The sequence below is a fragment of the Folsomia candida genome, unplaced genomic scaffold (genome assembly GCF_002217175.1).
Source record: "Folsomia candida strain VU population unplaced genomic scaffold, ASM221717v1 Fcan01_Sc004, whole genome shotgun sequence".
NCBI lineage: Eukaryota > Metazoa > Arthropoda > Collembola > Entomobryomorpha > Isotomidae > Folsomia > Folsomia candida.
Window position 1 is genome coordinate 3,434,099 of NW_019091196.1, and position 140,442 is coordinate 3,574,540.

At 35.0% G+C, this 140,442-nt stretch overlaps 15 protein-coding genes and 1 long non-coding RNA gene across 37 annotated transcripts in view; 8 read left to right on the plus strand and 8 right to left on the minus strand.

The window, feature by feature from the left end:
• Nucleotides 1–3,485: 3,485 nt before the first annotated feature.
• LOC110849237 (lecithin retinol acyltransferase) lies at nt 3,486–5,351 on the minus strand. 3 transcript variants are annotated; one of them, XM_022096621.2, is made up of 3 exons: nt 5,217–5,351; nt 4,359–4,817; nt 3,486–3,819 (listed from the first exon to the last, which is right to left on the minus strand). In XM_022096621.2, exons 2-3 carry the CDS (start codon nt 4,793–4,795, stop codon nt 3,534–3,536), a joined length of 723 nt encoding a protein of 240 aa, XP_021952313.1. In that variant the 5' UTR covers nt 4,796–4,817; nt 5,217–5,351; the 3' UTR covers nt 3,486–3,533. The 3 variants fall into 3 exon arrangements, with proteins under 3 accessions (XP_021952313.1, XP_035707485.1, XP_035707486.1); XM_035851592.1 differs by having other exon boundaries at nt 4,359–4,868; nt 5,217–5,342; XM_035851593.1 differs by having other exon boundaries at nt 5,266–5,334.
• Nucleotides 5,352–8,102: 2,751 nt separating this feature from the next.
• Nucleotides 8,103–15,848, plus strand: LOC110848378 (protein ERGIC-53). The gene is made up of 10 exons (XM_035850659.1): nt 8,103–8,623; nt 9,051–9,107; nt 9,506–9,785; nt 9,858–9,957; nt 10,265–10,587; nt 11,588–11,687; nt 11,858–12,002; nt 12,485–12,602; nt 12,865–12,958; nt 15,467–15,848. Exons 1-10 carry the CDS (start codon nt 8,380–8,382, stop codon nt 15,767–15,769), a joined length of 1,764 nt encoding a protein of 587 aa, XP_035706552.1. The 5' UTR covers nt 8,103–8,379; the 3' UTR covers nt 15,770–15,848.
• A 7,598-nt stretch (nt 15,849–23,446) lies between these two features.
• On the plus strand, nt 23,447–32,416 carry LOC110848665 (mucin-19). The gene is made up of 9 exons (XM_022095930.2): nt 23,447–24,102; nt 24,462–25,118; nt 25,518–26,177; nt 26,336–26,454; nt 26,527–26,880; nt 27,175–28,017; nt 29,168–29,488; nt 29,958–30,806; nt 30,884–32,416. The coding sequence occupies exons 1-9, from the start codon at nt 23,573–23,575 to the stop codon at nt 31,024–31,026; spliced, it is 4,476 nt and encodes a 1,491-aa protein (XP_021951622.2). The 5' UTR covers nt 23,447–23,572; the 3' UTR covers nt 31,027–32,416.
• A 6,057-nt stretch (nt 32,417–38,473) lies between these two features.
• LOC118435430 lies at nt 38,474–45,153 on the minus strand. Its single transcript, XM_035851473.1, has 6 exons — nt 43,285–45,153; nt 42,523–42,585; nt 41,660–41,676; nt 41,218–41,574; nt 41,046–41,129; nt 38,474–39,956 (listed from the first exon to the last, which is right to left on the minus strand). Exons 1-6 carry the CDS (start codon nt 43,738–43,740, stop codon nt 38,927–38,929), a joined length of 2,007 nt encoding a protein of 668 aa, XP_035707366.1. The 5' UTR covers nt 43,741–45,153; the 3' UTR covers nt 38,474–38,926.
• A 9,795-nt stretch (nt 45,154–54,948) lies between these two features.
• On the minus strand, nt 54,949–68,463 carry LOC118435438. Its single transcript, XM_035851499.1, has 4 exons — nt 67,584–68,463; nt 61,244–61,457; nt 57,433–57,684; nt 54,949–55,402 (listed from the first exon to the last, which is right to left on the minus strand). The coding sequence occupies exons 1-4, from the start codon at nt 68,044–68,046 to the stop codon at nt 55,147–55,149; spliced, it is 1,185 nt and encodes a 394-aa protein (XP_035707392.1). The 5' UTR covers nt 68,047–68,463; the 3' UTR covers nt 54,949–55,146.
• A 1,527-nt stretch (nt 68,464–69,990) lies between these two features.
• On the minus strand, nt 69,991–72,829 carry LOC110848656. Its single transcript, XM_022095918.2, has 3 exons — nt 72,135–72,829; nt 71,300–71,654; nt 69,991–70,845 (listed from the first exon to the last, which is right to left on the minus strand). Exons 1-3 carry the CDS (start codon nt 72,613–72,615, stop codon nt 70,653–70,655), a joined length of 1,029 nt encoding a protein of 342 aa, XP_021951610.1. The 5' UTR covers nt 72,616–72,829; the 3' UTR covers nt 69,991–70,652.
• Nucleotides 72,830–76,668: 3,839 nt separating this feature from the next.
• LOC118435204 lies at nt 76,669–83,538 on the plus strand. The gene is made up of 9 exons (XM_035850766.1): nt 76,669–76,745; nt 81,328–81,417; nt 81,507–81,538; nt 81,709–82,046; nt 82,121–82,236; nt 82,301–82,589; nt 82,899–83,072; nt 83,150–83,284; nt 83,346–83,538. Exons 2-9 carry the CDS (start codon nt 81,407–81,409, stop codon nt 83,490–83,492), a joined length of 1,242 nt encoding a protein of 413 aa, XP_035706659.1. The 5' UTR covers nt 76,669–76,745; nt 81,328–81,406; the 3' UTR covers nt 83,493–83,538.
• A 349-nt stretch (nt 83,539–83,887) lies between these two features.
• On the minus strand, nt 83,888–88,999 carry LOC110848553 (cullin-1). Its single transcript, XM_022095799.2, has 12 exons — nt 88,515–88,999; nt 88,234–88,441; nt 88,060–88,169; nt 87,704–87,912; nt 87,251–87,465; nt 87,100–87,189; nt 86,736–86,939; nt 86,525–86,670; nt 86,338–86,455; nt 85,621–86,001; nt 84,770–85,336; nt 83,888–84,400 (listed from the first exon to the last, which is right to left on the minus strand). The coding sequence occupies exons 1-12, from the start codon at nt 88,652–88,654 to the stop codon at nt 84,320–84,322; spliced, it is 2,469 nt and encodes an 822-aa protein (XP_021951491.1). The 5' UTR covers nt 88,655–88,999; the 3' UTR covers nt 83,888–84,319.
• A 2,585-nt stretch (nt 89,000–91,584) lies between these two features.
• On the plus strand, nt 91,585–100,285 carry LOC110848644 (serine-rich adhesin for platelets). 2 transcript variants are annotated; one of them, XM_022095905.2, is made up of 8 exons: nt 91,585–91,756; nt 91,840–91,972; nt 93,580–95,260; nt 96,562–96,833; nt 97,160–97,302; nt 97,379–97,505; nt 97,632–97,727; nt 97,799–100,285. In XM_022095905.2, the coding sequence occupies exons 3-8, from the start codon at nt 93,643–93,645 to the stop codon at nt 97,862–97,864; spliced, it is 2,322 nt and encodes a 773-aa protein (XP_021951597.1). In that variant the 5' UTR covers nt 91,585–91,756; nt 91,840–91,972; nt 93,580–93,642; the 3' UTR covers nt 97,865–100,285. The 2 variants fall into 2 exon arrangements, with proteins under 2 accessions (XP_021951597.1, XP_035706879.1); XM_035850986.1 differs by lacking the exon at nt 91,585–91,756 and having other exon boundaries at nt 91,770–91,972.
• A 1,004-nt stretch (nt 100,286–101,289) lies between these two features.
• On the plus strand, nt 101,290–108,201 carry LOC110848262. Of its 8 annotated transcripts, XR_004834588.1 has the most exons (8): nt 103,304–103,419; nt 103,495–103,562; nt 103,668–103,736; nt 103,840–103,912; nt 103,994–105,441; nt 105,888–106,346; nt 106,418–106,773; nt 107,239–108,186. XR_004834588.1 is itself a non-coding variant. In XM_035850701.1 (6 exons), the coding sequence occupies exons 5-6, from the start codon at nt 104,232–104,234 to the stop codon at nt 107,247–107,249; spliced, it is 1,221 nt and encodes a 406-aa protein (XP_035706594.1). In that variant the 5' UTR covers nt 103,303–103,419; nt 103,495–103,562; nt 103,668–103,736; nt 103,840–103,912; nt 103,994–104,231; the 3' UTR covers nt 107,250–108,201. The 8 variants fall into 8 exon arrangements, 1 of the variants encoding a protein (XP_035706594.1); XR_004834585.1 differs by lacking the exon at nt 103,304–103,419 and adding an exon at nt 101,290–101,490 and having other exon boundaries at nt 103,994–106,346; nt 107,239–108,157; XR_004834582.1 differs by having other exon boundaries at nt 103,305–103,419; nt 103,994–106,346; nt 107,239–108,157.
• Nucleotides 108,202–108,616: 415 nt separating this feature from the next.
• LOC110848777 (pyruvate kinase) lies at nt 108,617–116,605 on the minus strand. 4 transcript variants are annotated; one of them, XM_035851490.1, is made up of 9 exons: nt 116,220–116,605; nt 115,208–115,313; nt 112,201–112,294; nt 111,857–112,119; nt 111,605–111,791; nt 110,864–111,255; nt 110,552–110,797; nt 110,037–110,259; nt 108,617–109,417 (listed from the first exon to the last, which is right to left on the minus strand). In XM_035851490.1, the coding sequence occupies exons 3-9, from the start codon at nt 112,292–112,294 to the stop codon at nt 109,209–109,211; spliced, it is 1,614 nt and encodes a 537-aa protein (XP_035707383.1). In that variant the 5' UTR covers nt 115,208–115,313; nt 116,220–116,605; the 3' UTR covers nt 108,617–109,208. The 4 variants fall into 4 exon arrangements, with proteins under 4 accessions (XP_035707383.1, XP_035707384.1, XP_021951782.1 ...); XM_035851491.1 differs by lacking the exon at nt 116,220–116,605 and adding an exon at nt 115,448–115,590; XM_022096090.2 differs by lacking the exons at nt 115,208–115,313; nt 116,220–116,605 and adding an exon at nt 112,415–113,049 and having other exon boundaries at nt 108,617–109,393.
• Nucleotides 113,323–125,414, plus strand: LOC110848776. 3 transcript variants are annotated; one of them, XM_022096089.2, is made up of 8 exons: nt 113,323–113,547; nt 121,721–122,205; nt 122,451–122,516; nt 122,591–122,764; nt 123,246–123,422; nt 123,768–124,440; nt 124,506–124,689; nt 124,759–125,414. In XM_022096089.2, the coding sequence occupies exons 2-8, from the start codon at nt 121,729–121,731 to the stop codon at nt 124,901–124,903; spliced, it is 1,896 nt and encodes a 631-aa protein (XP_021951781.1). In that variant the 5' UTR covers nt 113,323–113,547; nt 121,721–121,728; the 3' UTR covers nt 124,904–125,414. The 3 variants fall into 3 exon arrangements, with proteins under 3 accessions (XP_021951781.1, XP_021951780.1, XP_021951779.1); XM_022096088.2 differs by lacking the exon at nt 113,323–113,547 and adding an exon at nt 117,869–118,069; XM_022096087.2 differs by lacking the exon at nt 113,323–113,547 and adding an exon at nt 120,491–121,108.
• LOC110848778 lies at nt 125,405–129,791 on the minus strand. Of its 3 annotated transcripts, none has more exons than XM_022096096.2 (6): nt 128,351–129,791; nt 127,947–128,217; nt 127,589–127,786; nt 126,924–127,303; nt 126,287–126,411; nt 125,405–125,806 (listed from the first exon to the last, which is right to left on the minus strand). In XM_022096096.2, the coding sequence occupies exons 2-6, from the start codon at nt 128,200–128,202 to the stop codon at nt 125,515–125,517; spliced, it is 1,251 nt and encodes a 416-aa protein (XP_021951788.1). In that variant the 5' UTR covers nt 128,203–128,217; nt 128,351–129,791; the 3' UTR covers nt 125,405–125,514. The 3 variants fall into 3 exon arrangements, with proteins under 3 accessions (XP_021951788.1, XP_035707385.1, XP_021951787.1); XM_035851492.1 differs by having other exon boundaries at nt 126,924–127,300; nt 128,334–129,791; XM_022096095.2 differs by having other exon boundaries at nt 128,334–129,791.
• Nucleotides 129,792–130,177: 386 nt separating this feature from the next.
• LOC110848779 lies at nt 130,178–133,526 on the plus strand. Of its 2 annotated transcripts, XM_035851493.1 has the most exons (4): nt 130,178–130,330; nt 130,492–130,604; nt 130,685–130,783; nt 133,209–133,526. In XM_035851493.1, the coding sequence occupies exons 2-4, from the start codon at nt 130,546–130,548 to the stop codon at nt 133,318–133,320; spliced, it is 270 nt and encodes an 89-aa protein (XP_035707386.1). In that variant the 5' UTR covers nt 130,178–130,330; nt 130,492–130,545; the 3' UTR covers nt 133,321–133,526. The 2 variants fall into 2 exon arrangements, with proteins under 2 accessions (XP_035707386.1, XP_021951789.1); XM_022096097.2 differs by having other exon boundaries at nt 130,253–130,604.
• LOC110848382 (prolyl 4-hydroxylase subunit alpha-2) lies at nt 133,524–137,957 on the minus strand. 2 transcript variants are annotated; one of them, XM_035851488.1, is made up of 12 exons: nt 137,884–137,920; nt 137,419–137,801; nt 136,839–137,017; nt 136,648–136,775; nt 136,356–136,574; nt 135,795–136,022; nt 135,127–135,339; nt 134,641–134,853; nt 134,414–134,473; nt 134,202–134,337; nt 134,102–134,131; nt 133,524–134,033 (listed from the first exon to the last, which is right to left on the minus strand). In XM_035851488.1, the coding sequence occupies exons 2-12, from the start codon at nt 137,787–137,789 to the stop codon at nt 133,963–133,965; spliced, it is 1,848 nt and encodes a 615-aa protein (XP_035707381.1). In that variant the 5' UTR covers nt 137,790–137,801; nt 137,884–137,920; the 3' UTR covers nt 133,524–133,962. The 2 variants fall into 2 exon arrangements, with proteins under 2 accessions (XP_035707381.1, XP_021951276.1); XM_022095584.2 differs by having other exon boundaries at nt 137,419–137,957.
• A 508-nt stretch (nt 137,958–138,465) lies between these two features.
• LOC118435490 overlaps nt 138,466–140,442 on the plus strand; it is a 6,594-nt gene continuing 4,617 nt past the window's right edge. For 2 of the 3 annotated variants that reach the window (XR_004834799.1, XR_004834800.1), the window contains exons 1-2: nt 138,466–138,680; nt 139,105–139,176. This is a non-coding gene — a long non-coding RNA (uncharacterized LOC118435490). Of the gene's footprint in view, nt 138,681–139,104; nt 139,250–140,442 lie in introns of those variants that run through there. The other variant, XR_004834798.1, reaches the window with a different exon arrangement.

A 140,442-nucleotide genomic window follows, 5' to 3' on the forward strand; every position in this document is an offset into this window, starting at 1 on the left:
ACTTTGTAATTTACTTCGTAATATTAGTTGATGTAATATTAGAATTGTCTGTGATTTTGTGTTTTTTTTCGACTCTACGAATTGATACTTTTTGTAATTGTTGGAATTAAGCGACGTTTATATGCATTTTTGATAAATAAGATTATTAATAATTCAGGTTCAGGTAATTAACGCCGGGTTGTTCAATGAGATGGATGGAACTTTCAAAATTTGAAGATTTCAAATTTTCAAAATATTAAAGTAATGCCCAAAATAATTTAGAGTACTCATAAAAAATGAGAAGTTGTTACATTGGGTCGAAAAAAGGCAAACTTTATTTTAGTAGAGAGGTCGATCTAGTAAAATAAAGCTTGAACAATGAAGGAAGTCACGTAGGCCTTGGCAATTTTCTAAAATCCGTAAAATTACAAAATTTTACAAATATTTCGAAGGAAATTTAGCTCACAAATTTTTGTAAAGTTACTCAGAGAGCAGAGCAAGGGCGTCTCTTTATTTTGTAAAAATGTGTAAACTTATTTTACAAAATTTATGAGATTTGACAAAGTTACAAATGACTGGGTGAAGTGCAACTGTGTAAATTATTTAGCAATATTAGTTGATATGATACTAGAATTCTCTACGATGTAGTATTTTTAGACTATGATTTAATTTTTTTGTAATTGTTGGAATTAAGCGTCGTTTGTATGCATTCTTGATAAATGAGATTATTATTAGTCTAGTTAGAGGTAATTCAGGAGCGATTTTTCAACGATTTCTCAAAATTTTAAGATTTACAATGTTCAAAATATTAAGTGAATGTTCAAAATAATTTAGAGTACTCATAAAAAATGAGAAATTGCTATGCCATGGGTGGAAAAAAGAAAATCGTTATTTTAGTAGTATTTAAAACAATGAGGCAATTCACGCAGGCCTTTGTAATTTTAAGATCCGTAAACTTACAAAATTTTACAAATAATTCGAAGGAAAATTAGCTCACAAAGAAGGGTACCTGGTTTCGATGGTCCCCTGGGCCACGCCCCCTTGATTTTAATTATAATTCCTGGGCCACTGATAAAATTCGCAATTTTGGGGAACTTTGGCATGCATAGTAACTTGTAACTTGGGGAGATAATTTTAAATATCACAAAAAATATTTATTCTCTGCTCTTCTCATATCTACTCTAATAAAGTGTTAGTATGATCCCTGGGTCCGTCTTCGCAATGCAAATTGCCCCATACAGTAGACAAAGAAGGAAGCGGAGCAACCACTGCACTGCATGAATAAATGAATACATGAACATGTACACCCCACATACATACATCACTCATCAATAGTGGTTATCATGATAAGTGATCGTGATAAACACTATTAATTAATTATTTTAGTTTGAGAAACTCTACCCACAGCGAGTGGCATGTCGATTCGAATGTATTTTTGACGCTGAATCCAACGCCGTCAATGGTTTTGACCTGCGAGGCCCCCGTGACCTCGCCGTGACCGTGGTGTCCAAATCTGGCTTATTCGTGATGTCGCATATCAATTCGAATGCATTTTTGACGCTGAATCCGAATCCGTCAATAGCTTGGCGTTAATTGTAGAAGTTAACGGGGTTTATGGAACTTAACGGGAGCGTGAAGCGTGGGAATTTAAATAGTTAGCTATGCAGTTACTCCCACGCGACGGGAATTTAAGTAATTAGCTATTCAACTACTCCCACAGGGGGGAATCAAATTTTACTGTGACCAGGTTAATTAAAATGCAGTATGACTTGGGCAAACCCTCAGTCTGATGTATGTATGTAGTATGACAAAGTCTCCACTGGGAATTATTTAAAATATAGTATGACGGATTTTTCGCTTTGGGCACACCCCCCACTGGAACTCTAGAACCCGGCCTTGGCCGGGCTATACGCTAGTATATGAATATATGTGCAACGAACAGGTTACATTGTAATGACGAATGGAGAATTTAACGAAGGTGACAATATTGAAAAAGATTACAGAGAGGAAGGAATGCATATAACTATGAATTTTAAACTGGCACTCAACACTTACACATGAAATGCACAACATTTTGATAAAAAATTATAAAACTGGTAACTTTAACACTCCACACAGAATTTAAATAAAAATGCACATTATTATTCATCGTCGTCCTCCTCCCCCGCAACGTCCACGGCAGCGTCGAGGAAGGAATAAGCTCGATGGTTCCTCCGGGTACTTGGTGGTTGGTGGCGATCATATCCGCAATACTTCAACACCTGTTAATTAATTAATAAAAGTGTATGTTAAACGGAATAATTACTGTGACCATGCAATTAATTTAATAGTATTAAAACTTACACTACAAACATGCGAACAACATCCCAATGTCCTGGATCCCGTTTTACATGTGCAGTAGTAGGACTCGATTGCTTCGCGACCATGTCCTCCGATATCAACTTGAATCCAAACCTGATGGGTCGCTCGTTGATTGAATCGGCTTTGCAGCTTTACACGAAATAGGGACGAGTTTTCTTTGTGAATGAAAAGACGATATTCACCTTCTTCTTGGAGATGCTGATTTGTATAGCGGTCAGCCATTCGAATCTGGAAGGTCCCAAGTGTTATCTTCTTAAGATCATCAATAGACAAAATTGGAAAGTTCGCTAAATCTGCTTCAGTTGGTTCAGTCCAAATAACTTTCTTCCTTAGTAGGCCGTTGTCCTTGATCAGCATCTCTACCTCTTGTTAAGTTGACAGTGACCAACTCCGCGATTTCCGGTGGTCGTTGTTGCTGGTTTACGCTGCGCGGTGGCGTCGACACGGACGAAAGGCTCTCAGGCTCGAATTTGTTGAGAAGAGAGTAGAGCTGATAAGCTGAGACTCGCAAGAATGACGAAATCTTGTCAAAACCGAATTTGCGAATGTCCAAGTAGATGTATGTAAATATTGGTTGAAAACCATTCTTGTTTGTTATTTTGTTTTTTGGTCATTTAGTCACTCATAACAACAAGAATATAGATTATTTTAAGAATTTTTGCACCTATCGTTGCAAACCCAGAGTTACCCAACTCCAGTCGAGTTTGTGGCAAATCGGTGATAGGGATCATCTTTGTTTTTTCATGACAAATACTCGGATAGTTGATGTATGCAGCAAAATTAAAATCATCCAAATATGATCATGCAAACTCTTGTTTTTCTAAAGTGATCATTTAACCCCCAATTTCGACCCAAAAATGGGCGAAATCGTGGTCATGCGAATGCCAATTGGAAAAATATGGTGATAGGGATCGTCCTTTTTTTTCATGATCTAAAAATGAATAGTTGTACTATGCAATGGTGCAAAAATTGGGGTTCTAGCGGTTTGCAAACGCTTGGCCAAAATGACCATGAAAATAGGTACCCTTCTTTGTGTAAAGTTACCCAGATCAAGGGCGTTTGTAAAAGTTTGTAAAAACCCACGGATTTTACAAAGTTACCAAGGACCACGTGAATTGTCTCGAGGTAGAAAAATAACTCCACAATTTACACAACTTTTTTTATGAAAACTATTTCCCTGTAAAATAAAATATTTACAATTCTTCACACTCATTATTTGTATTTTGATTATTTTCAGACACCGAATGAATCGACGAGGCGACGCGATCCGCAATGTTGTTGATAATTTCCTTGTCCTTAGCGTTATCGGCTTGATCGCTGAAAGGAGTTCCAAAAGCGCAATATGTTACGAAATGTTCGCAGTTAAAGTTCATCAAGTGATACTGCACGGCTTCGGCGTCCTCATTGACGAAACCTTGTTGTTGCTGCTGAAATTTTGCATATTCTTCCCAAGCTCGTTGTGCCACGCTTTCACGAGATCTGAAAATTAAATAAATTGACACGTTTTATAATATGAACTAGTCTGTTATCATCGGTTCGGTAATAATTTTGGTAATGTAAGAATTTCTAGAGAAATTTTGCACAAAATTAGAAATCAGTAGTAATCGACAAAAACTTTATGCACATTGTATTCTACATGATTTTTTAAAAATAATCATGCAGAAAATTTTAGTGAGGGTTTATTTTGCAAAATAAAACACAGAAGTCTGCATAGTTTTCGCGCAAATCGTTCTGCACACAGTTTTTCTGCAGAAATTTGCCAAATTTGTGTTCGGGAGCGTTAATCCATTAAACAATTATTTATATACAGTAAAAAAACACCCGTTAGAAATAACTGCAAGAAATGGTTTTTGCACATGCATGCACCATTCCTTGCACGGGGCAAGAAACGCAAAAAATAAGCGTCATCTTGAGAACAATTAAGTTTCAAAGGGTGAGCCGTTAGGTGGCGTCAATATTTTTGCAGTGCAAAAAATGTGCAAACAGCCAAACACTGATCAATTACTAATTTTACTTACTGATACAATAATCCTCTCTCTAAGGCAGAACTGTGTAAATTATTAATCCTACATTTCGAACTTTTAACCGCGTCTTTCAATTTGTCCCGGCGAATCTCAGTCCCTTTTTCTCGACTCGTCGTGAGATGAATCACCCCGTCGTCGTCCCCTCCAACGTAAATCATCCAATGGTCGTACGTCCACGTGACGCGTTCACATTCGATCAAATCGCCACGCTGAAGAAGTCCGGCTTCTTTGAGGTCGTGATACGATTTGAATTCAGATTCGCATTTGGCACTATTTTCTAACTTCTGCGAGACAAATTCGCTCGATTCGCTGGTACCTTGAAGAAACGGGAAAACCACGAAGAATGCGATGACCGCGAGGAAAATGTAGAGGAAAAGTTCGACGTAAGCGTTTCCATTCGTCCAAGTTCGAATAATTTGGGAAAGGTCCATTGTTTCTTATCCTGAAGAAATACTGTAGAATGTGGAATATATGCAAATTAGGTCACGTGGAACTTTGTAAAGCCTGCAAATTTGTTCATTTAACGAAAACAATCGTCATAATTTGTGTTGTAGGTTTAATGAAAATTTGTAAAAATGGAAATGGGTCTCTACTCACATCTTAATATTTTGTATCAATCGTAACTCATTTAGCAAATAAATATGTACGAAATAGGCTTGCAAAAAATATGTCAATTTGCTGGGTAAATTTGCGAACAAGATAGATTTTATATCAAATTGTTTTGCAAAAAAAAATTGCAAAATGTACACGTGGCCATTTGTTTGGATTGATGTACAAGATATGCGTGAGTATGCCCAGTGAACAGTAAAATAATAGTACACAGTAAGTATTAACAAATTTACAGCTTATTACCACGTTTACAAAGATCGGAGTGAATTTTGTCCAATTTTTAAGATGAGACCTGAGACAGGAAGTGTGAAGAAGCTGTATAGAATTTTCCGCGGTGGGATGAGTGACTTATCAAATGCCAATAAATGCAATCAAATGCCAAATGATGATAAGTTATTATTGATAACTTATGCACATTCGGCTCGGAGTTGCAATCTTATCATCGAAGCTTATCTGCTTGCTCGCCATCCTAGCAAATAATATAGGAAACACATAGATCAAAATAAGTTTGTAAACTGGTACAATTTCCATGCATGCTCATAATACGTAACTCACTTTTTGCAGATGTTTGTATGCAAAAAATAATTGTATTTACTGCTCATATCCCTCTAACATATGCACCTCTTTTACAGTGAAGTGATGTTGGTGGTGGCACATATAGTAAAGGCAGGTGCACTGTGTGCGGATCATTAAAAAAGGTGGACAAATTATTTTTTCAGGTTCGAATCCCAGTCGGGGCGTTATTTTTGTTGACGTTTTAAGGGTGAAAGGTTCAGAAACCACAATCCCTTTGACATACGATGACCTGATGACCGTGAGGACGGGACGAAAAGTGAGAAATACAAAATTTTCGGATTTTTATCCCTTGCACACGGTCACCAGGTCATCGTATGTCAAAGGGATTGTGGTTTCTGAACCTTCCACCCTTAAAACGTCAACAAAAATAACGCCCCGACTGGGATTCGAACCTGAAAAAATAATTTGTCCACTTTTTTAATGATCCGCACACAGTGCACCTGCCTTTGCTATATGTGCCACCACGGTGGTGGCACCACCAACATCACTTCACTATAAAAGAGGTGCATATGTTAGGGGGATATGAGCAGTAACTGTATTTTCAAAGTTTTTAAAAAGCGACTTTAATAATCTACATAATTGTCTGGAATGCATTTCTCATTTGTGTGTTTTTTTCGTGAACTTTGCAAAATAAAGTTCTTGGGGTATGTACATATGTAACTTGTAATTTTGAGTATCAGGGATTCAAGAAATTGATGACGATGTGTCAATTTTTGTACGGTAAATGATTTAGTTTTTAGGAAATTTTGAAACTCAGTGTTTCCTTTTTCATGGTATTTTCATGAATTATTTCATACGGCGTGTATAAAGACGCAACTTGCGCGATCGGTTGAAGTCTCAAGAAACGAAGAAGTTTAGAAGATGTGTAAGCATTGAAATTATTAATTAGTAGCGGATCGAAATTATGCCAAACAAACTAAAAATATTTATAATTTAGCAAAATTATTTCCGCACTTTCAAAAATTTGCCAGATTATCAAATTTTACTTTGTGCGAAGTTTTTTTTTGGAAAATGCGTAGTTCTAAAATGACATAGATTGTCAATTTCTCCCATTTTTATAAATATGCGAAAACTTTGGCTTTCTTACTGATATATCATAAATATGGTTTTAAAACTGTTGACTGTGTCAAATGAATTTCAGATGGGTTACGATTTTCTAAAGAAATTTTTCGATATTAAAAAAGCGTTACTTAAATATGTAGTGAGTTGATGCCAGTTTGAGAATTTTAGAAAATCGTAATTCATACTATGAATTTCATAGATCAGTTATTATAGATGTGCTTATTCCCAAGTAAAATCTATCTGAATTAATTCATGGAACTTTATTTATGAAAATTTGTCAATTTTATAGATTTTTATAAATATAGGTCAGATTTTGACGTCAATTTTAAAATGATAAATAAATAATTGAGTTCGTTTCTATAAAAAAAGATAATGAGCTTTTCAATTTCGAAGGGGTCGAATGTCCGCTAATAAACGCTACTGAAACAAATTGCATTTTTTTAAATTTGTATAGGGTTAATTTACAATGCTGTCTCTAAATAAAATTATAGTTGAAGTTGATTACAAATTACGAAAGAAATCAGAAAATTCATAGTTTATCAAAATTTGTTTAATTTTGGTGCCAGTTTGAAAGTTTTGTGCAAATAATTAATATTTATTCTTAAAAAACAGGTTAGCAAGGTGTCCAGTTGCAACGGCCGGAAAGTTCGCTAAGAATAAAAGCTACCCCAATTTAGCAGCTAGGTTTCCCCTCTTTTACCTAATTTACAAATGTTATTTTGTTGAAGAAAATTGTACTTGCAGTTGGCTATAACTATGAAAAAAATATGAATAATTCGTAATTTAGAAAAAATATACGTACACAAAAATTTGTCAGATTTTGGCGTCAATTTTAAAATTATAAGTAAATAGTTACTTTTTTGGAAAAACAGGTTTGCAGGAATCTCACTTATTAAGCGTCGAATTTCCAGTAATGAATGATACCCGGATTAATCCTAAGTAGAGTAGGTTTTCCCTTATTTTCCCTAATTTGTAATGCAAATTAATCAGCGTATTATGCAAATTTTGCATAATACGCTGATTAAGTTAATATGTATTTATAATATGTATTTATAACATTTATTGATTAATAATATTCATTAATTCATAATCTTTATTTTTATGTAAAACAACATATCTCGTTAAAAAAAATAAAGTATACTTGAAATTGGTTGGAAAATCATGTTAAATAAGTCATAGTATCTTGAAACCAGGCTAATTTATTGCTTATGCATAAATGCACTAAAATAATTATTTGCTAATTTACATACTGCATGCAAGCAATAATTTATGTAGGTCCGTGACCACAAAACAAAAACATTTCTGTTGAACTAAAGTAATAAAATGTTTTCAAACATTTAAACCTTTATTGCTCACCGAGTTTCGTTACGTAATCATTAAAAAAAATATATGCGAGTTAGTCAACTACTCTAATTTTATTACACCGACACTTTCACGTGTAAAATTTCCATATGGAATTTTCGAAATTTTGAATTTTTGGAAACAAAGCACTTGAATTTATTCAAAAATTAGTTATTTCGACATTTCTAATACTAATTAGAAATCTCATAGTTTGTAATTAACTTAAAAAAATAAACCAACAAATAATTTGAACCAAATATGCCAAAAACATAATTTACTGATTAATTGTGCGAAAAAATAAGCAATCAGAACTTCCCAGTTGCCAATAAATAATTTGACCCGCAAATTTTCGAATATTGCAAAAAAAATTATTTATTAATTAAATTGTGCAAAAAATAAGAAATCAAAATTTTCACCAAGTTCCATTATGGATCCGTTCTTCGCTAAAAAAGTTACGAAAAAACCATCAAAGTATTTCATCTCAAGGCTTATCTTTACCCTCAAGTTATCATTACTGCTTATCGTACCCCTTAATACTGTTAGTGCCGTCAATATAACGGATGGCTTTACGAATCCCACAGTGTTTAAGAGATTTGAATACCTATATTCCTTCAAAGGACCTTATCTTTCGCAGCTAGATGGTTCCATCCCGTTCTGGGAGAGGAGAGGAAGTAAGTACTAATTTGCATAAATATCCGTGTCAAACGAACATAAAAAAGTAGCGTTAAAGCGATTAAAATTGCCTTTAAATTGACACCATACAAATTTGACCATTATGTGTATTATGTGACATTTGACCTCACTCTCACAGTGGGAGGTCAAAAAATTTGATGGCATTAAATTCGTTGCGAAATTTCCCTTCCAGTTCCAGGTAATCTTCAAGTACACCTTTTTACATAAAGAATTATCTTTTTCCACGGAATTTTAAAATTGGCATTACATTCAATTTTGTGCAACTAAATGACATCTGCATAAGAAAATTAAGGTTCAATTTGGTGTTTGACCTCTCGCTAAGGCCAAACACGATGATATAATTTTACCGAATGCGAAAGAAAACATGTAAATTTATTATTTTAATGTTGCTCATTATTTATGTAGACGCTCTCCCGCATGATTCAAACATACGCGTGACCCCAAGTTTGCGAAATCAACGAGGTAAGAATTAAGCTGTTTTAAGGTGTACATTTACCGTAGGATTCGATGACTCGTCATCAAAATCGACACATTTTTAATCATTTCTCCGCTCTGGGAATTTATTTTAAAATTCTGGCCAACAAATTTACCGTCAGCGAGTTAATTGATGGAATGGCGTTGAGTTTTCGGAGCGAGTTTTGAAGAGTTCCAATTTTTCTGAGGGTTTCTTAGACTTGAGACCTCCTCCTTCAAAAAGTGTCAAAATCTGGAGTGTATGTTTTTTTTTAAATGGCAACGATCAGTTCTACAAATTTGTCGTGCAGAATTTCAAAATAAATTTCCAGAGCGGAGAAATGATTAAAAATCTGCAGATTTTGACGATAAGTCACCCAGTCCTACAGTAAACTGTTTTTATACAGGCGCCGTCTGGACTAAAAACATGACAACCTTTCCAAATTGGGAGGTCGAACTAATATTTCGAATTTCCGGTCGTGGTAAAACGGGCGGAGATGGGTTGGCATTTTGGTATGTGGCTGAAAAACCAGAAGATTCCGTGGCCGGTTCCGTATTCGGGGGATTTGACGGGGCCTGGGAAGGTCTCGGCCTGTTCTGGGATTCTTACGATAACGACGCCAACTTTAATAATCCCGCCATAATCGCGATTAAGAATGATGGGAGCAAGGTTTATGATAATGATAAGTAGGCGGGAAATTTAATTTGAATTTTGATAATTAAGGAGATTGGATTTTAATGTAGTTTAACAATTTGCAGAGACGGACACGGTCAATATTTTGGCTCATGCACGAAAGATTTTCGCAACAAAATGTTCTATTCACGGGCGAGGATTACGTATAATCAGAAGTCGTTGTTGGTATGATTTTCAGAAATTTCGAAATTTCAATGACGGTTAAATTTGTAACAATTAAAAATTTATTAAAAAACAGCATATACTACAAAAAAATACGGTCATTTAATTAACAAATAACTTGTTTTTGAAAAACGTGATCAATTTATGTTTACGAAACGAAATCTTGAAATTCTGGAATTTAAATAATAATATGCAAAGCGATGTATGCACACAAATTTTAGTTGGCTAGAAATTTTCGAAATTATGATTTCGAAAACTTTTTTAATTTTGACAACCAAGTTTTTCATATCGATTACTAATTTCTTTCCAGTTGTACACGTCCAACGGGAGGACGCGAGAACCCAGTGATTTGGAGTATGAACCATGTTTTTACACTTGGAATATCTCCCTCCCCGAATTCGGATATTTCGGAGTTTCTGCCTCCACAAGCGGCAGAGTCGCGGATGATCACGATGTCGCAAAATTCCTCACTTTCAGCATCCCCACGATACAGCCATCCCCCAGTGGAAAGGAGGAAACTGGGGTCGACCCCACCTTCGTGCTGGATGACGAGGACGATAGCGAATCAGAAACTGCTCAATATAAAAAATCGTTTAAGGAATATCAAGAAAAATTGAAGAAAGTTAAAGAAGCGTGAGTGTAATTTTTCAACATTTTGACCAACATTTAATGCTCAATGATTCATCGTAAAAATCTTTAATCACGTTTCGGGTCTGGGAATTTATTTTAAAATTCCTGAAATTTGTAGAAGTCGTTCTCAATTTTTCAAAAAATATACACTCCAGATTTTGACGCTTTTTGAAGGAGGGGATCTCACGTTTAAGAAGCCTTCAGAAAAATTGGAACACATCGAAACTGGCTAAAAAAACTCAGCGTCATTCCATTAATCAACTAACTGCCTACAAATTTGTCGTCCAGCATTTTTAAATTAATTTTCATAGCCGAAAAATTGTTTGAGTCACCAAAATCGTCAAAATCAGCACATTTGTAATAATTTCCCCCCTCTGAGAATTTATTTTGAAATTTTGGACGACTATTTGTAATCGGTGAGTTGATGAGTGGAATGGGGTTGAGTTTTTTAAAGCCAATTTCTCCCACGGTTTCTTAACCTTCCTTCAAAAAGTTCCAAAATCTTGAGTGTACATCTTTTTTAATTGGCAACGACCTGCTCTACAAATTTTGTGGTTCAGAATTTTAAAATAAATAAACTCCCAGAGCGGAGAAATGATTAAAAATCTGTGGATTTTGACAATTTTGGTGGGTAATGATTCATCAAAACCGGAGAAACTGACCAGCCAATCTTTTTGAGTTTAATTTTTTATATCAACATTTCCGACAGATCATAAATGACGTTTAGCTCATACATAAAGAAATATAAAATTGTATCCAACGGAAATTTTTGCATTCGCTTTGTTGAAACTTTGAATTTATTGAAAAGCTGCGAAATTTTTTTCAAGCCGCAGTAATACCGAAAATTTTTCCGAATGTTTCCGTTGCAAGCGTAGTGGCATAAGGTTTATGCAAATGAATTTTGTAGTTTTCCATAAATTATGCAAATATCTGAACAAAAATTACATAGGTATATTTTCGACATGTATATTTTTTCATACGTTTATATCCTCTCATTTTGCAGATATCTTCTCGAGCATCCCGGCGAGAAAGAGAAACATCACAATACCGGAGAACCCGACGATGACGCTGAATACGAGACGGATGACGAATACGTTAGCGAGGTTCGTCATTTATATATTATTAGAAATTCTGAAATATTTTGAATTTTGAAATATTTTAAAATTGTAAAATTTTTAAACGAATACGTTATTGAAGTTGGTTCGCCATTAATATGTTTTGAAATTTAGAATTTAAAAAAATATTTTTTAAATTGCCCAATTTTTAAATCCAGGTTCGCTCAATCTTCAAGGAACAAGGCGCCACCCGCGCGGCGCTTGCCAGCGCGGAGAAAGCGCTGCAAGACGTGCTTCAAAAACATGAAACCATTTCCCTCGCGGTTGTCCAGTATCAGGCAGCAATGCGGCAAAATGTCGGAGGTAACGAAAAAAATACGGGTATTAAACCCGGGTTTAAAAAATGTAGAAGTTTGGAACCTTCTAAATTGTGTACCCTTTGTTTTACACAGTTTGTTTTTATAGATTTGTAAGAAGTTTTTCCATAATAGTTTTTGCAGAGGTTTGTAACTTTACGAAGTTACAAATAACCGAGTGAATTGTCTCAATATTCATTCAAACTTTGCAATTTTATAAATTTTGTGAAATTATTTTTCAAAGTTTTAAAGATTAATTTCTGTTATTATATAATAAAAGTGGGTAAGGTTTATGCAAATAAGCTGAATTTTCCTCTCAGAATTTTGCGGGTTGAGTAATTTTACAAAGAAATACACAGTTACAAAGCTTCGCGTGAATTGCCTAAATAAGCTGAATTAATCTCTGAGATTTTTGTGGGTTGATATAAAAATTACACAGTTACAAAGCTTCTCGTGAATTACCTTGATTTATTACTTGTGATCGCACAGGAGGTCCTTCCGTACCGATTACGACTGGCGTCACGCAACCCAACGTACTGCAACGGGTCGAAGTTGATGAGCTCCTCCGGTCAAATCGGGACTTATTAAAGATCATTTCCGAGATTAAGTAAGTCTGAATTCGGGATTTTAATAACTTACAAAATCTTCCAAATTTCTCCCGATCGAATAATTATTTTCCTCTAATTCCTCCGGAATTTTCGAAAGTTTTCGAGGAATTTGTGAATGTTCCTAGAAACTTTCAAAAGTCTTTCCCCCAGAGCACACTCTTTCGCCTGAACCCAGGTCGGAAATTCCGGAAGTTTTTGCCAGACAATTTTGAAAATGATTGTTTTTAAAATATATTTTTCTTGTTTGCTTTCACTCAACAGAAATCTGGCAGATGAACTTGAGAGGAAATCAAAGTCGAATCTTGAACCTCCAGAATTTCCAGGAATCCCTTCCGCGAACACGGAAATTAAACAGGTTAGCTTCATGTGCAAATTAAATTAGGTACCATTAATTAGTCGATAAATTAATCGTACCATTAATTAGTCGACTAAAGTATTTAATCTGACACTTTAAGATTTAATTTGGTACACAAAAATGCAACTCAAAATTTTATTTCGAATTCGAACTCTGGTTGTTTAAGAAATCACATGTGGTTTTCATGTGAATAATTTATGAAAAATACTTAAACATTTTCGCCATAATTTTCTTTCAGTTAAATTAAAATTGATTTCACATACATAATAAATACATTTTTAGTTTCATTTCATAAAATGTGATAATTCCTATTTTCCCCTATTTTCTAATCTCAACTTTTTCCAGTTTTCGAATCCTTTCAAATTTTTTAAAACCCTAAGTTTCAATGAAAATAAATCTATGTACGCATCTGTTTCTCTAAATTACAAACAATCTAATTAAACAACAATCGACTTTAATATTTATCAAATTTTCTCTGAAAGTAAATTAAACCTTGTCTTGCGCAATTTTGACCAGCCAACCTGCGCTTGGCCGCAGACCGGAAAAATCGCACGTCTTTACGTCAATCATTTATCAAAATATATTTTGGTCATAATTAAAATCAGTTTGATGGATCCCTAAAATAAAATACATTTTCATCAAATTTTTGCATTGTCACTTTCGTTTCATGGATTTTCACTAGTCCATTTTTTTTACTTTTCCAATTTTACAAATTGTATTTCTTCCAGTTTTCTAATTCTTTCAGATTTTTCAAACCCAATAATTCAAAACTGATCTCCAGACATTACTTTACTTTCCAAAAAATCTAATTAAACAACAATCGACTTTAATATTGATCAAATTTTCTCTGAATTAAACTAAATTTTTGTTTTCCACAATTTTAACCATACAATTTTAGAAATCGAGGCACTCTAATCCGGTTTGAACTCGTTCGGAAAAATCACGTCTTTACGTGATTAATTTTTCAAAGTATATTTTGACTATATAACTTTTTATAAGTTACATAGTGGGGTCATAAGTTCTCGTGAATGCATTTCCGGTAATAAATCCCAAAGTATTAGAGCTATCTGTTCGAAATTTTTATGGATTAACAAGGTATTAATATTGTTTAGAAATCATAACTTCTTTGTCAAGATTTCGTCCACGGGCAATTAGACAAGACATAACTCGTGACGGCCACAGGTTGATCGTGGTACGCGCCAATTTTCGTGCAAAAAGTATTTCAGACTTTTCACCGTTGGCAAAAAATTTAATAGAAAAAAAGGCCAGATATTTGTTGTACAGAAGTCTGACATCCGTTTAAGTATGCGGAAGTCAATACGAAGTCATCACCGTGGTGTGCATGGGAGCAAGTTGGCTGGAGAAATGAAATCTCTGTTTTTTACCGCAAAGGGTACAAGTTGAAGCCAAGAATTATTTTCAGAGTGTCCTAAAGCCAAACGTTAATAACCTGAACCCTGGACCCTCCGAAAATCGACATTGGACCTTTCAACAAGACCCTGTTCCTGCGCAAGGTGCAAAATTGTCCAAAACTGGCTTCAGACGAATTTTCATGACTTTTTTTCATCCGTAGAACGGTGCTCAGTATCTGCAGACCTTAATCCCCTAAATTATGACTGGTGGTGAAAATTATAGGTACAAATATGCTCTAAATTTCACCCAAGTGTGGAAGGGCTGAGGTCGAACTTACTGAAGATCTGGCGCTTTTCCCTGGAAATCCGTGCGTGCCGCGATCGAGCAGTTTTCGCCACGACTTATGTCTTGTGTACAAGCCCATGGAGGAAATTGTGAAAACGAAGTTATGATTTCTAAACAAGATTAATACCTTGTTCATCCACAAAAATTTCTATCAGATAGCTCTAATACTTTGGGCTTTATCACCGGAAATGCATTCACGGGAACTTATGGTCGGACTATGTATATTAAAATCAATTTGATAATCCCAAAAATAAAATACATTTTCATCAAATTTTCGTATTTTTAGTTTAACACCATGCATTTTGTTATAATTCCAATTTTCACAATTTCTATCTTTTTCAGTTTTCTATGTTTTCCAATTTTTCAAATCCTACACAATTACGATGATTACGAAGCAACAACCTACGTGATCTGTAAAAATTAAAAAATCTAATTAAAAACTAATCGACGTTAATATTTACCAAATCTTTTTTTGAGGACCATCAAATTTTTGTCTTACACAATTTTAACCAGGCAATTCTAGCAATCTTGCATTTTTCCTTGTATTTTAACAATTCTTGACCAATTTTCAAATTCTAATAAGCATTTTTTTCTTATTTAAATTCTATTTCTAATAATTTCAAGTTCTATTACAAGAAAAAAACTAAGTGAAGTTTCCTAAATTTTAAAACAGCTACTTGAATTTTTGTACAAAATTTACCTGAATTTTTCTAGATTCAAAAAAATCTAATTAAAAACTAATCACCGGTAATATTTATCAAATCTTTTTTTGAAGACTACTAGATTTTCGTTTTGCTCTATTTTACTCAGGTAATTCTAGAAATCGAGGCGCTCCAATCCGGCCTGCGCTCGGTTGCGGAAAGGTTTCCCCTGACGCCACCACCTCCTCGGAACGCCATCAACTCGTCTTCGTCCCCCTGCACGTTTTGCATCTCGACGAAAATGTTCGTTTTGCTAAATGCTCTTCTAACCCTGGTCATCCTGGCCTGTCTTATCTACAAGGATAAGAAACACGAAAAGCTACTCAAGTCATCGTCGTCGTCGTCAGATTATAGTCCATCGCTTGAAACGACCCCCCACCATTCCGGACCCAGTAATCGGTTCCACTATTAAAAATGTATCTTATCAGTCAAACAGAATAAATAAATGAAAATAAAAAATCAAGGATTTAGCGTAAAACTGATCTAACTTATAACATTAGATGCGTATAAATTTTCTTAATTCCAAATTCGACGTAAATATCATCCTAAAAATTCTAGTTCAACAGACGGAGGATATGTATGTATTTATAACTTTTTAATACCAAATCAGATCTTATTAAAACTTCATATACTGACATCCCTTCTAAACACGATCGCAAAAATTCAAACATGGTTTTCCATATTTTACATATTTTAGGGTTTTTGTGCATATTACATATTTTCATACATATTTTGAGCATTTTTTCTTACATTACATATTTTCCTGTATGTTTCGAGTATTTTTCAAGATATAAATATTTTAGCACATATTTCGAAGTTTTTTATGTAAAAATATTTTTCTTCATTCAGAAATTAAGGTTTCCTCGAAATAATATTTCATAAATATGGTACAAAATTCAAGTTAAAAAACATTTTTTGTGTGCTTATTTTCAGATTTTTTAAGCACATATTACATATATATTTTGCGGAATTTACGTACATACATATCCGCCCTCTGGTAATGTGTGCGCTTATATATCAAAAATGTGAATACGAGACTGTGGTCATCCGTCATGTTTGTCTTATTAAATGCTATTTTAACCGTGGTCATCCTCGCTTGGCTTATCTACAAAGATAACAAACACAAAAAGCTGCTCAAGTCATCGTCAGATTATAGTCCGTCCCTTGAAACAACCTCCCACCATTCCGGACCCAGTAATAGATTCCACTATTAAAAATGTATCTTATAAATCGGGAAGAATAAATGCAAAAATGTAAATTAGTCGCTCATCTTCATCCTATCGTCGAAAATACCAATCTGCTTTTAAATTATTTATAAATATTTTCCAAAGGTCAAAATTCAACTTCAATGTAGACCTAAAATTTGGAATTAATTTAATTTGCCCTCTTATGTATCATAAAATGTGAATACGAAACCATTAATCGTGGTCATGCGTCATGTATGTGCCCTTCTAACCGTGGTCATTATTGCCTCTCAAGGGTAACAAACACGACAAGCTGCTCATATGTCATCGTTATATTCCGTCCCTTGAAGCGACCCAGTAATAGATTCCTCTCTTAAAAGTGAAACTTATTAATCACACATAATACATAAATGCAAATAAAAATCGTGGGATCGACGTGAAACCAATCTAACTTATGACATTTAGCTGCATATAAATTTTCTGAAATTCAAAATTCGATGTCAATATCAACTTAAAATTTTGAATTAATGTAATGTGCGTTCTAATGAATTACAAATGTATGCTTATCTTACTAAATGTCATTCTAACCGTGTTGCTTGTTTTATATACAAGGACAATAATCCGTATATGAAACGACGACCCATTATTCGTGAACCAATAATAGGTTTCACTATTAAAAATGTGCCTTATTAATTTTTAATTTTGAAAATTTTGTCGATGATTAATCAAAATTGGTAATGTCAGTCCATCCAATCTTTTTGACTTGCTTTGCAGATATCAACATTTCCGATAGATCATAAATGACGTTTAGCTCATACTTAAAGAAATATAAAGTTGTATTCAACGGAAATTCCTGCATTTACTGTATTGAAATTTTGAAGTTTTCGCTAACTTTGTAATATTGAAAGCTGCAAAAACTTTTTCAAGCTAGTAATACCCAACATTTTTGCTAACGTTTCCGTTGAAACAAGGCAAGGTTTATGCAAATGAATTTTGTAAAGTTTTCCATAAGTTGCAAATGAATTTTTGCTCAGCTAAAGAGATGTCATCTCTAATCGGGACTTATTAAAGATCACTTCCGAGATTGAGTAAGTCTGAATTCGGGATAAAAATAGTCTGGCAAAATTTTCCAAACTTCCCCCGATCGAAAAATTATTTTCGAAAGTTTTCGAAAGTTTGCCAGGAATTTGTGAATATTCTCGGAAACTTTTAAATACCTTTTCTCAAAAGAAACCCTTTTGCCCGAACCCGGAAAGTTTTGCCAGACAATTAAAAAAATGCGTTTTTTAACGTATTTTTCTTATTTACTTTCACTCGTCAGAAATCTGGCAGATGAGCTTGACCGGAAGTCAAAGTCGAATTTCGAACCTCCAAAATTTCCAGGAATCCCTTCCGCGAACACGGAAATTAAGCAGGTTAGCTAAATATGTAAATTAAATTAGGTATTAATCATACCATTAAGAATGCATATACGTTGAAAAAATCTCATAACTAAAAGACAGAGACGACGGTTGCGTCTCCTTGTGTGCCGAGAGATTTTTTGCTAATGAGGGGGGGCGGGGCGAAGAGAGCAGCTGATTGCAGCTGATTTTCATGTAAACAATGCAGGCAGTTGCATGTAAAAAGTTGCTTTGGGTTTTGAGAGTGACCGTTCCCACTCTCCAAACGGGGCATCGCGAACCAGAAAAGGAGAAAAATTTCGACTAAAACTTCTAATTTGCAGCTAATACAAAATGGATTGATTTCGTTTTGGTGGCAATAAATTCCCAAGTTTGTGCTTTACAATTGCCATGCTGCATAAATTCCATAATAAATCTCAGAGAAAAGTATTGAACTGAAACATGGACTCATATCATGTTTCAGTCCAATACTTTTCACCGAGATTTATTATGGAATTTATGCAACATGGCAATTGTAAAGCACAAACTTGGGAATTTATTGCCACCAAAACGAAATCAATCCATTTTGTATTAGCTGCAAATTAGAAGTCTTAGTGACAAAAATCATTTACATTACTGGTAAGTGGCGAGGAGAAAAAGTCAACTCGCTCACTAGGATGCCCAGACTGTTCCCTAACTCAAACTTTAATTGGTCGATTGAAATATTCATAATCTGACCCTTCAAGATTTAATTCAGAACAAAAAAATTCAACTCAAAATTTTATTTCGAATTCGAACTCTCGCATTAAAGTTTTTAGGACCACGCTAAATGTGAAAATTAAATTAGTACCATTACTTAATTAGTCGATACAAATATTTAATCGGATAATCTGACACTTTAAGATTTAATTTATAAAAAAAATCAACTCAAAATTTTACTTCCAATTCGAACTCTTAATTTTTATAACCGCCTTAAAATTCTTATTATCTATTAACAAAATCGCATGTCTTCTTCACGTTAATAATTTTCAAAAAATAAACATTTTCGATATAACTTTCTTTGATTTTAACATCAAAATCATACAATTGCGAAAAAAATAAAATTAAATGGATTTTCGCTAAATTTACGTTTTTACTTTCATTTCATGATTTTTACAATTTCAATTTTCCCCTATTTTCTAATCTCTTGCTTTCCAATTTTCCAATTCTTGCAAATTTTTCAAACCAACTTTTTAAGAGGAAGAAATCTACATACATTTCCTAAATTTAAAAAAAAAATCTAATTAAACAACAATCGACTTTCATATTTATCAATTTTTCTCTGAATTAAATCAACTAAATTTTTTTCTTGCGAAATTTTACAATGCATTTTTACAATCTCAATTTTTCCAATTTCTATCTTTTTCAGTTTTCTATTTTTTCCAATTCTTTTTTCAAATCCTAGATATTTGAAGAACAAGTATCTACGTAATTTTTCTTAATTAGAAAAAATAAATTTAAGACTAATCGACGTTAACATTTATCTAAAAGTAAATTAAATCTTCGTCCTGCTCAATTTTAACTAAATAGACAAACATATAAATCCTGTCTGCACTCCTTCGCAGATCAGAAAAATCGCAGATCAGAAAAATCGCAAATCTTTACGTGATTAATTTTTCAAAATATATTTTGACCATGACTTTCTTTAATCCTAAGTTAAGTTAAAATCAATTTGATAATCCCCTAAAATAAAATGCATTTTTATTTGAATTTTGCATTGTCACTTCCATTTCATGGATTTTAGATTCACACTTTTTTTTACTAATTTTATTTCTTCCAGTTTTCTAATTCTTTCAAATTTTTCAAGAAGAAATTTACAAATCTCTCAAATCTAGGTAGACAAAATCTTGGTACATTTGTCTAAATTCCAAAAAATCTTATTAAACAACAATCGACTTTATTATTTATCAAATCCTCTCTGAATTTAAATTTAATTTGTTTTAATTTAGTAAGTTAATTTAATAAGCTAATTTTAATTTTAATTAATTTTGGTCATCCGTCATGTTTGTCTTACTAAATGTCCTTCTAACCGTGGTCATCGTGCAGCTTGTCTTATTTACAAGGATAAAAAACACGAGAAACTGGTCAAGTCTTCGTTGTCGAATTCCGGACCCAGTAATAGGTTCCACTATTAAAAACGTATCTTATCAATCCAACAGAATAAATCAAAATCAAAATTATTGTCTCAAACTTAGACCCATAAATGGTATTAACCTAACGTGTAACATTAGCTATATATAAATCTTCCAAAATTCAAAATTCGGCGTCAATATCAACCTAAAATTTGGAATGAATGTAATGTGCTTGTGCGCTCTGATGTTTTAAAAATGTGAGTACGAGATCATCAGATTTGGTGTCTTATGCCCTAAAAATGTGACTACTTAATCCCAGAATAAATGCAAACAAAAATTATTGGCTCAATACCTAGAAGCAGACGTAATTTACAATATTAGCTACATATAATTTCTTTAAAATTCAAAATTCGGCGTCAATACCAATCTAAAATTTGGATAAATGTAATTAATGTAATGTGCACCCATATTAAAAATGTGAATATGAGACTTAACATTGAGAGAACATTATCTGGTCATCCGTTGTCTTATTAAATAAATGTCATCCTAACCATGGTCATTCTAGCCGGCCAAGGATAACAAACACGAGAAAATGCTGGTTCCACTAGTAAAAATGTAAATTATTGTTATTAATCCAACAGAATAAATAAATGAAAATAAAAATCGTGGCCTCAACGTAACTTTTAACATTAGCTGCATATAAATTTGTCTAAAATTTAAATTCAACGATAAATTGAACCTAAAATTTGAAATTAATGTAAAGCGTGCTCTCATTAAAAATGTGAATGCGAGACCATTAACTGTGGTTATCTTTCATTTTTTTGTTTTTACTAGATGTAATTCTAACCGTGGTTATCCTACATGGTCTGTCTTATTTATGGACAAGGATAACAAATACGAGAATCTACTCAAGTTATCGTCGTCGTATTGAAGCGACCCTCCTTCCATTCCGGACCCAGAATAGGCTCCACTATTTTGAAAAATGTGACTTATCAATCCAGCGGAATAGCAATGCACGACAGCGGACTAATCTAATTTATCATGTTCTTAATGTAGAATTCTCTCAAATTCAAAATTCGACGTCAATATCAACCAAAACTTGGAATTAATGTAATGTAATGTATATATGGTCTTATCAAAAATATATACAAGACTATTCCACTCAATTAATAAGTTTTTGATGAAAAAAGTTATAAGTTAAGTTAAATTGGGATGTTTTTTTTTTAAATTTCATCCCTCATTTTTCCATTTTCACAAGAAAAATTAATTAAATTAAACAATCGTCATAATAGTACACCTTGTAAAAACCTTAATAAATAGTACTGGAGATTGAAAAGAGTTTGTAATTAAGAGATTATAATCTCTTAATTACAAACTCATAATCGATTATGATCAGCTTAAATAATTATTTTTTTGTGATTGGATTACGAGAGGATTTAATGCTTGTTCCGGACCCAATAATGGATTCCACTATTAAAAATTCGATTCATTAATCATTCATGAATTCATTCAATTCAATTCATTCATTCAAACAGAATAAAAATGCAAATAAAAATCATGAGCTATTTATCCTCAAACATGGAACGCACCTTAGTTATCGGTTTATTAACATATAACTTCTCTAAAATGCAAAATTCGACGTAAATATCAACCTAAAATTTGGAATTAGTGCAATGCAATGCAATCAATTAATAAGTTTTTGCTAAAAAAATAGTCCCAAGTCAATTTAATTTTTTTTTAAATTTCATTACTTAGTTTGTCATTTTAAGTTCAAAAATTAATTAAATTTCTCTTCGTAAAAGTAATTTCATTTCAAATCAGTGATCAAAAATGATTTGATCACTTTCACCTACATACATGAAGTTACACCTAAATCACATTTGTAATATCCAAGTTGTCTAAAAAATCAAAATTCGACGTCAATATCAACCAAAACTTGAAATTAATTTAATATGTGCTTTTATGTATCAAAAATGTTTAAAAACTTTTGAATCTGAGATCATTCCAGTCAAGTAATAAATTTGTGCTAAAAAATCTCAACTTAAATTAAACTTTGTGTTTTTTAAGAGTTGCATCCCTCAATCTATCATTTTAACATCAAAAATTAATTATATTAATCTTTATAAAATAACACCTTGTAAAAATGTTGGATGAAGGAAATAAAAAAAAACAGACCAATTTTAATTGAATGGGAACTTTTTTGGACAAAACCTTACTAATGGTCTCATATTCACATTTTTGATAAGAGCACACATTCCAAATTTTAGGTCGATGTTGACGTCGAATTTTGAAGTTTAGAAAATTTATAACACGGCTAATTTTACTAATTAGATCGTATCTATTTTTAGAGCTAGGTTATTTTGGGATTTATTCTGCAATTAATGCTACTTTATAAGACATGATAAGACTTTGTAAATAAAAGATTAATAATTTTTAGCTGTTGGATTACTTAATTGAGAATTGAAATTTTAAATTTATCCATTTTCATATATTGCAAACGCTCTGTAGACCGCTCTGCAGAAGATTTATTAAGATTTTTTTATGGAATAAAGGGAAGACAAGTAATTTCCGGGATGACATTTCTTCCTTGGAGAACTTACTATAATTTTAAATGTATGAAAATTTGGCTACACATGTCAACTGATTAGAAGGATTATTATTATTTTTGTTGCAAATTCTATTTTGCGCACATGAACCAAAGGTTGCAATACTTGTCTCATCTTATAAGATTAGTTTTTCATTTCCGACTTGAGATTCTTCAATACAAATGAAAGCACATCCTGTAAAACTGATAATTCTGAATTACAGAATTATTAATTCTACCAGATATCGATCAGGATTCAAACGATAAGCTTAAAATATGAAAACCCATTCATTCATTCATTCACTTGACTTTTATTGAAGGGCATGATTTGTTCGTCTTTTAATTAACTTTGTCATATGCATTACAATCCGGCCAAAGAAGGAAGATGAGGTTTACTCAATTAGTAAATATAATGCACACAGTACAAATCTAGTTAAATAATTCCATCCAAAAATTATGATTACAAGGACAAAATTAAAATCAAAATTGGAAACATTCATATGGAAGTTATCGCCTCACATTTTCATCTCAAAGTTATCGTCTCACATTTCTCACATTTTCATCTCAACTAGCTGATTTTACGGATTTTGGCGATGAAATTGGCGATCTTATGAAATTTTGTGGCTATTTTTGTAAAGTATTTTTGACGTTTAAAATGAGAATTAACTTAAATTTGATAATCAAAATTGAAAACATTCAACAAGTTATCGTCTCACATTTCTCACATTTTCATCTCATATGTTGAGACGAAAAGTTGAGACTCTCAACAAACCCACGAATCTCACGTTGCCCCAACGACCCGGCCCAAGCAAACGCACTTGCCTCCTTTTTCGTCCACTTTTTTTAAGTTGGCTGCATGTGTGTAAAATTGAAATTATTTTAAGAAAAACTCTATAAATTAATTAACTGTGAAGTAAAATAATTAAGTGTGAATATAAATAATTAGTGTAAATAAAAATGTGGCTGTTCGGCGTTGGACGAAAACAGGACAGCAGCACGAGTCAACCTGTCCAACGTCAAATTTGTATCCGAACCCGAGACGGGATTGACGAGCAAGGCGAACCTGTGACCTTATCGGGGGGACCGATGACGACGGGAAGTAATGGTCATGTGACGACGACTACAACGACGTCGACCACTTCGAGATTTGCCTCCTCATTTCGACAAAGTTTGAACAATTCGTTTTCTGGGCTGTTTCGTGGGGGGGACACATCTTCCGCGGGCGGAAGGAGGGGGACGGGGACGTCGTCTTTTGTTGGTGACGATGAAAGTGAGGTGGATGGGAATGTGAATGGCAGAAATGTAAATGGTGGTGGAGATGAGGACGATGATAACCAAGAGGAGGAAGATAACTCGGATTCTGATTCGAAATCGACGAGTTCTTCGTTATCCGGGACGAAATATAGTGGGGGGAATCGGGGCGGAAATAATGGGAGAAGTGCGAATAGGTCGTACCTGTCGTTTAATCGGGAACCGTTGGATGTGAGGTAAGTTTGTGGGGGTGAAAGGTGGATAATTAATTCATTGTTGTAATTACGAATGCAAATGAGGTCAAGAGTTTACATTATTTAATTTTGATTACACCAACAGTTTTAGTGGAAAACGGGGAAGCTTTCAATATTTCGAATGCTATTTGTCATTCATTTTATCAAGAAATGGGTAGAAAAAGACGGAAAATAATTATTAATTAAATAATTAAAGCTTGAATTATTTAATTTGGATTACACCGAAGTTTTAGTGGAAAATGGGGAAAATTTCAATGTTTAGAGTCCTATTTGCAACTCATTACCAAGAAATGTTAGAAAAAGACGAAACGTTTAATCTTTTTTCCATTGTATTCCTCTAGAACCTGGTCAAACGTTACCAGCCCCGGATTCACGAGCCGAGTGGTGCAACAAGCCAACGGAAACGGTATTGAGGATGTCGCTTCCCACAATCTGCGAACATTTACCGGAGGTAATCCCATCATCAGCCGAGCGTCCCTGGCCAGATCGCCCAACTTAAGCTTGCGCTTGGGACAACTGCCAATTTCAACCTCGCCGAAGAGACGGACATCTGCCATGATCAATTTCCCGTCGCCGAATAGAAGCAGTTTTTCTTACAATCGATTCTCCCGAGTTCATAAAAGGGACATGAATGGGCCTGGCACCATTTTCGTCAAGCTGGCCCCCGTCGATTTAAAAAGTCTTCCCGTCGCTCCCATCCAAAATAGTGGGATCTATCCGAACAATAATTCGTACGACCAGCAGCAGCAACAGCAACAACAGCAACACAGTAGTCATGGCCCTTCAAGGGCAGGAAATAGTGGGGGGATGGGAATACGAGCGGGGGGAGGAAGTGGTTCCCCTAGTACCCCCACGTCCCCTGGACTGGGCGGGAGTCCCTTGGCCCAAAGGTTTGGTCGGCTTGGGTGGCGTAATAAATATCCTGGACCTCAATCAACCGGATATATCCCGATGTCTCCGACAAACAGTAATATTCTTGACAATTACAATCGGAAGAGGTGAGTGGTTTACTTAATTATCAAGGAATTATTTGACTAAGAATGTATATGGGCCTCAGATTTTGACGAAACTAGTGTCAATCGATGACAAACTTAATTAATATGTTTGCGAAAGACACGATCTCCTAATGGTCACGTTTGGCGGAGGTGTTTGCATCTGAAGAGGAGAAAATGTGCACTAAGCTTGGAAAGTGTGAAATTTGTCAACTTTAGAACGCATTTCCTCCTCTTCGGATGCAAACATTTCTGCCAAACGTGTCCATTGGGAGATCGTGTCTTTCGCAAATTTCATATCAATTAAATTTGCGATAGATTGAGACTAGTTTGCTCAAAATCGGAGAGCATACGCTGGGAGACCTCAATCAGTTAATTAATTGGTTCGTATTCATTCATGCACAGGGGCCGAGATCTTGACACCAGCGTAAATTCATCTCAAACGACTGACTTAATTAATCGTGTCGGACCTTCAAATTCCACTCCAAAGTCGTCCCTAACGAGTCCCGAAGATCAAAAAAAGTTTATAAAAAGAGTAAAATACGTGACCGAGCAGGATATCAGGCACCACTCGAATCGTCCCTTAAACTATGACGCATACCACGATTCGCCTTCTGGAAGTGACCCCATGACCTCGAAATCCATCCTGGAACAAATGAACCAGACGGAGAAGCGCTTTTTCCCTGATGTCAGTCCAATAACGTCGGCCGCAAAGAGGACAAAATTGTCCAGCATCCCAACAAGTGGGATTCGTAAAAGGAAAGTAATGGGCGAAAACGGGATTAGCATAGTAGAATTGGAAGATGACGAAGTTGCTCAAGATCCCAAATCGAAAACTGGGAAGTTTTGTCATTGTAACGAATGCTACGCGGAAGCGGCTGGGATTTCAATGCTGAATAATAATAACAGTTTGGTTGCATCCCCACCAAGACCTTCGCCAACTCTACTGCCAAAAAAGACGGTAACTTTTGAAGCGTCGACTTCTTCGAAAATGAATACTTCTTCTTCTTGCGACAAGGGGACCGGAACTGATATGGAGATGACCACGCCGGAGATTATTATACGGTGAGTGTTACAATCAAATGAGAAAAAACACAAGTCACATTTTAATTAATTAACTGTGATTAATTATAATCCATGAGTTTACATTTACTTAGAAATACAGTTACAGTTTAATTTATGTGATTAATAAATAATTAATCTACATTTACTTAAAATTACAGCATGGCCACCCAGCATACTCTCATTACGAAAGAGAAGTATGATTACGATCGAATAAAGCGGATAGAAAGATTTAAGCGAATTTTGGGATTAGAACCAACTAAACCACCGGCAGAAAATGGTAATTTCATATTTCCTAGAATAATTAGCAATCATTATTAATTATTATTGACAAATTTCATAAATTTTTCAGATCAAAAACCAGTCGAACAACAATCCGTGGATGTGATGGATGGAAATAAAAATAAAACTGCTCCGCCGCCAACCATTGAAGTTATTCCACCTACACCGGCGACATCCACGTTTGCATTGCCGCAACCTAAAGTCACAGAAGTCACGAATGCGTTAACTTCTACAACCAGCAGTAATGATTCGGCACCATCGTCTACCAATGCCAACGTCAGTGAAGCGCCCAAGGTCACGTTTGGTGCAGTAAATATAATTCCTGCTTCTAACTCGGTTGTTGAAACGTCAACGGATGTCAAACCGATCCAATTTACACAACCAAAAGTTGAAACAACGACGACGGAGTTACCAATAAAAACTGGTATGCACATAATTTTTGCAATTAAGTTTTCGATATGTTTATCGAGTACAATTACATGTGTGCATATTAGGCCGTTAGCAAATATACGTTTTAAAAATTTCCGTAACTTTCCCTATCTCTCGAGTTGGGTCAAAATTTCCGAAGAATATGAAAAATGTTCAGGACTCACGCAAAAATGATTTGAAGATCGGGTCCGGAAATTTTGACCCATCTCGAAATTTTAAAAACGTACTTTTGCTAACTGCCTAATTGCATAAAAGTCAAATTTTGAAAGATATTCTCATTTTGTAATAGAAGGCACTCAAGGATTCAATTTTGGGTCACCGGCAACAACAACCACCGCCGCCTCACAACAATCCACAATCCCCACTTTTTCCAGCTCTGCGCCCACAAGCGCTATTACTTTTGGAGGATTCTCTTCCACCCCGACGGCGACGACAACATCCGCGCCGGCACCTACTTTTGGTGGATTCTCGTCTCCTGCGACAACAACATCAGCCCCTCCTGCATACGGATCTACCACCACCACGGCAGTGTTTGGAAGTGGGACGGGATCGGGTTTTGGTGTGGCAGCTGCACCCACGACAACGACAACTGCATCCTCAGGATTTGGCAGCACAAACGCTGTCCCAATTCTCACGTTTGGAAATAATAATCAAATCCAGACGACTAGCGCGGCACCGGCGGCGACGACGACGACAAGCGGGTTCAATTTTGGTCAATCTACGACAACCACCACGACTACCAGCGCACCATCGAGTTCGATATTTTCTTTAGGAGGAGGAGGACAAACCAGCGCTGCCCCATCCAATATATTTGGATCCTTGACCCCCGCATCGACAAGCAGCAACAATATTTCTGGATTTGGCAGTTCCACCCAATCTGTCCCAACCTTCGGGTTATCTGCATCAACAACCCCGTTTGGTGGTGTAACTTCAACCACTACTGCTGCTCCAACATTTGGCTCATCAGCAGCAACGACAGGTTTCGGTGCGGTAGCCCCACAAGCAGCAGCAACGCCGTTCCAGTTTGGGCAAGCTCAATCTCAGCCGGCACCAAGTACGGGTTTTAACTTTGGCTCAACAGGAGCGCAACAACCGGGTACCTTCCAATTTGGGAGCACACCTCAAACATCCGGTACATGTGCGGATATGTTTACAGATTTGGGTTAAACATTCATTACGAGTTCGCATTATTCGCAAAGTTCGCAAAAAAATTTAGCTTGACTGACAATTCATTTTCTTCAAGTTCAGTTCGCAAAATATTTTGCAAATAATGTAACGATGCGCACTTGCGAACGCTCGTAATGAGTTTAGTTGGCAAAATATTATTCAAAATTATGTTGCAAACTATTTGCGGTAAAATTGCAGTATAGCGGCCTAGCTCGGATTTGGCTGAAATTTTTTGTGTGAATACCCTAAGGTCCCCTGAGCATAAAAATACCTTTTTTTCGCGGCGGTCTCAAAAACTGAACTTTCTAGAATTTTTTGAAATTTTTTATAAAAATTATTTTTTTGTCTTAGATTTTCATGAAAATAACTTTCTAGACTAACTAAAGTATCCTGAACACGAATCTGAAGAAATTTTTGAAAAATATTCAATAGCAAAAAAGTTATAATTATGCCCGTATTGGGGTATTGTTCGTATTTTAGCGAGCGAAGCGAGCAGGTTAGGTTAGTTATACTAGGTAGGCGGAAAGCGTGGAATTTTTACTAGTGCTACCTAGGAGAGCTAGGTAGCCGTGCTACCTAGGAGAGCTAGGTAGTAGTGGTACCTAGGATAGCCGGAAACTAGAAATCTGATCTTACCCCGAAAATTTGATTTTACTCCAAAAAATTCCTGACAGGGGGAAAGTGAGACAAAGTCTTGGAATTCTCTGAAACGTCGAAGAACAATTTGTATACAAAATTTCAAAAATGTATAACTTTTTTGCTATTGAATGTTTTTTTTTAAATTCCTTCAGATTCTTATTCAGGATAGTTTAGTTAGTCAAGAAAATCATTTTCATGAAAATCTAAGACAAAAAAATAATTTTTATACAAAATTTCAAAAATTTCTAGAAATTTCAGTTTTTGAGACCGCCGCGAAAAAAAGGTATTTTTATGCTCAGGGGACCTTAGGGTACTCACACAAAAAATTTCAGCCATATCCGAGCTAGGCCGCTATACTGCAATTTTTTCCTATTTGCGAACTTCGCTATTCGCATAAATTATTTGCGAATTCGTAATGAATGCCATCATTATTTTATGAAGAAATATAATTACTTACCTAATTCTTTTTTCCTTAGATCAACAACCCGCGGACGGTGCTGCTGGTATTAAAATCGTGCCATTGCCAAAGCTTGAACTTATCGCACCTACACCGACGACGTCCACGTCCGCATTTTCATTCTCGCAACCTCAAGTCTCGAGCACTACTGTGTCTTCAACCAACAATAATGAGCTGGCATCGCTGACTAATGGAGCGCCCAAGATCACATTTGGTGCGACAAGCGGATTCCCTACTTTTGGCTCGGTCAGTGGAACAACGGCAGATTCTTCGGAAGCCAAACCCTTCCAATTTCAGGCAAAGCCGGACGCAGCGACGACAGAGCAACCAATAAAGAATGGTATTTAAATTAGTTTTAACTATTTGACGTAGGTCTCGATGACTCGTCGTCAAAATCGTCAAACAAATCAACACATCTTTAATCATTTCTCCGCTCTGGGAATTTATTTTAAAATTCTGGAAGACGAATTTGTATAGCAGGTCGTAGCCAATTAAGAAAAATATGCATTCCAGATTTTGAAAGTTTTTGAAGGAGATCTCAAGTTTAAGAATTTTGTTAAAAGTTGAAACTCGTCGAAACTGGTTTAAAAAAACCTCACCCCCATTTTATTAATCAACTACAAAGTCTTCTGGAAATTTAAAATAAATTCCCAGTGCCGAGAAATGCTTAAAAATGTAATGATTTTTAGCGACTTTGGTGATGAGTCGTCGATTCCTAGTTAATATGATAATAAATATTTAAAAAGCATACTAAAGACAAGAATGACATTAAACTCAAAATTTTGATGTGTGACATTATTTTATTCCAGGAATCATGGGAGGATTCAATTTCGGGTCACAGACAACCACCACGGCCGCACCACAATTCACAACGCCCAGCATTTTCGGCTCTACACCGGCAGCCACTAACAATAACGCCCCAACTTTTGGTGGATTCTCGTCCGCTGCTCCGACAACCTCAGCCCCTCCTACATTTGGATCCACCACGCCAATGTTTGGAAGTGGGGGAGGATCAATTTTCGGTTCGACCGCTCCAACCGCCTCGATAAATCCGTCATCCTCCGTGTTTGGCAGTAATAATAATACGTCAACTAGCGCATTTGGAGCCAGCACCAACGCTCCACCACTCTTCGCCTTTGGAAATAATAATCAAATCCAAACGACCAGCGCACCAACAACCGGAGGATTCAATTTTGGTCAATCTGCAACCACCACCACTACCAGCGCTCCATCAAGCTCGATATTTTCTTTGGGAGGACAGCAGCATAACAACAACACACCATCCAACATATTTGGAAACTTGACCCCCTCATCGACAAATTCTACGACAAACAACAACTCTATTTCTGCATTTGGCAGTTCCACCCCAGCCTTCGGATTATCTGCTGCATCCAGCCCAATTTCACAGCCGTTCGGCAGTGGTGGAAATATGACCAGTCCCACGCCTACATTTGGCTCTCCAGCAGCAGCAAATTCCAGCTTTGGTTTCGGCGCGGCCCCACAAGCCCCACAAGCAGCAGCTCCCTTCCAATTTGGTCAAACGCAATCTCAACCTGCATCCAATGGAGGTTTTAACTTTGGTTCGGTCGCAGGAACTGCGGGGACGCAGCAACCTCCCGTTTTCCAATTTGGAGGAGCACCTCAAACCGCGGGGGCGGGTAGGTCACGTGGTCAATTTTTGCAACCAATCAATAAATTAATAATTACTAAATAATTTTGTTTCTTATATTTTTAGGACTCGCTGGAGGCTTCAACTTTGCGTCACAAGCAGCATCCACCACTCCGATGGGGGCTCCTTCCCCGGGTGGAAATATGTTCAGCCTTGGACAAGCAACCGCACAACCAAGACGAAGACCCGTGCAGCGACGATATCGTTAAAATTCACAATCTCACTCACTCTACTAATTGAAAAAACAAGATAATATTTACAAATCAGAATGATTCGTGTGACGAATACAAATTAATAAGTTGCCTCTGTACCAACATTGGCGGTGGAAGCAGGGAGACATTGACCCCCCAGAAATTCAGCAGAATCGTATCTTGCCCAAGTTAATAAGTCCCTCTTCCTCCACAAATGTCCCCCCAACTTCCGCCGCCACTGTGTACCACTAGAAATTTCACTGTACGTATATACACCAAGCCATATGTAACAAGAATCAAACTAATTTTGACTAATTTTCTACTCTATAAATCTAAATTGCCTTGGATTATTATATAGCGATATTTGAACTTTTCTTGAATGAGCTCGATAAATTCGATAAGACCAAGTTATTATCCTGAGAAGGTTGTATGTAACCAGTGGGAGCACTGATTAATTAATCAATGATCCACAATATTTACTTGTGTATCACTACATATTTACATATAAAATATAAATATATTACTTATTATTATGTTACGTCATTGGTGTAAAATATTTCGCTATGGTGGAATGTGAATCATTGTGATATTAATCTCGCATACATAATCGCCAAAGTTTTATACATAAATATTTACTCGCAATCGCAAAACAAAAATGTATTTCCACCATACGCTGAAATATTTTGTTCCAAGTGAACTAAGAAACTGAACCTAGTGATTAAGAGAGACTTCTACAATTAATTAAGCATTAATTATTATATGTATGTCATACCTTGGAAATATCGTGCAAAAGTTATCGGTTAAGAAACTAGTCGGAAACGGAAGTTGTCGGATCAAAATGCAAGAAAAATATTATAAATTTCCCAAAAATTTATCCGACAACTTATGTTTCCGATGGGTTTTTAGGTCGACAACTTCCGTTTCCGACTGATTTTTTAACCGACAACTTTTGCACGAACAGCAATGATATGATTTATTGTTTCTTGTTCAGTTTTTTTCTAGAATTTCCGAGTTCAAAACCGGAATATTAATTTACATACTTGATATGAAAGCAAATTCAACCTTGTAATGTTTTTACGAGTAGTTTTTTTTGCCTTTTTGTGATTCATGACTTATTTACAATTTTCCCATGTTGATAAGCATGCCGGTTGAATTTGCTCTCGATTGATGGAATATATTTGATAATAATTGTTTTGTTTATTATATTTTAAATCAATCCCTTATAATTTTCTTTCTAATTAATTTTAATTGTTGCTAAAAACAATACGTGAAACGAATGATGAACGCGTTTTAGCTTGTTTAAAAGTGTTCTTTCTCTTATTTTAAGTGTAGGTATTTGTATTTAAGAAATTTTCGGAGCAGGCGTAAATTACTCTGAATAAAGAAAGTAATTATGGTTGCCTTTGTATATTTATCAAGTTTTTGAATTTGTCGTTTCATAGTTTTCTACTATTCGTGAAATTAACGTTCTCTTGCATGCGGATTTTAAATTTAATTTTTTTCCTCAACTTTCCATACGTTCAAATGATTTTGAAAGTTGTTCATTTCCGTGCGTTTTCTACAAAATTAAGATTTAATTGCATCTAAAAATCGATAATTTTTAGGTTTGAAAAGTTATGAGGTTAGAATTTTGATTACTTTTCAAAACCATGAATGTATGATGGCAGGATTCAGATATTTTTACAAAATAATTTCATGAAAGCATAATTCATTGTGCAAAAACTTCAACGGGACACCTTTCAAATCTGATGTTCGTTGCATCATTAAGAAATTTTCCTAAAATTTTGTAAAATGGCGTGTAAATTCTTCGACAAAAGACGTTTCTATCTTTTTACTTTCCCAAGGTTTTTCTACAAAATTATGATTTTATTTAATCTAAAAATCGATAATTTTTAGGTTTGAAAAGTTATGAGGTTAGAATATTGATTATTTTTTCAAAACCATGAATGTCTGATTCCTATATATTTAAAAATTAATTTCATGAAACCATAATTCATTGTGCAAAAACTTCAACGGGACACCATGCAAATCTGATATTTTTATTATCATTAAGAAATTTTTCTAAAATTTTGTAAAATGGCGTGGAAGTTATTCGGCAAAAGACGTTTCTATCTTTTTTTTATTTTCGCTAGATTTGTATGAAAAATGAGTCATTTAGGTTAGAATTTTGATTTTTGTTTTCAAAATCACAGATTGCAGGATCCCATATTTTTTTAAATTAATTTCATGAAACCATAATTGATTTCAAATCAATGATTTGCTTAACTCGGTTGGGCAAACTTCTGCAAGTGGCTTTGCCGATCTGATGCTCTCCAAAAATCAGGAGATTATCTTCAAATTTTGGAAAATGGTGTGTAAATTAAGCACATATTTTGTATGTGTTTACTCGTTTTGCAAAATAATTTCCCCATAAAGGGAACACAATATTTAGAGACGCGGATCCCGTCCAGACAGTTAGAAATCTGGTATAGTCACGGAAAGTATTGATTTCTCGGTGTTAAAGTTGCTACCGCTTGGTATAAAAATTATATCGATCCGTAAAAATTTCATACTAATATTGTAAAACTTTAATACCGAACTGTTACTAACCGGTATTACTTATTAATACCGCTTTGGTAGAGTTATACATGAGTACCACTTGGTATTATTTTAATACTGAATTTCTACAAGTATAGAAATCTGGGATATTGATTTCTCGGTTTTAAAGTTGCTACCGCTTGGTATTAAAATTATGCATACCGGGCCCTTATAATTTGCTACCGATATGGTAAACCTTTAATACGGAGCTATTCCTACACCAATTCCAATTTGGTAGAGTCATATATGAATACCGCTTGGTATTATTTTTACACCGGATTCCTAGTTCTTGTTTCGTCTCACGCGTTTATTCGTTATTTTTCGAATTTTTGTGCACTCTTAGAAATCCAGTAATACCATACATATTTTGAGGAATTTAAGTACATTCGCTATGTGATTGGAGTACTATCTTTTAATCAATTTTATTACCGTTTTTGCATACTCAAACCTTCTTGACGTCGAACTGCTACATTTACAAATTGAAACATATTTGTCAGCATACATTTAATTAATTACACATTAAAAAGTTTACAAAATGGATTATAAACCTGGACTAGATGCCCAGTAGAAAAATTGTTTTCTACCTATTTTATCATCAAAATTGCAAAAAAATTGGAGTAAATTTCTAAATCATAATTCAACTTTAGATCATACGTGGAACTCATCTTTTGATCAACTTCGCACCCATTTTCGCGTACACATACATTTTTGACGTTGAATTGCTACATTTCCAAATCGAGAATATTTGACACCATGCATTTAATTAATTGCACCTTAAGAAGTTTAAAAAGTGGATTATAAACTTGGACTAGATGCCCAGCAGGGAAATTGCATTCTATATATCTTATCAGCAAAAAATCAAAATTGCAAAAAAATTTGCAGTAAAGTCGTACATCATGATTATTATTACATGAATGAACCAAAGTAATCTTTTATCCAACTTTAGTCCAGATTTTGCTCCGACACATTTTTTGGCGTTGAACTAGTACACTTCCAAATTAAGAAATATTTTGAAAGTGTGTGCATAAAATCGGACATAACAGTTTACAAAATGATTGTAAAACATGACCATGACAAATACGAATCCGGTGTCCTCCCAGAGATAAAATTGCATTCTATTGTATCCAGCAGAAAATCAGAATTTCATAAAATTTGCATTGAATTCCTAAATCATCATTGGAACTTATGAACGGGATTCAGACATGCACCTTATCTTCCAATTCATAACCATTTCCACGTACACATAAACTTTTGACGTTGAACTGCTACATTTACTAATCGAAAAATATTTAACAGCATCATACATTTAATTACATAATTGCACATTGAAAAGGATCAGAAAATGGACCGTAAAACTAGACCAAATTCAGACATGGTGTCCTCACAAAAAAAGTGTACACATCTTATCAAAATAAAATCAAAATTGCGTACCCTTTCCTACGTATTTATGCATAAAATTTTGGTTTACTTTTGGTTTTGGATACATTTCCAAGTTCAAAAATATTTTGCAGCATGCATTTACTTAATTGGTCATAAAAACTTAAAAATAGTAAAACTGCATGCACTAAATACGGTTGCGGTGTCCGCCCAGAAATGAAATCAACACAAAATTTACTTTGAATTTCTAATTCACTGTTGAATTTGTCAGTTAGTTTACTCATCTTTAATTAATTTTATAACCATTTTCACGAACAAATAAACTTTTGACGCCGGACTGATACATTTCTAAATTGAGAAATATTTAGCAGACTACATTTAATTATTTAATTTGCAACTTAAAGTTTAAAAACTTGATGGTAAAACTGGACCAGATGTGAATAAGGTGTCCTCCCAGAACTAAAATTGCATTCTATTTTACCAGCAAGAAATCAAAATTCCACAAAAATTGCACTAAATTTTGATTGAATTATCACCAAGATGGAAGATCATCTTTTAATCACCGATTACATTTCAAAATCGGGAAATATTTTGCAGCGTGAATCAAATTTGATATTAATTTTTTATAAATCATCCTAAAAATGTCCAGATTCCGAAAGGGTGTCCTCCTCAGAAACAAAATTAATTGCGTATTTACTATCTATTTTATCAGCCAAAAATCAAAAATACATGAAAATTGTACAGAATTTTATTTCTAAAGCATGAGGCCAAGAACGTTTCGCATATTTGAATTAGCTTTACGACCTTTCTTTTACACACAAACTTTTTACGTCGATTTGGTACATTGCCATCAAATTAGACGTTTAAAAGTTTAAACAATGGATCATAAACTTTGACCAGACGCGGACGCAGTGCCCTCTTGAAATTAAAATTTAATACTGTTTTAGAAAATCAGAATTGCATTCTCCTTCTAAATCACAATTGAATATGAAGACATGAAATAACTTTGAACCAACTTAATAACCTTTTTTTACATGTACACAAATTTTTGGTGCCGAACGTATACATTTCCAAATCTAGAAATATTCACCAACGCGAATCAAATTTGACGTTAAAAAGTTTAGAAAACGGACCATAACTCAAGGCCTTATACGAATGCAGTGTCAAAATTGCACTCTGTTTTATCCAACAGAAAATCAAAATTGTGAAAAATAGCTGTGAATTTCTAAATCCTGATTGAATTCCATGGCAAAAGATGGAATTGTATCTTTTAATCGACTTTATAACCATTTTTTGCATACACATTCACTTTTGACGTCAAACTGATACATTTTCAGATCGATAAATATTTTTCAGCGTGTGTGAATCAAATTGGGCAAATGAATCCTAAAATTCGACCAGATTCTCAGAGAATCGAAATTGCATAAATTATTTTATCCAGCAGAAAATCATAATTGCATAAAAATTGCATCGAACCTCTAGATCATAATTGAATGATTTCTTGTCCAAATAGATGATGCCATTTCCAAATTGAGAAATATTTTGCAGCACGAATTTAATTATGCATTTCGTAATTTACACATTAAACTTACCAAAAACGGATCTTAAAACTGGATGCGGTGTACTCAGAAACAAAATTGCATACTATTTTATAAGCATAAAATCAGATTGCATAAAAATTTTGTTGAATTTATAAACCAGGATTGAATTTTTGAAAATCTGAAATATCTTTTTTAATGTAAGTCACATCCTTTTTTACATGTACATACCTATTTTTGACGTCGAACCGATACGTTTCTAAATTGAGAAATATTTGACACGGTGCATTTAATTAATTGCACATTAAAAAGTTTAAACAATGGATTGTAAACCTGGACTAGATGCCAAGCAGCAAAATTGCATTCAACATATTTTATCAGCAAAAATTCAAAATTGCAAAAGAATTGCATTAAAATCTTACGTTATAATGAATATTTTATATCTTTTATCATTTTCCAGTCCTGATTTTGCTCAGACCCATTTTTGGCGTCGAACTGATACGTTTCCAGATCCAGAAATATTTTTCAGGGCGTGTGAATCAAATTGGACAAATGAATCCTAAAATTCGGATACAGTCATTCCAGAATCGAAATTGCATATTATTTTATCCAGCAGGAAATCATAATTGCATAAAAATTTCCATCGAACCTCTAAATCATAATTGAATGATTTCTTGTCCAAATAGATGATGACATTTCCAAATTGACAAATATCTTGCAGCACGAATTTAATTATGCATTTCGTAATTTACACATTAAACTTACCAAAAACGGATCTTGAAACTGGACCAGATTCAGATGCGGTGTCCTCCTCAGAAACAAAATTACATACTATTTTATAAGCAGAAAATCAGATTGCATAAAAATTGCGTTGAATTTATAAACCAGGATTGAATTTTAGAAAATCTGAAATATCTTTTAATGTATGTCACAACCTTTTTTACATGTACACATATTTTTAACCAAACGTCGAACCGATACGTTTCTAAATTGGGAAATATTTAGCAGCGTGAATCAAATTGGAAATTAAAAAGTTGAAAAAATTCATAAAATTGGACCAGACGCGGCCTCGGAAGCGGACGCAGTGTCCTCCCGGAATTAAAATTGCATTCTATTTTATCCAGCAGAAAATCAAAAATTGCAAAAAAAATTGCGGATGAAGTTTTGGAACATCTTACATTTACCAATTTTGCCACTGGTTTCACATGCATACACACTTTCGACGTCTAACTGACACATTTCCAAATCGAGAAAGTTTTAATAGTGTGGGACAAATTGGAAATTAAAAAGTTTAAAATGTTCCACACAATTGGACCAGATTCGGATACGGTTTCCTCCCAGAGAGACAGAATTGTGAATTATAGGCAGCAAACGAAAATTCCATAAAAATTTCTAAGTTATTATTTAATTATTGAACTTTTTCGTGGCGTCATCTCGTAATCACGTTTTTACCATTTTTATGTACACACACACTATCGACGTGGAACTGAAACATTTCCAAATTCAGAAACATTCAACAGCAATCAGGATGCATTTAGTTATTCGTAATTTGCAGATTGAACTTAACAAAAATGGATTTTAAAACTGCACCAGATTCGGAGGTCGTGTCCTCCCCAGGAAGATAATCGTATTCTACGTTATCCAGCAGAAAATCAAAATTGCATACAAATTTCGTTTAATTTTTAAGTCATGATCGGACTTCGGATGACGATTTGGAACATCTAGTACCAACTTCGCAACTGGTTTTTTACATGCATACACATTTTTTGACGTCTAACTGATACTTGGGTGTCCAATATTTAACCTTGCCTTGACCTTGCCCAATATTTCCTTGAAAAATGACAATTGGAACTCAATTTTTTAAGAATATAAATCAAACGAATTTATGGAATTAGCAGTTCATAGTTTATGCCACGACTTATTTATTATGCTTTGCAAATAATTATAAATAAAACACATAAATACACTCCAAATTAATTTAAACTGTTCATTTAATCCATTCCAAACAAAAGTTTGTCTTACTTATTAACAATATGTCAAATTCTGCGCAAAATTCCCAAAAAAATTAGTCTTCATCTAAAAAAATATTATCAACTACTCTCCCATTTCATCGATTGTCTCAAAAATCAGTTGTTTATCCTAAAAATTACAGCGTCCTTTCTCATCACCTAATTAACCGTGCCTGGGAGATGGAATTTCTAAAAAATGATGTTTAGGGCTCATTTTTGGACAGAATGGAAAACGGATCCGTAATTCTGTGGGGATTGGGTTTCTCCACAGAATTACCGATCCGTTTTCCATTCTGTCCAAAAATGACCCCTAAACATTATTTTTAAGAAACTATTTTTGTGCCTGTGTCCCAGGCAGCCTTAACATAAATTATTTATTTAATTACATAATTAATTAACCATCCCTCAAAATTACTTTCACTTATTATTCCACAACAAAAACTTATCCTCATCCAACGACAATTTCTTCTTGTTTCGAACACTCCCGCCCTTATTCATAATACTGTTCACACTACCCCTTAATAATAAAGCAGATTTCGCCTTATTCGGCGTACTTGGAAGACTTGTTCCTCGCGCAGTTGTCCCTCCCACAACTCCGGCGGGATTCTGATTTTCATTTTCAAATACTTTCTCCCTTCCCGCCGCCCCGTCCCAATTTATATTTCCGAACGACATCAAATTATGTGCCGATAACTGTTTAGTTTTCGGAAATATGAGCCTTTTCACTCTCACCATCGGGCTCGACGGGAGCGACGCGTTTCTACAAAATACCTTATCCTTCAGCTTATCGATTTCCCTATGTTTCGCTAACTCTTCGTCTAACCGCCTAATCTGCTCGTCTAAATCTACTAATGCCCCGATATTTTCGAGCGACCCGTCCACCCCCGTGGCGCGAATTTCATCTTGATCATCGGCAAACGCGTCGTCACTCTGGATCGATTTACACGTCGTCAACGACGACGCCAAAATTGGCGTGCTCGTCGACACGGACGCCGTCGTGACGACGTCCTCGTCCGGAATGGTCATCATGGAATTGGTGAAAGACTCCGGGATAGAAAGACTCGTGATGCTGGACATGCTCAAAACGTTCCGCGATGTCGTCGTCGACATGCTTGGCGCTGTCGGCGCCGCCGAGATGGCGACGTTTCCGGTGGAGTGGGTTTCCCGGCGGGAGGATCCCCCGCCCAGCAGGGCGGCCGGGTCGAGCGCGATCGTGGGCGAGAAGGGGTGCGGGCATGGCGTCGTGAAGCAGTTATCGGAATGGGACGTTACGAGGCGGAGGGGTTGGCGGAGAAATGGACGGGAATTTTCGGACGCGACTTCTTCATAGGGCGGGGGTGGGCCCCACCCAAGCCCGCCGAGCGGGGGCGCCGAAACGCCGTGCGGGGACGGAGAGGTGGACGACATCATGAGGGGGAGGACGCTGGAACGGTCGCGGGGGAGGGGTCTGCAAACAGAGAAAGGGGGTAGAATTCTTAATTTCAAGCATTTCAGGGAGGTGACCGTGTAAATTTGAAAATTGGGAAGATTCCTGACGTAATTTTTGCTTACGAAGTTATACGAGGATTTATCCCTATCTGAAGTATTCTAATCTATTTATATTCCAAATGTTGTGAATTTTAACTTTTGGCGTGATTTCTTCTCATTTTGCAAGTAAATGGGTAATCAAGTTTAGAAATCTGTTTTAAAAAAAATTATTTATGGTTATTTACGAACTTACGAAGGCTGACTCGAAGTGCTTCATTTTTTCGTGACAGAATTTTTGCAAAAAAAAATCAAAACGAAATCTACGTTTTCATAAAATAATGTGAATCTCTTAATGGAGGTCTCTCATCGTATGCTCTCCAATTTCGAGCAAACTAGTGTCAATCGATCATCGATTATCGGTGACAATTTTAATTAATATGAAATTTGCAAAAGACCCGATCTCCCAATGGGCACGTTTTGCAAGGATATTTGCATCCGAAGAGGAGAAAACGCGCTCATGAAATTGGCCCCTATTGACCGTCCCATCTTTTACGTTTGCACAAAAATCGTTACATTATAGAGCAGTTAAACTCTGGAACAAACTGCCTAGAGATTGGGACCCCAACATGAGTTATGTTAAATTTGTACAATCATGTCGTGAATTTATAATTAATAAGCGTTCTGACGACTATTATTATTATCTATGAAGTAAGTTTTAGAAAAATGTAGTTAGATATTTATTATGCTTTTTATATAGTTATAGCATTTTGTGTCATGGTTTGCAAACCAGTTATTGTTAACTGATATCCATTTACACGTGAATAAAAGTTGAAATGAAATGAAGTTGACAAAGTGTACGCTTTCCAAATTTACTGCACGTTTTCTCCTCTTCGGATGCAAATATCTGCACAAATCCTGCTCATTGGGAAATAATGTCATTTGGAAATTGATTACTAATTACTAATTAATTGATTGGCATTTTACTAATTAATGATTGGCACTAATTTGCTCAAACTCGGGGAGCATACGCTGAGAGACCCCATTTTTTCTGCCCCAGATATTTACATACCTTGCTAAACAAGCTATAAAGTCTGCGCTCCAATCCGAATTAATCCTTCGAATCCGTGACCAATACGCTTTCTTGCGTTCATGTCTTAAAAATGTAAAAAGAAACATTTAAAAAGGCCGTATAATGCAAATATTTCCAAGTTACTATTATTCTATGCAAATATTTAATCTACCCGATCAGCTGGTACAACAGCATGCACAGAAAGATCGATAGCAAAACCGCGACGACCGAAATGGCGAAAACCGCACGCAGACAAGAGTACAATATTCCGTGGATGACTTCGCAGTCGGGCGTGTTTTCGAAGACGTACGTCGTCACGCCGGCGTGGTGGTGGGAGCCGTCGCCCATTTCGCCACTTCCGGAAAGCGGGTGGCCACCCACGAGGACCGGATACACGTTCGAGTAGCACGAACATGCGGGCGGGTTTCGGCTATAAACGCATTCTTTTAAGGTTTGGAGACGGTTCATGTGGATGAGCGAAGTCGTTATGGTGATCACGGAGGAGAGCGCGGCGCTGCAGAGCGACCAGCTGTTTAAGGAAGATTTTTTAATTGTAATTAAACTTTAATTGGTAATTAATTGGTGGTAGTAATTATGTATGGAAGATGGTTTACCAGGCGGTTATCCGGAGCTGAAAATAATTATAGATACCCAAATTAGATTCTCAACTAGTTTGAACAAGTTAAGTTTCATGAGGCGATTCACTCGGTCCTTGGTAACTTTGTAAAATCGGTAAATTTTGTAAAATAATTTTACAAACTTTAACAAAATAAAGAGATGCCCTTGATCTGAGCAAGTTTATAAAAATTTGGGAGCTAATTTTCCTTCGAAATATTTGTAAAAGTTTGTAAGTTGACAGAATTTTAGATTTTACAATACCAAGCTCTGCGTGAATTGCCTCATTGTTTTTATATTTAATAAATTTGTTTCATCAACATTTATAAGTAATTTAGAAATTTCTTTGGTTTGGCAGACTTTAAAAAATAGTGATAGACATTTAATTCTTGTATTTTCATAATTGTCAAGTAAAACGGCGTTTTTGAAATAAATGTAAATTTGAATTAAAGAAGGCAATTGTAGGTTGCGATCCCATCATCTTCCCTCACGTGTTTTAATTAATTTTTTATAAATCAATGCGTAGAACCTTGGGGGTATTCACGTCGATTAGTAAATTTTAGGAAATAATTTGTAAAAACTTTGTAGATTTAAAAAATTTGTAAAGTTAAAAAGTTAAGCAAATTTGCAAATTTCAAAATTTTAAATGAATTCGTAAAGCTCATGTAAAGTTTAAAATTTAAACAAATTTGTAAAGTTCATGATTTAAATAAATCTATAAAGTTCATAATTTAAGTAAATTTGAGTAATGCAGGAACATGTAAATTTTTTGTAAACCAGGTGTTTGAAAAGTTTACAAAGCTACATATACAACAAAAGTAGTTTGTCCTTAATCTAAAATCCATATTTTTGACCCACTTACCAGGATGATATTCCTATTCCTCTTGCAGGAGAAAGCAATCGTGCTCACGCCACAAATGGATAACTGAATAAAAAATACGACCCGATCAATCAGTCAATATTCTCGATCAATTCTAATCAATTATGATCCCAAGTTGTTGCAAAATGTGGGCAAGAAAGTTGGCAAAAAATAGGTGACAAGTTTTTACTAAAGTTTCATTAAATTGCGGTTTACCCATTTCTTACAGGTTTTGCAGGTTTTCAAAAAATGAAACAATTGGAAATTTCTATCCCAGAAGTACAAAAATAGATTACATGATAGATTTTATGACGCCTTTGATCTCTGCTACTTTATACCTGCAGATTTTCCTTCGTAATCTAAACAAAATGTGGAAATTTGGCGAGTTTACTATATTGCACAAACACTATGGTTAATTCATAATTGCTAAATAATTGTGTCGGATTCGCAACATTAATTCACAAGCCAATCTGCACATTACTTACTTTCTATCCTGCTTTCATATTCTTTGATCTATGTATGCATTTGCTTCGGCTAGTTTCTTTCGTAATCTTTGTAAACCATTGAAGTTTACCCAGTTTACACAAACATTATAGTGAATTCCTAAATAACTGTACATATTATATTCGCAAAATTAATTCACATACTAGAAAATCTGCACATCTATGTACTGCTTTTATAGTTCAATCATTCATGAGTATCCCACATTTTGCCAACATTTCCCCCCCATAAATCCCCTCCCCCTCCAAAAAAATTCCCCCTTACCAAAATCGCCGGCAAATACGTCGGCACACTCTCAAAGTAATTAATCGATGTCGTATAATATCTGAAAAGTGCCGCTACAATGAGGAAAATTCCTGCCAAGATGGTCGCCGCTGAGCCGCACAGGGTGCACAGGAGGCAATACTTTGTCCACAGCGATCTCGGCAACGAGCCCCCAATTCCTCCCCCCAATCCGACCCCACTTTCCCCCCACAAGGAGGACGACGAGGTCACGAGTCTCCTCCCATTTCTTCCCCCGGCCGAAGGATGGTTCGGATTTAACGCATTTTCACGATCCCGCTCCTCCCGAATGGAGGACAGGTAAGAAAACATGGACGAAATTTGGGGAGGTCCTCCCCCGACATTCTCATTTCCGGTCAAATCCCCCCCGCCTAAATTGTGAAGAGAGGGTCGTCGATGTGGAGGTGGGTTGTCCTCGTCGTCGGAAAATGTCACCATTTTTTTTTAGATTTTTTTAATACTGGGTAGGATTCATGGTTTAAAAAAGTTAGGAAATTATTGGCTGATTTCTGAAGATAGTGTAGGAAAGTTCTTTTTAGGGTTTAAAATTTTGAAATAGTTTTTGAGGGGGTTTTACACCATTAAAATATTTATATATTTTTTTAGTATACGTTTTAAAGCTAAAATATAGATTATTAGGTTTGATGACATTTCACCATTTTTTTAGCTTTTCAATACTGTTATCGGTTCATTATTCATTCGGTTCATTGATGAAAAAGTAAGTAATTTATTGATTGATTTTCGAAGAAGTGTGATATTTTTGTATGAAAGTTTTTAAGATTTTGACGGATTTTCACTCCAGTAAAATATTTTTAGATTATTTAATTTCGGTCGCACAGTATATTTCAAAGGTAAAAAACAGATTCGTTGGCTTTGATTCAAATTTCATTTTGCATTTTTTAATACTGTGCGGTTCATGTTGAAAAAGTAAGTGATTTATTTTTTTTAATTTCCGAAGAGGGATTATATTTCTTAAAATTTGGAGGGCTTTTCACTCCAGGAATATATTTTTGTATTATTTAATTCCGCACAGTAGATTATAAGATTTAGGATAATTGGTTTATTGATTTCTTCCGAATTTAGAGTAACTTTTTCCTAAAATATGTGTAACTTTTGCCAACTTTCAGAAAGAAAATATTATTCTGTATGAGTAAAAAAATGTCACCAGGTTTTATCTTTAATTTAATACTGCATTCAGTTCATCTTGAAAAAGTAAAGAATTTATTTATTGATTTCCGAAGAGAAGGATGATATATTTTGGGAAAGTTTTTTATGTATCAAAATTTTGAGGGATTTTCACGCCATTCAAATATTTCAATATTTCTGTAATTGTTTATTTAGCTTGATACACTTTAAAGGTGGAAAGCCAATGTTCATTCTTTAAAATCTGGGATGATCTTTTAAATGTCACTGTCTTCAACTTTCACCCAAAATATGGTTTTCAATTTTGGATTTTATTTACACGTCAGAAATTTCAGTCTTTTTATATTTAGTAAAATTTACTAATTCGAACTTTCACCAACTTTCACCATCTCGAAAATACTATTTTTCATGAAGAAAATCTTCCATTTTCCAAAATTTCAGTCTCTTTCACATTCAGTAAAATTTATTAATACAAACTTTCCCCAACTTTCACCCCTTTTCTCGAAAATATTGTCACAATAAATAAAGTGACAACGTTATTGTCACCTTTTTGCTGACTTTCTCTCCTTTGTTTACTTTGCAATTTTTTGCTTACTTTCTTCTTTGATTCGCTGACTGAATCCTGTTCCTGGCTGGACTGTGGACTTTAATATTTGGCTCGATCGTATGGATGGATTTTGTGTCGTATAAAGAAAGAGAAGAAGAAGAAAGCCCGATGAAATGAATCCAACTTGTGTCCCCTCGCTTTCATTTCATATATCAAAAAGTATGCATAAGAAGAAGAGAGGAAAATCCGAATTCGGGGAAACCAGGGAAGCCCCGATTCGGGTATCGATCTTGATGCGAGGATGATGCGACCCTATCCTTCGTTTCATTCTTTTCTCTCTTCTCTGGGCCATTATTGTGATAAAAGTCGGTATATTAAATCAGGGTAGGAGCTATGTATGCGGGTAGGGAATAAGAGACGGGACGGTGGTGGTGGTGATGGTGAGGATGATGATGATGAGTGAGACAAGGAAACGGGTAGTAGGGAGAGATATTATTCCCGTGTAGCTTGTTTAATGCCCGGGTTTGGAAACCCGGATAGGAGAAGGGTTTCGTGATGGTCGTAAGAATAAAATTGAGAAGGGTGTCATGAAATTGTCAGGATTGTTACGATTTTGATCAAATCGAAACAATTTTTGTGCCAAATACCTGTAACCTCAGTGTGTTTAACGTCCAATACCTTTTGGTCCCGTCCCAAGTTACCCAAAATTGTCCAAAATAATTTTGGACGTCCGATATGTCTAAAAGTGTCTAACCTTAGAGTATTTAATAATAATGTTATATATCTTGTCAGAAATTCAGAAATTTTCTAAACCATGCAGTACTATACAGTTAAATGCCCAAATTTAATAGGAATATTTGCAAGAAAGTTGTTAATAAAGAGCTTGTAACATTTTGCCTCATTTTCAATTTTGAGACAATTTTGGATGCTTTGGACATTCAAATTTCAGTGCCCAAAACTGGTTGAAACCGGAATTGGACAGTCAGCGAAACCCTGGATAGTAGATTGCACGATATGCTTAAAACTTTCCCCTCGTTTTCATGTTCTAAATATGAAAATATGGAAATATGATCGTGGAAAGTTTGCATGGAGAAATTCATGAAAAACATAGCGATACACCGTTTGGTTTGGTCTAGGTATGTTTAATTTGACAGGAAGATGAGATATGGATGTGAAGGAATTTTTATGTTTTGCGTGGGTAAAAATATTTACCTGGGGAAGTAATTTGGGGAAATTAGCGTAATTAATTATAGCGTGACATGCATACATAGTTTTCTTTGGAGGTTAATAATCAGAGGGCGGATATGTATGTATCTATTTTCAACTTTTTCATATAATGACAACCGACGGTCAAACTTTGCCGTGGGTTTTCAGACATAACTATATTTATACATAGTTCTTCTAATATTTGAAAAATACGTAAATACTTTAGAAATTATTTTCAGAAATTAATATATGTTGCAAATATTTCGATGATACGAGACGAAACTTTTATGCTAAAAAAAATTTGATCACAAAAAATATATGTTGAGCATTATATTTAGAAATACAAAATTCGTTAAAATTTTCGATTTTTATATTTTCTTCGTACAGATTTCGTAAATATATTTTTGTAATTATGTATGTATTAAATACATATATATTTTAGCCATTTTTCGTAAATTCATATCCGCCCTATGGTAATAATATTTGTCGGAATTTTAATGGGTCGTCTCATTAATCTGACAGATAGATTATGCTCGTTTTTTCATGCTGCATGTCACGAAATGCTGATTATGCACGGTTTATTTAGCATGTCCTCATTTTATAAGTAAGTACGTAGAAAACATATTTCTTATATTTATAACTCTATGGTATCTTGAAAACTTATATTTATAACTCTATGGTAGAAAATTAGAATCAAGCAAGTAAAGATGCTGCACATGTAAAGATAAACCTAGTTTTGCATAAATGCTTACACTCTGGTATTAAATCATTACTGACCGGAGAACACATAAATATGACTCCGGTCCGGTAATAACGGGAACTTTAGTAAAGTGACAATGAAAAATTAGTAATGTCAGTAGAACAAAAAGATCAAAATAAAAAATAATTAATGGAGTTTAAGCATTTATTAATTAACGGGCAAACGTGACATAATTATAAATACACTTATTTGTTATCGAAATATTTCAATATTTCAAAACTCGAGAAGAGAATAGATTTTTTTTCAAAAATACAAATTACGCACATTTTTTTGACCGAGGTCGCCACCGTTTGTCAAATTATAAAAAATGAATTATTTAATTAGCAAGTAGATATACATTGGTCGTTCATCCGGAGTTTGATATTTTTGAAAAATGGTTTTAAAAATGTGAATGAATACGAACGAAATTCAGTTTGGTGTACAAACAATTTCAAAATTTATGAATTTATTTCGTATCAATTTTTAATACATTTTAAAAAGGCGTAAAAACAAAATTTGGCTGTTCAATTTGTTTGTAAAAATACCGAACGGAACTCGCGTCAACGTTTGTAACCTTCGTAAATGCGTAAGATTTGTAAATTTACGAACTTCTACACACATTTACAAGGAAAATTGACTTACGAAACTTACGCGCACTTCCAAAGCACGTTTTTGATTCATAGAAAATAAAAGTTTGTAAATAATTAAAGTTAAATTACAGTTTAAAATTTGTTAAATTTACAAATTTTTGGTTACAGTACTTTTTAGTTTAAAATTTGTTAAATTTACAAATTCTTGTTTACAGTACTTTTTAGTTTAAAATTTGTTAAATTTACAAATTTTTGTTTACAGTACTTTTTAACGTCATTATTAATATCGCTAAAGATAAAGGGTTGATTCAGATGTCTAAGATATATTTTGATATTTTCTGGTCTATTATTTTGTCATCCTATTTCGGAAGCATAGTCACCTAAATTATGTTTTTAGTGAACTCGTAATGAAATGAATATCCTTATTGTTTTAAAATCTGCTACAAACTTTTTAACTTTTTAACAGAAAATGATGCAGAAATTACAAATTTTTATTTTTGAAGACCTGTACCGAGAAATCTAAAACATTTTCTACCTTTAACACTATCTACTTTGTATCCTATTTCGGAGCCAAGCTCATCCAAATTATATTTTTAGCAAGGTCAAAAAGTTTTTAGGAATCAATATCCACAAATTTCCAACTTTGTGTTTTTTCTAAGGTTGCTAACAATGCGAACTCATAATGAATACCCCCATTGTTATACAATTTTGCGCAATATTAGAGTTTTTTGGGAGAAAATGGTACAGAAATTTAAAAATTACGCAAACAGCCTTGTAATATAGCCCTGGAGATGTGCAAGTTCGCAACTGAATTTTTAAGCCAAAGTTTTTTCCCAACTTGTGAATTCATTTGTACGAATGCTGCTAACGATGCAAACTCGTAATAAATACCCACAATGTTTTAAAATTATGTAAGAAATTTTAATTTTTTGAAATAAAATGATTCAGAAAGTTTAAAATTTTCGCTTTTATTTCATTTTAAGGGCACTACTAATAATAACGTTAAAATGGTGGTACAGACATCTAAGATATCTTTCCGCTGGAAAACCGAGCGTTTTTGCAAACTTGCGGCGCCCAAAACTTGCTGAATTTTTCGCATCTGCGCAAGTTCCGCACTAAATCTTGTTTCTAAAGAGTTGTTCTTTCGGAATAAGATGGTAAAAAATAATCTAGGTTGAACTTGGTTTGCGTCCTAATTGTTAGTAAATAAATTTAGTATAGCATTATTTCTGTCACGGTAAGATTGTAATTGAATAATGCAGTTTTAAACATATAAAACGTGTTTACAAATGAAAATTAAAGATGTTTTTGACAGAGCACGACACCGTTTGTAAAATTTAGAAAGAAATTTATTTTGTTAGTATTAATAGATTCCACATTCGGAAATATTTTTCAGAATATTCATAAAATATATGCAATTCCCTTTGGATTAAAATCTTTTTTAATGTGAATATTCCCTTTACCGTACAAATTTCAAAATTGAATTTACTTCATATAAATTTTACAAATAGAGGAAGTAATTCGTAAAAGCAAGTTATGATTGATCAATTTGGTGCTTCAATAATTGAACTTTTTTGAAATTCGTTTTTCTGTCTGGTTAAAAATGTAAAAAATATTTGAGTGAGTTATATAAGAAAGAACTTTCTTGTTCTCTTCACTTAATTTTTGTTCTAAATAATTAAATGTAGAACGCATTATGTTTTGTCAAACTCAAATTTAGTTTAGCATTATTTTTAACACTGTAAGAGTGTAATTTAAAATTGCAATTTTAACATTTATAAAACGTATTGACAATAAATTGCATTCAGCAATTACGTGCTTTCCCAAAAATAGCCAATGTAATAATTTAGGTTTTTTGAAAAATAATTTTTGTTTCCTTATTGATATTTCTTCAAAATTTGTATTTTTATGAAATTTTTACAATGCTCAGATGCACATACTTTTACTTGTCAAAGTTACCTGAAAAATGGAGAAAAATAACACTATTTTCTCGATAATAACACTATCGGGATTAGAATTTTTCTAGAAAACTTGCATTATTATGAAAGTGCAAAATGGAAAATTCGTTCATGACTATGAGCATAATGCGAAAGAAATAGAGAGGAATGGCAATCGAGCCGATGATAAAAGACCTGAAAACTAAGTAAACTTTAACATGAAAATTAAATGAAGTAATACAGTTTTATATTGTTTTAAAATTTTGGATAAAATTGTAATTTTTTGAAAGAAATTGATCGAGAAATTTTGAAAAGTAAGTTATAAATGTGTGTAATTTAAAAATAGAAATTTTTAGAGATAAATGATTCAGAGATTTAAAGAAAGCATTATTAAATTTGTGAAATTTAATAATTGTAAAATTCAAAGTTCCTTTAATATCATTCCTATTTCATAACAGCAACGTAGCGGGGCTCGCTTCATCTAAAGTATTCTATACTTTCCACTTAATCCATTTATTTTATCCGTTTTCGGAACCAAGTTCTTCCAAATTGTGATTTTTCCAGGATCAAAAATGCATGAGAATAATTTCAAGTTGAATAGAAAAATCAAAATCGTGAGTAGAAAAAAAATAATTACGGTATTCATTAGGAGTTAGCAAGTTTCTACCTCGAAATCCCAACAAAATTTTGAAAAAATTTTCGAATTTTGCGAGATGCGCAGGTTTGTAACTGAATTTTCGAGGCAATTTTTTTGCGAGCTTGCGAAGTTTGTTACCTTGATAATCCAAATTGTAAGCAAATTTAATAAGTATTTGTAAGTTATATAAGTAAATTTTAAATACATTTATGGAAATTTGCGAAATTAAAAAGTTGTCGAATTAAGTCCCTTTGGACGTACTAACGAAGATATAAATAATTAAGGCGCATATGGTTCACTCAATGGGTTAAGCCGCAGGAAATTATTTTTTGACTCACAAAATTATATTTATTTTGGGTGAAAAAGTTTTTTTTATATTTTTTTCAACTGGCAGTTGTTTCTCTCCCCTTGAGTGATTTTAACATACTTTCAATTTTCATAAAAATTTCATGTATGACCCTTAAAAATAACAATTTATGGGATAAACCTTATATCGCCTGGATTCAGTATCTAAAATATTTCAACCTCTTAGTCTGTTTTTTTATCGCATTACTGAATTTTTAAGCCAAAGTTTTTTGCGAACTTGCGAATTTTTTTGGTGAATGATGCCAACGATGCAAACTCGTAATGAATACCGTCAATCTTTTAAAATTTTGTTCAAATTTTAATTTTTTTAAATATAATAATTCAGAAATTTAGAAATTGTCTATTTCATCTTATTTTAACGGCACTACTAATTAAAGTGGTGGTTTAGAGATCTAAAATACATTTACTTTTTACTCTTTTTGTTTGTCCTATTTCGGAAGTAAACTCACTCAATTTTGTAAAAATTTTGAAATTGTGATCTAAACATGTGGAAATTCTTCTAAATGAAACCATATCAATTGCCGAGATACAAAAATTGGAAATTTTAAACTTGAATTAATTAATGGAAAAATGTGTTGCAATTATAAATTTATTTATTTGCTATCGAAATACTTTTGTGAAAATCGAATACTTTTTTGAAATGTTGTTTTTAGTTCCTTTTAGTTATTTTTAATATTTTATTTACCAAAATTGTCAAAATTTTGCCAATTTTTTTCGCCAACTTGCGAATTTTTTTTTTCGAACGATGCTAACCATGCAAATCCGCAATGAATGCCCCCAATTTGAAAGGAAATTATTCAGAAATTTAAAAATTTTCGTTTTTATTTCATTTTATCTTCATTATAACTAATCATATTAATCTCACTAACCTGGTAGACACTCCATCTAAAATGTCGTACACTTTAATATATTTATTATTTCTATTATTGATCATATTTCGGAACCAAACTCATCCAAATTAGGTCAAAATTTTGAGATTGTGATCGAAATACGTGGAAATTCATATCAATGAAACCATATGCATAAATCGTCGAGATAAAAGAATAATAAAATTTTTAACGTGTATTCATGAATGGAATAAATAAATTAAAAAAAATAAAACTAAGGTGAGAGGCGCCATTAGAAACAAGCCCTCCCACCAACACCCCCGTCTCGCCGTGGCCCCATTAGTATTTTTATATCTGGGGGGTGTAACCACAATTTTATTTTTTGTAATTCTTTCCTGCATCATACCAAACAATTTAGAAAACCACGTATAATGGGGTATATATGCCAACATTGATGCATGCTATTTTCGTGATAGTGTCATAAAATTGTCGCACAAATGTCGGAAATGAAACTACAAAAGTTTATTTATTTAGCTCGTTTACCAGAGCAGCTATTCCGAAATTCTGAAATTACTGAATGAAGACTTGGAATGTACCTATTTAACCGCATGATTGCATATGTTAAAATAGTTGGTTTTAAGAAATAAACATTTCATTTTGTGTACGACGGGTGATGAACAGAGTCCGGGTATGTGTATATTCCAAGCTTTTTCAACAACAATACTGATTGATTTGAAACTTTAGGATCTTGGTTCTGGTATAGATTTTCTTTAATCAAATTTAAAAAAATATTTTTACACATATTTTGTAGACCTGATTAAACATTTTGCATAAATGTTTCGGAGTTTTTCAATAATTTATCCGGACTCTTTTGATTAATGCTAGACTACTACATATTTTCCTAAATTGAAATTAATGCAAGAACTGCAGCCGACAGGGTTTACAAGTGCAATGCAATATAAAACTGTATTTATCAATTTAAATGCAGTTTACATTAGTGGTTAAAACTTTGAATCATAAATTTCGATTACACCCCCCAGATATAAAAATATTAATGGGGCCACGGCGAGACGGGGGTGTTGGTGGGAGGGCTTGTTTCTTGTTTGTAATAGCGCCTCTCGCCTTAGTTTTATTTTTTTAAATTTATTTATTTTGGGCTTTTTAAGTGAACAAGTTTTTAACTCCGTCATTAAAAACCTACAATTCAGGCTAGCTATAGCCCGAGTCAAGAAAAGGTTGGTGTTATCACCCAATACTGCATTACGAACCATTACAAATTTCTGTACCAAATTTCAGCTCGATTGGATGATTTTGAAAAATCAGTATGGGTCGCTTCACAGGGTCGTTCCAAATGAAAATGTTTTAAATTTCAATTCATATTCTTTCATTATAACCCATTAGAGCTCCATGTCAAATTTCAGCTTTCTAGCACAATTTTTAAATTTTGATGTATAATATGCACGCCACCCACTTATGTGGCCCCCATCAGTCCAAATCTTGTTTGGTCCCTTCTTCGAACTTGGTCTTTGCATTGCCAAGCCACATGTTTGTACCAAATTTTGGTCAAAATCGGTCAATGCTTGAGAGAGTTATCGAAAGACAGACTAACGTGACGATTATATAAGCCCTGTCTCGGGCCATCATCTACACATATATATAAAGAATTTGTTTACGAAAGTTGCTATGGATGTTAAGTGAATTTTAAAATTTTAAAACCTCCATAACTTCATCATTGTTGATCCGATCTGCATGAACCAAAAGAATGATCTTAATGTTTTTTGAAGCTCTTTCGATTTCCCTGAGCCGATTTTTCACTTTCAGCGGAATATTTTGAGATACAGATGAAAAAGTCACTAAAATGAGAAATATACCATGAAGGTGTGAACCGATTAAGCCCAGAGATCTATAATCAATACTACAAAGAATTTACTACCCATTGGTCAAAACCGCATGTCTCTACTACGTATGGTTCTCTCACAATCTTATCTGACTGGTTTGAGGTGTCCACTTAACTGCATACTATGGCTTCGCCGTAACCATGCACGAATTTTTTTGGGTGCATGGTTACGTTTGGGTCTCGCCTTAGAAAAATGGGACACAATTATAAATTTATTTATTTGTTATCGAAATGTTTCGATATTTTGAAACCCAGGAAAAGAGTAAATTTTTTTAATTAAAATTGCAACAAGTTTTCTTGTCGATAAAGCTCGTTACCGTTTGTAAAATTAGAAAAGAAGTAAGTTTCTTAATTGGTACTAAACAGATAGGCTGTAAATGATCTTCAATGTCAACCTCATGCGGGTTTAATGTTTTCAAAATATTTTTGAAAAATGTGGGTGAGTCATGGCGTTAATGAAAACTCACTTCATTTCATACCTGTTCAAAAAAAAATTTCATTCAAAGTTCAGTCATCCCGATTTTTGACTGAAGATTTTCATTCAGACTCAGTCAGTTTCTTTCAAACTCATTTCATTTCAGGTCATCTGACTTCATTTCTTACTGCGCCCCATGTATTAAGCATAGGGTGTAAAATGAAAGGAGTGAAAAATCCTTCACTCACAATCACTCATCTGAAATGACAGAATCTTTCACTCATTTTCATTCAAATCACTGGAAATTCATTGTCATCACTATCATTCTTTATCATAATCAGTCACATGAATGAAGTGAACAGGTGTGCTTCATTTTTATGTATAAATTTTAAACTTAGATTTATTTCGTATAAATTTTAATACGTGAAAAACAAATTATTCGTAACGTAAAAACAAGTTATTGACCAATCTGATGCTAATGAAACATATATTTGCAAAAAATTATTTTATTAATCTTTACAACTATGCTTTTTTAAATGTTTTCTTTTTGGCTAAATGCAGTAGATAAATAACTCTAACTGAAAAAAACGTCGAAAAACAATGAGCTACAGAAAAGCTTTTCATTCTCTTCTGTAAATATTTAATTCTTGAAGTGATTATTTTCTTGGTAAATTAGTTTAATAAATAAATTTAGTTTAGCATTATTTTATTTTATTCCTCAAGTGTTGCTGATCGTATTCTAATTTTAAAAGTCAATTTTATACATAAGAACTTATCTACAACAAATATTACACTATGTGCAACCAGCTCTGAAGGAATTATGTAATATATTTTACAAAAATTCATAATGTGATAATCCATGTTTTTTTAAATCGATATTCAAGTTTTATCTGTTGATCATTTTTCATAATGTTGATGAAATTCATACAAAACTTGCAGAGATGAAGTCATCTTACCTGTAAAATGGAGATTAGTAGAGCTACTTTGTCCATAAAAACTATCGGCGTTACAATTTGACTAGAAAACTTATGTTATCGTGTGAAAAATATGGAAAATTTGGCTACACCATATTTCAGGTTTAATTTTGCAATTACAGTGGTTAACGCACGACTTGATGACTCTACTCGTCAAAATCAGCACATTTTTAGTAATTTCTTCGCTCTGGAAAGTTATTTTAAAATTCTGGACAACGAATTTGTAGAGCAGGGAGTTTCCAATTTTTTTAAAATATGCACTCCAGATTTTGACACTTTTTGAAGAAGGAGATCTCAAGTTGAAGAAACCTTCAGAAAAATTGGAACTTATCGAAAGTGGCTCAAAAAACTCAACGCCATTCCATTAATCAACTCACTAATGGCAAATTTTGTGGTTCAGAATTTTAAAATAAATTCCCAGAGGCGAGAAATGATTCCAAACGTATTGATTTTGATAATTTTAATGATGCGCCATCGAGTCCGATGGTCAATTTACATACTTACATTAAATTTGCATATTTACATCTTTAAATTATTTAACAACATATCTTGTCCTGTTTTTGTGCTTAATTTTGATTAGTTGGGATGCACCTCCTTTTAAACTTTCTCCCACAAAGTTTCCCCGGTCTTTTAGCCGTGTTATCATTCTGATACGTGAAGATGTACGAGTACCACTTGGAAAACCAGGTTTGCAAAGGTTGCAGAATTTTGCACTTATATTTCGCACAGTCTTCTTCCTGTGTGTATGAAAGTGATGAGTCCGATTTTGTAGATGAGGACGAAATTGGTCCCGCCCATTCCACCGAAGTTAGACTGAACGCTCTGAAAATTGAAAACGGGTTAAAATTCAGATGGAAAAGGGTGTGCAAAAATTTTCTAGCAAAATATTTGGGCAAAAATTTGGTAAACAGTTCATACAAAAACATCCGACTAAATTGGAATAAAATGTTTTTAATTTTATGAAATTTCAGTTGTTTGTACATACATAAGTATTTAATTTGCACGAGATTTCGACACACAAAGTGCAAAGTTTCCAGCAAATTGGCATGGGATCGACGCCGCGGAAAAATCGACAATATTAATTGGCACCTCGTCAAAATTTGTCAGTTTTTTTTTACAAGTTTCGCAGAATTTGAAGAATAGATATTTGAAGTTGAAAGACAAGTTGAAAAACTACATCTCACCTCCATATCGTATGTACATGGTGGCCATAAAGTTTCTGATGACCCAAAAAATTTTCAAACCCGCTCCTGAAACTTTTTTTGTTATTGTGTTCTCGGTACTAATTTTTTCCGAAAATGTCCCCTAGACGTTCATCTTCATTTCTGGAAAAAATTATTAAAATAACCCAACGTTTGGATGAATGACAGGGTGTACCAGAAAACCCTCCGAAATTTGGGTTGCCTGAAATACTGTTAAATTGTGGAAGAGTCAGAAGTAAACACGGGACTAAATTCATCCAGGACGACCCACAAGATCCCTACACATCATTTGGAATGTGGTTTTAAAAAGAATGTGCCGAAAATCTGGTACTTTGACAATGAAGTGTTAAGCAGTTCAAAATCTCATTGATCGATTTTAACAATTTTGATAAGCAATCTCGTTTTGTTATCCAGCATTTTTTAAAAATCAGTTTGCGGGGTCAACTGGGTTTGAGGAGTCCCAATAAAACACTTTTTTGGATAAAAACATTCAACATCCACTGAATTTTGCCGAATTTTTCGAGGAAAACGGCTATTAGACTACATAGCAAAAAGGTCGAAATATTTTATGTACGTAGAAGACCTGAATCGATGGACATCCTGAGGCGAATCCTCACTATACAAGGTACCAAATTGTGAAGAGAAACGGGGTTCACGGGAAGAAGCTGCCAAAAAAATGACTACCATTAACGGTTTGTATTTGGCTCTGCTATCGAAGCGCAACGATACTGGACGTCATTTTAGTTGGTCATAACGTAGACCGACCCTTATACTCTAACCAAATCTTGTCAGTATACTTCGATACTATGGAGACTAAGCAACGTTTCCCAAATTCGAAAGAATTTCCACATTGACAAGATGGATCACCAGCCCACAATTAAGATGCTACTACTCTCTTTTTCGACCAGAGGTGGTTTATTCTCTTTGGAAAGTGGGTGCGGCTCCGGAACAGCCCGGAACTGAACCGAATAGAACATTTATGACCTAGACTCAAAATTCACGCGTCGGACGAACCAGTTCCATGCGATTGTAGTTCCTTGACTAAACATTTTCAAAACACTTAAAACAAATTTCCCAAGATTGGTTTGGAAAATATGTCATAAATTTTCAGGATAAAATCCCAGGACATGCATGTTCGTCTGGAGGATACCCACAATACTGATGCATAACATGCTATAAAAGATTTGATTAATAAAATTTGTTTCCTGTAAAAATAACAATTGTTTGAAACTACAGTAGGCCTCATCAGAAACTTTATGGCCACGATGTACATGAGACACCTGCCATGTTTATTAATTAGTCGATATCTTTGAAATTAAAATTAAGGCGTCAATGTTTACCTTTGCAATTTATAGTTTTACATTATGTTTTTGCATGCACTGTTCGTGAATAATTTTCGAAGTAAAAAATTCCAAAAAATTATTAACGTCGAAAGGTACATATTGTGAAAATAATAAGTAATCTAAAACTCAAATTACATTCGAATAATCGACTAAAATCCTACTAAAATATTCCATAATTTAAGCAAAAAAATTGAAAAATACCACATTTAAAATTTTTTACAGGTTGGAAATTTCAAAAAACCACACACGCCAAACTGACCTTGCGTCGAATGAATATTTAAATAATTTCAAGAAGTTTATTTCATACCTCGTCATCCAACCCGACATTGTCGATTTTCTTAAAAAATTTGACGCTTCGCAGGCCAACATTTCCGTGCAAAAACTTTCCAAAGGGTGTCCATCATTAAAATCTTTCCGTTTTCGAGCCGCTCCTCCCCCCGCGTTGGCAGCCGCTACGTTGGCCCCATTAATGACGAGGGGAATCAAAAAGGAGCCCATCATTATGAGCATGATGGGAAAAAAGAAGAGAGGAATGGCAATCGGGCCGATGACAAAAGACCTGAAAAATAAAATAAAAATTCATAAAATTTTACACAAAATTGTAATTTTTAGAAAGAAAATGATTGAGAAAGTACAAATGTAAGTTATAAATTTGGAAATTTTACAATTTAACTTGATATTGTTTTAAATTTTGTACATATAGATACTTTGGAATTTTTTGAAGAATAATGATTGTGAAATTTAAAAACAAATTTTAACTTTTCGGTTGGAAATCGCCAAATCTAAAATATTTTATATCTTTCCAATTTGTAAATTTTGCCGAATTTCGCAAGCAAACTCATCCAAATTATGTTTATAGCAGGGTCACAAAGTGTCTGGGAATTTATAATTCGAAAAAAATCGTGCTTTAAAAACTGTTTTAAATTCTGCAAAAATTGTATTTTTTTAAAGAAAATGATTCAGAAATTACAAAAACTAATCCTAATTAGTAAATTTTCAAAATTTAAAAATTGTCGTTTTTAGTTCCTTCAGCGTCATTATTAATCAACACTGCAGCGAGCCCGATTCATCTATAATATTCCATACTTTTCTAATCATCTAATTTTTTATCCTTTTTCGGAAGCAAACTCATCCAAATTATGTTTTTACAAAATTTTCGAGAGTATTTACAGTGTCGGACAGATGTCTACGTCCACATAGTCGCGTCAATTTCATTTTCAAATTGTCACTGAACTACTGAACCAATTTTCATCATTGATATATCAAATTCTCACAAATTTAACGTAATTTCATAAAACATATGAGTTATTTCTGAAAATTCTGGGAAAACTGAGAATCATAGTGCAGAGCGAGAGAGGATGAAATTTGAGCGGACAAAAGTCTACGTCCACTTCACTTTAATTGTCAACAACAAAAATCTCTCCAATTTATAAAATCAGGTAACTTAATAAATCTATCAATAACATATGCCGCATTAATTTTTAAATAATTTTCTTCCAGAAAAATATGATGGCGTCGACACGCAAGGAAATTCCTATCGCTATTCGAGATCTTGTCATTCAGGACTGGAAGGGTGGACAAAAAGGGGGGCTGTCGCAGAGACAAATAGGGACCAAGTATAAATTAGCAAGGACAACCATCCAGACAATCATTAAGAACTTTAGAGCTAATGGTTCAGTCCAAAACAAGGTCAGAAGTGGTCGAAAACCGATTTTGGCTCACCGAGAAGTACGCCACGTGCTCAACAAAGTCAACGTTACACCCTCACTTAGTGCTCTAAAGCTATCTACCGAGATCAAGGAGATGTTCGACAAACAAGTTAGTCCTAGGACCATCCAAAGAACACTGAACAAGGGAAATTTGAAATCCCACAGAGCAGTCCGGAAGCCTCTTATTGTACCGAGGAATGCAACCAAACGAGTGAAGTTTGCCAGAGACCACATTTCCAAGCCACAAACATTCTGGGACAGTATTTTATGGACTGACGAGTCAAAGTTCAATGTCTTTGGGTCAGATGGGCGTCGTAGAGTGTGGAGATATCCAAAAGAAGCATTGAATCCAAAAAATCTCAACCCCACAGTTAAGCACGGCGGCGGGTCGGTAATGGTGTGGGGATGCATGGCTTCAAGTGGGGCAGGAAAAATGGAATTTGTTGACGGAATTATGGACCAATACAAGTACCAGGGAATACTTGACCGTAATATCCAGGAATCTGTTCGAAAACTTGGACTTGGACGACGATTTGTCTTCCAACAAGACAACGATCCGAAACACTCTGCCAAGTCCACCATGGAATACTTCAAGAAAAAAAAATTTCGAAGCTAGAATGGCCTCCCCAATCTCCAGACTTGAATCCCATTGAGCATCTGTGGGACCACATTGAAAGAGAAATAAGAAAACAATCTTTTTCAGGAATTCCGGGCCTAAAATCCAGAATTCTTGAAGTTTGGGAAACCATTTCTGAAGATGTGACCAAGAATTTGGTAAACTCTATGACTCGACGCCTTGAATCCGTCCTTAAAGCGAACGGAGGCCCAACCAAATATTAAAAATTAATTGTTATAACATTCCTTATAAATTACAGTTTTTTTTGTATGTTTTCTCTGACTGGACGTTGACTTTTGTCCATCCAATTGTTTTCATTTTGAATTAAAATACATCTCTGGCCTAAAATAAATTTTTTAGCGGAAAACTAATAATGTGCTATGAAATTACGTTAAATTTGTGAGAATTTGATATATCAATGATGAAAATTGGTTCAGTAGTTCAGTGACAATTTGAAAATGAAATTGACGCGACTATGTGGACGTAGACATCTGTCCGACACTGTACAATTAGAAAAAAATCAAATCGGGTGTAAAAAAAACAATTAGGGCATTCATTGGGAGTTAATTAACAATTTAGAAAAATATTTTGCGAATTTTGCAAGTTCACAAATAAATTCGCAAGCCAATTGTTTCTACGAACTTGAGAACAAAATTCTTACCAATTGGTAAGAATGCAAACTCTTAATGAATACCCCCATCGTTTTAAAATTTTGCAAAAAATTGTAACTTGTTGAAAAAAGCGATTCAGAAACTTAAAAAAGTAAATTGTAAATTTGTGAAATTTAAAAATTGCGTTTCCCTTGCATTTTCGTACCAAAATCCGGCACCACTGATCTAAAATATTTTATCCATACGACTAAATCTATTTGTTTTATTTTGGACCAAACTCATCCAAATTATGTAAGATCAAAAAATGGCAGAGAATATTTGCAGTTAGAAAAAATAAAAAAAATAAAATTGAGTATAAAAAACTTTTAAAATTTTGCACAAAATTGTACCTTTTAGAAGACAATGATCAAGAAATTTAAAAATCGTCATTTAAAAAATTCATATATTTTAACTTATTATAATTTTCGGTTCAATTTCGGTCTAATTTCGGTCCGATTTCGGAGGATCAAAAAATGGCGTAGAATATTTACAAATATAAAAAAATACAATCGTGCATACAAAAATTGCACAAAATTGTATCTTTTTGAAAGAAAACGATTCAGAAATTTACAAAATTTGTAAATTTGCGAAATTTTAAAATTGTCGTTTTCAGATCCTTTGAACGGAACAAGTTACAGGTTCAGGTATCTAAAATAAATATTATATATACGTTTATCTATAATTATTTTTTATTATTTATCGGAAGCAAACTTGTTCAAATTTACGTGTTTTTTGCAAGATAAAAAATGTCTGAGAATATTTAGAAATATAAGAAAATAAAATCTTGCGCAAAATTGTACCTAACTTTTTGAAAGAAAATGGTTCAGAAATTTAAAATTATCGTTTCCTATTTCCTTTTAGCACCGAATCGGTAGTTTCAACATCTAAAATATTTCGCATCTCTTCATCTATTATTTTTTATCATATTTCGGAAGCAAACTCATCCAAATTATGTTTTTTTTGCAGGATCACAAATTATCTGAAAATACATATTTGCAAGTAGAATCTTGTGTAAAAAAAATTTGCACAAAATTGTAAATTCAAAAATTTCTTTTATAGCAGGATCGAAAAATTTCTTACCAAAAAATCTCGACAATAATCGTGTTTTGAAATAATTTTTCTATAAAAAAGTGTGCTTCTCACATTGCAATGATTCCAATCCAGTCTCGTACGTCTTGCAACCCGATAAAAGTGGCGACTTGGGACAAGGTCTGAATAACGAGGGCTTCCTGCTCGACCGTCAAATCTTCTGGGTTCGGATCGCTATTCGCCAATTCCAGTAATGCTACGACGTTGGTCATGTTAATTGTTGGGAGGGGGATGTCATTCGGAAGGCCGGGTCGGCGAGGCAGGTTTTCTGGAAATATTCATGTTTATGATATTTTCAAAAAATACTAAATATTTTAGACCTGAGAGCTAAAAAATATTTTTTGAGGCAAATATTAATTAAAAATGACACATTTCGTACACTATAGTTGTTTGGGATTTTTCAAAAATTCGTAGAATTTTAATATGTAAGACAAGAATACACTCAAAATAAACTGGTAATAAAATGACGAAAATATTTACTACCACGTGATGGTAATTACAACTGATACCACTTGAGGTAATAAAATCATTACCAAAATCTTTACCAGAGTCGGTACAGAGTAGTGTTAAACCGACCGTAATAAAATGTCAAATGCATAGTATTAAAAATGTTACCAAGATTCATACCATTTGGAATAATTTAATGTTAAACTTGGAAACATGAGCATCGTTACCTGTGTGTAATGAAACATCTTCAAAATCTAATATTTCCTCATCCTCCGGTAAACAAATCTCAACCTGACCAAGTGGCGGTTTGTTTAAATCTTTTCATTCCATTCGCCATTTTATTTCCACACAGTAAGTGTTATTCCCAAAATGACAAAATTAGTTCGTGTTTCTAACCTCGCAAGGGGGAAGAAATTAATAATCCTCAACGAAGACTATCACTTATTTGCAGATTCTGGTAAGTACTTGTAATTTATTTATAAATTGTAAAAATGTAATATTTCTACCGGCAAACAAAATATAAATACTTCATATTTTTTATTTATTTTTCAGTAAAGGTAAAGTTCGGAATTAATGCGGAGATAAATATTAGTTTTGAAGATGACCAAGGAGCAGAAGTAGACGATGACATTTTCCCAATTTTAATGTCCCAAGATCAAATCCCAAATTTGGTTTTGATTGTAGCAGGAGAAGAAAATCCGATTGTATTTGGTAAGTACAGTAAGTATATTTTAAATTAAAAGTTCATCGAAAAATGTTACACTCACACAAATTTATTCTAATCATTAGTTGAGAACCCCCTATCCCCATTGGTAAGCTCAACAAATCAACCAATCTTATTCACTAGCAGGGAGGATGAAGAAATAGAAAATTATAAGCAGGTAAGTTGCCAAACTTTTTACAATTATCCAACTTAAATATTAATTTCTTTGATGTCAAGTACATACATATATACTTATTATTAATGATTACTTCAGATTTTATTGTCGCACCTCGAGCAGAACCGTCATCTAAATCAATTAGTTGAGCAAACGAAGGAAAAGGCCTGCGTCGATTCTGAAGCTTCGTCAATTTTGATTAAGGATTTTGTAGCCTTATTTGTTCAACTGAGGGGGTACAAATGAATCCACGGAATTTTATTCATTATTAACTAGCACCTGTAAACTTGATTAAATATTTTGCAGGGAATCTCCAAGCTCCAAGGATCAACAACTATTTGCGAAAGCAATTATTCTTGTTGTTCCTTTCTGGCGCTATCAGGGACCCGGAAGCACAAATGGCACTGTGAGTAATAAAAATTGAATTGTGTTAAATTATATATGCAGATCATTTTTTTATTATTGGCCAGTTTTATTATTTTGACTTGAATTTGTTAATAATCATGGAACATTTTTTTAGGATATTTTGTATGACGAAGTTACAAGATCGAGACTTATTCAAACTCGACTGAGATTCCTTCACACAAATCTAAATAAGGGCAAGGCTAAACCTGCACAGAAAAGAGTCTCGCCATTTACTGGTGGACCATCCGCGAAAATAATCTCACTACCAAAACCAGATGGTGAGCCGGAAACAATAATTCCTCCGACGGACGCCATAAATAAACTTAATGGACTTTGCCCCAAAAACTCGACAAAAGAAATAAAGCAATTGTTTCTGGAGACACTTACCCACCGGACATCTTTACGAAAGAGTCAGCTGGATTCCACGCTCATTCTCAAGCTTTACAAGAAATTTTTGAACTGCGATTTCCTAGTGAGTTGTAATAATAGCAAATTCTTATTTATGGTGTTGTGCTTTGCGCTATATTAATCTCAAAGTTTAATAGCTGCTAACCATATTTTTTTATAAACACAACAGATTAACTACGAATTTTCGGTTATGCACGATGATTTGTCAAACAATTTCCTGAATGCTTGGCCATCAGTTGCGCAAAAAATTATTGGAGCCGCTCCAAAAATTTGCAAGTCACCTGGACTCACAAAATTCTTATCGGAAGGAATTGGTAAGCATAAGTTGTGTTTGAAAAGGCTAAGCATTTAGTTAATTAATCAATGTGACTGAAACAATTCTGATAGATTATTGGGATCGTAATATTTTCGCCCTCTTTTGCCTTTTGTACTTAATTCCACCCACTGCCAAAGGAAAAGGAAAAGGGAGCCGAGCAAAAACAGATGATGCAAAGGAGATCTTAATTTCGTATTTTAAGGTACAAATATTTCATTACAAGTCATGGCAAAATTCTGCAAGGTTTAAATATATATTGTTATTGGTTCAGACTGGAACTCCTCTGCAATCAATTCTTGACACTTGGAAGGAAGAAAAAACTCAGCCAAACCTGATCTGCCTTGGAGACGCTTCAAAGGAATTGAACTCCTTTTTCATTATCTGTGACCGCCACATCCTGCCCATAGCTGCGACGGATACGACTCAGGCCATCGATACCCTGTTCAAGGCTCACTACGTATTTGCAACTGAGTACGACAAAAATGTGTCTGGAATTTGGAAATTTATCCAAGTTTTCATATACAAATTGGACGTGGAAACGACTTTACTGCCTCGAAAAGTGAAGCAAGTCTATACTCAACTTGGATTTGCATTGGAGCAAGATGTTTAAGTGTCAGGAGTGTTCGAAGTATTTTAATACAATTATAGCTATTAAGGATCATTTAAAATATGTTCATGTCTATGGGCACCTAAATTTTAAAAATATGATTTGTCCAGGTGAATCTTGTACTGCCGAATTAACAACTTGGAGCGGATTTTGGCGTCATCTAAAACAGCTCCATAATAATGTAAATACTGAAACAGACCTTCCGGTTCATCATGAATTAGAAATTAGTATAAATGACAGACATGGTTCTGAACCACAAGATTTAGAGCAAGGAGTTGAGATCACAGTTGATTTAGGAATTAAGTTGTTCACTAATTTGCTTCACAATTTTTGTTCGTCATTACTAGCACGCGGGGTTAATAATTCAACGGTAGATTTAGTTGTGAAAGAAATGTCGTATAGCTTCTCAGAAATATTCAAATTAGTTTTAAAAATTGGTCAAAATTATTGTATCGAAAATTTTGAAAAATATTCTGTTCAGATTACAGGATTACTGTCAGCGTTTTCCAATGTGAAATCTTCGTATCAAAGGCAAAAGTTGACAGTACAAAACGATGACATAATACTTCCGGTGGAAATTAGTCTAGGAAGTAGAACAGAAATGCGCATTCGCGAAAACAAACGACAACAAGTTGTAGTGCAGGACACATTTATGTACATTCCAATTATAAAAACTTTAGAAAAAATAATTTGCTGCCCAGACCTATGCAAGTATTTAGAAACTCCTCCGAAAGCAAGCGAAGTTTTATATGAAAATTTTAGAGATTCCAATAGTTTTAAAACTAACCAGTTATTTATGAAATGTCCGAATGCATTTCAGATTCAGTTATTTTACGATGATTTCGAGACCGTGAATCCCTTGGGGTCAAAAAAAGGGATTCACAAAATAGGAGCCCTATATTTCACTTTAAGAAACTTTCCAGATTATATTAATTCTCACTTAAGTAATATTTTCCCCCTAGCTCTTTTTTACAGTGAAGATACGAAAAAATATGGTTATAATTTGATATTGAGTTACATACTTCCCGATTTTAAACTTTTAGAAAGCACAGGCATAGCAATTCGGGGGAAAACTTTCTTGTGAACGATATGTACTTTATCACACGATAATCTTGGTGCAAATTCACTTCTAGGCTTTCATGAGTCTTTTAATGCAAATCATTATTGCCGTATATGTTGTACTTCCAAGTCCGAAGCACAGTCAGTTTTTGATCATTCGCAAATGGTCATTAGAGACCGAGAAAATTATAGTGATCATTTAACTAACTTATCTCATGGTGTTGTAGCTCCTTGTGCATTGAACCAGCTTAATTTTTTTAATTTCTTGGACTCCCCAACAGTAGACATTATGCACGACATTTTGGAAGGAGTTGTTCCATTTGAATTAAAAATAGTTATTCAGAAGTTAATAAATTTAGGTTGTTTCACCTTGGACCAAATCAACCAAAGATTGCTAGCCCATGATTTTGGAAAATTGGAGTCTAAGAACAGACCAAGTCCAATTAAGCTAGACGGAAATAGTCATCGCATTGGGCAAAAGGCAGCACAGGCTTGGTGTCTAGTAAGGTTTTTGCCAGTTATTTTAGCCGATCTGATTGTAACCGAGGAACAAATTTTTTATTGGGAATTATTGATCCAGTTGTTGGAGTGCATGAGCTACTTGTTCTGTCGAAAATTTTCAGTATCTACTATTGAGTGCCTTAAAATTAGTATAATTAAACACCACAAATTATTTCTGACCCTCTTTCCTGACCATAGACTGCTACCGAAGCATCATTTTATGTGCCACTACGCTTATATAGTTACACAAAGTGGCCCACTTGTGTCGCTTTGGACCATGAGATTTGAAGGAAAGCATAATTATTTTGTTCAACTTTCAAATCGTACAAAAAATTTTAAAAATATTTGTTCTTCTCTAGCCCACAGGCACCAGCAATACATCTCGCATGTTTTTAAAAATGGAAACATTCATGATGGTCTGGAATTGGACAATGTAGTTGAGGTTAAATTATCAAATTTTTTAGACTCATTCGATGTCATTGAATGTCTTTGACAAGTTCAAGGTTTTGAATTGTATTCTCCAGACACAGTAATATATACAACTAATCAAATTTGGTACAGAAGTTACAATTACAAAACTAATTATGTTGTTTGTTTTGGAGTTGGGCCATTATTCCCTAGATTTGGTATTATTTCTGAATTTCTTGTAATAAGTGAGTACAAGTGTTTTCTTGTCTTGAAAGAAATTGATGTCGAGTACTTTGATCGACATTATTTTGCGTTTAAGGTAATTTTAACAGAAAAAATAAACTTAATAAATGTTGAGAATTTAGTAATTCATGAGTGTATGGAAATTCAAAGAAATTGTAAGACCGATGGCTTATTTTTAGTGCCAAGACATTATATGTAAAACTTTGTATTAATTATATGCACAAGAATATCTGATTCATAAGTTGTGACGATATGTAGTAATGTTAAGATCGGTTTATTTTTAGTATAACGACATTATATCTAATACTTTTTATTAATTACAAGAATGTGTAACTTATTACGTGCGTACATAGTATGTACATACATATGTAGTAGCGTTGAAATTTTTTGTACTAAATATTTGCATTTTATTATGAAAATAAAAAAATGTTGTAACTGTAACCCAATGCGTACAATTTTCTTCCACGTACGGTTACGTTCAATACCAGAGAAATATCATCCTCGTCTAAATCAGGTAATATTACGTTACCCCGTTGGTTTTCAATATTATTACCAAATTCCATACTAATATTACACAAACGCGACAAGTCATTACCATTGGGGTAAAGTAATACATCCTTACCAAGCGGTATCGAAATAAACTTATTACCCCAGTTGTATTGATTCTCTAACGTGCGGTAGAGACACATAGTGATTCCGCATGGTAATAATTTTTCCTCTAAATTATTTTGAGTGTATAAATAAACTTTTGATTTATAATTTGATGATTGATTCATGGTAAAATTTTTTAAGTATTTCATATTTTGCAAAAATTTTGCAAAGTTTGTACACGTGTTTGTTATTTAAGAAGCATTTAATTAAGATTAGTTCATTAATGATAAAACTGTTTCAGACAAATGGCAATTAAAATTGTACATTTGGTTGGTACTAAAATAGTACGGGATTTTTCCAAATTCGTAAAATTTGAAGATGCAAAACAAGAAAAAACTTAAACTTCATTCATTTCCGATGCAGAATGCAAAAATTTTGCAACTATTGTATCCCACGTGCTACTTAAACCACACTTTTAGTCCCTTAATTATAAATTTAGCTTAATTAACTTAATTATCTAATAAAACTTACTGGTTGACATTGTTTCATGCATTTGAACTCCCATGGCTTCCGGAGGCTTAATTTCCTTCGTGGGTTCCTCCTCCCTCTCCAAAATAACGTTACTATTTTCACCCCCATCCATTTTTCCTCTAGGTCCATTTTCACCCCAAAAATTGATAAAACCACTGTTGCCCTGTCCTTTAAGAAAGATCGGATTTTTCTGAACCACCGGAAGTGCATCTTCTCTTCCATGAAATTCATTCGTATTATTCTCCTCTACTCGTAATTTTGGTTGGACCCACGCCACATTTTCGTAATTTTGATTATTATTCCGATAAGAATTTGGTATTCTTTCGTGATTCGTGTAACTTTGATGGGGCACATTTTTTGGAAAATTTGGTCTACTTTTTTCCATAAACTGTGTCCTCCCCATTTCACAAAAGTGTAATAATACGACTAGTAAAATATGTACGGAATTAATTTGTCTCTTCATTTTTTTTGATAGAAATATAAAGTATTTTGACTAGAAGTTACTTTTAAAATTTCCGAAACTCTTGTAGAGTAACAAGTCTGTCCATCTGGTAATCACTAATTTATTTAATAAACGTAAGATTCACTTTAACGACGTCATCACTGCGCAAAAAATATTTGCAAACTCAACTAAACTCACTCTAAATTAGGCATTTGAGATACTAACCGTTTGCCGATAAATGAAGTCATATTTAATTATCAAACCAATTTGGTATCGAATTGGATCAACTGAAAATCGATAACTTGTCTCAAATTAATTGGACAAACGGAAAAACAGTGTCAAAATTTTGAGATTGTGATTTGATCGGAATAGCGGAATTGAATAGTGGGATTGGATGGAGATTGACTTTAAAATTTGCACCTTTGTGTTAATTGAACCTCTGACTTGGCCGACTGACTCGGATTCAATAATTATCTTTTAAAGGGGAGATGAGCCGAGTTTTATTGTACTGTTAGTTACTTACTCATTTACAGTCGTGTAATGAAATGGAGATTAATTTTGCAGCCTCATTCACCGCAATTTAGGTATCGGCCGAGCAACGCAAGTAGGAGAAAAGGTGTACAATTGAAGTAGTGAATTTGACCATGAGTAAGTATGGTCATCAGAGGGCGGCTATGTATTTACGAAAAAACACCAAAATGTTTACGAAAAATGTAGGAAAAAATACATCAAAATATGTACGCATTTTCACAAAATTAGCATATTTTCGAATTTAATGCTCTGGACATTTTGTGGTCGAATTTCTTTAAGTAAAAAATTTTGTATCACATCATTGAAATATTTATAAAATATGTGTATTTTAAAATAAAAAAGTATGTAAACGATTTTTTTACATGTTTTTCGAATAATAACGGAAATATTTATAAATATCTGACAATTTTGAAATATGTGACAATATGTAAAAATATTTTGAAATTTTTGTGATCAATTACACTGAAAGTCAGTCGTCATGAAATGAAAAAGTCGAAAATAAATATATATCCGCCCTCTGATTGTCATCTCATCTTATGCTAATTCATTCATGGGTGGACATGGACGTGACAATGAGTGCAAGAAAGTACAAATAAAGGATGAACAAAAAAGATGCGAAAATTGTAACAAAATCGAATACGTAAAAGTGCTGATTCACATATTCTTTTAACACAATGAAAGTACATTAGTTTTTGTAAATAAATAGCTGCATGGTTGCAATGGAAGAATGGAATCGACCCCAAATTGTGTGTGTAACGTAGGTTCAATTGATTTTAATCGTGTCACATAAGAAAACGAGACATGCTCTAAAACTCTAAATTTTTGATCATAAAATAAAATAAATAAAATTAAGATTAAAAATTTGAGACAATCTCGCAAGAAAATTATCAGATCAATTTTATTGTATAAAAACATTTGCATAACGTTTTTGTAAAAACACTATGCAACAATCAGAGTGAGATGTCTCACAGTTTTTAAAGAGAAAAATCTAAAGTTTCCAAATCCGTCCAATTCAAATGTTAAATTTTGTATGACAAATGCCATTTCAATTCATACAAAAAACTCATAAAAAATCCAAACTCAATACCAAAAAATTTCAAGTCAATCAGTTCAGCCGTTTTGGCTCTATCGTGCCGGACAGACAGACAGACAGACAGACGGACGGACGGACGGACGGACATGATGGTTCCATAAGCCCTGACTCGGGCTAAAAAAGCATCTTGGTAGGCATTTGAATACCTTTTTTGAAAAATATTATGCAAAAATCAGCTCATAGTTTTTAAAGAAAATAAAAATATTATAAAATACATAAAAATTTCCAAATCCCTCCACGTCGAATGTAAAATTTTGTGTGACAAATGCCATTTCAATTCATACAATAGAAGAATCGGGCCAGCAAACATTAAATATTCAGATCTAACTAATGCAACGATGTATGTAAACTTCATTTATATCAGGTAATAGACGTTGAAGCTGTACAATTTATATTAAAAAATATATAAATTCTTTATATTTTATTAACCAAATTATTTCCTGAGTGTCAAGTACGTTTTTTATCTGTCTCGTCTCGTCATATAAATGTCATATAATAAAATTGTTTTAAATATATATTTACACTATTCAAAATTTTGCAAATAAAAAAATAGATAATATAAGTTATTGTTTTTTTAAATATGTGTAAATTAAGTCTTGTCGTAATTTATGTAAGTCGTCATTTCGTTCGTTTTTTTTGTGAGTAAGTAGAAGTCATCCAGTAAGAAATTTGAGCAAGGGGTCGCCGCCGCCTAATTTTTGGCGGAGGTGGCTACGCCAATTTTGGTGATTTTTTCAGCGTCGGCGGCGTAAAATCGGCGGCGCCGACCTCTAATTTGAGCTGTCAGTGTCATTAATATCAAGGAAAACACGTCTCTTAAATAAGTATCGTCAACTTGTCAATTTAACAATATTTTTCGTCACGTCGCCGTCACATTTTTTGTCAAATTGTCATATCTAAATTGTCATGTTATTCATTTCTATGTCGAGTCAGTCAGTCAGTCTTGTAAAATGTGGTCAATTAAAAATTTAGTCGTATTTTATGATTTTATGATTTTATGATTTTAATCAACTTTTTTATCCTCATTGCTTTCTTGAACTTTGTTATTTTCTGAATCGCCGAGAAGATAAGTTCGCACCATGTTTTGCATTTTGGTGACGGGGGAGCACACGAATTGTTTGCAGTCTTCTCCGGTTCGGGCTGCTTTGACGGATTTCGAAACTCGGTTCAAAAAACGATTGTCAGATCTTTCCAATCTGTAAGGGAAAAGAATTGAATTTTTAAACCATAATTTTAACAAGGAATATTAGTTAATTTTGAAAATTTATGAAAATATTTGTGAAAAAGTATTTACTTCGAAAATATTGAACTGGGAAAAACACGTGTGTCAATTTTTGATTTAACAAATGCAAATATTTATAAAAAATCAAATAAATTAATTTTTTTTAATTAAAAAAAATGAAAATTTGCGAAAATAGTTGTGAAGTGGTACTTCGAAAATATTGAACGGATTAAAACATGTAACAATTTGGCCCAAATTTTTGTTTGAAAATGTAACTTTTGCAAATTTTCACTTGAAAAGAGTCTAAAACTTAGCTAATTAATATAATTCATAAAAATATTTGTGAAAAACTTCTTCCAAAATATTGAACTTTAAAAAAACGTAACAATTTGTGCTAATTTATATGCATAAATTTTGCAAACATTCACCTCGAAAAGAGCGCATCATACTCGAACCGTTTCGCCAAATTGCATGAAAGTCTCTCCATGCATTCCTCACTGGCCAGAAGGGATCCTCCGGTGCTGATGCTCCTTCGAATTCCGGGCAGTGTGAGTTGCAAAATCGGGAAGGCCATTAAACCCAGGGCGCCCAATCCGATGGGGACGGCGGCCATGGGAAGCATGATGGGCAACGCCATCGCCCCCATGGCTACCCGGCTCATAAATCCGCCCCCCAATTGGTCCGAAAGTCCGGACCACATTTCTCGGACACGGGAAAATAGGTTGGAAAATCGGGTCCCCTCAAGCAGCGTGTTCATCAAGGAGGTGAAAAATCCGGGAGATTCTATGAAAATTCGGGGAAAAATGTATTATATATTTTTTTAATTGTAAATTTCGCAACGCCATTTAGGAAACTTACAAAAATTATTGCGAACTGATTCAAAACGAGAAAATTTTTACAATATTTGAAACTTTTAAGTCTCGTGACTAGATTTAGGAAATTTGGAAATTAATAGGAACAAAACAAATTCTACAACTAATTTAGTAAAGAATGTTTCAAACTTTTAAATTTTGGGACTAGATCTAAGAAATTTCGACGTTACTGGAAACAAAAATCCAAAATAGTCCAACAACCCAACTTTTAAATCTGTAAATTCCAGGAATCTATTTAGGAAATTTGAAAATTGTTGCGAACAAAATTCCAAAACCAATCAAATGCAGGGCAAGTTTAAAATCTTTTTTAACATTCCAAAATTTTGAATTATAATAATATTTCATATTGCAAAACCTTGTTTTTTAAATTATCAAAATTTTCTCTTATCACCTTCCTGCACTTCATTCTCTCCTTGGTCCCCAAATCCATTAAAATCGCCATTAAACCCCTCAAATCCCCCGCCGCCATTATCCCCGCCGAACGACCCCACAGGGGCAAACTGCTGTGGTTGCTGGGGGAATTGCTGAAATTGCTCTTGCTGCGGCTGGACCTGAATTTGAGGTTGCGGTTGAAACGCGACGAATTGCGGCTGGGGCTGCTGCGCTTGGGGAATTTGGTCGACCTGATAATCGAAATAATTGGGTTGTCCGGAACTCCCGCTGCTCCCGCCAAGATTTTGGGGCAACGTGGAATACGCAGGGATTTGGGGTGATGCTACTACTCCTCCTCCCCCGGAAGAAACCGGGGTTTCTCTCCGATTCGGGTTATTCTTCACGGAATACGACGCCACAGATGCGGCATTATTCCCGCTAACGAAAAGTACAACCACACCCACCACACTTAAAAAAGTATGCACTTTTAGTGTTACCATATTAAAGATTTCAATTTTTTCAGAAATATTTACAATTTCGGCACGTTTTTTGATATATTTTTCTCGGATTTTTATTCGTTAACTCGCCGGAATATGAATGTGCCCAGGCTTCATTTCAGTCTGGGGTAGATGGGCGAGGACTACTGCTTTTCTGGGTGGTGAAACGATTACTGGACGCTGTGTGGGAAAAGTGGGGGCCATTTATGGCTGGCAGGGTTAATATTTAGGTTAGGAAGCCAGGGGGCAATTAATTAGGGGAAAATTGTCACTAAAATATGTATGCATGCAAAATGCCGACTTCTCTTGACGTTGACCCACACATTGCGATCTCGTGAAGCATGCAGGTGCCACTTTGCGGAAGAAATTAACACCTTTTTTGTTCAAGTCTTAAAATAACGATAAATAAATAAACCGTTACAACGCGTGTAACCGAGGCGTGAAAGTGGTGTGGTATCATACCACACCACTGGTATGGTATGTATGCGTCGAAATGAATCATATTATTATTGTGCTTGCGGGTCAAAAATTTGTTAAATTTGACGACTGACGTGTTTTCGACACTTGTGACCTTTGACCTGGTCACACGGTCACGAAGGAGGTGGGTCAAAATTGCTATTATATTCGTATTCAGAGTTCAAAATCTGTATAAATTGATATGTCTGATGTGTTTTCGATATTTTTGATCTTTGACACGGTCACGGAGGTGTCGCAAGTCAAAATGGCCTATTTAATTGGACAGAGCTTTGAATATATCATCGATTTTCGAATTTACTTGATAGCGTCCTAATTTAAGAAAATCATGACCTGTGACCTAGCGCCTTGCGACCTACAGTGCTTATCTTCGAAATTGCCCTGCCCTTTGACGTTACAAGTTTACGTTACAAGTTTCTAGGTCTCCTCGTTTAAGAGTTATCGGACAATGGACAGACTGACGGACGGACATAACGATCTTATAAAGGGGTTCTTAATAAAAAACCTGACATTAAAGATAGACACGTCAAAATGCAGGCACAAGATGGATAAGTTTTAAGCTTGTTAAACTTTGACTTGTTTGTTTGTATTGTTTGGTGGGTGGGTTTAATTTAGAAAATATTTTTATGTAAATTCGGACACAAAGAGAGAGAGGGATAGACATCCTGGTTATCATCCTTTTACTATTTTTTCACAGTCAGTGTTATTATTTGGTTAAGTAGTCTGTGGGTTAATGTGACATTATTTATTTAACATTAAGGTCACGGTATGGCATTCATTCATTCATTCGAAGAAGAAGTTGTTGCGGGGAAAGATTTTATTTGCGATACTTTCACCATCAAATTTGTTAACGAGGGATACAAAATTCCCGTATTTTACATAAATTTAGTCTATGAAATTACGAATTACATAAGAAATTTCAAGTTGAATATAGTGAAACTTTCAAAGTTTTTAATTTTAAATATGATTAAATATTTTTACATGCAAGCAACTTTTTAAAATAAACATGGCATTGTTTTTTAATAATTATCCATGTTAGAATTGAACAATTATTCGTTCATTAAATTAAATTAAATTAAATTAAATCATTATCGACATAATGTATCTCTATCGGCACGGTAATAACGGGCATTACCGTTTGGTAGTGAAAAAATTACCACTGAGAAAGAAACTACTACCACTCTGGTCGAAAGTTATCACCAAATCAATACCAGTATGGGATATATGTACATATGTATGTGACTCTCCCGGATTTTCCACTCCAGTAAAAAAATAAGAACAAAAATGATTAAGATTTCAAAAAATGTAATTAAAAACTAAAATTAAAAATATTAATTAAAAATTGGAAAAACTTTTTTATTTTTAAAAATTTAGCAAATATTCAGTCTGACTGGCGAACAAGTGCCGAGTGTCGAACCAGATCACCCAATAATCCCGCAACCGTTTGTCCAACTACTTCCTGTTGAAATTGGAGTACATAATGTCGCCTGTCGCGTTGATTTCTGGTGGCGTTGATTTCTGGTGGCGTTGATTTCTGGTGGCGTTGATGCTCATGATGAATGGAGGTCGTACCATGTCAATGTCCAGGGAGGTTATAAACCACTTAACTTAGTTGTATAAAACAGAGACGATTTAGCATGTTTTACGCCGGATAAAATATGTTTATATGGTAAACAATTTGTATTTCAATCATATATCAAATATTTAAGAAATTTAATATTTTGCAAGATTAAATTTTTTTTTCTATTTGCATATGATTAATTTCATATTTAAATAAATATTTTTTTTTCTATTTGCATATGATTAATTTCATATTTAAAAAAAAATTAGAAATATAAAATTCATGTTTTTTCATCTCGGAAGCTGCTGTATGAAAACTAAAATCAGCTAAATAACATGGAGTTTTGTTTAAAAAAAACATTTTTTAGATATAACAAATTTTGTAAAGTTTAATTCCAGACAAGAAATTTAAAAGTGTTGATCAGCTAAAATTTTAACTAGGTTTTTTCTCTTTATTTCAGTTATTATGTGCCTTTTAGGTGTTACTGTAATTTAATCTAATGAAAAACATAAAGTTACAAAATTTCCTGAAATCTTTAAATGCTTATGCAAACTCAAATTGGCACGTGGCACAAATATATTTAGTTTTTGAATGAATTAAAGCACTTCAAACTAATGGAAAGATTTGTTTATTGAAGTAATTTTGCAGTAGCGACCGGTTTCATAATCTTTCATCAGGCTGCATACATACATATGTGAAAAATGGCAAAAAATTGTAATTAAATTATTGTAGACTTATTGTAAAATTATTGTAAAATGTATATATAATGACTTGATACCTTTACAAAGTGGTAAATTTAATAAATGAAGATCTCTACTATATAAAATAGTTCAAGTTCATCCCTAAAAATATATGAATTAAATGCAAAAATGTATAATAGTAATAATAATAATACGTCGCTACCAAATACAATAAAATTTACCTCAAACAGGGAGTTTTTCTTAAAAATATTTATAAAAATATATTTAGTAGTATTTATTTAGAATTGGAAAGACTAAAAATCCATGTGATTGTGTCAAAGTAAAAAGACGGAGTAGTTTGTTGGGCAGAAGTTGGCGTCCTCGGTGATGATATGTACATATACATATTACATACTAAATATTATTACATAGTTGCCTCGTAAGTGAGTTTATCTTTCTGTAACTTACTTTAACATTGAGCGTATGCAACATGTGTGTATATATACGATCACTTTCTTTCATAATAAACTCAATGGTGAGACTATTTAGAGTTGGTAAAGATTTGTAATATGGCATTACAACATACGATCTATGTAAAATGGAATCATGAGTTTCAGTTTTGACCTTCATATTACAAAGAATTTCTGGGTGGTGTAATTTTAAATTATCTATAATTAAATTTTTACACTTAGTTAATAAATCTAGTCTTGATATTTGAGCTAATCTTTGTCGCGTATTATCTATACAATCATTAGGATAACAACGATTATGAAATGTATTCAGCATGATTTCAATCTCCGTTTCTCTGTCCTCAATTTCGGAACAAATTTTTATAATTCGTAATCCTTGACTATACGGTAATGAATTCAGAAGTTGTTTAGGTAAATTAGAAAAATAGTGAGCATATAATGGGCGTGACATTGGTTTCTTATATAAAGTTGTAGAAAGCTTATTGTTTGATTACTTAAACTTACATTAACATCTAAAAAGCAAATATCGGTTGTACTATGGTTTAGTGTAAATTTAAGATTACTATGTGAAAAAATATTCATGCACCATACGTTGAAATCAACAATATCAGTGGAATCAATAATCATGAAACCATCATCTACAAATCTAGCATGGAAAAATATATATTCACAATTATCAAATAGTGGAGACAATTCACACTCCGCAGTAATATTTGCCACGCTCACCGATGCTGCATTTCCCATCGCGATCCCTTTAGTTTGTTTAAAATACAGATTTTTAAATTTAATAAAATTGTAATCCAAGCATAAACCCATAAGTTTTTGAAATTGATACGAGGAAAATTTATACGGTACCGATGATTTCCCTTAAATTTCAGATACTTATTTAGACAATGTTTTTTACATAGGTTTACATCAAGATTTGTATACATACTTTCAATGTCATAGGTAAGTAATACTAAGTTTCTATTTTTAGGCAGTGTAAGGTTATTTAATAATAGTAAAAAATGTCGAGTGTCAAGAATTAATGATGGAATTAAATTCATTATTGGTTGTAAAATTAAGTCGACTAATCCACTAATATTTCTGTTAAATGCATTACATGTACTTGTAATGGGCCTACCAGGTGGTATTCTGACAAAGGTTTTATGTACTTTAGGCAATATATAGAACTTACAAGGTTGGTCGTTTTGAATTATTAAATGTTGAAGTTGGGTACCGTTATCAAATTGAATTTTTAGACACTTTACAAGGTCCTCAAAATCATCTCTGCTTTTCGTGTAATGGGCTGCGGTTGACGGGGTGTATGTAGATTCATCATTTAGGTGCCTTAATATTTCATTTTCATAATCTTGTTTCAAAAGTATACATATACCGGCATTTTTATCTGCATTTTTGATGACGATATCATGCTCTTGAATCCATTGTTTACAATTTGTTATGGTGTCATTTGGGATTAAATACGAAAATTTCCTTTTTAACTTTACATGTTGAACAAAATCTGATGTAATGTCCGGGTTCACAAATATTTTAGATTGTAAATCACAACTTGGTTTATTGTTATTCACTCGTTTCTTTGATGTTATACAAAATTGGTCAAAACTGGTTATTGTTTCTCTTTCTTCTCCATTCTGTTTAAAATATATATGCCAACTTAATTTCCTTAAAGCCTCATCAAAATGTTCACCAATTAATTTAAAATTAGGTTTTGTTGGATTGGAGAAATTTAATCCGAAAGACAGCACGAATTGAACAAAAGTAGGGAGAATAAATGTAGTAAAATTAAAGAGTGGGGGTTCACTTTCCTTAAATTTCTTAAAAGCTTTATATAATTTATTGTAGTGAGTTCTGCTCAACTTTGCCTTAAATTTTAAAATGGTATTCAAATTATAAAAACTCCTTTTCCGTTTCGGGTTATTCTTGTACAAAGTAGCTTCCGTATCTCATGTGAACGCTGTGTAGATTTTTGATGGTGACTTTGTGGTAGTATTATTCAGTGGTGGTTCTAAATTAGCTCGCGAAGTTATAGATGAATGTGACAAATTGCTCCTTTGTTGTGGTGGGTTGTTATTTTTTACAAAATATGAGTTAGAATTGTGTTGTCCATGATTTTTAGCATGAGAACGCTTGTGTTCATCAAAGTGTCGTCGACCTTGATGCTGGACAAAATTATGATTTTGCCGATCTTGGTGCAGCCTATTTTGTTGGCCGTGACTCATTGGGAGCTGTGCTGACTTATTTGCATTGTTAGCATAATATCTCGACTTGTTTTGATATCTTTGATTTCTCCAGGGTCTACGTTTTTGATAAGAGTGCAACTCCTCCGGAATATTGGATCTCACTGAGCCTTCAAAATGTATTATTCTGTTTGAGATTGATTCATTTGTGAATTGAAATTCATTGTTTCCGATGCTTCGCATTAGTGAACGAGCGATTCTATTCGGTATTTCTGGTGGTAGTTCATTTGGATTTTCTTTCCTCCATTTAGGTTCTGTGTGAATAGTTTTCGATTGATATTTGGTCCAGTCTATAAATTTAATTGAATGTGCTTTTGGGAATTCAGTTTTTGATGTGGAATATGCAAGGGCGAGAATATATTCAAGTATTGTTTGACGTTTATCTGTTTCTGTGATTTCTAATTCATCATCAATGTAGTCTTGAATATGTGAGAGGACCCTTAAAATTAATTTTTGTTCGATAAAATCTGCCGAACGAGAAGCCACTGTTTGTACTGATTTTACGTATGTTTCCTTTAAATCTGGAAACTTTTCTAAGGATTCTTTCGGTAGAAGGTGGAACTGGGGGATGTGAAAATCGTTTTTAGGATTAAATAATAGTTTTCCATGAGCATTAGCACCATCCACATTTCTGTGCCAATATTTGCACTGAAAGTAACTGAAAAATAAATCCACCAGTTTTGCCATTAATTCATTACTCACTTGCACATTCAAATTACGCCTGAACCATTCGTCCAGAACTTCCAACGAAGGTAATAATGGTAAGATTCCCACTTTTTTAAGCTTATCAAAATAATCTTTCACCAGAACATCCGTATAATATCTATTCATGTAATCATGAATACAAAGACGCTTATCTGGATCTATTAAGGAGAGAAATTCACGATTGTCCTCCAAATCTTTCTTGTTCACAGCACTGAGCCTACGGGATTTATTTGGTTGATTATAACTGATTTCTGAATCAAATTTTCGTTTATTCGAAGCACCACGATTCAGGACAAAAATATCACGATTTTGAGCACTCTTCAAACTTCGCGTTTCCACAGGACGATTAAATTCAGATGATGAATCAAATAAGATGTCTTGACTAGATAAAAGATCTTGAGATTCTGGTTGGTCAACCAGATTATTAAATAAATTTTGCTCGGTTCCTTGATTGTTTCCTTCCATTAGGATCGTAAGATTCCGAAGTGTGGGTAGCAACATAGTGGGTAGCAACAATATTTTTTTTTCTATTTGCATATGATTAATTTCATATTTAAAAAAAAATTAGAAATATAAAATTCATGTTTTTTCATCTCGGAAGCTGCTGTATGAAAACTAAAATCAGCTAAATAACATGGAGTTTTGTTTAAAAAAAACATTTTTTAGATATAACAAATTTTGTAAAGTTTAATTCCAGACAAGAAATTTAAAAGTGTTGATCAGCTAAAATTTTAACTAGGTTTTTTCTCTTTATTTCAGTTATTATGTGCCTTTTAGGTGTTACTGTAATTTAATCCAATGAAAAACATAAAGTTACAAAATTTCCTGAAATCTTTAAATGCTTATGCAAACTCAAATTGGCACGTGGCACAAATATATTTAGTTCACGGTAAATTTCAGATGCACATAAAAATTCAGGCTACAAATTTGTGCAAGCTTATCGCAACATGCTCAACAAAATAATTTCAAATTAATGTTCCGATTGTTATTCGGGAATAAGAAATTTTTAAATATTGCGTTAAAAACGATATATTTAAACGATAATTATAAAACAAATTTATAATCTTGTTAAGCTTTTATTCCAGAAAACAGATTTAAAAATGTGGTGGAAATATTTGTAGGTACGTTCTTTTGAGCGATTTCGGAATTGGATGATGTGAAGCAACATCATTTTTTTTTGAGTTGTGGTAATGTGATTGATGGTATTAGGGTTGCCCCGGGTACCGGGTAGCTACCCGGTACCCGGCATACCCGGCCTGTTTTGGGATACCCGGTACCCGGCCGGGTATACGTCAGTACCCGGTCTACCCGGCCGAGTAACATAAATATGAAATTTTCTTACTTAAAATGCAAAACCTTACAAAAAATATAATCCGATGAATTTTATTTTCGTATTTGGTATAAAATAATATGTTTGGAAAGAATGGGGACAACCTTGGCCAACACTTATTTCGAAATTATCTTACAAATTTTAAAATTGCTTTGAGCCCACTCACGTCAATGAATTTTCAATCAGCCAATTTGCATATCTAGCGCACTAAGAATAACTTACGAAGTTCTTAGAAATTTGCAAGATTTCTCAAAGCATTTGCTAAAAAGCCATTGTATTTTTCATAAGATAATTTCGCAGACCCATCTTAGCGATGATCAGCGAGAGAAATTGTGAACATCCATGACAACAAGATAACAAGATCAAAATAGACATTTTTAGTTGATTTGCAAGACTTTCAAAGCGCTATCTTGCTAATGGATTGGCAGGATATCACCCCGAAATTCTCGCAAAATTTGTTTTCTGCGGCTTTCCGAATCCCCTCAAGAAATAACTTCTTTAAACCTCACAGGTTTGCTAAATGATTGCGATGATAAATAAATAAGGTATTGTCGTGAGTACGCTCTTTGTGTGTCCAACATGATTCTTTCATTTATGTATGTAATATCAACTTTCTAGTCCAAATAATTAGCTTGAGAAGTTGATTTTTACCAGATGCATATTGGACAAACATATAAATCAAGTTCAAACATAGGCTACATCAGTCACCTAGATGACGTGTGGGGTTGAATGGATTGGGGGAGCAAAGTGTAACAATAGAATAGGCGAGCCATACCAATTTTTACAAAAGAGTACGTGAGGCTAAAAATGAATTCTGCACTGTAGAAATTTACTTGTAATTTTCAAAACATATATGTAAAATTGTTGCATAATCTAGAAAAAGTTAAAAATTCCCTATATAATTTGTAATATATAAATATTACCCGGTACCCGGCCGGGTAGCCGGGTACCCGGCCGGGTAGCCGGGTACCCGGCAAAATTTTTTGACCGAGTACCGGGTAGCCGGGTACCGGGTAGTACCACTACCCGGGGCAACCCTAGATGGTATAATAAATGTTTTGCAAATTTAAATAAGAAAATATGTTGCGAATGTAATTCATAAAAAATTGTGTGTGTACATTTGAGAAACGATATTAAAGACGTGAATTAAGCAAAGTTTTTTTTTAATTCAAAAATAATTTTACAAGTTTAATTCAAGTAACGATTTTGCATATTAGGAAAGTAAAGGATTGGTTTTTAAGAATGCATTTCTTTACAGTAAGACATGGCGAAACACGGTCAAGGCGTTGGGCGCCTGCACGACGACACAACCAAGGACGAGATTGTGTCTAAAATTCATGCAAATCGGGTAAAAAAAGGCGAAATTTTAGGTCATCTGGGGAGTAATTGTAATAAAAAATGACGTAATAAGTAAATAAAACCCGGGTGTTACTGCAGATCGGATCGGAGTGGATGTGGTGATGAGCAAGGTAAAAAGTGCATGGAATATGAGGTGCATTTTCTTTATGAAAATGTATGAAGGGAAGGGAGAAAGTGGGACTTATAAAGTTGTGCCCTGCGTATCCATGGTAACTCGACAAGCAAGAGACTTCTACAGTCAAACAATAACAATAATAATTTATTAAATTTCCCATGATAGTCCCGATAAGTCCTTATCAATCATCGAATTGTACAAGTACAATGCATCCCGTTTACAATTCCTCGCCGGAAGTAAGTCGTCTTGTTCTTCGTGAACGGACAACTTCCAGTTCGTCCTCGTCTACAAGGTCATCTTTGACGATAAGATGTTCTTCGGACGGTTCCGAGGTGAAAAACGTGGAGGAAAATGAAAATGGGGACGGTGGTGGCGGCGACGATTCCGCGACCACGTGCTCCTCCTCCTATTTGGCCAAGGACGCCGCACTGCACGCCATGAACGCCGAGTTGGAAAAGCGATCCACCCAGATTTTTGAGAAGATTGAGAAATATTATGCAAATGTGGGGACAACTTGTTTGAAAATTTATGATTATTGCGTGTGTAAAATTTGACGAGTTTTTTTTCTTTTGAACAGAAATGTGGTGAAAATAGTGTAATTTGTGGATCTGGCGATGCTGCTCCGTTGTTATTACCGGAAATTGAGGAGAATCTGAAAAGTCCACCGTTTTATAAGTATGAAGATGTCGAAAGGTATGTAAGGTCAAAGGTGAAACTGTATAGATAAGTAAATAAAGGTTATCATTTAATTATTTAGATCGCTGGATGCCAAAAAAGATCATGATTTTGACGTCTGCTCGAGCGATTCTTTTCCAACGTCCGTTTCGGGTGCGACCTGTCCGTCGTTATCGTCGTCGTCATCGTCTCGATCGACGATAATTGGTCATCGGAAATTCGCTGCGACGACAAATGACACGCAGGATGTCGACATCAAGGCGAGAAAACGGCTCCAAAAAGCGACCGAATCCGTCGTTACGTGTCTGCAGAGTAAGCTCCTTTCACATGAGGGACGTCTGGCCGAGCTGTATGTCCAATTCAGGCAAAAGGTGACCTTTAATATGACCTCAAATTATAAAATAACTCGTGAATTTTGAAACTCCGTTGTGACCATAAAAGTTCTAATTTTCAATGCATCTGATTTTTTTTAAAGAATTTAAATCAAGGCTGAATTTGACATAATTTTGCATGCGTGGTTAACCTGTAAATATGTAAAATTCAGACAAAAGATGATCCCATTGATCTTAAAATGACTATAATTTCGCCTTAACACCTCGTGACCTTTGGTTTAAATTGTAACTCCAATTTTATGGCACCCTATTTGTGACCTCAAAATCTTGAAATTTGACCTCTTGCAGATCCAGGAGAACACGATGCTCGAAGGAAAAACGCGTGCTTTGGAGGATGACCGCGACCGTCTACTCAAATCCCTCGCCACCCTCCAAACCGCGACAGATAAGGCGACAAAAACCGCAGAAGTTGTAAAATCAAACCTTTCCCTAAAAAGTCAAGCTTACGCTGCGCTTAAAAGGGTAAAAACAATGTCAAAATTTCCCAGAAATTTGCACAAAAATTTTAAAATGAATTTTAAAATGAATTCCTCCCCCAGGATTGCGACGCTCTTCGCCGCGACCAAAAACAAAAGTCTGCTACCCTGCAAAACCTACAAACTCGGTTAAATCGCTCCCTCGACGAGTGCGAGCGGCTCAAACAGACGAATCGTTCCCTGTTACAGAATGCCCGGGTAATAGCTAATTAAGAACAAAGGTGACTAAAATATAACACCCGGGTTGCATTTCCAACAGGATAAACAGACTGAGGAGCGTCTCCTGATTGATGAACTGACCCAAAAAGTGGGTCAACTTGAACAGCAGAAATCCATTTTAAACGCGACCCTCTCAAAACAATCCGCCCTCGTGAAAACATTACGACAACAGCAGCACCGAAACTAAAATATAATGAAAACTTGCAAACTTTGTAAGATTTTTGAGTTATGAAAAAAAAACGAAAATTATGTGAAATAAAGTTTTAAAATATCCAAATATTTAGAAAAAAATCGACAAATTCCTTCCCACCCAAATCAATCTAAAAATTACAAAGTTTATCGTGAAGCCTGTAAACTATGCAAGATTGTCGAGTTATAAAGTTTACTACACAACTTTTTTTACAAAATATGTAAACTCACAGAATCATAAACATAACCAGTCAAATGTCAAATCACAAAGTTTACAAATATTTTGCCGTGAAATAAAACTGCACAAGTCTGCCTACCGATTCACGTCCTGCATAATTTGTCCTCGCAAAGCATATGCCGTTTTTTGCCATGAAATGAATCTGCACACTCAAATTTTGCTTCTCATGCATGTCGTTAAGTCGAGTCTTATTTACGCAAATCTTATCTACTAAGTAAATATCCTTAATTAATACATAATTAGATTTAGAGAGAGAGGAGGAGGAGAGGACAGGGTACAACTTTGTAGTAATAAATTGATTATTATTAAATAAGGTTTAATCATTATTAATCATCCACGTCCACTTTCCTCTCGAGCCGGCAGATTAATTGCAAATTATTTTTTTTATAAAACGGGTGAATTTTGGGGTTCGTGATGATATTTTTTCTTCTTCCACTCACGGACAACAAGAGGATACATAGTAGTTTTTTTCTTCTTGGTTAGTTGAATAATAATCAATCATGCGATGCAGGGAGAGGTTGGATTTCGAGAGAAGGAGGAGTCGTTGGTGGTGGTGGAGGCTGTGGTCCGCGGAGGCGCACGAGCTGCTAGGCCAGGTACGAATAGGAATCCCTGTCGGTTGCGGAACGTTCAAGGTACTCCTTCTCGATTAGGATGTCAATGCATTTCTAAAAAAATTGTGAAAAGTATTAAGAATTTTTCCAATTTCAGATTTCCATTTTTAGATTTTTTTAAGGCAACTTTTGGACTGATTTTGACTGAGGGGGAATTTTGTAGTGAGAAAGATGACGACAATGAGGTATGAAAAATATCGATTTGGAGTAAAAATGAATAAAAATTGTACTGTTTGAAGTTAAAAATAAGGCATAATTTTAAAAAAATCCACAAATTTACAAAGATCGACTTGACTTTGAGGTCACAACATCTACATAATTTACTATAAAATTTCAAATTCGACTAGAAATTTCCCAATGTAAGTCTCAAAAGTCCTAAAGCTGCCCTAAATAATTATTATATCCCCCAAAACCTTTCCCCACCTTGATCATCGGTACACGCGGGTTGAATCTCGCCGAGAGTTGGGTGAGAACTTCTGCGACGAGTTGCTGATGTTTATGAACCTTTCTCATCTTCATAATGCGAACGATTGCGGCCTGTATGAGGAGTTTGCGATCTTCCTCAATCACCTGGTGTGTCTGTTCTTGCTCCTGTTTGATTTCCGCTTTGAGGGGAACGTTAATATTGACGCGGAGCTTCTTGTTCTTGTACTCCTTGAAGAGGGAGACGACGCTGCCTTCTGTGAGGTCATCTTCACTCTCGCCCGCCGGGAGGAGAAGGAGCTTGACCTTGAGCAGAATCTGGAGCACCTGGACGAGAATGTCCATCTTGAGGCGGGTCGCGTCCGCCAGCTCGGACACGCGGTACGAGTCGTTCGAGTTGAACATGAGGAGGACGGCCATTTGAAAAGTGGAGGCTTGGAAGATGTACTTGTTCTTGAAACAGTTCGTCGTTATGTCCCCTTTCGATCGGTTATAGAGCCAGGACAGCTTCCGGCCAGAGTGTTTACCATTGTAAAATTCGTTAAATTTGTTAACGCTCTGTTCCAACTGGAAGAAAAATTATAAGGGATTAATTATAATTAATCCATACACAAATTTTTGGGTTAAAATTCAAAATTCAGAGTAAAATAGACGGTAAAAAATATTGGGTGGAAAATTTAACACATAATTAAAGTGAAAACCAGAAATCAGACAAACCAAATTTGTCAAATAAAATCTGAGAAAATTACCACAAATTTTGGCAACATATGGCTCAAAAGTTACAAAATTACTAAAATTAATCTAAAAAATTGAAAAACTGAGAAAAAACAAGCAAATTTTTGAAACCCCACCTCTGAAGGTAGCGCGAATTCGACACACTGCGTAAACGGCCAGGATCCCGAGGACAAGACTTGAATTTGAAAATCTAGATTGCTCGGACTACTACTACTTGTGGAAGACGGGGTCGCGGTGCCTGCTGCTGCTGCGGTCGCCTCATTCGTCGTCATCCACTGTTTGAACTCATCATTGAGGTCTTTCGAGAGGCCGATATCTTGATACATTCGCTGCAGTTTGGACGTGTACTCGAAGCCACAGGCGTGTTTCAGCTTCCCAATCATGGACGACTCCGCCTCGTCGGACGCTGACATGTGCGACACCAATCGATTGGCTAGCATCTTGCTGTAAAATTTCTGAAAAACGTCCTTGTCCTCGAGGTATTTGAACACGACCATCTAAAAAAATTGGGATGAAAAATTCCACATTTAAAGAGAGAAGGATTCCAGACAAGTTTTTGGCACGTAATACGACCCTGTAGGTTATTTTCTTAAACATCAACCCAAAAATCAGGATTACTTCAAATTCAAAAATATAAAAATAGCTGCCCTTTGAACCGTTCTTCAATGTCAAAGTCTCCCAAATTTTCTTAAATTTTGACCGACAGTAACTTTTTGAAATCATTTTTAAAAATGATCCTAAATTTTTGGTTGATTTTTTCAACCAAAACACTCGAGGGAGATGTTTCGCAAACAGAAAATGCTGTGAATTCCATCGGTCTAAATAATACGCACCACTTGATTTAGCGTGTCCTCCATTTCCTGATCCTCAGGGTTTTTGTTGGTCTTCTTAAGCAAGAGGTCACAATAGCGGGCGAGGAGTTCGGGTGACTTTTGGGTGGATTGGACGGCCCTGTCAATATTTAAATAGAAATTTAGCTATAACTTTGGATGGAATTTGTGTTTTAAGAAAATGACTGACTTGGTTATCGCGTTGTTGTTAATGAATTTTCCACACGCTTTGTCGAGCGCGGCGACGAAACCAGAGTCGTTTTTAAAGGCGGTGAGAACAAGGGCGTGATAGTTCTTATGGACTTCGAGTATCGTGGTCACATAGGTCTTAGGGTCCTATTTATGATCATTTAAATTAGTTGAATTAATTTATAGATATGTAAATAAGGATGGGAATTTACGGATTGCGCAGACTCTCCCAGTTCGTCCAGCGCGTTGAGACCCTGGGTGCAAATGTGAGCTTCGAGAAAGTTCTTCATGTCGCCGAGGGCGTCTTCGAGGCGTGCCACGAGTTGGTACATTCTTCCCAAGTCGTCCTTCTTCTCGTGCTGGAGAAGATTTTGAAACTCGGTGTGCAGGGTGTCAAGTTGATTTTGGATCAAGACCTGAAAATAAACAAAAAATGGAGAAAACATTATAAAACTTTGCATTGAAAGTTCAAATTTAACCCAATTTTTTAATTGTGTCAAAATTAATTGGATTTTGACCCAAAAATTATTAAATCTTGTCGAAAATGTAGTAAAAATTGAGAAAATTTACACTCACCGTTTCGCAAGCCTTCATCAACGTGTTTAACGTGCTATCATGAAGGTATTTTTCTACACGGTTGTGCTCCTCTGTCAAACGTTGCTCAGCCTGAAATAAAGGAAAAATTGGGTAACAATTTGGCACAATTTTTTTCCAATGAAAAATATACCTTCTTCATATACTCAGTGACTGGATTTTGTCCGATAAATTCGACGGACTCTTTTGCATAAAAGTTTTGCGTGGCAGCGAGAAATTGATTTTCAAAATGGTTTTTATACGTTCCTAAATGTGGTCCTGTCCGCGACGGGGCTGGAGGAGCAGTCGGAGTGGTGGTCGTTGACGACATCAATGAACCGTTCAACGTGGTATCCTCCTCTTCAATTCCTGCAAAAGAAAGAAAAAGTATAAGTTAATTTGTAATTTTGTACTAAGAAATTGAGGATGGAATTAAAAAATTAGGTGTGGAATTTAGTTTTGAGTGAAATTAGAGAAATTATGGAAAATTGCGACCCGTCGTAACAATTTTGGCAGAATTTTGATTCAAAAATAGACAAAAATTAGTAAATTTTTAGAGAATTTTAGCTGAAAATGAGCAGATTTTCTTAGTCTGTCTCCTCCTCACCGAGTTCAACATAAGAACCAATGACTCCAGAGATGAGGGTAGTGTTGATCGTTTCGCCATTCCTTTCACGCTCAATCAGCGCCAGAACCGCGTTGGTGACTTGTTGGTGCAGCTTTTCAAACAAAGTCTCCTTCCAGGTCACCAAGGTCAACTGGTAAATCTCGTAGACATTCGTTCTCCCTTCGTCACACTCGCGACGAACCCAATGTCTGCAAATTTAAATTTAAATTAAATTTAAATTTAAATAAAAATTAGTGTGAAATGAAAATAGACTAAGTAATTAATAAATGATGACAAACAACTTGAAAGAAAAGAGGAAAAGCAAATCTGACCCTTGACTCTGCAAGGGATCATACCGATTAAGGTAAGCGCAAACACCGTTGAGAACTTTGGAACTGAAACGGTACTCTTCCCACTGTTTCGTGTAAAACTGAAGAACTTGTTCGCCCATCATGTCGCCGCCGGTCTAAATAAATAAACAATACGATGACTTTGACCCCTCTTTTTAATTTGACCTTTCATCCTCTCACCTTTGTCAATTGGTTTAAATAATCGTTCAAAAACTCTTTAAGCCTTTTATACAACTCTTGGCCGACGAACTGTGCGCCGCTGTTGTGATTCGAGGCGCCCGTCCCGGTCGGTCTGGCGCGAGTGGGTCGATTCGCTGCTGCCCTTGTGTTTCCCCCCGGACCTGCGCCGCCTTGTTGGTGGACAGACGTGCAGTAGTTGTAGACATGTCTAGTTAATTAAGCAATTAATTAATGGTTAGTTAATTGAGTAGTTTTAATTAAAAACTGTCAAGTTTACGTACGTATAGAGCTCCATATATCTCGGTTTGGACATCCCCCTTCTCGCATAAACCTGTTCGATCCCTTGACGTAAGTCATCCCAAATCTGGTCCAGGTCAAAGTGTCGTGACCCATTGTTGGCGCCTGCTCGGGGCGGCATCATAGCTTGGAGGAGGATGAGGAGACGAAGAAGATAGAATGGATCACAACTTTATTTAATTATTAATTAACTAACTACAACGGACAATGCGAGGATCCAATTATGTTTTCTTTTGTGTGGAAAAAGAAGAAAAACCTTTGCCCAATTTGGAATTTGAATCAAGTTTAGACTTGTCAATTTTGCTTGCTTGATTTTTACAACGAGTTCTCGTTCTCTAGGAAATACAAGATAAAAATTTTACTGTACGGACTAAAAATTTAGCTCATTTTGCAAAAAATTGCAAACTTTTGGTAAAATTTTTGCTTTATTACAATGATGATTTCAGTTTTGGTGGAAATTTTAGTGGGATTTGGGTTTGAAAAGGAGAGCGGAGGAACAGGTGAAGCTGATTTTGTGGAACGTGCGATTCCGAGGGTTGGGTTTTTGGATGGAGTGAGGTGCAGGTTTTGGAGTTGGGGAGCCGGTCGGCGCGCGAGTGGTGGGAGGGAAATAATGGCGGGGATGCAGGGCGAGCGGGCTGTGGGGCATGAGACGTTAGCTGGCGGAAGGAGTGAAATGCGGAAGTCAACAAGTTAACGAGTATTGGAGGAGAGGGAGCTTAAAAGTGGATTAGAAATTTTCGAATTGGAATTTTTATGGGGGATGAGAAATTTTGTGGGGAAATTTTGGGAATTTTGGGAAGGTGAGAGGTTTTTGGGAAAGGGGGAAAGTTTTTGGGGGGTAGGAAAATTGGAAACTGGGGGGATTGAGTAGGAATAATGTTTGGAGGGGAGAATGGAAAGATTTTGATGATGAGATTGGATGAAATTTTTATGAAATTTTTTATGAGAAGAAACTTTGTGATAAAATGTGAGGAAAGGTTTCGAGAAAATGTAGAAGTTTTTAGGAGTATGAAAATTGATGCAGGATGGGAAATTTTAAGTGGAAAGAAAAGAAAGTTTAAGTTCATAAAGGAGAACTTTGAGATTTTGGTGAGAATTTGAGACCTGTGTTTGAGACTTCGATTTTGAGATTGCAAATAATGCAATTTTATCAAATTTTAAAGTTTTTTTATGGAAAATTAAGTGTGACAGATGACGGAAATCTTTGCTAAATAAAATATGATGCAACATTCTCATAACAAAATTGGACAAGTTTGTCCTAACTTGAATGAAAATGCAAAATATTAATGGTGATTGAATTAACGAGAATAAAATTCGAATAAATCATGGAATTTTACATTTTGCCATAAAAATTGATTACATTACATTTGTGACACCGTATGCTTGGCAAAATATAATAATTGCCAATTGTTTTAACTACTTAAAACTTCCTTTCTTAGCGCATGAAATTAGCCAAGTCGGGGTTTCAGTTTTATTTGACAGTAAAATTATTAATAACAAAGTAATTAATTGATTTCTAAGATTTAACGACATCCCTTTCATGATTTTGATTTTAGAATTGTGCATGAAGAAGCCACATGCACCCTGAATTCTGCCTAAAGGAAATGAAGGTCAAATGAACATCATTGCAAATTTCGACTGTTTGTGTACGTTTGTGTTGATCTGTAGCAAAAAAAGAGGGGATAAAATAGTTAGAAAAAGCCAAGGCCTGACAGGAGCAGGTTAATTGATTGGGTGATCTAAAATTGCATGCGAACGAGCCACCATACCGACAGTCCTCAAACTAAACCACAACTAAACAGACTAAAATGACGATTTACTTCTTGTATGATGGCTCTCATGTTGGGGAAAAACAAGCAGATTGGAGTGGGGTCCATCCAACCACAATGTGTATCTAAGTTGGTTTATTGACCGTGGTCAGAAACATTAGTTAAGAATTACTTAAAAATTATTTCGAAAATATTTGTCATGAAGAAATAATGAGAAGTTGAAGGTTATCGTAATTTGGTAACAAGTTTGGTAACATGGTACCTGTACCTGACGTTGAAACTGAGTCTCAACAACCTCACAGAATTTTATACATACAATACATGCCTTGTATGTGTTGTATATAACATTCTAGTGATGGTGGTGATGAGTGATGACGTAATGTTTATGTTCTCAACCAAATCAAAACATCACGTGGCTTGCATTCTCGCTGAACAAAGAGCAATGGTACTCCCTCTGCTTATATTAATATAACTCTATGGAAAAAGCAGAGACGAAATAACTTTGCAGAATTGGATGAATGAGGAACAAACGAACAAATGCAACAAGGGAGATAGATAAAAGAGAAGGATTGCAATTTCTTAATGGGAACAGGGGCGTAGGTAGGTCTCAGGTTGTGAACACAATTTTAATTGCTTAGAAAACAGCTAAAATCCATAATTTGCCCGTATATTAGTTTTTATTGCGAAGGAATTTCTTAGGAACTTATTTGAGAATTGGAAAATTTATCTTATTGATCTATCGATCAAAGGTAAAATCAACTTTTTTTATATTTATTTCTGATATCGGCGTCTAAATTTTAAGAAAGAGGGCTTTAGGTTAAAAAGAAAAAAGATAAGATCCCATTAGTTTCCAACATCGAGGTTGTAGCTCTGCGTCATGACCTCTTTGTTGCATAAATTTGAACTGTATAGTTAGGTCATGACTAATATTAGTCATGACCTCATGACCATTTCATTTTATGAAATTTACACAAATTCCTTTATGTGAGTGACGTTATTATGATATGCAATTTTCACCTGCCACCGTCAAATCTGGTGGACAAGGTCAGGTAAAAATTTTTGTTTAGACGATTTTTAAAAGAAATTTCAAAAATCCCCATCAATTTTATCTACCAACGACGATCGTAATGACGGTAAAAAAATATCGAATCGTAGCATTTAGTAAACGTTTTCAACGAATTTATCATCACATTATTCTCATCTTATAGTACCATTTACCATTTCACATATTGATTGACTGCTCGCAGTTGTCCTCTGTACGCCCCTGCTTGCTTGGTGGTGGATGTGATAGTCCTCTCGTCGTCAGTAAAAAACGGAGCCGAGAGTTGACTTTATATTCAGCTCGCCGTGTTAATATTATTATTTGCATTGAATTGCACACATAGCATAAAACTATATACCCCAATGTTGCTAAATTATATACAGAAGTGGTATGGTGTTGGTGCTGATGCATAGTGAGTGAATCCTCGTAAAAAAACACTTTTTACACTTGCTCAACACTAAATCTCAAATAACAACATTATTTATTATTTTTTAGCATGTTCTCTTCCACGTTTTAAAGGGAACGACGTCTAATTTCCCTCCAAATCTGACCAGATAAGCGGAAGGAGACGGTTATCTGGGTGGTCATCATTATAATGGGGAAGAATTGAAGATAAATTGAAAACCAGGTGAGTTTTAATGATTTATTTAACCGTGCTGCGCATTTAGCTGAATAATTAAAATTTTAAGGGGGTGGGTGGAGAGGGGGAAATTTATTGGTTATCCGTTGACATGATGGTGGTGGTGGTTATCGGGACAGTTATCGAAATGTTATGGCTGATAAGGAATTATATTTTGGTACCCATTCTGCGTAGAGATTTGACCTAAATTTCTCATAAATTTGGAGGATTGTTAATTTAGCATCAGTTTTTATTATTTAAGTGGGGCGTGAGTCATCTTTTGTTGAATAATAATGAAGATAAGCATAGAACGATAAGATTTACACGATTTGTAAAAAAACGGGTAAAAGATTAGATAGGAAAATAGACCCGCTCGCCTGGCAGGCTGGCCCGCCTTTTGATATGTTTACATACTACCTACGAAACGAATAACTTTTGGTGTACAAAAAAGTAAACATTTTTGAACATCTTGTTTTGATTACGGAATTTATTTCTGCATTTATCAGATGATGATGTCAGGATTTAGGAGGATGAACTCAGTTTGCTGACTTGATTTTTGCGTAATTTATAGTTAAATCGAGAACAAGACACAAGAAGAGGTTTGACTTTGAGTTGTAAATAAGTTGTAGTAAATGTACGCATTGTTTTATTAATAAAGTTTAAAAGGAATTACTTAATACGGATGGGTTAGATAATTAATTAATTAATGTGGATGGATATTCCGACCTTAAGTAACTGACTAAATTAAATAAGTTGTAATAGAATTCATCATGATGGGGGCGAGTATTTTAATAGCCATGCATAAGACATTAATACCTAATAAGCTATTAAATTCCAGTTAAAATGTTGACCCCGTAAATGACACCAGCTAAAAGTTAATATATCAAATGTCGGAAATGTGATTTGGTTCAGATGAAGCCTGAAATTCATAAAATTAAGGAAGAGTAGTTAGAGGCAAATGTTGAAAAATTAGGTATGAAAAATGAAAACGCTGGCTAAACTTCATATGTAGGGGATTTAATGATGGATCAAATTTAGGAAATTATTAGAATTTTCTTTACACAAATTCTCTCCTGTTTCGATTTGTAAGTTCTGTAGCATAACTTCTGCAATTTTCCCTGAATCGATATCAAATCTGCGACCTAAATGAATATATGTATTATAAAACGTGACTTATAAGATTCCATCCTTTTTGTAGATATCGCTTTTCAGGGGGTTTTCGTAAAATTGTCCCTCGTGGCGATGGTAGTGGTGGTAGAACTGCTGTCTTCTTGATATCGAATACTTATTGCAACCCTTTCCTTCCCCAATATTATTTGGCAGTAATTAAGTTTAACGATCACTGGCTTGGCCTGGCCGAAGAAGTAAATGCGATAGGAATGAATGACTCTTCATTTTCATGGGTGATGGGTTGGATGTTTGATTTAGAGTTGGATTATTTTCCTATGCATCTCAAGTATTAAATGACCAATTAAGCATTAAACGAGCTACCTAAAATTAAACTCCATCCATATTTATCAGGGAAGAAAAAGTTGTTTATCCGTTCAGTCAGATTTTGCAAGTTGGACAGTCAAGAAGAAACTAATGATTTTGCCAATTTTAATTATTTTCCGCAGAAAACCAAGCCAATAAATATTTTTCGCTGACCTGTCGGAGCCACTCCCAAATCAAGTGGATTGATGAAACTTCGAAATTCCACGCCCACATTGTCGTCCTCCTCCTCATCGCCGACATCATCACGCGCGCGCAGAACGTCCTCACAATTTCGACTTGACGCCACCTTTCGTCCCAGCGCAGCGTCAACGTCAACGTCGCCTTCTTCTTCTTTGCCTCGAAGCAGTGGCCGGAGACAAGTTGCAATTTTCTCCAAAAGTTATGAGACGTCGACTTATCGTCACGATGAGGTGACGATAAGCAGCCGAGTATTGACGAGAAGTTCGTCGTCTCGTTTGAGCAGAAACGTGCCTCGTCAAGAACGCGTCCTCCGTTCGAGAAATTGCAACAGGACGATTATCGACAATCCCTCGTCGGGTGTCGTGATTATAAAAAAACCAAAAGTTGTGAATGTTTCAGGAGGAGGGGTGTCAGAATCAGGGGCAAGTTCAAGTACTAGTTTTTCCCCCTCAGTGGTGACTCCATGTCCCCCGGTTGGGCTCGTTACCTCCGCCGCCGTCGCCGTAAAAAAGAAAACTGGTCGAAGAAAACGGAGGAAAAAGAGTGGTAAATCGGTCGGCGGACAGAAAATTGTCGTGCAAAAACCTCAACAAGAGAAGGAAGAAGGACAGAAAGAAGAACAATTATTTCAAGCAGAAGAATCCTCCTCGTCCGTCGGGGCGGTGGATAATCGTGAAAATTGTACAATAATAAACCCCCCTGATCCTACTAATTTCCACATCCCCACATTTTACGACCAACTTGAACCCATCTCATCTGCATCTTCGTCAACTACTTCTTCATCCTCATCTCGTAACAGTGAAGATTTTTGTGACGAGTTTTTATCCTCGTGTTCTTCAATGTCGTCAGGAGATAGTGGTCCCATCCTTGCTCAGCATCCCGCCCCTGTAACCACTTCCGGTGATGTTTATACCCTCCCGGACTATCGGTTCTCCTATGATGACGACGATTTCAACTTGTTCGCATCCTCAGAAGAAGAAGAATACTGTCCGAACGGGGTGACGACAATGGTGACGAGTAATAATGACCAAGTAGTGGTTGAGGCGACGTCCTCCTCATCGTCTTCGTCAAGTTCGTCATCTTCGTCGTCCTCTTCCAGCGATGGGAATAATAATCCTGGAGATTTCCTAACGTCCGAGATCACGGCGTTGTTTTCGTCGTCATCAATCGCCTTGGCGACCTCGGCGTCGGCAGGATCATCGCTGTCCCCCTCCTCCTGGGGGTATGGAGGGGACGGTTCGACGACCACCACGACGACAACGATTGTCACCATGTCGCCCGTTGGTGTGGGAGGAGATGACGTGGTATCTACGACATCGTCGTCCGAATCAATGGACACCAGAACGATTGAATGTGGTGGAAGTAACAATGTCGTGATTACGAGTGTGCTGTCGGCGGCGACGTTGGCGTCGTGTTGTTATGATGAAAGAAGTAGTGAGGACAAGAGGGAAGAACAGGATCATCATAATCATCACGACGACGGTGGGGACGGGGGACAGAGCATCGTGCTGTACAGTCAACAAGGACAGGGCCACGTGGACAATTCGCTCATTACTTCCTGCGCCCAACCATTGCGCCAAGGAGAGGGAGGAATCATGTACAATAATGGATATCCGATTAACAGTGAGTTTAATTAATTAAATTGTATTATAATCTAATGATTTAATTGGGACAAACTTGTTCAAATTGTATTTTATTTAGGAAGTTAAGATGTTATCGAGATTCATGATTAGCGAAGACGTAGTATTTGTTTTTGAGTAAAAACGTGAAGACGTAAAAAATTGTGTCACAATACAGTCGTAAAATTGACTTGGCAGAAATAAGGTGACCTTTTTGCGTGGAAAAATAGTATTTAGCGTCACTCTGTGAAATTTAGGGTGAAAAAATGACGACCAATTAATTATGATAACAATTGACATCGTAAAAATGATGAAATCTAGTTTTTTGCAGAATGAAGCAGATTTTCGTTCTCATTTCCCTCTTTCTTTATTATCGAATGCAATAATTGATTTTTATGTTAGCAAAAAATTGGTTGTAGAAAAATAACAAATGAATTAAATGTTCTGTTAATCGCATGATTTCAGACAAAACAAAATCAATGGAAAATTATGCAAGTCTTTCTTGAGTTGCTTGATAAGTGAAAGATTTCCAATCATAAAAGCTCATAAAAAATGTCTGGCTGAGAATTAATCACGGGTTTGGTGGTCACTTTACTTCATTTGATTGGGAAATATTATATTATAGCGATCATCTTCTGTGGGGTCGTTAAATTGTAAAGTTTGCTCTTCTTCTTCTACCCTGATCAGATCGACATCTAAAAGTAAACTCGCCTCATGTGACGCAATTTGAGGAGGAGATGAACAGATTTTTTGGGATGATGCGTACAAAATGTATGAAAAATGGATGGGTCAGCGTTACATTTAATTGTTAGGTTAGTTAATTAAATTTGATAAGGTTGGTTTGGTGGATTTAACTTATTCAATTTAAAGAATTAAACTTATAAAACCAACCTTATCAAAATCCGTGATAAGTTAAAGAATTGAACGATTGATTTTTTTGAGATGAAAGAATGAAAGCTTGAATCGAAAAAATTTAAGTACTTTGTTATCTCTCCAGTAGTGAAGTCGCGTTGTGAAATAGTGTGGAGAAAGATGTGATTAAAGTACTAAATTAAGCAGAAGAAGAGAGATTGTGCAAAATTATGCGGAAACTGGATCAATGTGGATTTTTTTACGGCTTTGTTTTTCTCCGATCTTTAGCTGTCGGAAGGAGATCAATTTTGGTAGTGGCGTGGTGTATAGTGGATATTATGTAATGAAGTAATTGTCAAGTTGTTGAGTCATTTACTATGTTCCAGGATTAATTAGATGAGCAATTAACTTGCTAATTAATTGTTGATTTATGAATGCTAATTTTTTGCGCAGATGGCGGCGGAGGCGGTGGAGGGACGAACGGGGGCGAAATGTACTACGACGATTACTGGGACTTTAATCCGTATTTCTTCATCAAGCATTTGCCCCCATTGACGGCGGAGATGGTGGCGGGACGAGGGGCCGTGTTACCCCTGAGGACGCGGAGTTCCCCAAAAATGAGCCTGGTCCTCGACTTGGATGAAACCTTGGTGCACTGCTCCCTCCAAGAAATGCCACACCCTTCGTTCACATTCCCCGTGTTTTGTCAAGACTGCACGTACCAGGTGAGGGAGGAGGAATGAACCTAGAACTAGATGACTCATCGCCAAAATCGGCACATTTTAAATCATTTCCCGGCTCTGGGAATTTATTCTAAAGTTATGGATCACAGACCACAGATTTGCAGAGTAGAACTCGCTAGCATTCCATTAATCAACTTGCTGGCTATAAATTTGTCGCATAGAATTTTAAAATAAGTTCCCAGAATGGATAAATGATTAAAAATGTGTTGATTTTAAAGATTTTGGTGATGAGTCATCGAGTCCCATGTGAATTAAAATTTGGCGACGTGAGAGAGTTGTTCTAATTACTTTCATTATTTTTTCTGCAGGTGTATGGACGGACACGACCCTTTTTCAAAGAGTTTTTGGAGCGCGTGTCCACCATTTTTGAAGTCATTTTGTTCACCGCGTCGAAAAAGGTGTATGCTAACAAGATTCTCGACCTGCTCGATCCTACGCGGAAGTGGATTAAGTGAGAAAAATACAGCTAATTGCAGTTGATGGTGGGTGACTAAGTAATTGGCATAATATGGATTTTTTGTCTCCAGGTACCGCTTGTTTCGGGACCACTGTCTCTGCGTGAATGGAAAGTACATTAAGGATTTGAGCATACTGGGGCGTGACTTGGCGAAAGTTATCATTGTGGATAATTCCCCCCAAGCGTTTGGATATCAGGTATTTTTCGCACAAATAAAGTTCAATTCTTGTTTTCGTTTGCGATAATTTTGCACATTGTTTATATTTTTGGAGGAATTTCTTTGCTAATTTTTTAAATGATGTGTTATAATTTGTGTTCCCCAGTTGGAGAATGGAATTCCGATCGAGAGCTGGTTTTTGGACGATTCAGACACCGAGTTGATGAAGCTGGTCCCCTTTTTGGAAGAATTGGTCAAACTGGTTCGTTTCGTATTTTCGAATTTTTATCCCAATTTAAAAATTTGAGTGATTTTACGCTTGTATTTTTTTAGAACGAAGACGTCCGCCCTCACATTCGCGAAAAGTTCAAACTGTTCACTTACCTGCCTCCTGATTAAGGAGGAAACCAAAATCTGTGCAAAATCCTATCCAATCCACCCACCAAGAACCACATATTTCAATCAGACGAGGATAACATGTTATCAATACGTACATAAGTGCATCGTATTAGAAACAAGAATTCTACCAACCATTATTATTTTGAAGAGAAGAACGAACAATTAATCACATACATTTAAAGAAATTAAGAACAAACAATTAACCAATTAAGAGAACAACTAATTAACTAATGACGTGCTAAAAACTAAAGTAATAATTTTTTCTGAGACTAATAATGCTAAGCACACCCTACTTTTTGTACGACAACTGTTTGCTTTGAACTATAAATATGACGAATTGAAATTGTAAAATACGTATAGATTTTCAACCAGGTTTTTATTTAAGAAAGTCAAAAAGACTTAGTCGAGATTTCTACAGGTTGTGAGTGACCGATGAGGCGACAGAATTTTTGGTTGTATTATTAGTTAATTATTTAGTCAGTTAGTTAATTAATTTTGGGATGGAAGAGGATCAGAGTCCGGTAAGAAATGAATTATGAATTTTATAGCTTTTTTCACACTTTAATTACTTATTTACACGTTGATTATTTTTTTAACCACTTATTTAATAACCTTGTTTTTGTTCTGGAGAGATTTTTACGTGGTAAATTTGTGGATGGGAATTGAATATTTTTTTTAATTGTGGAAATTTGTCTCAGTTGTTGAGCTTGTTTAATTAGAATTTTAGCTTGGAAATAGTATCGTAGAGAAATTAAAGTTAACTTTTGTCAACTAATTAGCAGAGAGTTATTTATGCGATTAGTTAGTTTTATGGAATGTGTAACGGATTGCAATCAGTTTAATAGAATTTTTAATACCAAAAAAGTCAACCAAGATTCCGAGTGAAATGCAAAGACGAAGAAACATGTATGCAATATATAAAAAAGTTGTGTGGGCAGATTTGCCTGTAAATTAGTTAATTAGTTAACTCGGTCTTAAAAAATAGCTTCCACATCATTTTGATTGATAAGTACCTGAAAATGGCGATCTTGAGGAAAAAAAGAAAATGTAAAAAAAGTCACGAAATGATAATCTCTTACCCACCAAAAAGAAGAGCAATTTTTGTTATAAAGTTTCCGGTTTTTTCGCCCTGGTGGCTTTAATTAATTAGCGTAAAGGTTAAATAGAGACCGACGATACAATTTAATAGTGCCTAAAAGTAACTAATTTATGCACATACTTAAAAATTAAAGTTAATTAATTGTTATTAAAATTAATAAGACATGTTATTTTTTGTGTGGTCAAATTTCTTCACTTTTCCTTGGATAAATAATTAACTGATTGTAATTGTATATGCAAATTATGCAACGAATATATATATAACTACTAACTTGCGCCATAGTTAAAAGCTATAACACTGGCGCAAGTTACACACCTAATGTTATGGAGGATACAATCGGAGCAGCAATCTCTCTGTATGTGATGATGAATGTACAAGTAGAAAATGAAATTTTGTCTAGAAAAATATCAATATACAATTGTTAATTAATTAATTAGTAATTAAAATTTAGAGTGATTAAGCTAATTGAGGTGTTAATGAGATAATCAATCAGTTAATTAGTTAGCATCTTCTCGCAGCTCAGCAGTTTAATTAAAAGTTCAAATTATGATCCATGTGGCAGCTGTCTTGTCATTTTTTAAATGTCATTTGTTCTCAAAGTTTCCTAAATAACTTGATCTGAAAAGTGCGAGCTATATATTTACTTATTGCGTTGTTAATTAATTATAAGTATAATTATTATAATTATTTTGTCTCTTCTTGAGTTAATCACTTTATGAATCTGTAACTCTGTTTGGATGGATTTGGGCCAGTTTGATTAATTTTCTCACTTTTAATAACATTTTATAAAGAAAGGAGAAGTTACTTTAAGAAATCTAGCTAATTTCGCATGCAGATTAACTAATTATTTAATTAGAGATTATATAATACTGGACTTTTAAGGCAAGTGTTACGACATAATTCTGCAAAATTATACTCTAAAAAAGAAATGAAATGAAAGTCTGGCCTGGTGCGTTATACGAGTAAAATTATTATGAAAATATTTAATGTAACGTGTAGTTAAACTTCTTAATTAATTAAGGAAAAATATCGATAACAATCCGAAATTCAATCCTAAATATAACTTGTCTTTTTGAACCTTTCAGTGTATTACAAAAGTTAAGGAACAAAAAATGGGAACTTGAATATATAAAAAATAAATTTAAAAACCCATACTTTTTAAGCTAAGTCAATGCAGAAGAGATAAATATATTGAAAACTTTTAAATATTTAATTATCCTTAAGTTAAAGATGAAAGAAATTATACGAAATTGATTAATGTTATAAGTTTGCATGATTTTAAAAGCATAAATAATAAATATTATCAATTATTGAGAGAAAAGAAATAACAGAAATAAGTAATTAATTTGCATACATTTCTGAAATTCAGAAACAAAACAATCATGCAAAATAAACCTGTTTTATGTTTGTGGGAATTTCATGAAATGCAATGTGAATCATATTTTGAGGGAGGAATTTATTTTTGTTTTTCTGATCATAGCAAAATTCGGAATTTTGTAGAAATATGTATGTAAATTTGTCCCATTTTTCAAAGAATTTTAAATGAAACATCAAAAAAATTGCATTTTACTAAATTTTTCTTGTTTCATCAGGAAACTTATTTTATTTCGGACTTGTCCTTGAACTCGAACTGAATGAAACCAAGGACAAAAAAGATAAGAACAAAGAAAACAACACGTCGTCTCTCTCAAGGAAATAAAACTAACCTAGCCTGCCGTGGGCAAAAAAAAAGTACTTTAGTTTCTTTCCCCTAAAAAACTACAATTTCCTTCCATTTTTTAAGCGGAAATGTAACCGTATTTAATGTTAAGTTCAACTTTGACCCGAGTCTTATCGTAAACAAGTTGACCTTGAAGATGACATGACCTCTCATTTCTTTCACATAAATAAAAGTGAAAATTTTAATGGTGCCTTTGCACACAATAGTTTCACTTTTATGAAGAAATTACATCAAATTGAGCATAAAAATTGTGAAATTCACAAATTCCAAGAATTTTGAAGGTGACCTATTTATGCGAACTTGTGAATTTGCCCATGTATTCTCATGAGCGATATTTTTTAAGCACAGGTCAATTCCACCAATCAGAATTGCGAGATTTGGGGAGCGGACGGTTCAAACGAACGTTTGTTCAAATTCGAGTCCAAACTTGTTTTTGACCTCGGGGAGCGTCCATTTTCACGTCGGAGTTCATAATGAGTAGGAAATTGTGAGGGAAATATTTTTCAGAAATTTATAATAAATTTTGAAATTTTGAGAAATAGTCACCGTTTGGGTGGATGGTGGGCGGCAGGATTGGGAAACACACAGACGAACGATTACTCATCACTTAGCCCACATTTACACACTGAAGGCGAGAGTGAAAACACACGGAACTTTGTAACCAGCCGTGAAATATTTATTTTAAGAAACTTAAAAAAGGTAGAAATATATAAAATAGTGAAACCTATTGCTGAGAAGCTTTGACACGAGAAGTAACAAGAAGAAAATATATAAAAGTTGAAGAAGTACCTGGATTTTGTGGGAAAGGTGAGTTGAAATTTTTGGCTTGTTTTGAAATTTAATTTTAGTTGTGATTGGAATTTTTGGGAGGAGGAGGACGAGGATTTATGTAGTTTGAGTGTTATAAAGTCGAAATTGGGTAGGAATTTGGGATTTTGGGAAGGCTTTTAGAATTTTATGCGTGGGTGTTTTTTTGGGTACATTTTTTTAGAAATTTTGATATATTGTTGATTGAGATTGTGTGGTGGGGGGCAGGGGAATTTGTTGCATATTTTGATCTGCATAATACCTATTTTGTACAAGTTTGACAAGGGTAAAGTAGATTTTGGCAAGTTTTTACCTTTTTGGGTTTTTACCTTGGTCGATTAAGGTAATTTTTCGAGATAAATAAATAATTTTTGTTCCTGTCACCTGTGTCCTGATAGCAGTTGTGTAATTTGTAATTCTGGCGTCAAGAAACTTTGGCGTATTTCATACTTGGCAAGTTTTGACAAGGCATCAAAGTAGCAAAAGTGATTTTGACAAGGTTTTCATCTTTGGAACTTATTCAAAGTTTTTGTGGGTGGATCATTACTACGATGCAGTAAATATAAATTCCCAACAAAGGTTTTGGTTTCTGATTCGATATTTTCATATATAATTTTCCACCAATTCTGCTCCAAACAGCAGAAACTTGCTCATTATTGCATCATCCATTTCCTTCCTGTTCTGTTTATTCTAGAATAGAATCGTGAAATTCGTCACATTTTACTAAAAAATACAATTTTCTAAAACCTAAATTAACCTTTTTACGCCATTCCTAAAAACTCCACTTTTATTTACCCCTCTTTACTCAAATTTTGCGCTAAAATTTCACCAATTTATTTATATCTCTTTATTGCATCAGCCATTTTCCACATACATAATATTATCATTGCGAATCCATCCACCACCACCTTTTCGCCATTTTGGCCTTGCATACATATTTACTTATTATTTTTCCAAGAATCATCATCCTTCTCTCGCCAACAAGCAATAAATCTACATGACCAAGTAGGTAGGAAACGTTTTCCTCCGTATAGTTTAACATTGCCAAATTCCATATATTCCTTCCTCCCTATACTAACTCGTCGGCCCCCTGAGAATAAAATCCTACTTTTTTTGCACATATTTGCACATAAAGAAAACAAAATGATTCTCCTCATGAGACAAAACTTCGTGGGTTTTAATGCCACTCGAGTTTCCAACTCATGAGCAAAATCCATTACGTCACCGACCGAATAACACTTTACAGAATAGAATTGATTGCGTGATGGACACGCCGACCAGCAAAAAATAGGCGGCGGTGGTGGCGTTGATGGGGTCGCTCGGCAGAATCACTATTTGTTCCTCATATGCCATCATAAATTTATCCATATCCACGTCTCTCGGTCGGACCGAGATAAATAAAGCACTTGAAAGATACCAGAATGACGCATGGATTTTGATTTGCACAAAAGTTGAATGAAATGAAACTCTTTCATGAGGAGATTGTATAGTTAGTCAAATTAATAATTATTATTATTGATCATAGCGATGATGAGTCGCATATCTTGCAATAGTTAAAAGTTATACGGCCGACCCCCAAAGATTTCACGTCCCCACTGCTCGAATTCCAAGAATTGTTGACTGCTCTGTCATTTGGTGTGCGATCCTGTCCCATTTTAGAGAAAGGAAAGGGTTGACTATTGGTTGCTTTGCTGGTGGGTGAAAGCAAGCAAGCAATTGTTTGTTATTATTATTGGGAGATAGGCAAATCCACTGCTGACTGCAATTTCCCAAGGGCGAAAAGAGGACACCATACGAGACGGACAGGATTGGTCTCGTTTGTAATGCGAGTTGAATTACCTGGTTGAGAGCTAAAACGTTTGTGCACTGGCTCAATTGCCTCAGTTGGAGGCGAGACGTGGTACAGTTTGGTACAGTGATCTTTGATTTGTAGGTTTCCCAGAAATATTGGAAACTTGTTGGGAATTTTGGAAATTTAAAAGGGTGTTTTTTGTCAAATTGTAGGAATCTGCTGAAAAAGAAAATCATTCCAATTTTTTGACTGGTTTATATTTTAGAGCAGAGTTTGAAAGGTAGAAAATATATAAATCCTCTTCCTCCGATTCGGGAATTTTGAAAATTTTGTGAAAACGAGAACTTGTAAGCTAATAAAATTGTTTTTTTTGTTCGTGTTGCAGAAATCTGTTGAGAAAACCGGACCGCAATTTTTACTACTGGTTGATACAACAAAGAGAGAATTATTAACGGTACGGGATTTTACTTTCCATTTCCTGGTTGGAATTTCGTGCTTTTTTCGGAAACTTATTAAATATCCAGTACTAATACAGTTTGTGTGGATTTGCATTTCAGAATTTGCTCACAATTGCAAATATTTGTCTGGTTTTATTTACTAGGAGAGAGAGAAAAACTTACTAAAAATCAGGTGGGTTTTCGAGGGTAAAATAAATATGAACAACATATTAATTTCGAATCCTTTTTTATCCCGGACCTGCTCACCCGACAGTGAACAAGAGCAAAGCGACAACTTTCTGTCCTACCAGGCATCACAGTTTGAAAAAGCTTGGGCCAGATTTCAAGAAGACATAGCGACCGAGCAAGAAACCCGGCGCAAGATTAGATTCATTTCCGGAGACAGCGGAATTTCATCTCCCGCGATTTCGTCAATTTCTTCGCCCGAGATTTCGTCAACCACCGAAATTTCAGCTTACCCATTCTCACCAATTTTCGAAGAAGACGATTCAATGGAGCTCAACTGGTTGTCACAAGAGGGGTTCAACTTTGATCAGCTTGACGCCGTCTCTAACGACGTGGCGTCACCCGCTGAGGGGACTACTGGCGTTGAAGGCTCCACCGTCCCATCCCCACGGGACGCTACTTTCTCACACCAATACGTCGGAGATCTCGACTTTCTCCCGGACGATATGGATTTCAACGACATTTTCAACGAGGACATGAAGAAGCCTTTGATGCACAATGACGGCAGCGACATGCTCTCCGGCACCACTTTGAACAAGCACTTTGAAAACTTGCCGGATATCAGTCTCTCCTCGATTCTGAATTCATCCTCCTCCACCGTCACCTCGGCGATGGAGCCGAATCGCGTCTTTGTCGTCAACACAGCGACGAAACAAATTTCCGCAGAAGGGCAAGAAGCCGTGGCGGCGCAGTACAACACACGATCCACCCACCAGCGCAAAGCCGCCCCAGGAAAGCGAGTCGTCGCCCAGTCGCCATACCAGTCCCAGCAAGAAGCCGTCAAAGAGGAAGAGGAAGAAGAGGACGTTAAACCAAACGTGTCCCAATTGGCGTCCACCTACGGATTGCGCAGGAAGCGAAACCTGTCCACCATTTCAACCGACGATGCCCCCACATCCTCCCGAAATTCCAAGAAACCACGAAAATATGAAATTGAAGACGTCAACGATCCCTCCGTACGAAACGCCAAGGCCGCCAAGCTCAACCGCGACCGAAAGAAGAGGGAATTTAACGAGATGAAGAAACGTGCTGAAGCCGCCGAAGCAACCGTGGCATCTCTTCGAGTAGAAAATGACTCCTTGAAAACCTCCCTCGCCTCCGTTTCGGGACAATTGAACGATCTGAAAGTAAAGAACCGAACCGTGACGGGGTTGAATTGTCAAATGTCCACGATGAAGAATGTCTTTGAAGCCATTTTGCCCGCGATGAGTCAAAAGTTTGGGAGGCAGATGGCCGTCGAGGTGCCAGATTCGTTCGCCCAGATCCCTGCCGCTTTGGACGAACGGGGAGAATTGATCGGGGGAGGAGCAGGGGGCCTGAATCCAGACGGGTTTAACATTTTGGACGAGAGTTTCCAAATGGGAGTGGGAGAGCAGACCGACATGGCTGAACAGTCATCCCAGCCCATGAACAGCAACTATTTCACCCTCCACATCAACCCACAGGGGGGCAAGATCCGGCTGGATTACGATCCGAGTAAGCTTATCAAAGAATTGAGGGATGATAATAATGATGACAATGATGACATGGAGGATAATTAAGTCGTCGATTTAAATATTACTTATTATGATAATTCACTTTACTAACTAACTTAAAAATAAGTTACTAATTATTCGCTAGTATATTAATTACCTAATTACAGAAGATTTACAAAAGTAGGATATAATTATTACGACTGAACATTTTTTATTTTCAAATCTTCTGAAATTAGGTAGAAAAATGGGATGAATGTGTTTGTGGCACATGTTTTTTTTAAAAGAATTGTGTAAAATTATGTGATCGTATTGTAAGGATTTTTTATGGTAAAATTGAATCTTCCTTAGAATACGATTACTTTTTTCTATCTTAATTTTGAATGTGTGATTGTGCCCGGATTTTTGTCGTTGGAATTGGTTTCGATGTTTTTTTCGCACTGTGGTCAGGTCATCACCGGAGGGATGATGAGTACTTTGATGTGACGAGATGACGACGATTTCCCCCTTAGAATTTGGCTAAAGAATTCAATTTTGGAAAAACAAAGGAATTAATCAAACCTAAAAACGGATTGACCGAGCGGAAATGAAATCTTGATCTGATATTAGCTAGCTCTCATCTATAAATACACTTATCCAAGCAATTCTTCCATCCACGCCTTCCTCATCCATCGGGGGTGATGATGAGGGGAGGTCTTCCAAGTACAAGTCAAGTTTCAAATCCACACCATCAATGACAACTTTTTCAAGAAAAAAAAATCGCCTCTAAAGAGAAGCTGCGTCTTCATCGGGTGCGGCAATGATGCTTTTTTTCTTTAAAGTTAGTCACGTCCGAGTCTTCGCAGTGGACAAGACAGTTAATTGTTACCTAGTTGACTAAACTATTGGGGTGCGGCGTTTTTTAATGATGTAATTAATTTAAAATTTAATTTTGAATTTGATTTTAGGATTATTTTATTTGAACTCGTTTGAATTTATAGGTTGGTCCGATTTACCCTTGGGGTTAAAAAATCTGTTTGTTAAAGGGGTTAAATTTTCCTGAGATAAATTGTTAAGAAACAATAATTAGTGGGGAGGCGATTACGTACGGGAAGAAGTTCAGATGGTCATCGTCCTCCGTCCTGTTTCTGTAGGGGTGACCCGTCCCCTTGAAGCGATGATGATGATGCCCGGACCCTTTCTTCCATTAGAGAAACTTATTTTGACCCTTCATATCCTCCTCCCTCGATACACACCTTAACTTGCGCCACTTACTATAGAGGCACTAGTTTATAAGTCTGTTTCTTTTTCCTGTATTTAAAAAACGAGTTTCTCTTTCTCAAAAGGGGTGAAAATGGTGAGTGAGAAGTTTTTTTCTTAAATTGTGCGACATTCCTCAAGAAAAACGAGATAGTTAGGGAAGTGAAATGAAGAAAAGTCAGTTTAGGCGATGATGATAAGCAAAAAGGCAAGATAAGTCCGGATTGGCAGTGGTGTGACGATGATGAACGAACGAAACCTGCAACTTATGACGGCTTGTTTTCGTCCTCGTCTCTCGTCAACGGAGAGGATTCCAGGAGGAAGAAATCTCGCGACAAAGAATAGATTTTTTTTTAGATTGTCAAGATTAACTAATGATAGTTAATTCTTAAATTAATACACTTTTCGATTAAGTAAAGATAGTTAATTCTTAAGAATAATATTTAGGCGTCTGAAATAATTATTTAAAAAAATGGGGAATGAAGTCAATCTTCGAAAAATTTAATTTGGAAAACGATTTACTAAAACTTGTCTTTTTTTTCTTTCTTTGAATTTCTTCCAGGCTTCCAGTAAAATCTGGATGACAAAAAGTGTGGTGCTCTCTTCTTCTCCTTGGTGCGTGACCTTCTTCGTCCTGATGACCGTAAAGATTTTTTCTGTCCGGGGAAGACACACCTGTTCTGATACAAAAGTTAAGCCTCCTCGACCAGAGAGAACATGAAAACCAGACCAGGCGGAGAAGGAATCTATTAAGAGAGACAGAGAGAGATCAAGATAACCTACTTATCCACACACACAAACAAACACCACCATTACAATTACTCGTTATTTATCTTATCTTCTCGTCATTTTTTCTATTTATTGTATTATCAAATATCTATTTTCTACCCCGATTTGTACGGCCAGACTTGACTTGGAAGAGTGTAAAATAGAGCAGCGAAAAATATCTAGGCTAAGAAAATTATGGATGGATTAGGTTTTGTAAATTGTAGAATTTAGCAGGTCGTGGATTCTGTTGTAATTTTTTTGGAGTGTCCCGACCTTTGACCTGACTACAGGGTGATATTGATATTGATTCCATCTGGTAGACTTTATAAGTTGAAATACTTTGTAGTTTGTATGAAAAAAGCATGTGTGCACTTTTTGATGAATGATTCCGGTTTATTGAGTACGAAACGTTAAACAACAAGAAATATGTATGTAGATAAAAGATTTATTTAATGGATACGTGACCTATCGTTGCGGGAAATATGTACATAAGATCTTAGATTGATAAGTATGGAGGAGAAAAACGAACCTTTTTTCGTTGCGGGAAACTAGTTGATAATCAATTATTATTAAGAAGCCAGTTAAATATTTTGTGTTTTTTGAGCACGTTGGATTGTTTTGTTTTACTTGTTAAATGAAAAATGTAAAAAAAAAATTATGAAAAGATGCCCAAAGATTATATAATCTTGTTTAAAAGGGCCAACTAATTAAGAGTTAATTCACAATTATGTAACAATTTTATGAAAAAAGATACCCTGCGATTAATGGAACGCTCTTAAATGTGAGTAGTTAATTAATAAGACAAGCATTTTGTCCCCGGGGTAAAATTATTAGTTAAGTTATTTACCAAAATTTGGACTAGATGTTAGAAAATATTAAAACATTGTCATTTGTTCATTTAAAACAAAAATCAAATAAAAAATTTTATAAAAAACCAAACAAAAAACATGCTTTTGTGTTGGCATTATTTTCATGAAAAATGAGACGCATTTAATTATTCTTCAATTTACATCTGCATTTGGACAAGTCATAAGTCATGATCAGAAAATGTTGCATAAATTCGGTAATTCATTTGTAGGCATGGATGTATAGGGTACGAAAATCATAAATTTTATGAAAAACGTATGTTGGCATTATTTTCATGAAAAATGAAATTTCGCATTCACTCACAATTAAACATTTAATTATTCATTTATTGTTCTGCATTGCTCGTGTTTTTTTGCGTGACATTTTTGATATCGACATCACAGTAGACATTTAACTTTTAGGTCGACGATTTGATTACAGAATAAAATATGATTTTTTTCTTTCAAAATTGAGCTAAAAAGAGGAGGAAAGACTACGGAAATAATTTTGTCTAGTTTTTTTTACATTGTCTCAAAAACCCGCACATGTTCTTCTGTTCTCCTCCTTGTGCTACAAATTACTACATTTTTTATTTCTTTTTTTAATGTGTGAACATTTTTGGTAAGATTTTGGCTCAGTTATTTATCATTTTTGAACTCGGGACAACCCTGAATAATTTTGGATAACATGTTATCAACTAATATTTAAATAGGCGAGTTAAAAGTATAATACTTAAAATTAATAGGCAACTGATTTTATTACATTATTTTCCTCCCACCCGGAACTTAAAGGAAGACAAAATCTAACTAATGAATTAACTAATTACAATTAAATTAATTAAATTGTGCTATAGCTAAAAATTAATAAGGCTGTCTGATTCAGTTTGCATATATATTTTGATTGATTATTGAAGTTCAATTATTTTGGAGTTCCGTTGGCGTAGACGATTCGCATCGTGTTGGTGAATCCGGAACCTTTCTGCCATCCGGTGACGATAATGATGGGATCGCCAGACTTGACCATTCCTCTCCCTTTGGCGAAATTGACGCCAAATTGGACCCTTGAGTCGACGTCAAGCATCCAGTCTTCAATCACGCTCGTATCTGTGCCACCAAGAAGTGCATTCACTGTAGATTGCATCGTGGTGGCGTGGAAAAAACATACTCGAAACACGTTAGTATATGTAAATAAGGGCAAAAATTTGGAGGGCGATTTTCATTTTTATGGGAAATTTGGAGGAGAATTTGGGAAATTTTAAGCTAAATTTGACGCAAAATTAGGGAAATTGTTAAGAAATTGAGGTCAAATTTTGACATATTTTTTTTTGCTAAAAAATAAGATTGTAAAATGGAAAATACAAAGAGCTGAGCTTGAAATTTTGAGATTTCGAAAAATATGAGAAATACTAAAGAAGCTTGAAATTTTGAAAAATACTGGAAAAATATGAATTAAAGCTAGCTTAAATTTTCAAGATTTCGATTAGAAAGAAATTTTAGACAAGGTTGACAAAATTTGGACAATTTTGGGCCTCGGTCACGTCAATTTTTGATAAAAGAGCTCTACTTTTACTGAGTTTGACAAGCGATTTTTGACCTCTGGCCCAACGATAAACATGCACATACACAAGGACGATTAAGATAAGGTTTTAATTTACATACATATTAACAGTGTTTGGAGCAAGATTTCCACAGATTTTGTACTAAATACCAAGAATTTTTAGAGATTAACCACCAAAACCTCACCCACCTGTGTAATGGATTGGGAGAATTCCACGATAAAGGTGACACTGGCGTGCCACTTGGGAGTACCGTGTCACCGCGATGATGGGGCAGCGCGGCCTATACTTTGAGATGAGGTGGGCCGATCGCCCAGACGTTGTGATAACCACGAAAGCAGCGGCACGGCATTTGTGCGATGCCTCGACGGCAGCGATGGCAATCGTGTGCGCCGTGTCGAGAGGTTCGCCCACCTGCAGGAAATTTAGAGAGAACAAAATTAACGGCTAGCAGTGTAAAGTGCGCAAAGTTTTAGCTTATAAAAGGTATGTTTGTAAAAGTGTGTAAACTATTTTATAGAGTTTCGCAATCGCAACATACTTGAACACATTAAATTTTGAACTAAATTTTGTAAGTTTATAAATTTTATAAAGTCTGCAAGATATCTACTTTCAGTGTAAAGTTCATAAAATATTTTTGTCCAAGTTTACAAAATTAAAACCCTTCTAAATTATATAAAGTTTATATTTGATGTATCACAAATACCTTGATTATCAAATCCGCAAAGAGTTGTCTATGCCAAACCGCAGCTTCCGCCTCTTTGCAAATATTCGCCATAGTTTTAACACATTCGAGCGGATAGTCGCCTTTGGCCGTTTCGCCGGACAACATCACACAGTCGGCGCCATCGAGGACCGCGTTGGCGACGTCGGATCCCTCCGCTCGCGTTGGGCGTGGCTTCGTCACCATCGATTCCAGCATCTGAGTCGCGCAGATGACGGGTTTTCCGGCCTATTTGAGTCAAAATTTAGTTAATGCGGGCGCCATGATTTAACTATGGCGCAAGACGAATCGAACCTTGTTGCACTTTGCAATCATTGCTTTCTGCGCGAGGAAAACTTTTTCTGGAGGAATTTCAATCCCGAGATCGCCTCTCGCGACCATGATGCCGTCCGAGGCGGAAATAATGTCATCCAGATTTTTTACACCTTGATGATTCTCGATTTTCGAAATGATCATGATGTTTTTTCCCTTCTCGCCGAGAATGTTGCGGATTTCTTTCACGCCGGCCGCGTCACGGATGAATGAAGCGAAAATCATGTCGACACCCTTCTCTACGCCGAAGAGGAGGTCGCTCTTATCCTTTTCCGAGACGGCGGGAAGGTCGACGGGCACGCCGGGAAGATTTACGCCTTTCCGGGATCCCAATTTTCCACCGTTTTCAATCGTACAAAGTAAAAAGTCAGCACCTAGACAAAAATTTAGGACAAGTTTTAAAATTATTCATAAATTTCACAGAAATTAGATAATTTTTCACATTGTTTGGTTAAAACGGGGTACTTTGTTTTAGTTTTGACAAAATTGAGAGAGTTTTCAATGAAACCTTTTCATACATTTGTCTAAATTATGACAACTTTTGATCATTTTTCATAAAATTTCACTCAAATGTTCACATAATTTAGCAACATATTCTAAAATTGTGTCCAAATTTTGTCTAAGCATTACCAAATTTTACAAAAATGTGCCAGTTCTTATAAAAATTTCAAATTTCATCCACTGATTGCAATCTCCTCTAAAAAATGACCCCCTTTGACCTACCGACTTCCTTCACGACAAGTGAGATAAGGCCGTCATCCACAAAGATGCAGTTTCCTGGCTTCACGACCTTTGTGATGTTCGGGTAGTCGACAAAGATCAACTTTTCGCTCCCTTGTTCACCAAAGGCGGTGTCCGTCGTGACCTTGACCTCCCCACCGCGAACCATTTCCACTTCAGCGGATGCTCCCTGCACAAAGTAAAAGTTATGTCAATCAAATTCTAAGGTGACGATGATGACCTCTGGTTTCTTACCCCTTCGAGAAGACCCGTCCTGATTTCTGGGCCCTTCGTGTCCAACGCGATGGCGACGGGGAAGGAAGTTCCCACCTTTTTGGAGTAGGTTTCCGCCGCGATGCGCACGTTGTCGATGGTGCCGCCATGATATTCGTGCGACCCGTGGGAAAAGTTCATCCGCGCGATATTCATCCCCGTGTCCATCATCTTCTCCAACATTTCCGGCGACCTGGAGACCGGTCCAATCGTGCAAATAATGCCGGTCAGGCGGTGACGGGGTGCTGATGAGAGAGAAACAGGAAAAAATTAGCATAATTAATTAAAACAGTTGAATAATAAGTAATCTACGGTAGATTATCTACCTTTCGAGTCGATATCCAGCGCACACATGTGTTCCAAATATGTCGTCGCGGATGCGGAGACAAGTTGACCCGAAGGAACTTCACCGGCAGACATCTGCGAGAAAGTGTAAAAAAAACATGAAAATTATAGGATTTTTTTTTAATCAGGAGTTTTTTATGTAAAAATAACACAAATATTTAAATATTTTATGAAAATAATCTCCTAAGTTTATACCGTATCCTTCTTATCACTTGCTTCCGGAAACCAAACCATCTTTGAATTGAAACTTTGATGAAAATCCGACGAATTTTTCAAAATTTCACTCCCCCCACCTTCTCTATTTTTGTACTTATTTTCGGACGAGGCGAAAGTACAAACGAGTAGAAAAGTTAGAACGAAATAATGATTTGTTTTTTTCAGCAATGTTTTTGTTTTTTGGTTGGTCCCAAAAAATTTTGTGTCGGGATTATTTTGTCTCACTTTTTTGCTATTAAAACTCGGTAATGATGACGATGATAAGCCTGCCGATAAGCAAGGACGACGACGAAATTGTGGCAGCAAAAAAGGAAAAGACGGCGCAGTTGGGAAGGAGAGGAGGAGACGATGGAGAACGAGGGGACGAATAGCTGGCTAATTAGGATGCAAGTTAAAAGCTAAAAGAAGCAGATTTCAATAATAATATTGAGTAGTTAAAATATAATATGCAAATATGTACTTGGGAGATGATTAGCTTATCGACTTTTCCTATTTTTTTGGCAGGCGAGCGAAAAGCTGGGAGAAGATGGTGAAGGTCGAGGGAAGAAGAGGATTTCGGAACTTCCGACCATTTGCGACCCACATGCAAGGCACATGCACATCAATAGAGGGACAGGTTTATAGTGGGATAGTGTAGAATACCCGGGTATTATTATTATGGGATAGATAGATACCCGGAAAAAAGGAGCATGGAAAATAATAATAAGATGAGATGAGCGTTCTTCGTCGCAGTGGATGAGAAAATGAGAATGGGACAAGAAAAGGTTGCCGTATTGCCAATAATTATTTATATTATTGGCAATATTTTTAGTGTCTGCCAATAATATTTATGTATCTGTATGACAACTTTGCTACGTTGAGTGAGTGAGGCGAGGCGTGTTGTGTGAGGTGCAAAAATTTTTGCGAAATTTTACGCAAAAATGTACAAGGTTTTTGTGACAAGAAGTGGATCAATTTTTTGGACAAGTTGAACTTTAAAGGTCCAATTTTATACTGAGCTTGTTCATAATTTGGAGAAAAGAAGGTGATGAAATTGTGGATTCCACAAAATTACGTAATAATTAAGTTTTCCAAGTGATGAGACGACCACAATCATGACGGTTCAGGTTCAGGTATGTATGAAAAAAATACCACAGATTGCATGTCTCATTATGCTTAAAATTACGATAATAATTGTGCTGCTATTGTGGTTGGTCGTGGTGGAAAAGTAAACTTTATAAGTCAAAAGTTGAGGTTAATGATGCTGCATCATGATAAAGGAAACGTGTCGAGATAGAAAATTTCCATGCTGCTATTATCATGAATTCCAGTGCAGTGTGTTAGCTAAAAGTGGAATAATATTGGGCTGCACATTTCTGATAAGGAGGAGGATTTACTGCGTTTATTGTTCAATAAGTTGGTTGGATAAGTGCATTGTGGGGCTACATAAATTAGTAAATGTGGAATGTGGTTGGTGCCTGATTGCGTAACAAGTTTCATTGTAGATCTAATCAGCAAGCCAGGAATAAGTGCTTGAAATTGTATTAAAAATTTCAATTACACACTTCGATGAGGTAAATGATCTGTATAGCAAATCAATTACATATTTCTAATAAAAGCTAACTTGGCACCTAAATCTCTCAAAAATTGAAAAACATGTAAGAATTTTCATACAAAGAATTTTGTGTGAATATCAAAAACACTAAATTTTCTAATTTTGTAATAAATCTGATTGCGTGATAATTTTAAATGTTCCATTTGACTATTTGACTATTTTTAAATAAGGACTTGAAATTGCACAACGATTGGATATTTTTTTGTAAAAAGTGAACACGTCTTATACTGTTTTTCATAATATTAGTTCATATCTCGGATAAAATCTAATTTGACATTTAAGTTTGTCAAAAATACGAAAATATGCGAAAATATGCGAAAATTCGCGAAAAAAATATGCAAACTTTTGTATAAAATACACTAATGGAATTTTGTGTATGTAAAGATTACAAAATTTTCAAATTCTTAAATTTTCAAAATCTGATTACGTAATAATTTTAAATGTTCCATTTGACTATTAAATCTGTCGATATTGTTAACGTTCGCATCTCAAATAAAATCTGATTTGACGTCTGAATCTGTCAAAATGCTTATAAAAATATCATAAATATCACTAAAAATAAATATCAGGGACTAAAATAATCAGATTTTTCTCTAAATTTGCCAGAAATATAAATTTTTCATAAATCCATATAATTCAAAATCATACTTGAAAAAAATTCCCAAGTTGTTAAAAATCTGGAATTATTGTTACATTTTGCCTATGAATTTAATCGGAATTTGGTGTTCTGCTTAAATAGCGTGGCGTGTCATGAAATGATGGTGTGCTTATCATTAATGGACGATAGTTCCTTAATTATCCGGTTATCTAAAAATATCCAAGAAAAGGAAACTTTCCACTCGAACATTTCCCATGATAGATACATATTTAACTAACTATAACTAACTAACGGCAGTTAATAACCAAGTTAAATAAGAATAGAACTGCCTACGTGACCAGACCAAGAAACCACGAGACGACGATTACTCAACTACTTTGCATTGTTCTTTTTAATGTCAGGAACAAAAGAGCATGTCCCCAAGTAAATTAATATCAAGTTATATAACCACTTTTCAGGACAAGAATGACTATGCCATAACAGTAATAAAGACATAACACACTTATCGACGTCGCCAAGTACATTTCATGCAAAAATTCTGCAGATATTGATCAAATTAATGGTCATGAAATTTGCTCACCTTGATTGATTTATTGATTGATTGACTGGAAGACGAAAATCCACTGAGTAAATTGATTCAATAAGTTGCACAGATTGGTCTTCTTCTTCTTTACGGAAAAATTCCCCTGTTAAAACAAAATTTAATTGTTTCAGAAACAAATTTTTGTAACGGCGGTGTCAAAATTTGAAAATAATTCGCAAATAAAAGTTTTTAATTGCATTTACGATAATTAAAACTTATCCTGCGGAATTAACATACCTGTTGAAATGCTCTAGATAACTAAATTATTTCAAATTTTGCAAAATCGGCGTCGAAATGTAGCAAAAATTGGAAAAAATTCGCACAAATTCAAGACAAGTTTTGTATTTATATTTGTGTCTGCAAGTTGATGGGAGAACTTGTAAAAACTGGGATGAAAATGACCAATGTCAATTAACTTTATCTTATCAAACGTGCTGGAGAGATGATGTTGATGATGAGATCTGTTTAATCAATGTCATCTCGCCATCATCCCACCACCACCCAGGGCATTAAATGGTTTAAATGAATGGATTTTGTCAATATTTAACTTGTACGACCTTGACTTATTTCTTGATCTTTTTGAACCAAAGTCATTTAATTACTAAATAAATTGGGAGGGAGGAAGTTGTATAATAATTTTGTTTATAAATATTTGTGACATGATGTACCTAGCTTGACTTTTAATTGAGGAAAAGATTTTGTGCAGGAATTAATACTTAATTTCAGTTAAATTCACAGTTTGACGCCGGTCTTTACTAGTAAATGATTATGTAAATCGGACAAAAACTCCTAAATTCTTAAAGTTTCCGTAAACGCTTAAAATTGTACACAAAGAATATTTTATTTGTAACGATTATCAAATTATGAGTTTGCCTTTTACTGAAAGAAAATGAAGCAAAATTTGGCAAATTCCAAATTATGTAACCAACTTTTTTGAGGCAAAAATACCTCGCAAAATACAAAATTGCATCTACTTTATTAACATAAGAAGTAACAAACAATGCCTTACCTTGACTTTTATGTAATTGAGGTAGATGATTTCTTAGCAATTATTTAATACACACCGGTCTTTAAATCTCTCGAAAATCTCCAAAATTTACCAAGCTTTAAAGAAAGCTTAAACGCTGCACAAACAAATTGCAACTATTACCAAATCAAGACTGTGATTATACCCCTCCTTTTACTGCTTTATTTGATAAATAGCTTGCAAATTATGTAATAAGAAACTAAACGTTCCAGTGCATCTAAACCCAAAAATATGTATGTAGCGTATGGATTTAGAATTAGTGGGCAGCCAGATACATTTATAAATATAAAAGGAGAAGAAGAACTCGTTTCAGGTTTCTATAGGCTGAATTGAATATTAGATATTTTCGGTGTGTGTGTGTAAGTTGCATGCGGTGTAAAAATGTGGCTTCATTACACGATAGCCAAAGCCAAGGTTAAAACATAAAATATCTCATCCAACATCCACCAGTCCGGCATTGTAATCAGGGTTCATCTAAATAAATACTGCTTCTCTCTTGCACGAGTAGTGCGGAAATTATGCAAATTATTTGCACTTGCTTTCCACGTCCTGCCCAAATGGCTGCCAATACAAACAATTTGCAGAGGAGACAAAAATTTATGATGGTGTGTTGGTCAGTCAATGGATTTAAATGGAGGACATTCACTTTAATTGATGATAAGGACAAGTTCATGTCCAGGGATGTAAAAAAAAATATTGACGGAGAGACGATGACAGAGCGAGGATGCTTGATGATACTTATCATTGATAAGATGAGTGCGTGTCAGGGGCGTGCTGATTAAATTGATCACATTGTTGTGACGGTATTAATAAGTTGGCCGCAGTGAATGACACGAGGGGATCACGTGTCGTCATTTTACTTGAATGTGCATGGTGGACTGTTACATGCACGTCCAGTCATTTAAATTTTGCTGTTGGGATGAATTACTCGGGAAAAATGTAGAAATTTGCGTATCCCGTCCTAAATTTGCAGCTAAAGAATTTTTGCACACGTTAAAAGACATCTTTTGTATGTAATTAGGTCGTTTTGTACGATTTTGTTTAATAATTGCATTTCTAGGAGTGAAAAATAAGGGAGAATTTGCTCAATTTTTACAAGAATCTCTTTTGAATGGAAAATTCATATTTTCGCATGCAAATTCATATTTTTGCTGCAGAATTTTTTACGTAGTAATTTGTACATTGAAGAAAAATGTGAGACTTTGTCTACATAAAATTGTTCCTGTCTTTTTTTACATTGAAAATTACTCGCTTCAAACTTTGCATTTCTTTTAGGAATGAAAAATAAAATGGAATTTTCTTCATTTTTAAATGATCTCTTTGTCTTAATTGCAAGATTTTTTTCATGCAGATAGCATTTTTCATGCCGAGCAAAAGTTAAAACTGACCAGGCAACTATTTTGCACCTTGGATGAGTGCATGCACCCAAAAAAAACTTAAGCAGGCAGATCCCACCCACCCACAATTTTACCTGTCTACCTGGCTACCGTAACCGTACAAATGTATGTACAACCTTGTAAACTTAACTTTTGTAACCTTAAACCTGGACTGGACTGGACTTTCTTGCTTTGTGAGAATTTACATGGAAAAATAATGGAATGACTCAGAATCAGTTTTTACTTGTATTGTATTTGACTCTTGGATTGGATATTTATGCAAAGGTTGAAATGAAAGTCAGGTGGAAAAAGATTTTGTAAACTGTGCGACGCCGAGAGTGGAATTTAATTGGTGATTAACTCCATAATATAATTTAAGATTGTAAATTTTAAATTAAGAGTTTGAATTTTTTTTGCACTTTTGTGTTTGCAAATATTTACTACGGGAGAAAATAAGTAAGTAAAAAGTATCGTTGAATCAATTACTGCAAAAATTAGTTATGCACATGACTCAATTTTGCGTAGTTTTGTAATTTGCGACTTGATATTTATGTATTTTGAAGAAAAAAGGTGGAAAAAGATTTTGTAAAGCTTTCTGCGCCAATAATGGAATTTAATTTCTGATTAACTGCAGAATGCATTTTAAGATTATGATTAGAATATTATATTACGTCTACGATTTGAGATTTTCAAATTTAGAATGTCGTTTTTTACGCTTTTGTGGTTGCAAATATTTAATACGGGAGAAAATAAGTAAGTAGAACGTAGGTATCGTTGAATAAAATATTTGAAAAAATTACTGCAAAAAATTAGTCGTACATATGACTCAATTTTTCGTAGTTTCTGTATTTTTAAGGAAAAATGGTTGAAAGCAAGATGGAAAAAGATTCTGTACAATTTTCAACGCCAAGAATGGAATTTAATTTCTGATATTAACCACAGTATGCAATTTAAGATTTATAGTAACTAGCTACGACTTTTCCGGAATTGAGATTTTGAAGTTGTTTACACGTTTGTGGTTAAAAGTAATACGGGAGAAAATAAGTAAGCATTTCAAAAGTTGCAAAAAATTAGTCGTACTTATGATTCAATTTTGCAAAGTATTATTACTTGCGACTCGATACTTATGTACTTGTTTTTTAAGAGAAAAGGTTGAATATCAGATGGAAAACTAATTTTGTAAACAGTTATATACCGAGAGTGGAATTTAATTTGTGATTAACTTCAGAATATAATTTAAGATAAGTCGTAGCGGCGGTTTGAGATGTTCAAATCGAGAATTTATAGTTTTTTACACTTTTGTGGATGCAAATATTTAATACGGGAGAAAATAAGTACCTAAGTAAAAAGTATCGTTGAAAAAAATATTTGCAAAAATTAATGCAAAAATAGTGGTGCATGATTCAATTCTGCGTATTGAATATTATTCGTGCCTGGATATCTATGCATTTTTTAAGAAAAAAAGGTTGAAATGGAAGTCTAGTGGAAAAATATTTTGTAAAGTTTTCAATGCCAAGAGTGGAATTTCTGATTAAGTGTAGAAGACAATTTAAGATTTATAGAAGGTTGAAGCCCTGACTTTTATTTGCAGAATTGAGATTTTGGAGTTTTGTGGTTGCAAATATTTAATATGGGAGAAAATAAGTAGGCAAAGTATCATTAAATAAAATATTTGCAAAAATTACTGCCAAAAGATTACTCATACATATGACTAAATTTTGCGGAGTGAATATTATTATTGTTGACTATTTATGCACTTTTTAGAAAACAAATAAGTTTAAGTGAAACTCAGGTGGCAAAAAAATTTGTAAAGTTTTCGACGCCAAAAGTGCAACTTAAGTGATTTTCAATAAAACTAAAGTAAATTAATAAATCTGTATCTTGCCCTGTAGAGCGCGTAGAGATGCCAATGAATCATGTATGAAAAAATTTAAATTTTCAATACTTTTGTGTATATCTTAAATTTACTTACGGAATAGAAACATGAGTCGTAAGTAAAGTAATTGGCAGCTTACACAAAAGTTAAAAAAAATAAAGTGAAAATAGTTTGTACACTATTCTACGCCGAAAGTGGATTTTGAACAATTTTTAACCACGTAAAATAATTTGAAATTAGTAGATTTCATAGTAGAAGTTTAAATATAAATAAATAATTGCAAAATTTCCAAAATTTGAGGATTTGTTTTGCTATATAGATATGTTTGAATGCATATTTTTAACGGGTTGCAAATTAATGGTGAACAAAATGTGAATTTTGTTACCTGCTTGACGCCGAAAGTCGAATTAAATCGATTTTTAACTACCAAAATTAATTCAACAGGTACGATTTTAAGGTTTTCAGTACTTATGAATGAGGATTTGACAGATTGCTTACAAAAAAAATATTTATACATAAAATGTTGCAAAAATCAGTAGTATATTATATTATAATATACGGGAAGGATGTACAATTCATAACTTTTTGCATACTGCATTTTGCATGTGAATTTCACTGAAACACATTTAACTTCTGCATTTGGAATTCCGATTTAGAAAAAAATTCAATATTTCCAGTATCGTGCCGATAGAATTTGAGAAAAAATAATTCCAATTAAAAAAAAGTGAGGTGATGGGATGTTCACTGATTAATTTTGGATGACCACCTTGACCTCAAAAAAAGGACGCCATTCTTTCGCAGGACCCCGCAGTTGCATTTTATTTAGCCAGCATTTTATACATTCCTTTGTTCACGGCTTTACGCACTCGGTTTCATGATAAATGAACGAGGGACAAATATTATTCAGATCTTCGTCATGATGATGATAAATGTTAATCATTTCAAGGGAAATGCTTATTTGGATTTGGTTGGAATAATCTGACTCGGTGAGAATGCAGGTTAAATTTTGGCCATTTCGTTATTGTAAAATCCATCCTGTTTTGTTCTGATCAAAGTTGAGTTTTATTCTAAAATTGTGTATCACATTTTAATTTTCAATTAATTGTCCAGTTAACTATAAATTTAGTAAAAGTTTAACAACCACATTATTGACTTATTTCTCAGTTTTGTTTACATTTAGAAAGTTTGGTTAGTTCGTCATTAATAAAATATTAAGATTCTATTATTAATTGAATTTGGTTAGGAGTTTACTTACTGACGAGTTTTATTATTTTTAGGTGTGAGTGATTCATTGTGCTCGAGGGATAATTGTTGTTAGTTTATAAATACATAAATAAGAAAAGGCCATTGAAGTTGAAGAAGAGACGCATTATTTATCAAATGTTTGTTAAAGTTTAAATCTTAATTGTGTTCAAAGTCCAGGCCAGGAGTTGGATGAGAAGTTAAATATTTAACTTGTAACTGGTTTGGATAATCTGTGGTTTAAATTGGATAGTTCATTTAAGTTTGTCTTCCTGTCTGGCTGATTGGGAATTGGAATTGGCAGAGCGTCTCGTTTTTTAAGAAAGGGAAGAAATACGAAATATTTTATTAAAAGGAAGAAATACGAATAGAGAAAGGTAAGTTGGGAATTTATTGATTTTCAAAATTGATTCAAGATAAAATCAACTGAAAAGCAAAGGATTTTGAAAATTTATTTGGAAATTAAGTGATAACTGAATAGAAAGAAATCGGTTAAGATTGATCCCAATCCCAACTTTGTTTCCATACACGGATCGCGACATTTTATTGTGCCCTTTTGTATGTAATATTGGGGCATTTTTCATGGGATGCCCCCAGAATTAATGAGACATTGTCAATTAAGTAATTTATGTGAGTTTCACATCACACGACTTAAATAACTATTGTCGTAATAATAATTAAATGCGTGGTAGTGGATGGAAGATATTATTATTCGACTGTCTTCTCCATCCTCCATCCATATCCAATCCACGTTAATTTGTATTTACCAAAGTTAAAGTTAAACCACATCCACCACACTTTTCTTTATCTCGTTAAATAACTCCCAATTGATAATATCGATTTGTTATTTATGTATTTAATCCTCCGTCCGTCCGTGAGGAAGCGAATTGTCGATGTGAATAGAATTATTATTCCATCTCAGCTGCCTCGTGACCTCAAATACTTGTTTACAATTAACTAACTGACTTAATTTAATTTACCATTGGCAGGATACATTATGGGGAATCAGCCGTCTTCCTCCTCTGCGTCGTCATCCTCTCTCGCCTCGTCCTCCCTCAGAAAGTCAGCAACTTCCAAACCGTCGACGTCAATTTCGCTGCGAAAACGGTTGGGAAAATCGTCCTCGTGCGGGTCAGGTTTTGGAACGACGCCAAGTGCTACGTCATCTTCGGAGGAGGACGTGACCTCCACGACCTCGGGGTCAAAACGGATTGAGGTCACTGCGCCTGCGCCCCCGTCGTCAGAAGAGAGGAATACCGCGTTTCATTATAATATTCACCAGCCGAGTGACCTTTTGGGCGGGTCGGAGAATCGTCTTCAGGTCAAGAGACACAGCTCCGCGATGGATTTTATCAGTGCGAAAAGTCCGCTGAGAGAGTACTTGAAGGATAAGTTTAGTTCGAAGGGGAACCAGAATTTGGAGAAGGTCGAAGCGATAAGTAGGATACCGAACAATGTGGATAAGTTTGCAAAGGTGAGAAATTTTGAGGGGTTTGGAGAGCGATTTTTTGTAAAATTTGGAAATTTATGAAATTTACGAAGTTTGTAAATTGTAAATCGTGCTGTTTTTGAAATGATGTGAAGCCAGGGAGGAGTTGAAATTGATAGTTTATGGATGTTCCATGTAAAATTTTCCATGAAATTTTTGCATAGAAAATTTTTCAGCTGTATCTCCTGGCATGACCGGCCTGATTTATTTATGGATACTTTTATTTCCAGCTCTTGGCGCAACACAGCCTCGCCCACGTTCAGAAACCGGGGCGTATTTCGGAAACTGTGATTCAGGTGGGAATAATAAATAATTAGAAAATTGATATATTATTGCACATTTAAATCGCACATTTTATTTACACCTGCAGAAAAACGTCCTCCCCCACTCGCCGATATTGTGTGACCACTTATGGAAATATTTGGCAAACCAGGGTCCCGATAAGGGTGACATTTCGGCAATAACGGAAAATGTCTTAGTCTCCGCGGCGGATAAGATTTTCCTTCTTCACACGGATAAAGACCAGCTTACGTTCTACCTCAAGGTCAGCGAAGGTCATTCGTAAAGTGTAAATTTACTAAATTTTCAAAAAATGTACACAAGTAAATTTGCACAGTTTACAAAAATGACGTGAATCGCATAACGGTATACAAAACAACCCTGACATTCATATCTCATTATCTGATTGTTTCGAGTACTGTATTATAGATTTAATTCAAATGACGTTAAAACATCGCAAAATAATATATTTTTTTTGTAAAATAATTCAAGTCAAGTTGCCAGATCTTTGTAAACTGTTAATTTAACTAATAATTATAATATTCTCTCTTATAACAATTGACAAAGAGTTTCAACTAAAAATTTGGCTTAAAAAAATTGAGGATTGAATTTGAAAAATAACTTGGTGCAAACTGTCCTAAAAAGTAGAATTTTTCTATTTTATGTAAAATTAAAAATTGCAAGGTTCGCAAAGTTGGCAGGAAATAAATGGAAACTTCAGCTAATTTTTGTCCCCTAATTTTTAGATGTTTGCCCTGGAGAAGGACGGGTTGGTGGGGATCGAGTCCTTTTTGGACTTTCTGATAGCAACGTATCAACTCGCCACGGTCGGCGAAGGGTCCGAACACACCGTCGCTATCGGAATGAAGGGCTACAACGATTTTGCGGGGAAGGACTTTCTTGAAGCTGTTGTTAAATCGTGTGTAAGTAGTTGCGCCACATGTTTTGTTTTATCGTCACTGTTTGGCGTCATAAAAGTAATTTTTCGTCGAAATTTGGCAGTAATTTTGCCGTTTATGTACTCATTCGTGATTTTATCTTTGGCGTCATAAAAGTGTCGTAATTTTCGTCATACTTTGGCCATAATTTTTACTATACCATCTTAATTTTTTCGTAATTTTGCCTTTTGCATCTCAATTTTGCCGGAATTATATGATTTTCGTCACTAACAATTTTGCATGTAATTTTCTGTTTAGCGTTATGTACAAATAATTTTGTACTTCATAATTTTAAAATAATAAACATATCGTAATTTTGACCTCTTTCAGTACCACATCAAATCCGAAATGTCCGTCTGCTTCTTAACCAACTGGCTCTTGACAAACCTTCCCCGTCTACACGCCCCCCTTCACACCTACCTCATCCATCAACTCACCACCGGCCACGCCCAACTCGTCTCCGGCAATCCGACCATCCACCTTCCCGGCGGCGGCGGTGTCACTACCGAATCATCCTCCCAACCCGAAATCGCCCTCCAACAACTCCTCGACGCCACAAAAGACGAAGTCGATCACGGCGACGATGCCAACAAAAATAATAAAATGGCCCCCATCCTCGTCTGGCTTTTGAGATGTTCCTTGCCCCCCAAATTTCTCGCAATCTTCGCCAAAAACGCTACCCCACAAGCACCCCCGCCTTCCCCTCATTCGCCCTACGCCATGACCTCGGCGCAACTCCTGCTCCAATTAATCCACACGAATATCCGGAAGGAACGACCCTGCTGGGATTTACTCTATAATTCCGATCTCGACGGGTTGAGCATTAATCGGTTCCAGTTTCACGTGTTTAACTATCGCGGCCCCACGTGCGCCGTAATTCGGGCGGAAAACGGGTACAGTTTTGCCATCTGTGTGGACACCGAGTGGAAAGAGAGTTGTCACTTTTGGGGCGGGGAGGACGCTTTGTTGGTCCAGTTGCAGCCGGAATTTAGGATTGTAGAGAGTAAGACGAATACATTTTGTACGTGGTGTGGTTATTTTGTAACCTTTGACCTTTAATTTCTTTAGGGGGCGCTAAGCTTATCTATGTAAATTTCTCGATAAGAGGTTACCCCTTCGGGCTACAGGTGGGGAAAGACCCGAGAAACGTGTCCCTCGATGTGAAACCGGACTTTAGTTATGCCCACTTTAAAAAGATGCCGTGCCCCGTGGTCAACCTTTCCGTGTGGGGTTGTGCCCCAAAAACGGCGCAGTAAGATGATACATGTTTACATAATTTGACCCCTGGACGTGACCTCTGACCTATCTTTTTGTATTTTAGAGCGGCCCAAACCGAGTTTAAGAAATGGGAAGCCAAGCAAGTTGAGAACATTAGAAAAGTGAATATCAACTCGGCCGAGTGGAAGGATAATCCGGACAAGTATTTACTCGAATTGGCAGGAAATTATAGGAGTTATGATCATTAAATGCTTATCGAGATGGTTATCATGATTTTTTATGTATAAAAAAATGCTTATTGAAGTAAGGCTGCTCATCTTATCTTAATTAATGATATCGTAAAATAATATTTGTAAATTTATGCGCCTCGTTCGCAAAAGATTTTATGCATGACACGATAAAAATCAAACTGAAAGTCGTTCAATCAAGGTCAATTAAAAACCGTCTGATGACCTACGTGTGACCTTGACCTCCATTAATTAAGCTGAATTTTTAACTTTTTAACTACAATTATTACATGTAAGTTTGTATTTATTCCCATTTTTGTAAAAGAAATTTTCTCTACAGTGAAATGAATACTTACTTCAAGATCTCGCTCTCGAGTCTGAATTACCTATTAATCAAAAACGTTATGACCTGACCTGACTTCAGGAAGGGTCAATTATTATAATGTCAAACGTCACGAACTTATTATTTTCATGTAAATAATTCAATTTATAAGGCGAAAAGGGAAAATAAATCTGGCCATGTATCTATGTATCACAAAATAGTTCAATTTATTTGAAATTTTGAGTATAAATTCATCAAAAATCTTACATTTTATACACATTTCATGATTAGAAATTAATTAAAAATTTAACTATTTTCCAAAGTTGTTAAGAATGTACCAACTTAATCGCTTCCGCTCCTCGGCGATAACTTGTGTCGTTATCTTTTTCGCTAAGGCTTCCTGTTCCTGGGGAGTCATTGTGTCGACGGGTTTGACGGCGTAGGAGTGACGATGAGGTCCTTGGAGGACGTCGGAAGTGACCCAAGGTCGCATCGGGGTCATATTCCACTCAAGACCAAGGCCCAGTTCGCCCATCCGCTGGGTCACGGGGACCATGACGCCGTCCATTTTTACGCAGAGGCTGACCTGCACGGGAAGTGACCTGTCCAAAATTAAATTTAAGGAAGTAACGGAATCTTCATATGCACAGAATTTAGTATTTATACATTTTTCACCAATAAGACGTCAAAATTTTACATAATTTCCCAATATTTTTTCATGAAATTGTTATTTTATAATTGAAAATTTTGTTGAGCCCCGTCTTTTTAACTAAAATTGTAAAAATATTGATAAGATTTATACATTTTCGAAAATACAGGTGAAAAATTTTTCCGTTTTCTCAAATAATAACATAGCACAGCTGAATGAAATATAGAAAATTTATGATATATTTTCACTGTAAAATTGTGTGGGCGTTCCCAAACTCTTATAAACTCTTCACAAAATTTGTAATATTTTTCAGAAATTTTTCATCAATTGTTTATAATATTTAAGTTACTGATAAAAATGAGTAAATATTTCGTCTATATTGAATTATCTATTTGAAAGGTGTTTAAAGAAAAAAGTGAAATGGGGACCTTACGGTTGGCTTTTCTTGACCTCGAGAAGAACGATTTGATTGGTAACGGCCCGAGTGAAGAAATCCGTCCCCCGCGAACCCCACTTTCCGAGGAGGGGACTAATTCCGTAAAGAGAACACTTGATAGCCTGGAAAAATAGAGAAACATGTCAATTTTTTGCCCAAATTGCGAAATAAATTTGCACAAAAGTTTAAATGGAAATTATAAAAGTTCGCTTTACGCAGGAATTTAATAAATTAAACAAAATTTTTTTTACAAGGATTACTGACATTAGCATCATAAATTAATTTAATTAGTCAAATTTTGTAATTTTATAAAATAATTTTTAGACTTACTTAAGATTATGTAGCAAAAATATTTACAAATTTAAGAGACAAGAAGATTATAGGAGACAGGCCCTGGCTTAGTTTCTACCTTGACGGCCAATAAAAGTAAAGCCCTGTCAAGAAGACGTCGTCTCATTTTACTAAAATCTGATATGTAATTGATTATTATAAACCATGATAATGATAAATTGGAATAAATTCAAGTGTTTTGTTGAGAAAAAAAAAATTAAACAAAAACCCTTAGAAGATTCAAAAATGGAGAAAAATTTCTTTTTTCTGCACGAAAACTGCAAATTCTTAATACTTTTCTTACCATGGGGGCATCATCGGCAAACTTGTCGTGCAGCGGGGTCACATCCAACGAACTTTTGGTGACCTTGGCCCCATAGTCTACCAATTCTAAGGACACGTCTGGTGCCTGATCTGCGTCTAGGTCGGGATCCGTATCGGCCAAAACGACGGCACGAAACCAGCCTTTTCTATGACCTGAAATGATTCCGGAGGTCGCTTTTTCGCCTCCTAAATTGAGCCGAACGGCGACCAATTCTCCGCGAAAGTGATGAAAATTGTGGTTCTGTTGACGTCCCGTTGGATTTGAGTTGTAGTATGATTGCATATTTCGCCATAGGACGTCGAGCGATGAGGTCAGGTCGGAGGAATGAGGAGAAATGTGTCCATGTGGAGTGACGTCTTCTGTGGGAAGGAATAAAAATGTATTAAATTTTTGCACGCTGAATCGAAAAATTATGAAAAAAGTGATTGAAATTGCAAGTATCGTAAAAAAAATCATAATTTTTGTATGTACACGATGTATGTACGCAAAATTTGGTAAAAAGAGCTCTAGAAATTGGAAGTATTCCCAATAAAAAATTATACAGCAAATTGTTCAAAAATTCACAAAATTGGTCAAAGCAACTGAGAACATATTAAAAAACAAATATGACCAAAAATGTAGAAAATCCTGTAAAAATGTGACACCTTGCTCATCCTCCTGAGAAATAGCCATGTTTTTGCAAAGACAAGGGTGCTGTGGCGTTTTAAGGACGACATGAAAGAGTGCAGGCGACACGACGGATGTGACCCAGGCCAAAGCGACGACACCTTCGGGAAGGGGGGCGGATTCGCTCTTCGCCAAAATCAGGCTGCTCGTTGGACGGTCCTGCAGTTTTGGGTGGGCTGTGGAAACAAAAAGTAGTTAATTTTTGCACGTATTTTTCATATTTGTATACTTTATGGTAACAAATTTTGAAAAAACGGGCAGCATTTTGTTAATTTGACCTGTTTTGTTTAAAAAATACACAAAAACTGGGCAAATTTCTCCACAAATTATCCGAACCTGATTTGATTTCCGACGTGTAATGACCGTGCTTATATCGGCAGGAGCTTCCTTTAAAGCAAACCTTATCCATTTCCTTTTGGAATGGACAGAAAACGTCGCCCAGGGCGGCGACATCCTCGAAAACCTGACCGCCGGAAGTCTTGTTACGAATGGATGTCGAATCTTCATGCATTGGATTCCATTCGTTCACGGCGTCGTCATCGTCGACATCGTGACCTCGCGGCTGTGGAGGAGTTGGCTCCCAATCAATCATATTGATTAAATTGTTCTACAATTCAATTAATTACTTAATTAGTATTAATTAGTATTTAATTAAAGTCACTAACTGAAATAGAATTGAACAAGATATGAATTTGTTCATAAAAATTACACGCAAAAACTTACGATTTCTGTTTACTTACTGTCCACGTAGTTTATTAAAGAGAACTGCTTTGTGATTTAGCTACTGAAGTATTAATTAGTTAATTAGTATTTAATTAAAGTTGAAAATAGTTAAATTAAAATTTCTCTATGCGCTATGGTCGTCTCGTCGGCATAATCTAAAAAAAGTAAATAAGAATATGAAAAGTGTAACAGAAATCGGGGCACGTTGGAAGAATGCAAAAAGATAAATTTCATGCTAAAATAAAATTTGATAAAAATTGCAATTTCTGAAAATTAGATAAGAATTTGAATCTTGTTATATGTTATATTTGATGTAAAGCTATGAATTGTAATTAAAGATAAAGGATTATAAAGTACTGCATAGGCCAGAATTTGATGGAAAATTGCAAATTTTATGAATAATTTTAAATGGAAACTTGAAAATTTTATGCAAATTTCTATTTCTAAAATCTAGTTCATTTTCATCTTGTCACTTTAGTTGGTTAAATCATGACTTGAAATCAAGTTATGAAGTTACTTCGGCTTGTGAAGTTACTGCGTATGCAATAATTTGATGGAAAACTACGACAATTGTCGTAATTTTCCATTGCAATGGAAAGATACGACACTAGTACGACACTTACATGGAAAATTTTAAATGGAAACTTAAAAAACGAATTGTATCTTATCTTAATTAAACTTCAACACAGATTAAAAAACTTCATTGATTTCATGTCATATACATAAAATGTAGCAATTCATTCATTTGGAAATAAAAATGTATATGTAGATAAATCCAAAAGAGATCATCCACCACGTGAAGTGGAATTTTCTCGTTACAATTATAAACTCTACTTTCTTAAATTAGCACTTGGCCAATTATTTCAGACATGAATTATTTATGCATGCAAAAAAAATATTCGCAAGCCTCTCGCAAAAATTCTCTGTTCTCCGTTGGACAAGTTGAAGCAAAAATATGACAGACAAATGCTACCTAAGAACAAAGAAGATTATTGGTCATGAAATGAATAATTATAAACTGGACGGGAACTAAAGTGCTAACTGTTAGTTTAATATTTATAGCAGCAAGACAGGAGCAGTTGGCTAATTTGCATAAAATACGCGTCCAATTTCCTCGTCTGCAATTTCATAATCTTTTTAACCTCTGCAACCAGTGACCGCAGAAGCCGTGGGGACATTAACATTGCGGCATAGGGGTGGCAGGGGGTTTACAAATATATAACATGGGCAGATGATAGGGACACTGAATAAATGTGGGGACATTGTCCCTCTTTTGTCCCCACCCTTCCGCGGCCACTGTCTGCAACTACTCGACCATAAAATCCTCTGCACTTCTTTGTCAACAACAAGGTTAAGTTAACCTGAAATAAATTTAGATAGTTTAAATAAATGCAAATGATAAGTAAATACAGCACGGCCCTCTTTTCACACCTCTCCACAAAAGAATTCTTCTAATTTTTGCACACATTTTTTTCCTTTGCACTCTCTCCCAAAAATGGGTCTGGCACTGGAGAGTTACATAAATAAAATGTATAATTAGTAAACAAGAAATTAGCTAAATTAATTATCTATAACCATTTCTAGATCTCTGCTGCATTTTTGTTTGTGGTGACGTGATCAAATTTTTTGCCAGGCGAGACTAGAATCACGGCGAATGTTGAATTTGCAAATTTGTTTACTGATCGCGTGACGTAATTTACGTCACGAAATTAGCACGTTATTTACGATAAACAAAGGTGAGTGAGGAGCCACACGTATCAGGTAAAATTCCTTACGGGGGGCCACGCAGAAACGATGCGGTTGTTTCACGGGGAGATTTCCCAGATAAAAAGGTCAAGGATCAAGGTCAAGGTCAGAAACAAGGTCACGCCATATCATGAGAAGGGTCAAAAATGTGGTGCCATCCTTCCCGCATGGACCCCACGATCACGCCGTGCGCCTTAAAATGATCAAGCATCGCACAACTTGAACTCATTTTGCGACAAGAAGTCAACCAGGTAACAAGACTACTCCTTCTCGATAAGTGTAATTTAAGGGAGAACAAATCCTTACAAGTTATTACAAGTTATTAATATCATCGTCTGAGGTTATCATTCTCACTACTTATCATCGTTCTCGCCAGTTATCATTTTAATTTTGTGCATCCAACATGTCGCAGTGGAGTAAAGTTCCGCAACAGTTTGGAAAGTTGGCGTGTTCCTCGAATTGTGGTATGATGGCGAATACCATGCAGAAATCGGGCGCAGGATTGGGAACGTTGGCGAATATGGGGTCAGATTTTATAAGTTTGCATTTTTTTGTAGTGGTGATTTAGTTGAAAAAACTAAAATAAAATGTGAATTGTTCTATAGGAAACCGAGCTGGGAGCCGATCGGGCGTGACCGGTGGTCATCCACGAAGGATAAAGAGTACAGTTATAGCAAAGCTATGAGCACCGCGGCGTATGCCAGGTTGGTTAAAGTGACTTTTTTATACACAAATTGTGATAGCTTAAGTGAGGGGACTAGATTTGTTGATATTGGTTAACTTTTTTAAGATTTGTAAAGAATTTTGAGTTTTTCTTTCAATTTTGAAGCATGACTTGAAGGGGAAAATATACCGAGTAGCAGTATCTGTAGTTCAAAATTTTGAGAAAAAAGAAACGCAGAAAATTAAAACAAGTGAGGAATGGAGGAGAAAATTGAGCAAATTGAGAGTCTCAATTTGCCCAATTTTCTCCTCCATTCCTTAATTTGAGACCTCTGATTTGATGGAATCGAGATTTCTTTCTCACAATGCGATGATGTGAAGTGTAACCCTCCGATTTGGCTGAAATTTTAAAATTAGGTGGTCCAAGCCAATACAACTAACGTTTCTTCAGGCAGTTTGTGCGATGGTGAGAGTTACTCAAAATATTTGAGGTCAAAGTTCAAAAAACGGCCGACTTTTTTCAGGCGGAGTGAGAAAACTCCACTTCCATTCTCTTCCCCTCGCTTTGATTTTATTCAGGCGTCTCGCTCATGCATACGCCTTCATGCTCAAGCACAAGCTTTGATGCAAAATAATAAAAAATAAACATTATTAATTATAGCTTAAAGAGCAATTAATACGCATTATACATACTTAATTTAATTTATAATTAAATAAGTGAGATTTTTACTTATTTCTAGTACAAATTTACATAAAAGTTAATTTATAAATTCGCCAACGGCAAATAAACATGGAAAAACTTAACTTGCTTTCCATTTCGAAAGCGTTGGTTATTCTAATATCCAATTATATATTAATATTTTAAATGCTCCTGTGATTCGATATTGTTGGTACTCAAGCGGATCATGGGGTGATGACGAAAAGCCCGAGTTTAAAAATGTAAGCGAAGTTTGTTTTAGAGAAAAAAATATTATTTGCGACCTGAATTGTGGCAATCCCACATTCATCAAATTCAGCTGGTGCAGTTTATCGTATTGTTTTGTGGACTTTTATGAAAATAATCATATGGTCACATGTACAATGAATAATTAATATTTTTCTATAAAAAATTAAATTTAAAATTGTTGAAATGAATTATTTTTCGGAGTGAAAATCAAAGCGAGGGGAAGAGAATGGAAGTGGAGTTTTCTCACTCCGCCTGAAAAAAGTCGGCCGTTTTTTGAACTTTGACCTCAAATATTTTGAGTAACTCTCACCATCGCACAAACTGCCTGAAGAAACGTTAGTTGTATTGGCTTGGACCACCTAATTTTAAAATTTCAGCCAAATCGGAGGGTTACACTTCACACCATCGCATTGTCAGTCAGTTCAGAAATTCTAAGGAGGGGAGCTTGCGAGGTTGATAATAACAGATCTTGGTGCCCTTTGGATATGTGGTAGGGACCCATGAGTGTACTAAAACCCTGAAGTAGTTTGACTCCATGGCCACATTTGCGCCCGCCACACCCACTCAAAAATGCCCAAAAAACGCTTTCACTCGAGTTTTCACTCACTCAAATCCACGTCAAAAATCCAATTTTACTCGGATTTTGAAATTTCTTTCACCATTATACTCCCAGATAGTTGCTTTCTTCAATCCAATATCAAACTCAATTTTATTGATGATTATTTCGCAAACATAATTTGTTTTGTTGATGACTACAACAATCCTCATTCAGAATTTTAAATTTTAAAAATACTAAAAATTTCGAAAAAATTGAGTTTGATATTGGATTGAAGAAAGCAACTATCTGGGAGTATAATGGTGAAAGAAATTTCAAAATCCGAGTAAAATTGGATTTTTGGCGTGGATTTGAGTGAGTGAAAACTGGGGTGAAAGCGTTTTTTGGACATTTTTGAGTGGGTGTGGCGGGCGCAAATGTGGCCATGGAGTCAAACTACTTCAGGGTTTTAGTACACTCATGGGTCCCTACCACATATCCAAAGGGCACCAATATCTGTTATTATCAACCTCGCAAGCTCCCCTCCTAAGTGGGGAAATTGAGATTTTGTGAGATTTTCACGTCTATCAGCAATTTATACAGAATTTACGGTAAATTAAGTGTAGGAGATTAATTATTGTGCGACAAATTGCTTTTGGTGAAGTTTGGAATATTGAGAAAATGTAAAAAATTGAGAAAATGTAGAAATTGAGACAAACTTCGAAAATTTAGAACCTGAGCCAAATTGAGAAATTTCAGAAAATTGACAAATTGAAATAAAAACCAAAGACAATTTAAAGTCCGAATTTTTGAAACTTTGCACCTAATTAAAAATCTAATCCATTAAAACGTGACAAAATTTCACCGGCTTAGAAGTATTTCAAAAATTTTTCGAAACTCGTCAAAAATTTTTCGAAACTCGTCAAAATTTTTTCACAAAATGAATCACACGTTATAAAATTGTTTTTTCTTGTATTTTCTCCAGGAAATTGGCCGGTGAGGAAGAGCTTCGCCAACAGACGCGTCCAGTCTCCGTCTCCATTGGGACCAAAGTTCCCAAACGGATTCCATCACGTGTCATTTACAATGATTTGTAATGAAAATCTCGGAAAACTAGAAGAAACTAATCGTGGCTGGCCATGATTCTAATTATGTATATTTATTTCGCAAAGCTTTTGTAAACTGTGTAACTTTTGTAAAGTTTGCAAAAAAATATGAGAGGCAGAACACGAGAACCCAAATCTTATTAATTTTGTGAATTTGCAAAAAAAAATCGCAAATTTTAATCAGTTGACAGTCGTGACCACGCTAAATACATAATTTATTGCAAAGTTTACGCGGAGGGAGGGACAAATAGTAGTAAATGAGAGGCTGGTCTTCTCTACTTAATTAAATTTGTATCGATCTACAATATTTTTTTAAAATGTATGTTTTTTGATACTCTAAACTAATTAAAAATAATTAAGATCACAATTAACTATTTAACTAATGTAAAAATTAAATAAAATGCGCAATAAATATATAAATAAATTAAAATATCGCAATTAGCAATTTATTGACGAGAAGAGTTTTCTTCAGATCTTTTAGGACGGCAAGCGGTGATGATTTGATCGAAGTGACCTTGAATGACCTTGACTAAGGGGTCGATCAAGGTCACGATGATATGCAAATGTTTACCTAATACGGTTGATTCGTGGTGGGAGCATAATTTCAAATTGGTGTCGATTTCTTCATGAACGCTACTCGTTTGGGTCGAGGGAGCAGAGATGTTTGTTAAAATTTTGCTTTTCTAAGATCCACTTATTCGTAACTGTCAAAAAATAATAGAGAATTTTTTAAAATTCGCAATTGTGCAAAAATGTGTTTGCAAATTCTTACCCCATTTCACCCCATGGACGACGGGACAGCCTGTATGTAATTTATTAGTTAATTGGTTAATTAAGTAATTTGCATAATAATTAAGTTTTAAACCATGTACCGCCATGCCACGTTCTCCTGTCCGGAGTCCCATTTCGTAATATATTGTGCCAAAATACTCCAGAACCTCGGATAGGATGCGCCGCTATGCCTGCGACAGGAAATCCCGTCTTCCCACCGACGTCGACATCAGTTAACTGTAAAGAGGATAACGGCACGATAAGGTCAATATTATTTGTGGGGGTCAAAATGGCGTATCAAATTGGCACATACATAAAACATGAATGTTGCTATTCTATCGCCATCCGCGGCTATTCGTCGTTCGTCAAGGAGCTGGGTAAAAATTAAGGAAATCAGTGTATTATTGCAACCTAGCCAGTGTTTCTTGTGGGTTTGCTATACATTTCTTGCACTGTAAAGCAAGAAATGCGGGGTGCATTGATGATAGTTTCTTGCACCCAAAACGCTGTTGCAGCCTTTGCCTTGACCTCGTTACCTACCGCGTCGAGATGTTCATCGTAGTGGTGCGAGGTCCGATAGCTGGCGACCTGATAGGCTTCACTGGTTCGTGACCCGGGTGCCGTGGAGCGCACGTTGAGCCCCGTGATGTACTCAATTTGTCGGGAAAGCCCGTCCAGAAAGGCGGCGTGGACCGCGTCGTCGTCGTAAATCCAGGTTTGCTGCGAGGTACGGACGTCACTCAGGTCGTTCAGCTGAGGTCAAAATTAACAAAAATTACAAAAAAATACTAAAATAAAATGAAAAATGCAATATCTGCAATGAATTGTTAAAATAAACGTGAATTTGACAAGTAAATTTTTGAAAATTTCACCAATTTAGCAAAAATTTAAAATTACAGCGTATAAAAGTTTTCATAATCTGAACAATTTTTCGTTGTAAATCATTTGAATCGTGAAAACGGAATTTTGCAAGTAAGCTTATAAAAATGATTTTTTGCATAAAAATAAGCCAATATTTTCTGCAACCTTTGGATCCTTGGTGTTGACGACGCGTGACCTGGTGAGTGTGGGGGTGGCCAATTTAATCAGTGTTTCGATCCGTGTGGGGCCCAGAATGTCGTAGATTTGGATGATGTATGGAGCATCGGAGAGGAGTTCGACTTTGAACGGGGCGATCCTCAGATACGCATTCTTCCTCGTCTCGTACCAGCAGAAGAGGCGAGCCTTGTCCGATTCAGACTAAATTAAAACAACGTCAAAGGTCAGGTCATGAGATTGCATGTTTAGAAATGAGATTTAAGCTATAGGGAGAGTAAAATCATTAATATACATATGGCTAAAAAAATATGTCAAATTTAATTTTGAGTGGAAAAATCAGAGATCAAACTCATTTACAGGTCACGCATCTAGAAATATTTTTAAAAGTGGAAGCTGGAGGTCAGGGGTCAAAGTTTATTCGTGGGAACGAGGTTAAGGGTCAGATCATTTTAAAATAGTCAGAAAACCATTAATAAAAGGTTAAAAATGTCACACTTTTTGCTTTGAAAGTAAGAGATCAAATTAATTTGGATAGCGTATTCGGACGAATGTGCCGATAAAAATCGTATTTATGTGAAAGTTGGAGGTCATAGGTCAAAGTTAATTTATAGAGGTCAAATCCCCCCCCCTTTGAAAGGTCATATGACCTCAATCACCTGGAGATTATTTCCTGAACACGTGCTGAGAAAGTTTCTCCTCGTGTGGCCCGAATATTCTGTCCGGTTTCGAAACGTAGCAGACTGGGCCTGATTTTTGATGGCAGCCTTGACCCGCCCGATACTCCCAGCTTTCGGTCGTTTTCGCCCATACGCTTCCCTTATCAAGTAGCTGAAACACATCTCCATCTCGTTCGTCCACTCCTTCGTGCTGCATAGGGCGTCGTGCTACATAATTCAGTAAAATAGAAAAGTTTACGATTAAATTTTGCAAACTTGAACAAAAATTAATGATTTTGACTGAAAATTTTAAATGAAAAGTGCTCAGTTTTAAGAGAATTGGCAGCACAAATTTGAACGAAAATGACTTATTTTTTTATGAAATGTATAAGTTTGAAAAATAAAAATTTTGAGTGAAAGTGAACCATCAAAATGAACAACTCAAAATGAAAATTATCGATTTTTTCATGAAAATGAAGAATCTTGAAGGACAAGTGCTAATTTTTCAACCGAAGTGTCAAATTTTCATGAAAAAATTGCCAAATTTTACACCACACCCACCCTGACGACGACTTGTTTCAACTCGTCCTCAATAAGCTGCCTGTATTCGTTGTAATCATCTTCTTCTTCGTTCAACTTTTCCAAAGCGACCTCCAGCCATTCCACTGCAAGTGCGTAATTTGGTGGTGTCTGTACCGCAGCGTAGGACCCCAAGTCGTACGCGTGTCGAAAGTCGAGGCCAACTCCAGTCTCGAGATGTTCCAGTGTTCCGTTGGCCATCTAATTATCAACAAAATAATACGGATTTTTACCAATTTCAAAATTTCTGAGGAGAATTTTTCAAAATTTCTACCTGCCACGTGTCAAGATTTGTATACTTCTGAATCCTCAAGAGTGAAAACAACGACTGATTATAATCCTCCGTCACGCTCGGGTAAATCATCCCGTTGACATTAGCAGCGTTTAAAGCGTCGACAAAATCTAAAGTAAAAAAATGGCTCAAAATTTCCGGAAATATTTTAATTTTCAAGAAATATTCCCCACCATATTCTTCCTCCTCTTCTGCCGCGATGCGCAAGGCGGGGATATCCATGGCGAAGCGACGAATTAACCTGTGCGCGATGATGGGATTCGCCACGACGGCGTAATCACGTTCTGCTTGTGTCGTCACGTCCTCCGACATCAACATGTTGACCGAACTGGCCTCGTAATCTGCTAAATATCTGAAAATGCAAAAATTGCGAAAATTTCAATTATTTTGCAAAATAATAATAATGGAATAAATTCAAGCGTTTTGTTAAAAAAATTTAAAAAAATTTGCAAAATAAATCGTCTCCAAAATCATAAAATTTCGTAATCGTGAAGTATCTGAACACATATTCTGCAGAAAAACGTCAAAATCATAATCTGCAAAGTTTCTGAGTAAAAAATAGCCAAAATTTCAATTCAAAATATAAACTGCCGTAATCTGTAGAGTATCTGAATAAAAATAAAAATTATTCTGCAGAAAAAATGTCACAAATTTTTTGACTCAATAATAATCTGCAAAGTTTCTGAGAAAAATTACAAAAAATGACAATTATTTTGCAAAATAAAACGTCACCAAAAAAATGTCGTCACTCACAACTTGACAAGTTTCAACTTCTCCTCGATGTCATCGCCGTACGCCTTCACCGCGGCGTAAACGGAGCCCTCCATCCTGGCCAGCTTTCGTATTGACCCCGCCGAGTAGAGATAATTCGGTTTATCTTGACCTGACGACCCCTCCTTGTCGTCACCCCCACCGAAGAAACGTTCCCCCGAATGTGACCAGATTGACGACACGATCGGAATCGTCGACATGTAACGTTTCCAACCCCTCCATCCAGTTGAAGAGGTGTCGCCATCGTCCTCCTCCTCCACACCGGCCTCCCCCGAAACGTCGACGACCAGAAAAAACGTGGCGACGACGACGACAAACACGGCGACGAAATGTGATGATACCAAGAACTTCATGACTTTAAAACACTTTTTGGCAAGCAATTATTAAACACAGTTAATCAACAATTAATTATTTTTTTAACCATTTAATTTAATTCTCCAGATTTACCGGCTGACCGAAAAAAATAATGTTTCTTCATTTTTTCACGCTTTTGACTTCGCAACAACACAAAAATTTTGGCAAACTTTTTCCATGCAAAATCCTGACTACCGACTTTGTTTTTATTTACTTAGGTATTTTTTGCACCGGTTGCAAAATTTGTACCTATTTTATATTTTGATAAATTTTTAACTTTTTTTGCACCGGTTTGTTATTTATTTACGAAACTATTTTTTTTCCTAGTATTTATTTAATTATTTATTTAGGTTGGCTCGACGTGGCCGGCTACATAACAAAAAATAACCCCGTCAAATAATTGTTATTCACCTTTTGGCATGTTTTGACTTACAAATTTGTTTAGCCGAGCAGTTAATGGGATAATTATACATAGACGGCAGACTGCCATTAAATATTTCTGCACAATTTTTTATGTACTGTTGTGAGGTACCAGCAAGTGCAGTATTGTAAATTATAATACAATGGAAGGGAGACGAATTTTAAATAAAAACAAAACGAAATTATTTGTCAGAAAATTGATTGATTTGTAAAATTGGATTGTATTCTAATTATTTTGCGAATATTTGCACGGAAAGAGGGTAATTTTTCCACTGACTGAGAACAGATCAGATTTAATTCATGATCACATTTCGTGAATTTGATTGTATATGTATTCGGATTATTTTGCGAATATTTGTGCACACTTTGGGAAACAAATCACGACGGAAAGAGGGTAATTTTGCAAGTGACTGAGAACGAATCAGATTTAATGCATGGATCACATTTCGTGAGCAAGTGTAATAAAAAAAGTAAATAAGTTTGCTTATCTTGCAGTTAATTGTGCTGATAAGGTGAAATTGCATCCCGGTTATGGCTGGAAAATTGCAAGGTTTGCGTTATCGTGAGGTTATCAAAGTGATGAGTGTAGAAATACAGAAATAAATGGATTTTGATATTGAAATTTATTTGTACAGAAATTTCTTACCTTTTATGGAAAATAAGTTTTCAAAAAATTGGTCTTTGCCAAAGTATTAACGTCGTTAATGAAAATTGTAGTTATTAAATATGTAAATTACACAGTTTAGATAACTTTTCACTAATTTCATTAATTTCATTTCATGCATTTCTTTTCATTAAGTAATTTACTGGGTACAAATCTATGCACAATTTTTACATATATTTTTAGTGCGATATTAACGTTTACATATTTGCAATTTTCTGTCTAAATTTCAGGATCCCAGTAATGTGTGAAGAATGGCAAGGTTTGCGTAAATCGTGACGTTATCAAATATTATATTTCAAAAAGTAAATTGGTAAAATTTAACGCCGTTTTTGACAAGTTGGATAATTAAAGATAATTTTTTACTGAATGCTATTAGATGCAAATATTAAAAGATGTTGTTGCTTCCATATGTTCTTTGTAAAAATGTAAGCATTAAAATGTTTGCATACAATTTTGCAGAAAAAAATTGCAGTTTCAACTACGAAAATTGCAAGGCTTAGGTTGTCGTGAGGTTATCATATGCATATATATTTGTAAAGGTAAATGCATTAATATTCATTTTTGCACCTAATTTTGTGTTTTTGATTTATAAAAATAATTTCAAAAACTAATTTGGTAAGTTTAACGCCGTTTATGAAAATTTTTACAATTGCACAGACATTTTAATAAAATTAGATATTTTTGCCGGAAAACAGCAAAGTTTTAACCGGGAAATTTGCAAGGTTTACATTATCGTAAGGTTATCAAATGCATATTTATAAAGATAAATGCATTTTAGCGGATTTTATGAATTTTTAACCGAATTTAAATCATTTACATTTCGGAAAAATCGGAAATCATTTACATCTCGGAAAAATGTAAATGAAAATTTTTGCATCCATTTCTACAGAAAAAGTAGTTTTAACCGTGAAAACGGCAAGGTTTACGCTATCGTGACGTTATCGAATGCATACATGGATGGATAAATGCTTTTTAACAAGTTAATATTATGAAATTTTTTTGATCAAATTTTGTGCATGATTTATGAAAATAATTTCCAAAATTAAATTACTAAAGGTTTAACGCCGTATATGACTTCAACAATTACACGGACTTTAAAGAAAATGATAGGTGTAGTTTTTCCATAACGAAAATGTAAACATGAAAATTTTTGTATGCATTTTTGCACACATTTTTGCAGAACAAATACGTTCAACGGGAAGGTTTGCGCATATCATGAGCTTATCAAATGCATATATTGCGATAAATAGATTTAACTATCAAATGTTTCCTTTGATTTGTTAATCAAAATGATTTCAAAAAGTAAATTGTTTAACGCCATTTGTGATAATTTTGGCAATTTCACAGAAGTTTTCTAAATACAGATGTTGTAAAGAAAATGGTAAATCAATAAAGTTTTTTATGGGCACTTCTGCACAATTTTTTGCAGAAAAAATTGCAAGGTTTACGTAAATCGTGAGGTTATCAAATACGTGTGTAGCGATCAATGCATGCTTAACGCATTAATATCATGAATTTTGTTCTTATTTAATTTTTGAAACAACTGAACGCAATATCTCCGAATTTGC

Coding starts and splice junctions, on each gene's coding strand:
- LOC110849237 (XM_022096621.2), bottom strand. CDS start 4,795: ATGGACCTTTCCCAAATTATTCGAACTTGGACGAATGGAAACGCTTAC. Junction 3,820..4,358: donor GAGAGAGGATTATTGTATCA/GTAAGTAAAATT, acceptor TTTAATTTTCAG/ATCTCGTGAAAGCGTGGCAC.
- LOC110848378 (XM_035850659.1), top strand. CDS start 8,380: ATGGATCCGTTCTTCGCTAAAAAAGTTACGAAAAAACCATCAAAGTAT. Junction 11,688..11,857: donor ATGACGAATACGTTAGCGAG/GTTCGTCATTTA, acceptor TTTTAAATCCAG/GTTCGCTCAATCTTCAAGGA. Junction 12,603..12,864: donor AAGATCATTTCCGAGATTAA/GTAAGTCTGAAT, acceptor TTCACTCAACAG/AAATCTGGCAGATGAACTTG.
- LOC110848665 (XM_022095930.2), top strand. CDS start 23,573: ATGTGGCTGTTCGGCGTTGGACGAAAACAGGACAGCAGCACGAGTCAA. Junction 26,178..26,335: donor ACGCCGGAGATTATTATACG/GTGAGTGTTACA, acceptor TTAAAATTACAG/CATGGCCACCCAGCATACTC. Junction 30,807..30,883: donor ACCTCAAACCGCGGGGGCGG/GTAGGTCACGTG, acceptor TTATATTTTTAG/GACTCGCTGGAGGCTTCAAC.
- LOC118435430 (XM_035851473.1), bottom strand. CDS start 43,740: ATGGTGACATTTTCCGACGACGAGGACAACCCACCTCCACATCGACGA. Junction 41,130..41,217: donor CTGTTGTACCAGCTGATCGG/GTAGATTAAATA, acceptor TACATTTTTAAG/ACATGAACGCAAGAAAGCGT. Junction 39,957..41,045: donor TTTATAGCTTGTTTAGCAAG/GTATGTAAATAT, acceptor CTCTGTTTGCAG/ACCCCTCCCCCGCGACCGTT.
- LOC118435438 (XM_035851499.1), bottom strand. CDS start 68,046: ATGAAGAGACAAATTAATTCCGTACATATTTTACTAGTCGTATTATTA. Junction 61,458..67,583: donor GCATGAAACAATGTCAACCA/GTAAGTTTTATT, acceptor GAATATTTCCAG/AAAACCTGCCTCGCCGACCC. Junction 57,685..61,243: donor TGGATTGGAATCATTGCAAT/GTGAGAAGCACA, acceptor TTTATTTTTCAG/GTCTTTTGTCATCGGCCCGA.
- LOC110848656 (XM_022095918.2), bottom strand. CDS start 72,615: ATGGTAACACTAAAAGTGCATACTTTTTTAAGTGTGGTGGGTGTGGTT. Junction 71,655..72,134: donor AGAGAATGAAGTGCAGGAAG/GTGATAAGAGAA, acceptor GAATTTTCATAG/AATCTCCCGGATTTTTCACC. Junction 70,846..71,299: donor TATGATGCGCTCTTTTCGAG/GTGAATGTTTGC, acceptor TTTCCCTTACAG/ATTGGAAAGATCTGACAATC.
- LOC118435204 (XM_035850766.1), top strand. Junction 82,590..82,898: donor ATGTCCAATTCAGGCAAAAG/GTGACCTTTAAT, acceptor GACCTCTTGCAG/ATCCAGGAGAACACGATGCT. Junction 83,073..83,149: donor CTTACGCTGCGCTTAAAAGG/GTAAAAACAATG, acceptor TTCCTCCCCCAG/GATTGCGACGCTCTTCGCCG.
- LOC110848553 (XM_022095799.2), bottom strand. CDS start 88,654: ATGATGCCGCCCCGAGCAGGCGCCAACAATGGGTCACGACACTTTGAC. Junction 86,940..87,099: donor TGATGAAGGCTTGCGAAACG/GTGAGTGTAAAT, acceptor GTTTATTTTCAG/GTCTTGATCCAAAATCAACT. Junction 85,337..85,620: donor AATTCGCGCTACCTTCAGAG/GTGGGGTTTCAA, acceptor TTTTTCTTCCAG/TTGGAACAGAGCGTTAACAA.
- LOC110848644 (XM_022095905.2), top strand. CDS start 93,643: ATGAAACTTCGAAATTCCACGCCCACATTGTCGTCCTCCTCCTCATCG. Junction 96,834..97,159: donor GTCAAGACTGCACGTACCAG/GTGAGGGAGGAG, acceptor TTTTTTCTGCAG/GTGTATGGACGGACACGACC. Junction 97,728..97,798: donor TGGAAGAATTGGTCAAACTG/GTTCGTTTCGTA, acceptor GTATTTTTTTAG/AACGAAGACGTCCGCCCTCA.
- LOC110848262 (XM_035850701.1), top strand. CDS start 104,232: ATGGAGCTCAACTGGTTGTCACAAGAGGGGTTCAACTTTGATCAGCTT.
- LOC110848777 (XM_035851489.1), bottom strand. CDS start 112,453: ATGGTTTGGTTTCCGGAAGCAAGTGATAAGAAGGATACG. Junction 112,120..112,200: donor GCTGGATATCGACTCGAAAG/GTAGATAATCTA, acceptor CTCTCTCATCAG/CACCCCGTCACCGCCTGACC. Junction 111,792..111,856: donor GGACGGGTCTTCTCGAAGGG/GTAAGAAACCAG, acceptor TACTTTGTGCAG/GGAGCATCCGCTGAAGTGGA.
- LOC110848776 (XM_022096089.2), top strand. CDS start 121,729: ATGGGGAATCAGCCGTCTTCCTCCTCTGCGTCGTCATCCTCTCTCGCC. Junction 122,517..122,590: donor TTTCGGAAACTGTGATTCAG/GTGGGAATAATA, acceptor TTACACCTGCAG/AAAAACGTCCTCCCCCACTC. Junction 124,441..124,505: donor GGAATTTAGGATTGTAGAGA/GTAAGACGAATA, acceptor TAATTTCTTTAG/GGGGCGCTAAGCTTATCTAT.
- LOC110848778 (XM_022096096.2), bottom strand. CDS start 128,202: ATGATTGATTGGGAGCCAACTCCTCCACAGCCGCGAGGTCACGATGTC. Junction 127,787..127,946: donor CACGTCGGAAATCAAATCAG/GTTCGGATAATT, acceptor TTGTTTCCACAG/CCCACCCAAAACTGCAGGAC. Junction 126,412..126,923: donor TTGCCGATGATGCCCCCATG/GTAAGAAAAGTA, acceptor CTATTTTTCCAG/GCTATCAAGTGTTCTCTTTA.
- LOC110848779 (XM_022096097.2), top strand. CDS start 130,483: ATGTCGCAGTGGAGTAAAGTTCCGCAACAGTTTGGAAAGTTGGCGTGT. Junction 130,605..130,684: donor GGAACGTTGGCGAATATGGG/GTCAGATTTTAT, acceptor ATTGTTCTATAG/GAAACCGAGCTGGGAGCCGA. Junction 130,784..133,208: donor AGCACCGCGGCGTATGCCAG/GTTGGTTAAAGT, acceptor TATTTTCTCCAG/GAAATTGGCCGGTGAGGAAG.
- LOC110848382 (XM_022095584.2), bottom strand. CDS start 137,789: ATGAAGTTCTTGGTATCATCACATTTCGTCGCCGTGTTTGTCGTCGTC. Junction 135,340..135,794: donor GTTCAGGAAATAATCTCCAG/GTGATTGAGGTC, acceptor GTTTTAATTTAG/TCTGAATCGGACAAGGCTCG. Junction 134,854..135,126: donor TCAACACCAAGGATCCAAAG/GTTGCAGAAAAT, acceptor TTTTGACCTCAG/CTGAACGACCTGAGTGACGT.